General features: G+C 52.1%; 1 protein-coding gene and 1 long non-coding RNA gene across 13 annotated transcripts; one reads left to right on the top strand and one right to left on the bottom strand.

Annotated features, from left to right (window-relative positions):
* Positions 1–34,127: 34,127 nt before the first annotated feature.
* Positions 34,128–134,965, bottom strand: WNK2 (WNK lysine deficient protein kinase 2). Of its 10 annotated transcripts, none has more exons than XR_012001999.1 (30): positions 134,830–134,965; positions 133,748–134,430; positions 109,395–109,567; positions 108,990–109,210; positions 105,966–106,123; positions 103,564–103,652; positions 101,937–102,156; positions 98,365–98,647; positions 95,093–95,295; positions 93,849–93,980; positions 93,391–93,582; positions 91,648–92,202; positions 89,667–89,960; positions 89,162–89,211; positions 88,300–88,468; positions 88,099–88,215; positions 87,695–87,865; positions 87,449–87,494; positions 86,871–86,990; positions 63,757–64,490; positions 63,415–63,484; positions 61,675–61,736; positions 60,902–61,593; positions 58,476–58,687; positions 57,612–57,800; positions 56,316–56,991; positions 51,670–51,714; positions 50,152–50,411; positions 36,808–36,913; positions 34,128–34,327 (listed from the first exon to the last, which is right to left on the bottom strand). XR_012001999.1 is itself a non-coding variant. In XM_072760660.1 (30 exons), the coding sequence occupies exons 2-30, from the start codon at positions 134,426–134,428 to the stop codon at positions 34,302–34,304; spliced, it is 6,369 nt and encodes a 2,122-aa protein (XP_072616761.1). In that variant the 5' UTR covers positions 134,429–134,430; positions 134,830–134,961; the 3' UTR covers positions 34,128–34,301. The 10 variants fall into 10 exon arrangements, 9 of the variants coding, with proteins under 9 accessions (XP_072616761.1, XP_072616765.1, XP_072616781.1 ...); XM_072760660.1 differs by having other exon boundaries at positions 56,893–56,991; positions 134,830–134,961; XM_072760664.1 differs by lacking the exon at positions 56,316–56,991 and having other exon boundaries at positions 134,830–134,962.
* LOC140599295 (uncharacterized) lies at positions 121,032–125,410 on the top strand. Of its 3 annotated transcripts, XR_012002005.1 has the most exons (4): positions 121,241–121,765; positions 124,174–124,552; positions 124,893–125,003; positions 125,272–125,410. It is a non-coding gene; the product is annotated as an uncharacterized lncRNA (long non-coding RNA). The 3 variants fall into 3 exon arrangements; XR_012002006.1 differs by lacking the exon at positions 124,174–124,552 and having other exon boundaries at positions 121,502–121,765; XR_012002004.1 differs by lacking the exons at positions 124,893–125,003; positions 125,272–125,410 and having other exon boundaries at positions 121,032–121,765; positions 124,174–124,701.
* Positions 134,966–142,998: the final 8,033 nt, after the last annotated feature.

Here is a 142,998-nt window from a genome sequence, read left to right as displayed (position 1 = left end):
GGGAGACCACCATGTGGGTATCAGAGGAAAATGATTCAAGGCAGAGGGAAGACAAAATGCCAAATCTGGGCCAGGATCATCCTGGTACATTGGATGAGCAGCCAGGAGGCCTGTGAGGCTGGAGCAGAGTAAACAAAGCAAAAACCCAGATGCAGAGTTAGATCTGAGAGGTAACTAGGGGCAGATCCCATAGGACTCACCGGCAGTGGGGGCATGCAGCTTGAAGTCTGATGAGTAGAAAGTTATTACTGGAAGAAGAGCTGAGGTGAGACATGGATGCACTGGTTCTAGGGAGACAACTTGCTGCAGGGGCGAGTGCAGGAGGAGATTGGTTAGGAGCAGCCACAGTCATCCTGTGAAGAGGGAATGGCAGCTCTTGCCAGGCAGAATGGGGGAAGGCAAAAAATGGTCACTGGAGGACATATTCTGGATCTGGGGTGGAGGCTTTGCTGGTGGGGTAGGGATGGGGCACAGAGAGAGGGGAGAAGCCAGGAAAGACCACAGACCTGGGGTCTGAACACCTGTAAGGATGATGGTGTTATCATGGAAAGTGGGAGACGCAGGGACAGCAGGTTCAGTGGAAGTCTAGTCGGGTTGGGCACATTAGATGAGTGTGAGTCTGGACTGCATGGGAAGGTTTGGAATGGATAAATAGGCATAGAAGTCATGGCAGTTTGAGCTATCAAAGCCTTGAGACTGAATGAAGTCAGCAACAGGGTGAGATGTTGGGGAAGGAAAAGTGGTCCCACAACTAGATCCTGGGTCAAAGGTAATGCTGGGAGGTTGGGGAGAAAAACAGAAACCAGCAATAGAGACGAGGAAGGAAAAGGCAGTGAGGCCAGAAAACCACACACAACACCCAGAAACACAGAGAAAATCCAACTTGAATGTATTGAACTGGGGACTAAGTGATGGAAGCATTTCAAGAAGAAAAGGTCGGACTGTGTCAAAAGCAGCCAACAGAGTAGAGATTGAGGGATTTCTCTGGGTTGGTGATAATGCCCTAAAATTGGATTGTGATGACTGTTGCACAGCTCTGCACATTTACAAAAAAATCAATGAATTGGATGTTTAAATGGTGAATTTCGTGATGTGTAAATCATTTGGACATGTCAACGACTCAATAAAGCTGTTTCAAATAAAAGTAGCAAGCATACACCAACCCAGCCTTTCAGAGAAAGTGAAAATGCACGTTTCTATTAAAGGGCATGTGCATGCATATCCACATCATCATCCATAATACTCCACATTTGAACCAACTCAAACGTTCATCAACTATTATCTGATATATTCAAACACTTGAATTATTCAGACCTAAGCAGAGTGAACCGCTTTTCCACACAAAAACATAGGCAGAGTAAAAAAAAAAAAAATCATTTTGAGCAAAAGAGGCAGATATCACTGTGTTCATTGTGATTTATTCTATTTCTGCGCTGTTCAGGAACTGATGGATGATAATAGAAACCAAACCATGGCTGCGTGTATGGGGGGTATGCATCACAGGCTCGGGGGTGGGGTGGTATTTACTGTGTTAATAGACAGTATCCATATATAGATGAGCTGTTGGATACCATGGAGAGATGTTAAGTTCGAAAAAATTTGTCAAATTCAGGATTTTCACTGTATTTCAGTTTTATATTGACACCAAAACATAGACAAGGAGGTGACGAAGAACGGCCATCCCAGAGTAACGGGAGGGGCACATTTTATTTGTAGATCGCCACCCACCACCCACCAGGTGACTGACCTATGAGCGAGCCCGTTGCCGGCTGGGTTCCGGGCGGAATGTTGAGGGTTCCGTGGGCTGTGTGGTGGCAGTGGGCCCCACGGTGACCGGGCGGACCCTGTGTGGGGCAGTGCCATGGAGGGGCCGCCGTCCTCCGCGGAGCGTGGCGTGGGGCTGCTCCTCGGGCAGCTGGGCCAGGTGGCGGTGAAGCTGCTGCCCAGGGCCCTGTGTCGACGCTCCCCTTCCACAGCCTCCGGCGGGAGACTGAGGCGTGTCTGCCCATCGTCGGCGTCTTGACGGGTCTCTTCTTGACGCTCCGGCTCATCCAGGCCCTTAGAAGTCGGCTTTACAGAAGACATGAGAGGTGGCTCGCGGAAACTCTGGCTGAGCAGATGGAGGAGAAATGCCAACTCGTTGACAAGCTTTACGCGGCCAAGGAGTGTGCGCTGGTCAGGAAGTCTCTGGAGAACGCGAGGCGGGAGGAAGGGCCGGTGAAGGTTCCCGGCCCTGCAGCCACTCACAGCAAGGTGCGGCCCTACTCCACGGTAAAGGAGCTGACTCCTGTGGTTCAAGACCTGAACGAAGCGAGAGCCGGGCCCCCACGGCCAGATGGAGACAGCAAGGGTGCCAGAAGTGGTGAAGTCCCTGCAAGAGGTCACGGGAGCCACCACACCCCCCCGGGAGCTTCTCCTAACCTGCTTGGAGACCAAGAGCCGAGCCCCAGTGGTCCCTCCCCAGGAGTGGGCCTAGGCCTCAGAGTACCACTGAACCCCCTTCTCCAGGCCTGGGCCTGGACCTGGGCCTCAGAGCACCACTGAACCCCCCCTCTCCAGGCCTGGGCCTGGGCCTGGGCCTCAGAGCACCACTGAACCCCCCTCTCCAGGCCTGGGCCTGGGCCTCAGAGCACCACTGAACCCCCATCTCTGGGCCTGGGTCTGGGCCTCAGAGCACACCTGAACCCCCCTCTCCAGGCCTGGGCCTGAGCCTGGGCCTCAGAGCACCACTGAACCCCCCTCTCCAGGCCTGGGCCTGGGCCTCAGAGCACCGGTGAACCCCCCTCTCCAGGCCTGGGCCTGAGCCTGGGCCTCAGAGCACCACTGAAACCCCCTCTCCAGGCCTGGGCCTGGGCCTGGGCCTCAGAGCACCACTGAACCCCCCTCTCCAGGCCTGGGCCTGGGCCTCAGAGCACCGCAGAACCCCCCCTCTCCAGGCCTGGGCCTGGGCCTGGGCCTCAGAGCACCACTGAACCCCCCTCTCCAGGCCTGGGCCTGGGCCTCAGAGCACCACTGAACCCCCATCTCTGGGCCTGGGTCTGGGCCTCAGAGCACACCTGAACCCCCCTCTCCAGGCCTGGGCCTGAGCCTGGGCCTCAGAGCACCACTGAACCCCCCTCTCCAGGCCTGGGCCTGGGCCTCAGAGCACCGGTGAACCCCCCTCTCCAGGCCTGGGCCTGAGCCTGGGCCTCAGAGCACCACTGAAACCCCCTCTCCAGGCCTGGGCCTGGGCCTGGGCCTCAGAGCACCACTGAACCCCCCTCTCCAGGCCTGGGCCTGGGCCTCAGAGCACCGCAGAACCCCCCCTCTCCAGGCCTGGGCCTCAGAGCATAGCTGAACCCCCATCTCCAGGTGGGCCTGGGCCTGGGCCTCAGGGCACCACTGAACCCCCCTCTCTGGGCCTGGGCCTGTGCCTCAGAGCACCCCTGAACCCCCCTCTCCAGGTGGGCCTGAGCCTGGGCTTCAGAGCACCACTGAACCCCCCTCTCCAGGCCTGGGCCTGGGCCTGGGCCTCAGAGCACTGCTGAACCCCCTCTCCAGGCCTGGGCCTGGGCCTCAGAGCACAGCTGAACCCCCCTCTCCAGGCCTGGGCCTGAGCCTGGGCCTCAGAGCACCACTGAACCCCCCTCTCCAGGCCTGGGCCTGGGCCTCAGAACACCTCTGAACCCCCCTCTCCAAGCCTGGGCCTGGACCTGGGCCTCAGAGCACCGTAGAACCCTCCCTCTCCAGGCCTGGGCCTGGGCCTCAGAGCACAGCTGAACCCCTCTCTCCAGGCCTGGGCCTGGGCCTAGGCCTCAGAGCACCGCTGAACCTCCGTCTCCACGCCTGGGCCTGGGCCTCAGAGCACCGCTGAACTCCCCTCTCCAGGCCTGGGCCTGAGCCTCAGAGCACAGCTGAACCCCCCTCTCCAGGTGGGCCTGGGCCTGAGCCTCAGAGCACCACTGAACCCCCCTCTCCAGGCCTGGGCCTGGGCCTCAGAGCACCTCTGAACCCCCCTCTCCAAGCCTGGGCCTGGATCTGGGCCTCAGAGCACCGCAGAACCCCCGCTCTCCAGGCCTGGGCCTGGGCCTCAGAGCACAGCTGAACCCCCCTCTCCAGGCCTGGGCCTGGGCCTCAGAGCACCACTGAACCCCCCTCTCCAGGCGGGCCTCCCAGCTGCCAGGTGGCCCTGCCCACCCCCACCGGACCATCAGTGAAGCCATCAGGGAGGGGCTCCCTGCACTGGGGTTCCTCGAGCTTTACGTGCCGGGCTCAGCCATGAGCTCCTTCATGGACCACTTCTCCAGATCTAAGTAAAGAATTTTAGACTGCCAGGACACACCAAGAAATGTGGGACTTTCTTTCTATTCACAGAATGTTTGGATTCTCTCTCAGTAGCAGTGAAGGAAATATATTTACTTTTTAATTTCTTCCTGTAGTTTCAAGTCTTTATTTAAATTTCAGGTAGTTAATGGGCAGTACAATATTAGTTTCAGGTGTAGAATTTAGTGATTTATCACTTACATGCAACACCCAGTGTTCATCACAAGTGCGCTCCTGTTGAACCCATCCTACCGCCACCCCCACCTCCCTTCCAGCAACCCTGTATTTGTTCTTTACAGGTGAGTCTGTTTTATGGTTTGCCTCTCCACCCGCCCCAACTATGTTCATTTGTTTTGTTTCTTAAGTTCCACATATGAGTGAAATCATATGGTATTTGTCTTTCTCTGACTTATTTAACTTAGCATAATACCCTCTAGCTCCATCCATGTCATGACAAATAGTAAGATTTCATTCTTTTTTATGGCTGAGTAATACTCTGTTGTATATACACCACACCTTTTTTATCCATTTATCTCCTGATGGATATTTGAGCTCTTTCCATAATTTGGCTATTGTTGATAATGCTGCTATAAACACTGAGGTACATGCGTCCCTTGGAATCAGTATTTTTGTATACTTTGGATAAATACCCAGTAGTGTAATGCTAGGTCATAGGGTAGCTCTATCTTTAACTCCTTGAGGAATCTCCACACTGTTCTCCACAGTGGCTGCACCAGTTTGCATTCCCACCAACAGTGCAGGAGGGCTCCCCTTTCTCCTCATCCTCACCAACATCTGTTGTTTCTTGTATCATTAATTTTAGCCATCCTGACAGGTGTGAGGTGATATCTCACTGTGGTTTTGATTTGCATTTCCCTGATGATGGGTGATGTTGAGCATCTTTTCATGTGTCTGTTGGCCATCTGGATGTGTTCTTTGGAAAAATGTCTGTTCGTGTCTTCTGGCCATTTCTTAACTGGATTATTTGGTTTTGGGGTGTTGAGTTTTATGAGTTCTTTATAGACTTTGGATACTAACTCTTTATCAGATATGTCATTTACAAATATCTTCTCCCATTTACTAGGTTGTCTTTTAGTTTTGTTGATTGTTTCCTTGGCTGTGCAGGAGCTTTTAATCTTGATGAAGCCCCAGTAGTTCATTTTTGCTTTTGTTTCCTTTCCCTCAGGAGACATATCTAGTAAAAAGTTGCTACAGCTGATGTCAAAGAGGTTGCTGCCTTTGTTCTCCTCTAGAATTTTGATAGTTTTCTGTCTCACATTTATGTCTTTCATCCATTTTGAATTTATTTTTGTGCATGGTGTGAGAACATGGTCCAGTTTTTATTTTTTGCATGTTACTGTCCAGTTTTCCCAACCCCATTTGTTGAAGAGACTTTTTTTCCATCGGATATTCTTTCCTGCTTTGTTGAAGATTATTTGACCATAGAGTTGAGTGTCCATACCTGTGTTCTCTACTCTGTTCCATTGATCTATGTGTCTGTTTTTGTGCCAGTATCATACTGTCTTGGTCACTATCACTTTGTAATATAGCTCAAAGTCCAGAATTGTGATGCCCCCACCTTTGTTTTTCTTTTTCAAGATTGCTTTGGCTATTGGGGGTTTTGGTGATTCCATACAAATTTTAGGATTGTTTGTTCTAGTTCTGTGAAAAATGCTGTTGGTATTTTGATAGGGATTGCATTAAATGTGTAGATTGCTTTGTGTGATATAAACATTTAAACAATATTTGTTCTTGCAATTCATGACTATGGAATGTTTTTCCATTTCTTTGTGTCATCTTCAATTTCTTTCATTAGTGTTTTATAGTTTTTAGAGTACCTAGCTTCTACTTCTTTGGTTCAGTTTATTCCTAGGTAACCTTATGGTTTTTGGTGCCATTGTAAATGGGATCAATTCCTTGATTTCTCTTCCTGCTATTTCATTATTGGTGTATAGAAATGCAACAGCTTTCTATACTTTGATTTTGTATCCTGTGACTTTGTTGAATTCATATTCTATCAATTTTTGGTAGAGTCTTTTGGGTTTTCTATATAGAGTATCATGTCGTTTGCAAATAGAGAAATAATAACAATGGGGAGAGTGAACATCACTGTCTTGTTCCTGACTATAGAGGAAAAGCTCTCAGTTTTTCTTTATTGAGGATGATATTAGCTATGGGTTTTTTTAAATGTACGATCTTTGTATATTGAGGTATGTTCCCTCTAAATCTACTTTGTTGAGGGTTTTTATCAAGAATGGATGGTATACTTTGTCAAATGCTTTTATTGCATCTATTGAGAGGATCATATGGTTTTTATCCTTTCTTTTATTAATGTGGTGGATCACATTGATTGCTTTGCAAATATTGAATCACCCTGGTAACCCAGGAATAAATACCACTTGATCATGGTGAATGATTCTTTGAATGTACTGTTGGATTTGATTTGCTAATATTTTGTTGAGAATTTTGCATTTATGCTCATCGGCGATATTGGCTTGTAGTTCTCTTTTTTTAGTGGAGTCTTTGTCTGGTTTTCATTTGTTGTTGTTCTTCTAGCTCCATTGTAAGTTTTTTAGGTTGTGCATTTTAGATTTTTCTTGCTTCTTGAAATAGGCCTGTATTGCTATATACTTCACTCTTAGGACCACTTTGGCTGCATCCCAAGGTTTTGGACCATTGTGTTTTCATTTTCATTTGCTTCTATGTACTTTTTATTTATTCTTTAATTTCCTGGTTGACCCATCATTCTTTAGTAGGATGTTCTTTGACTTCCATGTATTTGTGGTCTTTGCAAATTTTTTCTGGTTGTTGACTTCAATTTTCATAGTATTCTGGTCAGAAAATATGATCTTTTTATATTTGTTGAGAGCTTATCTGTGACCTAGTGTGTGATCTGTTCTGGAGAATGTCCCACATGCATTTGAAAAGATTGTGTACTCTATTGCTTTAGGATGGAATGGTCTGAATATATCTGTTAAGTCCATCTTGTCCAGTTTGTCATTTGAAGCCATTGTTTCCTTGTTAATTTTCTGCTTAAATGATCTGTCCATTGATGTAACTGGGGTGTTAAAGTCCCCTACTATTATTGTAATTATTATCAATGATAATAATTATTATTATATATTTTTGGGTGCTCCCAAGTTAGGGGCATAATTATAATTTTTAGGTCTTTTTTTTTTAATTGTTAGATCTTCTTGATGGATGGACCCCTTAATTATGATTTAATGCCCTTCTTCATCTCTTGCTACAGACTTTGGTTTAAAATCTAGTTTACTTAATATAAAACTATGGCTACTCAGGCTTCCTTTTTACACCCATTAGCATGATATATATTTCTCCATCCCCTCAACTTTCAATCTGAAGGTGTCTTTAGGTCTAAAATGAATCTCTTGTAGGCAGCATATAGATGAGTATTATTTTTTTTTATCCATTTTGACACTCTATATCTTTTGTTTTTCTTTTTTTTAAAGATTTTATTTATTCATAAGAGACACAGAGAAAGAGAGGCAGAGACACAGGCAGAGAGAGAAGCAGGCTCCATGCAGGGAGCCCGACGTGAGACTTGATCCGGGGTCTCCAGGATCATGCCGTGGGCCGAAGATAGCGCTAAACCGCTAAGCCACCCAGGCTGTCCAACACTGTATCTTTTGATTGGAGCATTTAGTCCATTTATGTTCAGAATAAATAATTATTGATAGATATAAATTTAATGCCATTTTATTACTTACTTGTTGTTTCTAGGAATTTTCTGTTTCTTTTCAGTCTTTGTCATCTTTGGTCTTTCTTTCCTGCTCAAAGTCTCCTTTAACATTTCTTTCAGGGCTGCTTTAGAGGTCCCAAATGCCTTTAGTTTCATTTGTCTGGGAAACTCTTTATCTCTCTTCTTCTGAGTGAGAAGCTTGCTGGATAGAGTATTCTTGTCTATATATTTTTTTCCCATTCAGCACATTGAATATATCATGCCACTCCCTTCTTGCCAGCAACTCCCTTACCACAAAGCTAAAAGATCTGAAAACTAGTCAGGCTAAAATGAAAAATGCAGTAACTGGGATGCTTGGGTAGCTCAGTGGTTGGGCATCTGCCTTTGGCTCAGGGCGTGATCCCAGAGTCCTGGGATCGAGCCCCACACCAGGCTTCCTGTATGGAGCCTGCTTCTCCCTCTACCTATGTCTCTGCCTCTCTCTGTGTGTGTCTTTCATGAATAAATAAATAAATAAAATCTTAAAAAAAAAAGAAAAATGTAATAACTGAGATTTGAAACTGACCACAGTTGTAATGACCACAGAGATGGAAGAAGCAAAGGAACAAATAAGTGATATATAAGATAAAATCATGGAAAATAATGAAGCTGAAAAAAAGAGGGAAAGAAAAATATTGGGTCATGAATATAGACTTAGGGAACTCAGTGACTCCATAGAGCACCATAACATTGGTATCATAGGAGTTCAGAAAAAGAGAGGGAAAAGGGGGCAGAGATTTATTTGAGAAAAGTATAGCTGAAAACTTCCCTAATCTGAGGAAGGAAGGAAAATGATCCAAATCCACGAGGCACAGAGAACTCCCATCAAAATCAACAAAGTAAGCCAACACCAAGATATATCATAGTTAAATTTGCAAAATATAGAAAGAAAGAAATGTACTTTAGAGATGAACTGTTTACTCAAATTAAATCTTCATCCAACTACGTTTCTTAATGTTTTGCAACATTATTTATACATTAATCTTACATTTATATTTTATTCTCTCCCTAAATACTGTCTTTTAATTTAAAAATATATGCAGCTTTGCAATAAAGACTTTTACTAGTCAGCAGCAATATTCTTTTTATGGAATTATATCCCCAGTACTCACAAGTCATATGTAAAGGCAGCTGTTTTCATGTATTTTAAAATTTATTTATTTATTTATTTATTTATTTGAGAAAAACAGTAGGGGAGGACAGAGGGAGAGGGAGACAGAGAGGGAGAAAGAATCTGAAGCAGATTTGGCACTGAGCTCAATCCCATGACTGCAAAATCATGACCTGAACTGAAACCAAGAGTCAGACACCTAACCAACCAAGCCACCACCTAGGTGCCCCTAGTGTATGTTTTTAAAAGATAATAGATATCTTTTGGGATGTTGTTAAATGGTATGCTTACAAAATTTATATTATTATTATTTATATTGTTTAATATTAATATTTTATTTTATTTTATTTAATATTAATATTTTAATATAATAATGGCTAAATATTTTTAACAGACATTGATAAATATATAATGATTTTCTTACCCTACAAGAAGATTTCTGTGACTTCTCTGACTAAAAAGGAATTCCCTGGGACCATTTGGAGAAGCTCCACATCACTGCACCAGCTCACCCTCCTCAGTGGAAAGCTGAAAGACATTTCAGGGGTTTCAATCCCACATGATTGAGGTGGGGTCCCCACAATTAATAGTTCTCATCACAGATGGTGCCTCCTCCCCAGAGGATGAGCACAAACTAACGGTTATTATGGCAGAAGAGGAGCAATAAGAGATGCTTCATGACTGGAGGGCTGAGAGTCACAGGAGGCATGTGACAGAGGCAGCATTGTGACAAGCTGGATGACGTCTCCTCACAATTGGTATGAAGCCTCTGCTTACACCTGGAGAAAGAGCAGTGAAGGCAGAAAGAAAGTCCATAGCCTCGTGGAGCTGGCAGCTTCAGAGGAAATGCAGATGTTAAGGAGATTAAAGAGCAGAGATGGTGTGCTACCTGATAATGCAGGTTCTGGAGTAGAACCAAGGATGGAGGTGGGCCGGGAGACTGGGGGAACTCAGGGAGGGCCTCTCTGAGTGGCGGGTCACATAAGCAGCGAAGGCACCTCAGGAAGAGCTCTGTGGAATGAGGGAGACAACAGAAGGTAGCTGTGAAGTGGGCCTGGGGGTGGTGGGGGTACGAATCAGCTGGCGGCCAGATCTCGAGCGCAGAGGAGGAACCACAGCTGCAGCTGTAAGTGGGCAGGGTCCCTGGGGAGCGCCCTTGCTGAGTGAGAGAAGATGTCCACGGCTGAGCAGATTCTGGGGGCAACTCCAACAGGCCTGTTTGTGGTCCCTGTCAGGTGACTTTTGGACGGTTAGACATCCCTCCAAGTCCTCCTGCTTCTGAGACTCATTTCCAGGCCTAATATGCTATAAATCCACCATCGAATCCATCACCTCCTGCCGCTCAAGGCTGAAGTTCTTCATTCCAGATGAGCAACATTAATCCTCCAATCCTTCCTGAAAATTACACTGAAACTGGTTAACGGAGGCATGGAAAGAGATTCAAAACAAGATATATCATTTGTATCATCTCATTCAGTTCTCAATATGGCCATACAAGGTAGCATCTGCTATGATTCCCATTTGACAAATGTGGAAACTGAGATTCCATTAGGTCCCTCATTCCAGGTTCACCAGTCTCAAGCACAAGGGCCGATACTCATAGTGTTCTCCAGTGAAGACACTGCTGTGGGATCCAGTGACCAGGCAACAGAGGCATCCTTTCTCAGCTGTGTTGAAGGTACAGTTGACCATGAAATCGTTTGTGCTGGTGAGAGATGGGGTACCTGTAGATGGATTCTTGGTGGGACTGAGTTCATGGTGTTCTTGCCTAAGGAGTAGAAACTAACCTGGAATCCTTCCCTGTGGGTGCCAGGATTCCCCTTCCACATCTGTCACAGAATTATTAGGATATGAGTTTAATGGTCTTGTTGGCAGGGACACTGGGTGGCAGCACAACAAAGCCTCCAGCATACACGTATACATGTATAAGCACAAACACCCACACACATGCGCACATACACAGATGAACTTTTGCACGTACTTACACCTACATGTATGCTTACACACACATATGTGTAATGTAGAAATGTACATATGTGTATAGAATGACAGGTGATAGATAGATGATAGATGGAGCTTAATGGATGCAAATTCTTAAATCACACTGAGGACACCAATAGATGTATATCTGATGTTTTCCCATGAACACAAAGGCACACATCTTCAAACGAGAAATGTGGCTGTGTTTCTGCCTGTTGGATCATGGGACTTTTCCCACCTCATCGTTCACACAGACACCCAGAGGCATGGAGCCCAGGGACGAATCTGGGAACAATCGGTTTACATTTGTATAAAGAAAACCCAGTACCTTGTAAAGCTGGTTGTTCCGACACAAGGATAGGAGGAAGCAAGAGGATCTGAAATGGCAGAAAGGATGTGATTCATATAAACCCACTAAAATATAAACACAGTAGGATATTTTAAAAGACTGAAGACATGCTTTTAAGATTTAATATAGTTCTAAACAAGGAATGACATGGAATTCTGGCTGGAAAAAATACTTAGTATTACTGTTAAAATTCTTATTTCAATGTTTCTTGTTAAAATCATAGGCAAAATATTCACTGGTTAAAATTTTCAGGGTAAAACAATTTAAGGTTCCGCTTTCATTGGGTTGCTTGCAGTGGATAGTTATAAAATCTGGACAAATGACTAAAAAAATAAACACAACTCTGAAGGACCAGAGAGTGTCCAGTGCAGACGGGACGCCAGGGCTGTCCTCACCACCTTTTCCCCTCAAGCACTGGCCCGACATCATAGGGAGTATCAGAGCAGGAAGAGGCAGGTTCTTTGGGCTGAGGAAAAAATGGACTAAAACTTGGTTCAAGAAAACTACTCTGACTTTGGCTTCCCCTCAGATGTGGTAAAGACATGATGACAATTTAAAATTGATTCGGTGAGCACTATGTTTTAAAACTCCAAAGGAATGTATAAGCAATGAGGACAAGATCAGAGGATGAGAGAGAGATGCACAGAGAGAGATGGAGACACAGAGAGATGGAGATAGCGAGATGGACAGAGAGAGACAGAAATAGACACAGAGAGATGGAGACAGAGACAGAGACACAGAGAGAAACAGAGTTGGAGAGACAGAGAGATAGAAAGGGAGAAAGAGATGGAGAGACAAAAAGAGACAGAAATGGAGAGAGAGATGGAGAGACAGAGCCAGAGCCAGGGGGAAGCAAGCTAGAGACCCAGGCAGGAGTTGCAGCCAGCTGTCAGGATCCCCTCTTTCTCTGGGAAGTCAGACGTTTCCTTGTGGCCGCCAGCTGACTGTGCAGGATGGTATTTCTCTCTTGGCCTAGCCAAGCTTATTTTTAAATTAAGAATCATAGATACTTTATATAATTTAATATTTTTAGTTTCATTAAGACGAGCTTTGCGGCCTTACATGTAGTCTCTCCTGAGGAAGGCCCAGGTATCCTTGGGGAAAGCATGCATTCTGATACTTGGTGGCGTGCTCTGTGTCTGTTGGGTTAGTTGGTTTGTAGCACTGGTCAAGCTCTTCTTTCCCTCTGTCATCGGTGTGGTTGCTCTGGCCATTACTGGGGGTGCGGGACCGAGCTCTCTTACTATTATTGTAGAACTAGCCACTCCCCCTTCTATTCTCTCAATATTTGAAATTTAGGAATCCTGATGTTTGCTGAACATAGGTTTACAACTTTTAGATTTTCTTGGTGAATTGACCCTCTTATTGATAGTTTTCTTTGACTCTTGTAACAATTTTGGACTTAAAGTCTGTTTTGTCCAATGTTACTACAGGCACCAACACTCTTTGGTTGATTCCTCTGTGCCTGGAGTATCTTTATACATGCTGTCCACTTTCCATCTAGGTGTGCCCTTAGATCTGAAGTGAATCTCTTTTAGAGAAAAAAATATTTGGATCAGATATTTTTATCTATTCTTTTAATCTATGCCTTTACAAAAAAATATTTTATTTATTTATTTATTCATGAGAGACAGGCAGAGACACAGGCAGAGAGAGAAGCAGGCTCCCTCAGGGAGCCCGATGTGGGACTCAATCCCAGAACCCCGGGATCACGCCCTGAGCCAAAAGCAGACATCCAACCACTGAGCCACCCAGGTGTCCCTAATCTATGCCTTTTGATTAGGAGTTTAATTCATTTACATTTAAAGAAACTACTGATTTGCCATTTGTTTTCTGTGTGTCTTACAGCTTCTCTTTCTCCTCATTTCCTCCCATACTGCCTCCCTTTGGTTTAGTTGGTTTTTTCCTCTTGGCTATAAAAAAATATTTTTAAAAATTTCTATATAGTAACTGGAAATATTAGTTATTTATTAATATATTTTATTAGTTTCATTAATTATTTTTATAATTAATAAATAAAATTAAAATTAATATATTACACTAATATATATTAGTGTTATATTAGTTCCAGGTGTACAACATAGTGATCCAGCTATTCTATACATTATTCAGTGCTCGTCAAGGTAAGGGTCTTCTTAATCCCCATCACCTATTTCACCTGTCCCCCTGCCCACCTCCCCTCTGGGATTCACCAGTTTGTTCTTTTTTTTTTTTTTTTTTGAGTGATATCATATCTTTATTTTTTTTTTCTTTAATTTTTTTTGTTGGAGTTCAATTTGCCAACATGTAGCATAACACCCAGTGCTCATCCCACCAAGTGCCCCCCTCAGTGCCCATCATCCAGTCACCCCAACCCCCTGCCCACCTCCCCTTCCACTACCCCTTGTTCATTTCCCAGAGTTAGGTGTCTTTCATGTTTTGTCACCCTCACTGATATTTTCACTCATTTTCTCTCCTTTCCCTTTATTCCCTTTCACTAATTTTTATATTCCCCAAATGAATGAGACCATATAATGTTTGTTCTTTTCCGATTGACTTATTTCACTCAGCATAATACCCTCTAGTTCCATCCATGTCGAAGCAAATGGTGGGTATTTGTCGTTTCTAATGGCTGAGTAATATTCCATTGTATACATAGACCACATCTTCTTTATCCATTCATCTTTCGATGGACACCAAGGCTCCTTCCACAGTTTGGCTATTGTGGACATTGCTGCTATAAACATCGGGGTGCAGGTGTCCTGACGTTTCACTGCATCTGTATCTTTGGGGTAAATCCCCAGCAGTGCAATTGCTGGGTCGTAGGGCAGGTCTATTTTTAACTCTTTGAGGAACCTCCACACAGTTTTCCAGAGTGGCTGTCCCAGTTCACATTCCCACCAACAGTGCAAGAGGGTTCCCCTTTCTCCACATCCTCTCCAACATTTGTTGTTTCCTGTCTTGTTAATTTTCCCCATTCTCACTGGTGTGAGGTAGTATCTCATTGAGGTTTTGATTTATATTTCCCAGATGGCCATTGATGTGGAGCATTTTCTCATATATTTGTTGGCCAGTTTGTTCTTTATAGTTAAGAGTCTGTTTCTTGGTTTGTCTCTCTCCCTCTCTCCCTCTTTGCTCATTGGTTTTGTTTCTTCAATTTCACATATAAGTGAAATCATATGGTATCTGTCTTTCTCTGACTAATTTTGTTTAGCTTTATGCTCTCTAGAGCCACCCATGTTGCTGCAAATAGCAAGATTTCATTCTTTTGTATGACTAAGTAATATTCCATTGTATATATACCACATGTTCTATATCCATTTATCAATTGATAGATACCAGTTGCTTCCATATCTTGGCTATTGTAAATAGTGCTGCAATAAACAGAAGTGCATGTGTCTTTTCAAATTAGCGTTTTTGTTTTCTCTGGGTAAGTACTCAGTAGTAGAATTATTGGATCACATGGTATTTCTACTTTTAATTTTTTAAGGACCCTCCACACTGTTTTTCAGAGTGGCTGCACCAGTTTGCATTCCCACCAACAGTGCATGAGGGCTCTACTTTCTCTACATCCTCACCAACACTTGTTTATTGTATTGTTGATTTTCTTGTAGTGATGCATTTTAACTTTCTTCTCAACTCTCCTATGTCTATTCTATAGCTATTTTCTTTTTAATTTCCTTGAGGATTACATATAACATACTAAGTTCTAAAAATCCATTTTTAATTGACATCAACTTAACATTGCATACAAAAATTCTGCTTTACAGGCGCATCCTCTACCCACTTTGTTATTCATGTCAAAAATTACATGTTTACACATTGTATACACATTAATAAAGATTTATGATTTTTTAAATCTTTATTTAGTTGAGAGAGAGAGAGAGAGAGAGAGCATAAGCAAATAGGAGGGGTAGAGGGAAAGGGAGAGGTTTTCAAGCAGACTCCATGCTGAGCAGAGTCTGATACGGGGCTCAATCTCATGACTGTTAAAATCATGACCTGAGCTGAAATCAGGAGTTGGACACCCAACTGACTGAGCCACCCAAACATCCCTAGATTTATAATTTTTATAACTTTTAATCTACTAAGTCCTCTGGAAAATAAAAAGTGGAATTATAAACCAAAATAATAATAATAATACTCATTTTTATATTTGCCCATGTACTTTCCTTTACTGAAGGTATTTATATCTTCATACAATTTTGAGGTTATTTTTAGTGATCTTTCACTATCTGAAGGATTTCATTTAGTATTTCTTGTAGGAAGATCTAGTGGTAATGAGTTTCCACAGCTGTTGTTTATCTGGGATGCTTTAATTTTTCTCTAAATTTTGAAGTAAAGTTGTAGATATATAATTTTTAGTTGATGGTTTTTTTTTCATCACTTAAACTATATCATCTCACTGCATTCTAGCCTCCAGGAGTTCTCCTGAGAAATTGGCTGATAATCTTACTGTGGATTCCTTGTACTTAATGAGTCACTTTTTTTCTTGCTGATGTTAAATCAATAATATAATATTTGTGAAGCAGTTACCATAGTGTATGACACATAGAAAGGGTTAAGAAATGGTAGCTGTTTTATTAGCAAAATACTATATTTAATATAATAAAATAAGGTAATTTATGCCATCATGGAATAATATTGGACATCAGTTAAAATAATGAAGAAATATTACTAATGAAAATAAATTTCCATGATATATAGTTACTTTGTTCAAAAGGACTTTGAACAAGACAAACTATGACATTTTTTAAAGAACATAAACGTATGAAAAGGCCAGTACACATAAAATTGTTAACAGTGGTTTTCTTTGGGTTATGGAATTATGTATAAAATTTGTGTTTTCTTCTCTGATAGTTCTGTTTTCCATAATTTTAACAATAAGCATATATTAATTTTATAATGAAAAAGTATTTGTATTTACACTTCTTAATTTCGAGTTTTTTCCAGAATAATACATGAGTATGTTTAAAAATCAAACAGTACTGGGAAGCCTGAGTGGCTCAGCTGTCTAGCGCCGCCTTCAGCCCAGGGCCTGATCCTGGAGACCTGGGATCGAGTCCCACGTTGGGCTCCCTGCATGGAGCCTGCCTCTCCCTCTGCCTGTGTCTCTGCCTCTCTCTCTCTCTCTCTCTCTCTCTCTCTGTGTCTCTCATGAATAAACAAATAAAATCTTTTTAAAAAATCAAACAGTACTAAATAACTTTTAATAGAAAATAGTAATATGTCCCCAATCCCACCAAAAGTCTTCTCTAAAGAAGCAATTTTCAATACTTTCAGTTATTGCTCCTAATATTTACTTCTGTGTTTCTAAATAATATGCATAGTCCACTAGCTTGACTCATCCATTGCAGAAATTATGTACTGACTTTCTGTTGGGTATTTGAAAATAATTTCTCTTTCTCTAGCCACATCCCCCACCTCTCCTCTCCCCTTTTTTGCGATATGATTATACCATAATTATTGTTTTTAACAATAATCTCTGCTTACACTATTATGACTGTGTAAATACTGTTTATTATGTTAAAATTTAATCCTAGTCTAGTTAGCATACGGTGTTATGTTAGTTTCAGTGTACGATATAGTGATTCAACAATTCTATGTGTGACTCAGTGCGCATCATGACAACTGTACTCCTAATCTCCTTCACCTAAGTCTCCCATTCCTCCTGCCCACCTTCTCTGTGGTAACCACCAGTTTGTTCTCTATAGTTAAGGGTCTGTTTCTTGGTTGCCAAGAATTCTGTCTGGAGGACAGTTCTCCCCTTCCATGGGAGGAGTCAGAAGGAGTCAGTTTATATTTCTGTGACTTATTTTTTGAAGTGCATTCTTTCTTTAAAAAAAAAAAAGATTTTATTTATCCATTTGAGAGAGAGGAGCACGAGCAGAGGGAGGGCCAGAGGGAGAGGGAGAAGCAGACACCCAAAGAAATGTAGTACAGAAAAACACAAATGTGTTAATACGATTATTTGTGTCACAGAATTTTTTAAGTGTGGTAAAATATGCATAATATAAAACTTACCATTTTAATTGCTTAAGTGTACAGTTTAAATGGCATTAAGTACATTCACACTGTTTTTGCAAACATTACCACTGTCCAACTCCAGAACTTTCTCTTCACCCCAAACAGAATAACTCCCCATCCTTTCCTACCTTAAGTTCCTGGAATCTTTGCTCTAGGAACCTTCTGTCTCTAAGAACGAGGATGATGTCAGCTATGAGTTTTTCATATATGACTTTTAATGTGCTCAGGTACTTTCCCTCTATCCCTAGACACACACATCCCCCTCCTGCCTCCCCTCTTTTGTCAAAATTAATTGACCATATAATTGAGGGTTCATTCTGGGTTTTCTATTCTGTTTCATTGATCTGCATGTCTATCTAGTACCAGTAGATACTACAGCTGGATAATAGAACTTGACGTCTGGGATGATGATACCTCTAGCTTTCTTTTTCTATTTCAAGATTGCTTTGGCTATTCAGGGTCTTTTATGGTTCCATACAAATGTAAGGAATGTTATTCCTAGAATAACATGTGTTATTTGTTCTATTTCTGTGAAAAATGCTGGTGGTGTTTTGATAGGGATTGCATTAAATGTGTAGATTGTCTTAGGCAGTACTTTAACAATATTTGTTCTTCCAGTCCATGAGCATGGAATGTCATTCCATTTCTTGTGTCATCTTGAATTTTGTTCACCAGTGTTTTATAGTTTTCAGAGTACACATCTTTCACCACTTTGGTTAAGTTTTTTCCTAGGTGGGTTTCTTTGGGTGCAATTATAAATGGGAATGTTTTCTTAATTTCTCTCCAAATGCTTCATTATTAGTGCATGGAAATGCAACAGATTTCTGTACATTGATTTTATATCCTGTGATTTTATTGAATTCATTTATCAGTTCAAAATTTTTTGTGGAGTGTTTAGGGTTCTCTATATACAGTATCATGTCATCTGCAAATAGTGAAAGTTTTCCTTCTTTCTTGCCAGTTTGGATGCTTTGTATTTCTTTTTGTTGTTTGATTGCTATAGCTATTGACTTCTAGTACCATGTTGAACAAAATGGTGAGAGTAGACATCTTTGTCTCATTCTTAACTTCAATAGAAAAGCTCTCAGTTTTTCCTCATTGAGTGTGATGTTAGCTGTGGGTTTTTCATATATGGCCTTTATTAACCTCTAGATCTATTTTGCTGAGGGTTTTTATCACGAATGGATGTTGTACTTTGTCAAATGCTTTTTCTGCATCTATTGAAATGATCATACAGTTTTAGACTTTCTATTGTTTGATGTGATGTATCCCAGTCATTGATTTATAGGATACCAGGCACATACCTTAACCCCAAATCTCAACCCAAATGCACGCACACACACACCCACACACCCACACACACACTGCTTCTCTCACACTGTTTGCTTACCAGCATATTTTTGTGACATTGCTGTGGAGTTTCGGCCTCTCCACCCACATCATCCATTCTTCCTTTTTTTATTTTTTAAAAGATTTTTTTTTTAATTTTTTTTTTTTTTTTTTTTTTTATGATAGTCACAGAGAGAGAGAGAGAGAGGGGCAGAGACACAGGCAGAGGAGAAGGCAGGCTCCATGCACCGGGAGCCTGATGTGGGATTCGATCCGGGGTCTCCAGGATCGCGCCCTGGGCCAAAGGCCGGCGCCAAACCGCTGCACCACCCAGGGATCCCTATTTTTTAAAAGATTTTATTTATTTATTCATGGGACACACACACACACACACACACACACAGAGAAAGAGAGAGAGAGAGAGAGAGGCAGAGACACATGCAGAGGGAGAAGCAGGCTTCCTGCAAGGAGCCCAATGTGGGACACAATCCCGGATCCAGAATCATGCCCTCAGCCAAAGGCAGACACCCAATCGCTGAGCCACCCATGTGTCGTCCCTCGTCCATTCTTCCTTGTGTGCTTCTACATGATTAATTTGCTATAGCCCATAGCATCTCTACCATATTGTTTAAGTTCTCAGTCTGAGAATTCCAAAATCTTTGTCCTATACAAACCTGCTTCTGATGCTTGCTCTCTCTTCAAACTGTTCACCTTGCCTTTTAGTGTGCTTTTTCTTAGTATGTTGTAAGGCAGGTAGGGATTAGGGATCAGGAACTGAGGCAAATAGACTTTAAGGTGAAGTTTAAAAAATAAAATAAAAAAGGTGAGGTTTACATTTTCCTGGTGAGGAGTCACTGCCTTTACTACCTAACTTCCCTCAAGGATGTTCGCCCCACATGCAGCCAGAGCAGGAGAACCTCAGCAGGCCTTGCCCCCATGGGCGCTGGCAGCCTCTGCTACTGAGGCCTCCCTTAGTCCTCACCAGGGGTGAACCCTGCTGATGGGTCTGACATTTTCCACAGTGACCGGCAGGTCATCTTCGACAGGGAGTTGTATTTGCAAACCCACATTCTAGGGAGCACCTGGGGAAGTGTCTTGGTGGCTCTTCCTCCCAGGGGCCCTATTTTGAGTGCTCTCTCTGAGGCTGCAAATTGTACATGCTGTTTCCAGGAGACTCTGCAATAATGTGCATTCACAGTCCTCCTAAACACTCCACTGGAACCCACTGCTGCCATCAAAGTAAACTTTGTGACACAGATGAGCACCTGGGTGTGCAAAGTTAGTGGTAAACGCTAAGTGACACGGTCTAGGCCGGCCCTGTGCTGCTGTGGCCACATTCTAGTGACCATGGCATTTCCGCAGGTACCCCCTGGATGTGGCTTATGAGCGGCAGGGCTCACTCTCTGGGGCGTCGTGGCAGCATCCAGTGCGGTCTTTTCCCTGGAGTGGGGGAAAGCCTGCCCCCATTCCTGGTTCCTCATACCACAAAGGGAAGGAGCATGTTCTTGACCCCTGTCTCCCAAACATTGGGTCTCTGACCTCTGGACCCGTCCACTTAGGCTGACCCAGAGGGCATGGAGCAGGGCAGGACCTGACCTCTGACCTCTCCTTGACCCTGATGTACCACTCTGGAGAAGGGGACTGCAGAGTCCCCTAAGTCTCTCAGGTCCCCCATGGGAGAGACCGTGGATGAGGTCAGCAACCCCTCCCAGTGACATAAGCGACCAGGAGGGCCGCCCCATCCCCAACGCTGGGAGCCCGGTCTCTGGCGCCCCTCAGGGCCCTGACCAAAACCTCCTCGGTTCTGAGGAACCCCCCTCAGGGTTGTACTGCCTGACTGTCCAAATGCAACTGCTTTATCCTTGAAGGGGATCAGAGATGGGTGGAGGAAATGACAATATTCCAAATACCAAGTCAGCCCTGAAAAGAGAGAAGTGGAGATGAAACCAGTGGTCCATAATGAAGAGAGTCCGTTGTCTGAAAGACCAAGTTCAAAACACCTTGTACAAGAGAGGATTCCAGAAGTTCTGGAATGGCAGCTCCAACCTCTCCTCAGAGGAGGATCACTCTGAGGGGTTGGGAGGGCTGTGTATCCTGAGGGGAGGGAGGGGTGTGGGTGTGTCCTGAGGGGAGATAGTGCGGGGATGGGTGTGTCCTGAGGGGAGGAAGGGGGGTATGCTGGGGACTCCCCCATCCTCTGTCCCACTCAAACCAAAGGCCTGAGGGCTTGATGTCGGGAGCCTTTCTTAATTAGCCCACGCTCATCCTGGGATGGCCCAAGGACGTGCTGGGCTCAGTGCTCAGGTTGGGGACACTGTGCCCCTGAGGGACCAGGGGGAGCCTGGCCCCCTTTGTCATGAGCACGGCTGAAGTTCTGCTCAGCACTGGTGGTTTCACAGCTTATAAAAATCAAACGTAGAGGAAGTGGCGCGGAGCAGTGTCATTTGCTCCTGGAACCTGGGCTTGTGGGGAGCCCGACTCAGTTTCCCCTGCTGTAAAGCTAACAGGCAGGTGGTGGGTGCGGTCCCTGAGGCCCGAGGATCCGCCGACGCCCGGGTGCTTCCAGGGCCCGTCCCCCGTGCTGTGCTGGCCTCCCCCGAGGCTGGGAGGGGCGGTGGCAAGCCGGGGGGCGGGACTCCTCTCTGACTGAACGAGCAGAAGCCTGAGGACAACTCGGGTGCAGGCCCCTTCCTTCCCAGCTCAGCTTCAAAATGCTTTCAAAATACCCTCGGAAGTCATTTTCAGAGTTTGCCAAATACTTCTGGAGAGAAAAGCCCTCAGAACCGAGGAGGTTTTGGTCAGGGCCCTGAGGGGCGCCAGAGACCGGGCTCCCAGCGTTGGGGATGGGGCGGCCCTCCTGGTCGCTCGGTGGCGGGGGACCAGGGCTTGACCTGGTGGCACAATCAGGGAGTAGAGCCTCGGAATTCCCCATGTGGGGTGAGGGGTGTCTCTGTGCCAGGCAAGGGCACCCTCGAACGTCTCTCGTGGCAGCTCGGCGCGTCCAGGCCTGGCTGCCTTCTACCAAGAACCCGAGAGCCTAACAGGCCCAGGCCAGCCCCCCGACGGCCCCCCTGTGGCCCCTTGATGGCCCCCCGATAGCCCCCCTGCAGCCCACCTACGCCCCCCCCCCCACAGCTCACCTACAGCACCCCCTGCAGCCCACCCACCTGCCAGAAAAACTTGGTTTGTTTGGGGGAAATGTTGGAATGTCCGCAGAGGGGACAGTGCAGTGTGATGACGGGCCCACATTTTACCGCCTTCTGCGGGCAGACCTGCGTTCCCTCCAAACTCATACACTCACATGCCCACTCCCAGATTCCAGAATGTGACTTATTTGGGGCTGGGGCCTCCCCAAGGTGATTCAGGGTAACATGAGGTCATCCATGTGCCCCTAATCTAGTGTGACTGGAGTCCTTCCAAGCAGAGGAGGCAAGGGACTCAGACACAGAGGGATGACCAGGTGAGGACACAGGGACCTGATGGCCACCTGCACACCCAGGGGAGTGGCCTCAGGTGAAACCAGCCCGTTCACACCTGGATCTTAGGCTTCTAGACTCCAGAGCCATGAGAATACCCGGCCGTGTTTTCCTGCCGGGTGTTTGCAAAGCAAATCACACACTTGGTGGTGTTTTCCTGGCACATGGCATTTTTTGCAGGTTCCAGGATTGTGGGGGGCGGGCTGGTTGTGGCTTTGCCGGCCCCATCATCCATGACATGCATGTTAAAAGAACAAAGGTGGTTTTCACATCCAGGTACGTGGGTGACACGAGTGCTGTGAGCGGGCTCAGGGCTCAGTTGCAGAAGCACCCATCCAGCCCCCTGCAGGGCGGGATGGGGGGCCCACCAGGGGCCCCGTGTGTCGAGCTGCATGGCTCAGCCTCAGGGAGATGGACCCCATCGCAAGGCTCATGGGCTGATGCTTCCTGCTGCCGCAGAGCAGGGTCAGGTGTCAGGCCGTCTGCAGGTGGCAGTCCCAGGTCGCGGCTCCCGAACAGGGCACCGGCGGCCACAGCTGTAATCACGTCTGTGCCGACTTGTGCTCTCATTTCTGTCAGGCGAAGCCCAGGAGTGGACTCCCTCCTGCACGGCCACCCGCTGCCTGTGGGTCCCTCCTCCTCTCCCTCAGGGGGCTCCATGTTCTTCCTTTAAGCCATTGCATCTGTGTGCGGTGCTGGCTCCCCAGGGTTTAATCTGTATTTCCTTCATGAGGATTGATTGAGAAATGCTTCATGTGCTTGTTTGCTATTTGCATTTTGTCTTTGATGAAGTTTCAATGTGAATCCTTTGCTCATTAAAAAAAAATATTATTTATTCATGAGACAGAGAGAGAGAGGCAGAGACATAGGCAGAGGGAGAAGCAGGCTCCATACGGGGAGCCCGATGTGGGACTCGATCCCCGGACTCTGGGACCACACCCTAAGCCGAACGCTCAGGACTGACGCTCAGCCACTGAGCCACCCAGGCGTCCCAATCCTTTGCTCATTTAAAAATAATTGGTTTATGTTCTAATTGTTGCATTTTTACAATTCTTTGTGTCTGGATACAAGTTCTTTATTGGATGTCAGTGTGTGGCTTGTCTTTTATCACTGTCTTTGAAGAAAAGTGTTTAACTTTGGTGAATTCCAATTCATCAGTTTTTTTAAAAATGTGCAGGATTTAATACATCTTTGCCTGGCTCAAGTCATAAAGATTTTTTTCTCATTTCTTTTTTAAAAAGATTTTATTTATTTGATATACAGAGAGAGAGAGAGAGAGAGAGAACACACGAGCAGAGGCAGAGGGAAAAGCAGACTCCCTTCTGAGCAGGGAGTGGGATGGGGGACTCAATCCCAGGACCTGAGGATCATGACCTGAGCCAGAGGCAGACACTGCACTGACTGAGCCCCCCAGGCGTCCCTCTCATTTCTTTTAAAGTCTGACACTTTCAGGTTTTATATTTGTGATTGTGGTCCATTTTGACTTGATTTTTATATTTGGTCAAGTATGGATCAAAGTGTTATTTTTTTACACATGGATATCCAACCAATCCAGTGCCATTTATTGAAAAATTTATCTTTCCTTCACTGAATTGCCCTTGTGATTCATGTCATATATGTGTAGGTCTGTTTCTGAATCCCTTACTTTGCTCCGTTGATTTACTAACCTTTCTTGATCTCATTACTGTTGCAGCTTCACGATGCTTTAAAATCTGGTAGTTATTCCTCCAACTTTGCTCAACTTCAAGGTTGCTTTGGCTGATCTAGGTCTTTTGCTTTCCTATGTGCATTTTAGAACCAGCTTGCTAATGTCTATATAGAAGCCTGCTGGGAGTTTGGTTGGGATTACATGAATCTGTAGATCAATTTGGAAAGAATTAACATTTTAACAACACTGAGTCTTCCAACCATGAACTCAGCATGTCTCTCATTTGTAAGAGTTTTGTTTGTTTATTTCTCTCAAGTTAATGATAGGTATCTTTTGTTTGATTTATCCCTAAATATTTCATAGTTTTTGGTGTTATTATAACTGCTAATGTAATATTAATTTTTGAAAGTTGAACTATCCATGAATTACTGGGACCGAGGTGCCTGGGTGGCTCAGTGGTTGAGTGTCTATCTTTGGCTCAGGGCGTGACCCTGAGGTCCCGGGATCGAGCCCCACATTGAGCTCCCCACTGGGAGCCAGTTTCTCTCTCTGCCTGTGTCTCTGACTCTCTATGTGTCTCTCATGAATAAATAAATAAAATCTTTTTTAAAATTTACTGGAACAAATCCTACTTAGTCTTAAAGTATTATCCTTTTCATATAGTGCTGCATTCAGTTTGCTAATATTTTCTTTAGATTTTTTTTCTATCTTTGATCATGAAGGATATTGGCTCTAAGTTTTGTGCAATTTTAATATCTTTGTCATAGAATGAGAGCAGGAGAATTATTGGAAAGAATTTGTCTAGAATTTGGATTATTTTTCTCTGAAATATCTAGAGAAATTTCATCAGTGACACCATCTGTGCCTGGAGTTGTTGTTTACTGTTTTTTGTTTTATGGGAAGGTTTTTAACCACAACCACAGATAGAACCATCTATTTCATAGGGCTATTCATATAGGGCTATTCAGGTTATCTATTTCTTTTTAAGTAAGCTTTGGTGATATGTGTCTTTCAAGTAATTTGTCCATTTCATCTAAGTTGTCAAATTTATTGGCATAAAGATATATATAATAATCCTTTACAAGCTTTTAATATCTATAACTAGTCTTGACGGCACCTCCCATTTGTGATACTGGTAATGTGTCTTTTTTTTTCCTAATCTAGTAGTTTTTCAGTTTTAGAGTTTCTCACATACCAGGCTTTGGTTACATTGACAATCTTTATTGTTTTCCTGTTTTCTATTTTATTGATTTTTATTATTTTATGCTTACTTTGGATTTAATTTCTTCTTTTGCTAGTTACTGAAGGTAGAAGACGAGTTGCTTGATCTTCCTTTCTTTCCCAATACAGGTTTAGTGCTATCCATTTCCTCCTAAGTCCTGCATTAGCAGCATCTCACCAATTTTGGTATGTTGCGTTTTCATTTTCCTCAAGTAAAAATTTTTTTTCCTGACTCTACCTCTGATTCCTTCTTCAATCCATGGGTTATTTAAAAGTATGTAATCTCATTTCCAAATATATGGGTATTTTCAGAGATATGTTCTTGATTTCTAATTTAATTCAATTCTGGTCAGAGAACAGCATTTATATCACTTGAATACTTTAGAAATTATTGTTGGGATGCCTGGGTGGCTCAGTGGTTGAGTGTCTGCCTTTGGCTTGGGGTGTGATCCCAGAGTCCCAGGATCAAGTCCCGCATCAGGATCCCTGCATGGAGCCTGCTTCTCCCTCTGCCTGTGTCTCTGCCTCTCTCTCTCTCTGTGTCTCTCATGAATGAATGGATGAATGAATAAAAGAATTTATTGTCACTTATTTTTGTAGCATAGCATATGGCCTGTCATGATAACATGGATTGTATATACATTAAAAAAAAATGTGTGTTTTGCTGTGGGTGAAGTGTTTTAGAAATGTCAGGCCAAGCTGGATGAGAAGGGTGTTCATGTTTTCTGTGTTCTTACTGATTATTATGGTCACTCCATGGGAACAGGAGGCACATCCACCCAAAATTTGGTTCAGATGTTGAGGCTGATGATGTGTATGTGCATGTGCACACACACACACACACACACACACACACACACCACCCATTTGGAGAGAATGAAAGGTTTGTTACTCAAATAGTAAGGCTTTCAGGTCCAGAATGGATTGAGGGAGCATGAATGGGAAACTGGATTAGGACTTTTTTTTTTTAATTCTAGTATAGTTAACATACAGTGTTATTATTTTCAGGGGTGCAGTATAGTGATTCAACAATTCAATACATTATATGGGGCTCATAATGATAAGAATACTCTTTATTGCCCTTACCTATTTCACCCATCCCTCCACCCCACCTCCACTGTGGTTATCATCAGTTTCTTCTTCATAGTTAAGAGTCTGTTTTTTGGTTTGTCTCTTTTTTTCCCCTTTGTTTTTTTTTTTTTTAAATACCATTGAGTGAAATCATATTGTATCTGTCTTTCTCTGACTTATTTCACTTAGCATTATACCCTCTAGATCCATCCATGTTGTTGCAAAAGGCAAGATTTCACTCTTTTTTAGGCAAATATTCCATTGTATATATATGTAGACCACATCTTCATTATCCATTTATCTACTGATGGACACTTGGGCTGCTTCCATGATTTGTCTACTGTAAATGATGCTGCAGAAAACAGAGGTGGTTTAGCGCCTGCCTTTGGCCCAGGGCGTGATCCTGGAGCCCCGGGATCAAGTTCCACATCGGGCTCCTGGCATGGAGCCTGTTTCTCCCTCTGCCTGTGTCTCTGTCTCTGTCTCTCTTTCTCTCTCTCTCTCATGAATAAATAAATAAAATCTTTAAAAAAATAATTAGTGTTTTCATATTCTCTGGGTAAATACCCAGTAGTGGAATTACTGGATCATAAGGTAATTCTACTTGCAGTTTTTTGAGGAAGCTCCATCCTGTTTTCCAGAGTGGCTGCACCTGTTTGCATCCCCACCAACAGACAGTGCATGAGAGCTCTACTTTCTCCATATCCTCATCAACACTTGTTTCTTGTGTTTTTGATCTTAGCCATTCAGACAAGTGTGAGGTTGTATCTCATTGTGGTTTTGATTTGCATTTCCCTGATGATCAGTGATGTTGAGCATCTTTTCACATATCTGTTGGCCATCTAGATGTCTTCTTCGAAGAAATGTCTGCTCATACCTTCTGCTGATTTTTAATTGGGTTATTTACTTTTGGGTGTTGAGTTTTATAAGTTCTTTATATATTTTGGATACCCTTTATTGGATAAGTCACTTGCAGACATTTTCTCCCATTCTGAAGGTTGCCTTTTAGTTTTGTTGACTGTTTCCTTTACTGTCAGTAAACTTTCTATTTTGGTGTAGTCCCAATCATTTATTTTTGCTTTGGTTTCCCTACCTCAGGAGGCATATCTAGAAAAATGTTGCTATGGCCAATGTCAGAGACATTGCTACCTTTGTTCTCTTCTAGGATTTTTTATGGTTTCAGGTCTCACAGTTAGGCCTTTCATCCATGTTGAGTTACTTTTGTGCAAATTGTGAGAAAGTTGTCCAGTTTCATTCTTTTGCATGTAACTGTCCAACACCATTGCCTGTAGTCTTTACAACACCATTTGTTGAGAAGACTGTCTTTATCCAATTGCATATTCTTGCCTTCATTGTTGAAGATTAATTGATCATATAATTGTGGGTTTATTTCTGGGTTTCTCTTCTGTACCACTGATCAATGTATCCGTGTCTATGCCAGTACCATGCTGTTTTGATTACTATAGTTTTGTAGTACAACTTAAAGTTTGGAATTGTGATACTGCCAGTTTCATTCTTCTTTTTCAAGATTGCTTCAGCTATTTGGGATCTTCTGTGGTTCCATAATAATTTTAGGATTGTTTGTTCTAGTTCCATGAAAAATGCTGTTGGTGTTTTGATACGGATTGCATTAAATCTGTAGATTGCTTAGGGGTGGTATGGACATTTTAACAATATTTGTTCTTTCAATCCATGAGCATGGAACATCTTTCCATTTGTGTCACCTTCAGTTTCTTTTACCCTTGTTTCATAGTTCTCAGAGTACAGGTCTTTCACTTCCTAGGTTTAGTTTATTCCTAGGTGTTTCATTCTTTTTTGGTGCAATTGCAAATGGGGCTGTTTTCTTATTTTCTTATTATACTACTTCACTATTATTGTGTAGAAATGCAGCAGATTTCTGTAGATTGATTTTGTAGGCTGGGACTTGACTTCATTGGTTTATCAGCTCTAGTGGGCATGTGTGTGTAATCTTTAGGGTTTTCTGTATGTAGTTTCTTGTCATCATCTTCCTTACCAATTTAGATTCCATTATTTCTTTTTCTTCTCTACTTCCAGTACTATGTTGCATAAAAGTGGTGAGAGTGGGTCTCCTTGTCTTGTTCCTGATATTAGGGAAGAGCTCTCAGCTTTTCCCCATTAAATATGATGTTTGCTGTGGGTTGTTCATATGTGGCCTTTATGATCTCAAGGTATGTTAGCCCTAACCCCACTTTGTCAAGTCTTTTTCATGAATGGATGTTGGATTTTGTCAAATGGTTTTTCTCCATCTATTGAAATGATCATATGGTTTTTATGCATTCTCTTGTTGATGTGATGCATCGCGTTGATTGATTTCCATTTCCTGAACCACCCTTGCAACCCAGGAATAAATCCCACTTGATTGTGGTGAATAATTGTTTTTCTAATGTGTCCTTGGATTTGCTGTGCTAGTATTTGTTGAGGATCTTTGCACCTGTGTTATTAAGAGATATCGGCCTATAGTTCTCTAGCTTTGTGGTGTCATTATCTGGCTTTGGGATCAGGGTAATGCTGGCCTCATGGAGTGAATTTGGAAGTTTCCCTTCCTCTTCTATTTTTTGGAATAGTTTGAGAAGAATAGGGATTAACTCTTCTTTCAATGTTTGTAACACTCACCTGTGAAGCCACCTGGTCCTGGACTTTGGCTTGTTGGGAGTTTTTTGATTAGTGATGCACTTTCATTGTTGGTGATCAGTCTGTCCAAATTTTTTATTTCTTCCTGATTCAGTTTGGGGAGGTTGTTTATGTTTCTAGGAATGTATCCATTTCTTCTAGGTCATCCAGTGTGTTGGCATGTAATCTTTCATAGTACTCACTTACAATTCTTTGTGTTTCCCTGGTGTTTGTTGTTCCTCCTCTTTTAATTCTGGTTTTGAGTTTCTCTCTCTCTCTCCTCTCTCTCTGTCTGTCTCTCTGTCTCTCTCTCTCAGTTGGGCTAAAGGTTTATCAATTGGTTGATCTTTTCAAGGAACAAGTTCCTGGTTTTATTGATCAGTTCTGGTTTTTTTTTTTTTTTTTTTTTTTTTAGTTTTCATTTATATCTGCTCCCATCTTTATTATTTCCTTCCTTCTAGTGGTTTGGGTTTTGTTTGTTCCTCTTTTTCTAGCTCTTTTAGGTGTAAAGTTAGGTCATTTGAGGTTTTTCTTGCTTCTTGCAGGAGGCCTGTATTGCTCTCAACTTCCCTCTTAGAACACTTTTGCCGCATCCCAGTGATCTTGGATCCTTGTGTTTTTATTTTCATTTGTCTCCATGTACTTTTGGGTTTCCTCTTTGATATCTTGGTTGACCCGTTCATTGTTTAGTAGCATGTTATTTTGTCTCTACACCTTTGTGTTCTTTCCAGATTTTCTACTTCTGGTTGGTTCCTACTTTCACACCATTGTGGTTGGAAAGCTGCATGGAGTGACTGGAGTCTTTTTGAATTTGTTGAGATGTGTTGTGTGGCCTAATATGTGATCTCTTCTGGAGAATGCTCCGTGTGTCTTGAGAAGAATGTGTGTGCTGCTGTCTGGGGATGGAGTGTCCGAATCTGTCTGTCACATCCATCTGGTCCAGTGATTCCCTATGACTTACTGTTTCAATGATCTGTCCATTGAGGTCAGTGGGGTGTTACAGTCCAGCCAGACCAGATATGTGCTTCTAGCCCAGTGCTGGGGCCACAGCTGGACTGCTGTGTGTGGATCGTGTCCCCTGTCCCGGGGCAGGCGTCACTTTGTGGTTGGCCTGTCAGTGCTGCTTGCACACTGCTGGGCTGGTGGCGCTGCTTTAGAGGGGTTCTGCCGAGCATGTAGCGGGGGTGGCAGGTCCACAGAAGGGTGCAGGGAGAGTGTAAGAATTCCTTAAGTCAGCCCCTCTTATTTTCTAAGCCAGTGTCATGGCGGTTCATCTTCCTCATGCAGGTCACCCGTGCCTGAGGTGTCTGGTGTAGGATCTGGTTCCTTCCCCTCCTCCGGCATCCCTCCATCCTGTAGATAGTTCTGCAGGTCCATTTGGCTCCCAACATGTCTCTGCCCTCCCTACCCGCTTCACTGTGGCCTCTTCTCTGCATTTAGCTGTGGAGAGTCTATCCTGCTAGTCTTCGGGTCATTTTCTGGGTTATCTACACTCATGTGGATTAATCTAGGTGTATCCTGGGGTGAGGTGAACCCGGGATCCTCCTACTGTGCCATCTTCCTCAGAAGTCTGCCTTGGGATTTTGGTGGTGGTTAGAGGGGAGGGGAGGGATGAGGGCTTCCACCCCTGGTGTGAATTTCCCATGCTGCCAAGGGAGGGAGCACCTGAGCTTCTCATCTCGGTCCAGATGTGCCCGGAAGGGGAAGAGGGAGAGTGGGGCTTACAGGTTGTCAGCAGTCATACACCAAAATGAGGTCAGATTTTATTATGATGAATTTCTATCACTTGAGAGAGAGACATTGAAATGTCAGACTGTGATTGTGGATTTGTTATTTCTCCCTGTACTTGTATTTTCCTCATGTATTTGGAAACTGTTATCAAGAGCACAAACGCTTTGAATTGTGTTTTCTTGATGAGTTACCCCTTTTTATTATGAAATGATCATCTTTGCCCTCATAATAAGCTTGGCTCTGAAATTTGCATTGTTGGATATTAACAGTCGCTCCATTGATTGATGTTAGGATGGTAGGTCTTGGTCAATCCTTTCACCTTAATTATGTGCCTTTATAGTTAAATAAGTTTATTGTGTGCAACATGTAGTTGGTTTTTCATCCAATTTGATGATTTCCATTTATGAAAGTGATCAGACTGTTTACATAGCATAACAAAATGTCTATAGATATGGTTAGTGTTAGGCCTATCATCCGGCAATCTGATTTTTATTTATCTCACTTGTTCTTTGTTCCCCCTTCCTCTCTTCCATGGTTCCATGGAAGTTTAGTACGTTTGAGTTCTAAACCAGGAGCTTTGTGGCTCTCAGTGCTGCTGCACCGACTAGCCCTGCACAGCTGGCCTTGTGTTCACCACTGGCAGCTGGCCTCCAGTCCACGATGCTGATGCTTCAGGGTTGGGGAGCAATGCTCAGTGCCATCTCCCAGGAGCTCTTGTGGGGCCCAGTAAAGGGAGCAGTGGGTGATTCCTTTCAGTTTTCTGCCAGAAATAGATCTTGACCTCCACCCTTCGGCCAGTGTGTGTGTGTGTGTGTGTGTGTGTGTGTGTGCGCATGCACGTGTGCATACGTACTTGGTATTTATTTAGTTTAATTTTAAAATATGTGTGCACAAGTGGAGACAAATACAGTTTCCATTGTACAAATGGACTGTGTATCAAAACAATTCCATAAGCCATGCACTGGATACCGAATGTTTGTGTTTCCAACATGACATGTTGATGGCCTAACTCCCAGCTGGCTGCACTGGGGAGGGGGCCTTTACGGAAGTAATTAAGGTCCAATGCAGCCTTCTGGGTGTAGCCCTGATCTGACACAATGAATGCCCACGTCAGAAGGAGCGAGCAGTGCTCACACACTGTTTCCACACACACAGAGAAGCCACACAAGCTCAGAGTGAGAGGGCCTCCCGTGCACACCCGGAAAAGAGGCCTCCGGGGACAGCAGCTCGCTCGCACCTGATCTTAGCCCGCAGCCTCCAGCACTGGGGAGAGGCACGTTTGTTGTGTAAGCCACCCCATATGGTATTCTGGGATGGCAGCCTGAGACGCTGTTTCCCAAAGAAACATAATAAATCAAGGCTGGACTCCCAGGCTGGAGCACAGAATTATTTATGACCTAGACATGTAATGCTAGAATAGCATAGCCGAGCGTGCTCGGAACCCTGGGGGATGCTTTCTTTTGTTTTACTGGGTTTTCCCAGGTCATAGGGAACCAACCAGCCCCTTAATAAGATGTACATTTCAGAACTTAAGCTATTCAACCTGGAGCAGAGGCACAGAGCAGAGGCACATAGACCATGGCAGGCGCTGCAGGAGAGCAGGCTGGGGGTGCTCTCTAGGGTAGAATGAGAATGGGGAGCAGGGGGCAGCTCCACGGCTAGCCCTGAGAGAAGGACCTTGGTGAGCCTGGACAATAGTGCCATCCCTGTCCTGGGAGAGCCGGGCTGGGCCAGCCACCTTGTGAGGGCACCAGGGTGGGCAGGTGCAGACAGGAGTGGGGCAGGTGTGGGGCAGGTGTGGGAGGTGTGGTCCACTCTAAAAACCCTGTAAGTAGCAATGAACTGCCACAGCTCACCACTGCCTTCGCTGAAGACTGTTGTGGGACACGCTCGAGTTCTCCCCTGAGGCTTAAAGCCAAGTGTGACAAGACAGGCCCCCCGTGGGTTCTGGTGAGTTCCCACCGGCCTTGTGACAGAACTCAGTGGAGGAGAGAGGCTGAGGGCTGAGCGGAGTCCTGGAGCAGCAGGAGGCTGAGGGGCCCCCAGAGGGTGGGAAGCAGTGGGGGTCAGAGGCTAACCCTGGGGGTTTCAGAGACCTGCTGGGTGTGCGGGGCCTCCCCAGGGCGGCAGCTGGCCCATGGCCATCTCCATCCCTCACTCCACCTGTGCTGATCAACGTGGCAATCGAGTTGCTTCTAGAGAGCAGTCCCCCAGTGCGGGAGGGGGGCAGATACTGCTTCTTGGGGTCCCCAGAAAGGGTGTCCACTGGGGGTACTGGGTAAGCCCTCACCCATGCTGTGGTGTGAACAGGTGTTCCATCTCCAACCCATCACCTGCAGGAACCTGGGCACTGTGCACTTAGATTCTGAAGGGACCCGGGCCCCTGTCCTTGTGCACAAGCACAGACGGTCACGGCCCCCTGGGCCTCAGCCTTCTATCCCCGTCACATTTGCCATTGGCACCTACGCTATTACTCGCTTAAAAGGATGAAAAAGTGAACTGTGCATTCCCACTGCGGACAGAAAACAAGGAACTGCCACACACAGACGGGGACGAGAAGGACAAGAAAACACAGGATGCCGCCTGGGCCGTCCGCTCTGCCGCAGGGAGGGGGGAGGCCTAGGCCCGCGCCAGGGCAGGCGGAGCCCGATGTGAGCAGCAGCCTGCAGAACTGGTGAGAGCCGGGGGGGACAGTCCCCGGCCACATCCCCGAGCCACGCTTGCATGTCTCCGCAAAGCCTGTGCTGCTCTGCTCCCGTCAAACACTGACCAGGAGCAGAGTCTGAGGCTGGCACTTGCTCACTATGAACACAAGTCCCCTGTGACAACCGCAGGTCCTGTGTGGTGGCGGGGCCCCGTGTGCTGCTGCCCAAGGTTAGAGACAGCAAAGCTCCAGTTCCTTGTCCTGACCCCCAAGTGGGACCTCTGAGCTGACTCCAGGGTAGCCCCTGAGACCCCCACCACCAGCCACGTGGCCAATCTTCCTCTATCTGTCCTTGAGGCTGCTGGCATGGTTCCCACTTCCCAAGTGAGGCGCAGCCCTGCCTTGGCAAGCAGCCCACCCTGCACTGTAGCCAGAGGTTGTAGGCTGCTCTGGGGACCCCTTGCCCAGAGCGTGGGTGTCAAGCTGCCAGAGACTGAGTGGGGGAGTGGGGAGTCCCAGGCCAGCACGCTGGGTGGAGCCACGTGCTGGGCACTGTGAGCCACTCATCCCCATGAGTCCAGGGGATGGCCGCCAGCACAGATGGCCACTGTGACTCCGGAGCTGCCCTGGCATGATGGGGAAGGTGCCTGGAAACCATCCTCGGCCTTGGCCTTGTCTGGGCAAAGTGGGATCCGTCTGAGGATGCTGGGCTGACAGGTGCTCTGTAAAGCACCAGGTAAATGCTGAAGTTGACCAGCGGGCCAGGAACCCCTCAGCCCAAGGGCCCCTGGACCTGGTCCTGTTGCTGCTCTGGGACACTCTCTGGCCTCCCGTGTTCCCTGCTGTCTTGGGCCACCAGACAGGACAGAGCTGGAAAAACCAAAGTCCCTTTTCCCCCAAAATATTCTTTATTCTTGCATTACATTTGTGTTTCCAGTTGTGAATAAAAAATGCTTAGAAAGTGGTTACAAAACAGCGTGAACTGGACACGAGGCGTGGACTCGCCTTCTCCACGTGTGATGACACAGGGCCTGGCGTCGGGGTCGGGCGGGCCTGCGTGAGCTCAGTCGGGCTTCTCACTCTCAGAATCTAGAAAACAAAACCGCCACAGCTCATTACAGGCCCAGCTTGGCCACATGAGGCCCTGGAAGGCGGAACAGCATCATCAGAGGTCATCCTCCCTGAGAAGCCAGTGGCCCATGACCTCACACCGTGTGGGGCCAACCCCAGGCAGCCTTTGCCGCCGCCCAGGGCCACATGGGGCCGCCCAGCACCTGCTTGTGCTGCGTCCAGCTCCCCGGGTACAGGGAGAGAAGCTGCAGCCCTGAGGCACCCCGGGGCCAGTGCTCGGACAGGCAGATGGGGCCGCGGGGTCTGCAATGGTTCCGAGAGGGGCCCTCCCTCCTGCAGCTCTGCCACAAAGCCCGACAGCCTCTCAGTGGGCAGGGGCAAGAGGCACAGCAAACCCCAGCCTGAGCACCTGTGGAGCACGTGCAGGAGCCCAGACTAGGGAGCCGGACCCTTCAAGGGTGAGCTGGCTGCAGACAGGCCCAGTGCCATGGGGGTCCTCCCCACACACGCCCGTGCCCCAGCCGCCCCTGTGAGCCCAGTGCTGATCCAGGAGAAGGTACTAAGGTGCCCACCTCCCCCAGCTCTGGCCATGATGAGTGACCGCCAACCCGGCTTTCTCCAGTCAGCCCATGGGGACAGGGGTCGGGCACCGTTCAGGTGGCCGTGAGATTCACGCCCTCCACGAGGCAGAGCCCACCCCAAGAACTACATGCAGTTCAGGTCTAGAGAGGTCAGAAGCCGAGCAGATGGGCCTGGAGGCCAGCAGAGCTGGGTCCTCGGGTCCCGGGCCACATGCAGAAAGTGGGGATCCCTCCTAACACCCCGATGTTGCCCCGAGCCGGCTTGGCAGCTGGCATTCAGTACGCAGGCGTCCTGGGCAAGGCGTCCACTGTAGCGGTGGAGCCGTGTGTAGAGCTGCACCCGGGAGCCTGGCTGGCTTGCTGTACGAGGGCGGGGGGGTAAGGAAGAGAGGTGGCGCCACACTGTTTTCAAGCAGAAATGTTTATTTTTCTCCTTCATAGATACAATCTCTTGGGGGTTCCGTGCCACTGACCATTCATGTACAAGGCCAGGACCCCAGATCTCACCTCTGCTGCGGTGGGCAGCGGGGGGTGGGGGAGCAAGAGAAGGCAGCCTCCGCCACGTTCGGGAATCAGGTGCACGAAATTCTCCCCCAAGGGAGCGAGGGCACGTTACAGAGAACAGAAATCTCTGACTACAGCATCGTGCCCGGCTGAGACCACGCATCACCTCGAAAACTCAATTCTAACTGAATTGATGGAATAATACACTTAAGATCATTTAGCCAGTTCTGGTGAGGGCCCAAAGTGGAGCACAACTGTCCGGCTCGCAGCCAGGTGGCAGCCCTCAGACGGGGACTCGAGCTCCCAGGGCTGTGTGGCCCGGCTGGACGAGTCCCCTCATCCCCAGGGGCCCAATGCTGCCCCCCGGGCAGGGCGACCTGCATGCACACGGCCGAGTGAGACACAGGCCTCTGTGGGAGTGACAACAAAGGGGGGGCAACTGGAGGGAGGGTCAGCAGAGCCCAGGACCAAGGGAGCCATGCGGTCTCGGCGGGGTGGGAGGCCTGCCTGTGCCCACAGGCTTGGGGTCAACGTGGTGTGGGAGTTCATTGAACACTTTCCAGCAGCTCAGCACAGCCCAACACAGCTGCTCACGTTCCCTCCTGAGAGCCCTACGGCCGCCAGCGACACGCTGTCCTGGTCACCACGCAGCCCTGGGTGACTGGGGGGCAGGACCCAGAGCCCTGCGGCCAGGGAAGGGGGAGGTGTCCATCTGCTCTCAGTGGCCAGAGAAGCCCAGGGAGACCTCGTTTACAATGGAAACCTAAAGGTCAGGCTTTTGCCTTCGATTTATAAATGATTCGTATCTCTGTGACTTAAAATGGGTTGGGTATCACTGCACAAGCCAACTGTAAATATGATATACAACTTTTCCAACATGTGATTTTTTTTTTTTAGCATCTCCTTCCTTCAGGGAACAGAAGCTGGAATTCAAGGCACTGTACTTCCACAGGGTGAGCACAACATTCTAACCATCGATTCAAGCACAGGAGGTGGGTGCGGAGGCTGCCAGTGTGGACCACGGGGACCTGGAGTCAGCTGCAGTGCAGGACGCAGGCATGGCTGCCCGCGCACCGGCCCCCACGCCAGGCACCCCCGGGCAGGCGGGGCAGAACCCGGAGGCCAAGCCACAACCCTGTCACTATGGACTGTTTGGCTTGGCACTCCGGCCGCAAGTGCTAAGACAGAGCTACGTGATGTGCAGTCTAGGGCCAGGCACGCTGACCACCGGTGGCCGCAGGAACACGGGCAGAGCAGGCACACCCGCTGCCCCCGAGCCTAGGCCAGGGCTGAGGCTCTGGCCATCCACCCGGGCTGCCCAGGGCCCCCAGGACACCGGAGGAGGGAAGAGGATTCCGTACTGACCCAGGGGCTGTGTGCAGGGCGAGGCCGCGAGGCTGGGAAGGGCAGTACCTGGCATGGGCAGGACTGGGGTGGTTCCAGGAACGGCTGCGGTGCACAGAGGGCCGGGTGCTGGAGCCAGACACGGCATCCCCACTGCTGCTCGAGGGACATTCATCTACAAGACAAGAATAGGAAAGCACAGGTGGCTGCCCACGGTCGGCCCCAGGGCTCCACAGATGCTGTATCCTCAGCAGAGTCAGTCCCAGACTTGCCGCGGCTGATGCCAGAGTGACGGCTTGGCACCAAGAAGCAGCCAGCGCCCTCCCGGTCTCCCTGGAGCTGCAGCCTGGCTGTCCAGGGCCCACAGCAGACCCCGGGGGGCTGGACCCCCATGGGCGCAGTGAATAACCACACAAAGGGCCTGCTGTGGACCAGTCAGGGCCTGAATGGAAGGAGCAAGGCCCAGGAGCCCGTGGCAGGGCAGGCCCTCCACCTCCATACCTCAGAGGGAGAAGCACACAAGGTGGGGTGAGAGAGCAGAGACAGCTGGACAGACCAGCATGACAATGATACAGAGATGCAGGCCAGCAGCCTTCAACCCCCCAAGTGCAGGCAGATGTAGTGAAGCAGCCGCAAGAAGGGCGTAGCCAAGTAGGGTCGGCCCAGAAAGACAAGGCGGCTCTCCCTGTGGGTATCACGCCTCTTGCCCTAGGGACCCCGGGCAACCCTCTCCACAGAATCAGGGAGTGCAGCCAGAGGAGGCCTCCCCACTGGTTGGGCCTCAATGGAACCTGCAGCCAAATCTCCGCTGCCACGGAATGCCAAACGCCCTTCCCCATGGTCGCCCTGCTCCCTGGGCATCCGCCATGGGAGGTGCCAGCCCAGGCGGGAAAAGGAACAGACTGGAAAAGAAAGAGGAAAACCAGCTTCATATGCAGAGGACAAGATTGTGTTTGGAGAAAACCCTAGAGACAAGACTAACAGACTTCCAGAACCAGTGGCTGTAGCAGGATGGCAGGACACAGGTACAAGCCTGGCACTGCACCCTACAACTGGGAAGCCAAGGATACAGTTGTTTCCACATTCTGAAACTTCACTTACCTAGGGATACATTTAATAAAAGATGTGTAACACCTACAACACTTTGCTGAGAGAAAAAAAGACAATGAAACAGATGTCATGTTGACAGGAACACTTAGTTTTGCTAACGCATCAGATTTCACCCAGTTGACCAACGCAATATGATCCCAGGCAAAATCCCAGCAGGCTACTAAGTAGAAAGACATCGTTTCTAAAACGTACATGGAAATATTAAGGAACTATAAAAATCAAATTCTTTATTTTATAAAAAATTTATTTATTATTTGAGAGAGAGAGAGAAAGACCAAGAGCATGAGAACGGGGAGGGGCAGAGGCAGAGGGAGAAGCAGACTCCCTGCTGAGCAGGGAGCCAGATGTGGGACTCCATCCCGGAACCTGGGATCATGACCTGAGCTGAAGGCAGATGCTTCGCCGACTGAGCTCCCCAGGCACCTCGAAAAATCAAATTCTTGGAAGGTTGTACCCAACTTGGTACCAAACACACAGTAAAGCCGCAGGACTTAAGGGGATGTGGCACCGGCATGGGATGAGAGAATGGCTCAATGTAACAAAACAGTTCAGAAGTGAACTGACACCTATGTGACCACCTGACCAATATCTGTGTGACTCAGTGTGGAAAGAAAGGTGCTGTCACAACCAGATACACATATAGGGGAAGGAAAACTACCTGAGCCCTCCAGCAAACCGTACAGGTAATTTGATGTAGCTTGCAGGCCTCGATGAAGCAGCTAAAATAATGACGGTTCTAGAAAAAACACAGGAATCTAAGAGAATATCTAGATTTGAAAGAGGCGAAGATCCCTAATATAGGACAAAGAAATCAAATCATTCTGTTTTTTTTCCCACTTTTAAAATGGTGAATGTGAGGGGATCCCTGGGTGGCGCAGCGGTTTGGTGCCTGCCTTTGGCCCAGGGCGCGATCCTGAAGTCCGGGGATCGAATCCCACGTCAGGCTCCCAGTGCATGGAGCCTGCTTCTCCCTCTGCCTATGTCTCTGCCTCTCTCTCTCTCTCTTAAGAAAAAAAAAATAATAATAAAATAAAATAAAATAAATAAAATAAAATAAAATAAAATAAAATGGTGAATGTGAAATGGCAGAGATTTTAATGAAATGAAAGACAAGCCACTGACGGATAGAATGTATCCATAACATGTAAATATGGGAAAGGATCTATAATGGACTCCCACACATCGATAATCAAGAGATAATTCAACTTTTAAAAGGTTGAGATCCCCGATGAGACAGCACAGCCAACGGCTGAGCACACACAGCGCAAAAGCCACGGTCTGAAAAACCCCTGCGTTTACACTAAGACTGACTGCTAATCTCAGAGCAGGTGCTGCAGGGCCACGGAGGCTCGGAAACCTTCCCAAGAATGGATGAGCTTGTGGCTGCTATTCCCCCCTGGATACACAGACACCTCTGGGAACCAGGGCAATGGGGACACTCGCCCCGTTTGCTGCCGACAGCATGCCCCCGCCTGCCTCCTCTGCAGATGCCCACCTCCACCCCAGCTTCTGCACCAGCCCTGAGCACTTCTGACCCCCCGCTCCAGCTCACCTGCAAAATGTGCTACCCACACACACTCCGCCCCCAGTTCTCCTGCAGACCTGCGCCCCCCACCCCGTACATGCTTGGCGGAACCCCTCTAAAGCAGCGCCACCAGCCCAGCAGTGTGCAAGCAGCACTGACAGGCCAACCACAAAGTGACGCCTGCCCCGGGACAGGGGACACGATCCACACACAGCAGTCCAGCTGCGGCCCCAGCACTGGGCTAGAAGTGCACATCTGGTCTGGCTGGACTGTAACACCCCACTGACCTCGATGGACAGATCATCGAAACAGTAAGTCATAGGGAATCACTGGACCAGATGGATGTGACAGACAGATTCGGACACTCCATCCCCAGACAGCAGCACACACATTCTTCTCAAGACACACGGAGCATTCTCCAGAAGAGATCACATATTAGGCCACACAACACATCTCAACAAATTCAAAAAGACTCCAGTCACTCCATGCAGCTTTCCAACCACAATGGTGTGAAAGTAGGAACCAACCAGAAGTAGAAAATCTGGAAAGAACACAAAGGTGTAGAGACAAAATAACATGCTACTAAACAATGAACGGGTCAACCAAGATATCAAAGAGGAAACCCAAAAGTACATGGAGACAAATGAAAATAAAAACACAAGGATCCAAGATCACTGGGATGCGGCAAAAGTGTTCTAAGAGGGAAGTTGAGAGCAATACAGGCCTCCTGCAAGAAGCAAGAAAAACCTCAAATGACCTAACTTTACACCTAAAAGAGCTAGAAAAAGAGGAACAAACAAAACCCAAACCACTAGAAGGAAGGAAATAATAAAGATGGGAGCAGATATAAATGAAAACTAAAAAAAAAAAAAAAACAACAACAACAGAACTGATCAATAAAACCAGGAACTTGTTCCTTGAAAAGATCAACCAATTGATAAACCTTTAGCCCAACTGAGAGAGAGAGACAGAGAGACAGACAGAGAGAGAGGAGAGAGAGAGAGAAAAACTCAAAACCAGAATTAAAAGAGGAGGAACAACAAACACCAGGGAAACACAAAGAATTGTAAGTGAGTACTATGAAAGATTACATGCCAACACACTGGACGACCTAGAAGAAATGGATACATTCCTAGAAACATAAACAACCTCCCCAAACTGAATCAGGAAGAAATAAAAAATTTGGACAGACTGATCACCAACAATGAAAGTGCATCACTAATCAAAAAACTCCCAACAAGCCAAAGTCCAGGACCAGGTGGCTTCACAGGTGAGTGTTACAAACATTGAAAGAAGAGTTAATCCCTATTCTTCTCAAACTATTCCAAAAAATAGAAGAGGAAGGGAAACTTCCAAATTCACTCCATGAGGCCAGCATTACCCTGATCCCAAAGCCAGATAATGACACCACAAAGCTAGAGAACTATAGGCCGATATCTCTTAATAACACAGGTGCAAAGATCCTCAACAAATACTAGCACAGCAAATCCAAGGACACATTAGAAAAACAATTATTCACCACAATCAAGTGGGATTTATTCCTGGGTTGCAAGGGTGGTTCAGGAAATGGAAATCAATCAACGCGATGCATCACATCAACAAGAGAATGCATAAAAACCATATGATCATTTCAATAGATGGAGAAAAACCATTTGACAAAATCCAACATCCATTCATGAAAAAAACTTGACAAAGTGGGGTTAGGGCTAACATACCTTGAGATCATAAAGGCCACATATGAACAACCCACAGCAAACATCATATTTAGTGGGGAAAAGCTGAGAGCTCTTCCCTAATATCAGGAACAAGACAAGGAGACCCACTCTCACCACTTTTATGCAACATAGTACTGGAAGTCCTAACCATAGCAGTTAGATAAGAAAAAAAAAATAAAAGAAAAGAAATATTTGAAGTACAGAAAGCATATGTGGATGGGGTATAGAAAACAAATATAAAATTTTCAACTAAAAGATTACAATAACTGGGGGCACCAGGGTGGCTCAAGCAGCCAACTTGATTTCAGCTCAGGTCGTAATCTCAGGGTTGTGAGATGGAGCCTGGTGTCAGGCTCCAAGCTCAGCAGGGAGTCTGCTTGAGATTCTCTTTCTCCTCCTCTCTCTGCCCCTCCCCCATCTCCCTCTCTCTTTCCCAAATAAATAAATCTTAAAAAGCACAGGAACTGGAGTTTAAAACTCAATTGACAGGGTTAATAGCAGTACAGACACAGAGAATAATTTAGTGAACTAAACAATCTGAAGAAAATATCCAGAATAAGGTATCAAAAGAGAAAAAATGAGAAAACATTTAAGAGAGCAAGGATAGAGTAAAAGATCTTATATATGGACTACAGTCTCAGGAGGAAAATAGGGGGAGGAGAGGAGGTCAGCAGTATGGCACGAGGTAATGGCAGAAAAACATACAAATTTGATCAAAAAATGAAACCACAGAGTTAAGGAGCCCTATGAAGTCTAAGTGGAATAAAAATGTATATTCTTAGGCATCTCATAATAAATCTTCCAAAAACGAAACTATTAGAAGCCAGAAGAAAAAGAATTATCTTTCAAAGGAACAACATGCTGGCAGTTCACTTACAAGAAGGGAAGCCAAATAACAGAATGAAAATGCCACAGTGCTTAAAGAAAATTGTCACTAACCTAGAATTCTATACCCATTAAAAATATCCTTCAAGAGTGACAATAAAATAAAGATACTTTTATGGGGCACCTGTGTGGATCAGCTGGTTGAGCATCTGACTCTTGGTTTCTGCTTGGGTCGTGATCTCAGGGCCATGGGATCGAACCCCATGTAAGGCTCCTTGCTCAGTGGGGCGTCTGTTGGGGATTCTCTATCCCTCTGCCCCTTCCCTCCTCATGTATGTGTTTGCTCGCTCTCTCAAATAAATCAATAAATAATTCTTCCTTTTTTGAAAACACATTTTTAGACAAAAACTGAGACATAAGTCACTGGTACACATACATTAAAGGAAATTCTGGAGGAAAATGCTCTTAGAGGGAAGATTAGAAGAAGAAATGAAAAAGCACAATTAATAAATATGCAGATATCGGTGAATATTGATTGATGAAAAAGACATTGTGAGACTGAAACTCAACCTGGAATCGAAAAAAATAAATGTTAGGAAGGGAGTAAAACTGATGAAAGTGTTTTATGGTCTTTGCATTGTCTAGGAAATGGGTAAAAGAAAATTAGACTGTGATAATTTAAGGATGTATGCTATTGTATTTGGAATAATCATTTAAATGAACATTAAAAGAAAGTAAAATTTTCAGGCTAATAGTGGGAGGAAAAAAAGAATAAGAAAATATATCTAACAAATCTGAAAGAACACAGGAGAGAAAAAGGAACACAGAACAAATAGGACAAACAGAAAATATATACTAAGATAATGGATTTAAGCTAAAATATACAGTTGGCTCTGAGCAACATGGGTTTGAACTGTACAGGTCTACTTGTAGGTAGATTTTTTTATAGTGCATTATTGTAAAGGTATTTTCTCTTACTTTTTTCTTAATAATGTTTTTTCTCTAGCTTAATTTACTGTAAGAGTACAGTATATAACACAACATAAAATATTTCTTAAAAATATTTCTTAATAAACTGTTCATGTTATTGGTAAGGCTATCAGCAGCTAAATTTTGGGGGAGTCAAGTTATATGTGGATTTTTTAAAGATTATTTATTTACTTATTCATGAAAGACACACAGAGAGAGGCAGAGACACAGGCAGAGGGAGAAGCAGGCTCCTTGTGGGGAGCCTGATAAGAGATTCGATCCCTGGACCTGGAATCATGTCCTGAGCCAAAGGCAGATGCTCAACCAGTGAGCCACCCAGACATCCCATGTACTTTTGGTTCTAATTCGTTTTTCCCTATATAATTTAAAGGGTAAATGCATCATACAATAATAATAATTATGTTCATGGGCACAGAGCATATAAAAATTCAGTCAGTGAGGGGAAAATTACAAAGGGGAGGGAGAGATGGAGATGTACAGGAGCAAAGTGTTTATATACTATTGAAACAAAGCTGGTATTCAAACTAGGTCATTATAAGTTTAAGATGTTAACTGTAATCCCCAAGGGAATCAATTAGAAAAAAACTAAAATATATAACAAAGTAAAGAAGGGAATACAAATTACAGAATACAAAATAACAACTAAAATTTTAAAAGGCAATAACTAGAGGAATTGAGAAATAAAAACCTATAAGACAGAAAACAAATAATTAAAAGTCATAATTCCTTTTACCTTATTATTTTAAATGCAAATGTATTAAACTTTCCAATTAATAAGCAGAGATTAACAGAATGGGTAAACAGGCATGGTCAATCTATATGCTGCTCCCAGAGACTCACTTTATTTTTATTATTTTTGCAATTTTTCTTTCCTATTTTTTTTAAAGAGAGAGAAGCATGAGCAGAGAGGAGGAGAGAGAGAGAGGAAGAAACAGACTCTCCACTGAGCAGGGAGCCTGACGTGGGCTCGATCCCAGGACCCCGGGATCATGACCTGAGCCAAAGGCAGACACTTCACTGACTGAGCCACCCAGGCACCCACCCCAGAGACACACTTTAGATGCAAAAACACAAAGAAGTTGCAAGTAAAAAGATGGAAAAAGAGAGCTGAAGTGGCTCTTTTATTACCAGACAATACTGATTTTAAGTCAAAAAGATTATGAGGCAAAGAACAACACCATATATTGATACAAGGTTTGATCCACTGAGGTACAACAATTAGATATGCACTTAAAAACAAAGCCCCAAATTATATGATGTAAACATTGAACTGAAAGGAGAAACAGACAGTTCTAAAATAACCATTATAAACTTTAATTTTAATAAAGGTTAGAACAATGAGGCTGATCAATAAGGAGAGGACCTGAAAAGCAACATATACCAATCAGCCCAAATAAAACTCTACCCAACAAGAGCAGGATGCACTTTTTAAAAAAAAATATTGTACTTATTTGTTCATGTGACACACAGAAAGAGAGAGGCAGAGACCTAGGCAGAGGCAGAGGCAGAGGGAGAAGCAAGCAGGCTCCATGCAGGGAGCCTGATGTAAGATTCGATCTTGGTACTCCAGGATCATGCCCTGAGCTGAAGGCAGACGCGCTTAACCGCTGAGCGACCCAGGCGTCTCAGGATACACTTTCTTTTCAAGTGCATATGGAACCTCTCCAGAATAGGCCATATATTAGGCCACAAAACAAGTCCTAATAAATAAAACAAATATAAACATAATACGAACCTGAACATTTTAAAATTCTACAAAGTCTCTTTTCTAACACAATGAATGAAATTAGAAGTCAATAACAACAAAAATACTAGAGGGGTACCTGGGTGGGTCAGTGGTTGAGTGTCTGCTTCTCCCTCTGCCTGTGTCTCTGCCTCCCTCTCTGTGTCTCTCATGAATAAAGAAAATCTTTTAAAAAAATACTAGAAAACTGGCATATATGCAGAAACTAAGCACATACTCAAACAATCCAAGGGGTCAAAGAAATAATCACAAGACAAATTAGAAAATAACTTCTGAGACAAATGGGAAGGAAACACAAAACATAAATGTTTACGAAATAAAGCAAAAGAAGTTCTCAGAAGGAAATTTATAGCTGTAAATGCCTACAAGATCTTAAATCAATAACCTAACTGTACACCATAATAAAGATAAATAAAGTAAGAATAGGAAGTCATAAAGAAAAAAATAAAGGAAAATTAAAAATGAAACCAAAAGTCGATTCTTTGAAAAAAATCAGCAAATTGGCAAAGCTTTAGCTACCAAACTGGAGAATTTACATGAAATAGAAAAATCCCTAGAAACAGGAAAACTACCAAGGCTGACTCAAGAGGAAATAGAGAATCAGAATAGACCTATAACAAGTAGTGAGATTGAATCAGTAATCAAAAACCTCTGAACAAAGAGAAGCCAGACTTTTAAAGAAGAATTAACACCAATCTTTCTCAAACCCTGCCAGGAGTTGAAGACAGGAATAATTCCTAGCTCATTCTTTGTGGCCAGCATTAACCTGCTACCAAGGCCAGACAAATACATCACAAGGAAATTACAGACTGATACCCCAATGAATATTTATGCAAAAATCCTCAATAAAACATTAGCAAACTGAATTCGTAAGAGTATGTACACCATAACCAGGTGGGATTTATCCCAGGAATTAATGCAAGGGTGGTTTAACATGAAAATCAATCAACATAATACACCATTAACAAGATAAAGGATAAAGAAACCTACAATCATCTCATTTAATGCAGAAAAAAGTATTTAACAAAATCCAACTCTCTTTCATAACAAAAGCACTCAACAAACTACAAACGGAATTCCCTCAATATTATAAAGACCATATGTGAAAACCCACAGCTAACATTATATACTCAACAGTGAAAGTCTGAAAGCTTTTCCTCCAAGGTCAGGAACAAGAAAAGCATACCTGTTGCTGCCACTTCTGTTCAATATAATATTAGAAGTTCTAGCCAGAGAAATGAGGCAATGGAAAAAAGGTATCCATATTGGAAAGGAAGGAGTAAAATGGTTCCTGGTCAGAGACAACAAAATCTTACATGTAGATGACCCTAAAGAAAACACACACAACTCATCCATGAATTCAGCGAGTTGCAGGATACAAAATCAGCTACATTTCCATACCCTAACAATGAACAATCTGAAAGGAAATTAGAGCAGTTATATTTACAATAGCAGAAAAATCATAAAATATTTAGGAATAACTTCAAGGAATTGAATGACTTACACACTGAAAGCCACACACCACCACCAAAGGAAATGAAAGAAGACATAAATAAATGGATCAACACCCCATGCTCATGAACTGAAAGACTTACATTGTAACTGTCAAAACTTCCCAAAGTGATCTACAGATTCATTGCAATCACTCTTAAATTCCCAATGGCATTTTTTTCAAGAAGTAGAAAAACCCATCCTAAAATTAATATGGATTCTCAAGGGACCCCCCCCCAATAACCAAAACAATCTTGAAAAATTAAAACAAAGTTGGAGGACTCATACTTCCTGATTTCAAAACTTACTACAAAGATATGAAAATCAAAATGATGTGATACTGGAAAAAGGACAAACATATATACCAAGAAACAGAACAGAGAACCAACCAAAGGTTGCAATAGACCTTTGCAAATATGGTCAATTCATAGTCACCAAGAGCACCAAGTCCATTCCATGGGGAAAGGGGAGTCTTTTCAACAAATGGTGCTGGGAAAATTTGTTATCCACATGTAAAAGCATGAAACTATACCCTTACTTCACACCATATACAGAAATTAAACTGGATAAAAGGCCTAAACATAAAAGCTAAAATTATTAAATCTTAGAAAGAAACAGGGAGAAAGTTTCACAACACTGGAGTTGGCAATAATTTCTTGGCTATGACATCAAAGACACTGTCCACAAAAGTAAAAGTAGATAAATTGGTCTTCACGAAAATTAAAAAACTTTTGTGCATGAAAAGACATTGTCCAGGGGCACCTGGGTGGCTCAGTCAGTTTAGCATCTGCCTTCCCCTTAGGTCATGATCCTGGGATCCTGAGATCAAGCCCCACGTCAGGTGCCCTGATCAGTGAGATTCTGCTTTTCCCTCTCCCTCTGGCCCTCCTCTCCACTCCTGTTTCTCTCTCTCAAATAAATAAATAAGTCTAAAAAAAAAATACACAGTAAGAAAGCAATCCACAGAACGGGAAGAAATATTTGCAGATTACGTATCTGATAAGAGATTAAAATCCAGAAAATACAGAGAACTCTTAAAACTCAGTAACAAAAACAAATAACCGACAGGCAAAGGACCTGAACTACTATTTTCCTATTGGTCTACAAATGGCCAATAGGCACATGAAAAGAGGCTCAACATCCCTGATCATCTTGGAAATAGTAAAGCCACAGTGAGATACCACAGTGGTATCAGGATGGCTACTATTAAAAAAAAAAATCAGAAAATAAAACATGTTGGCGAGGATGAGGAGACACGAGCCCTCGCCCACTGCTGCCCGGAATGCAAACTGCTGCCGCTGCTGTGCAAAACAGTTTGCGGTTCCTCAAAAAGTTAAAAATGGAATTACTACAAGATGCAGTGATTCCATTTCTGGGTATTCCTTCAAAAGAAATGAAATTCAGCAGGGACTCAATGTGGTACCTGCACACCTATTGATGGCAGCACTGCTCACAACAGCTAATGGGGAGAAGCAACCCAAGTATGAATCAGGAGATAAAAGGATGAAATGTGATGTGTACCTACACTGGGGTATTATTCAGCCTTAGAAAGGAAGGACATTCAGACACATGGTATAACATGGATGAACCTCGAGGACATAATGAGTGACACAAGCCAGTCACAAAGCGGATGAATACTGTAGGATCCCACTTACATAGGAACCAACAGCAGTCAGATCCACATGGAGAATTGTGGTTTCCAGGGGCTGCAGAAGGGGTGCAGGCATGGGCCCCTTTACTTCCTTTCCAATGAGGACAGAGTCTCTGTTTTGCAAGATGAAAAAATTCTGGAGATGCATGGTGATGGTTGAACAATTATGAATGCTTAGTGTACCTAAAGCTAGCACTTGAAAATGGTTAAGATGGCAGATTTGATGTCATGCATTTCACAATAAAAAAAAAAATTGGGGAAAAAAATGAAGTGACTTTAAAAAAAATTTTTTTTTAAGATTTTATTTATTTATTCATGAGAGACAGAGAGAGAGAGAGGCGGGGGGAGGCAGAGACACAGGCAGAGGGAGAAGCAGGCTCCATGCAGGGAGCCTGACATGGGACTCGATCCTGGGACTCCAGGATCACACCCTGCGATGCAGGCGGCGCTAAACCGCTGAGCCACCCAGGGATCCCCCGACTTTAAAAAATTTTAATTGAAGCATGGTTGACATAAAATACTAAATTAGTTTAAGGTGTGCGACACAGTGATTCAAGATAAACGTACATCACGAAATGCTGACCCTGATAAACGACTCACGACACTACTGACTGTACCCCCTATGTACTTCTCAGCCCCCAAAGGAGTAATGCCCTGAGGCCACACAGCTACACCTTGGCAGCATTATGCTGAATGAAACACGCCAGCCAGGAAATGGCCACCACTACCCGATCCCACTTACGTGAGGGACCTGGAGATTTGACAACACTCCACAGAAAGGAGAAAAAATGGTAATGGGGCCTGGATCAGCAGAGGGGGGGCGGGGGGGACTAGGGAGTATTTCTCAGTGAGAACTTTCGACCTGGGATGAAGAAGGTTGTAGAAACAGATGGTGTGATGGCAGCAAAGCCTCGTGAATGAGCAGAATACTAAGGAATTACACACTTAAAAATGATTGAAATGGTGAATATTACGTTATACAGATTTACCACAGCAAAAAAATATTTTAAAAAAACCTTCGTAAGACTCACTGCCATTCAAACAAGGGGATAGGGAGCTGGCGGTCAGGATATGTGCAGACGGTGACCCCGTGGGGTCAGGTGGCTGCTGTTTCTAACACTGGGGGGTTTGAGGCCTTAGGGCTGCAGCTCTGGGAGGGACACTCTTCACTCGTCGCGTGGAGGGGACAGCGAGGCCTGGGTGCCGCCAGTGTGGCAGGTGCATGTGTAGCATTGTGGCGGCAGCAGCCAGCAGGGCAGATCAACGACTGGGCCGAAAAGCCAGTCCCAGCACATGTCAAAGAACTGAAAACACCCAGAGTTCGTCCTCTCACAAACTCAGGCCAAAAAGCAGTCCCAAAAAGATTCTGAGGGAACACAGGCCTATCTCGCTTCAAACTGCAGTGGAAATGACAAACCATTTTGAACTGAAGCTCAAAGGAAATGCTACATGTCAAACCCTCCAGGATGCAGATGGAAACCAGGACGAGGGTTTTGTAGAGGTTGAACGCCTGTCATATAAAACCGGAAAGGCGCTAAATCGATGACCAGCACACATCAAGGAACTTTCTAGAACAACTGCAACAAAAAGCAGCCCAGACACAGAAGGAGAGCACAGAAGGAGAAACTAACGACGCATAACAAGGGTCGTCTGAGCCACCACAAGTTCTCCGAGTTCTCCCAGGCGGGCCGCAGGGCACTGCACTGGACGGGGAGGGGGCCACGCACACATCACCCATGTCAGGCCCAAAACACCTGACAAGCTGCCAAGATAGGATGTAATCAGCAGCTTTTGTCAGCTAATCTGAAAACTTGGATAAATTTAGGTATCTACCAACATGTTAAAAAAGCAGAGCTTAACAGAAAAAATAGAAAATCCAAATGGCACAAAAAGTATAAACGAGGAAACTGGATCCGTGACAAAAACCTTACCCTCCAGGGGGTGGAGGGATGTGTGAAAAACACAGCAAAATGTCAGCCACCACGGGCAGGCAGGGCACACAAAATTTCACTGCGCAATTTCCAACGCTTCGGTATATTTGAAATTTTTCGAAATGAAAGGTCACAGGGGACCCTTCCCACACTCAAAAAAAAAAAAAAAAAAAAAAACCCACCCAGAACAACAACTCCCAGGCCAGTTAGGCTTAGCCGTGACGCCTGCTCAACGTTTCAGGAAGAAGTAACATGGCCTGCACAGGCTCCTCCACGCGGAGCAGGGCACCTCCGCCAGAGGGGCTGCCAGGCGGGCACAGCCCCGTCCCCATCCCCGGGACGCATCCCATGGCTGCTGCCCCCCCCAGGCCACGACCCCCCGTGCCCGCTCCCGCCCAGCCCTCCGCCCACACCCACTGCGCCCCACTTACAGCCCGCGCCTCCCCGGGGGCCGGGGGCCAGCCCGCCGTGGCCTCCATGCCGTGCAGCCTCTGGGTTTGCTTCAGCTGGTTGAGCGACGGCTTCAGCTGGGCGGCCCCCGTCGTCTTGCTCGTCCACTCGTCCACCAGCTTGTGCAGGTCATCCGTGAAGGTGCCCCTCTTGTTGTTGCTGTTGTTGGCCTGTGCCTGGACGTGCAGGGCGGGCTGGGCGCCTGGCTCGGGGCCCGGGACCAGGCTGCTGGTGGAGGACCCTGGGGAAGCACACACAGGCCACGTCGGGGACGCTGCGTTTGCCGGCCAGCCGCGCTCACTCTCAGTGTCTTGCTCAGGCCAGGCAACGCCTTGCTTCAGGAGATGGTCTGTGCTCGGGGGCCCATGCACCAGCGCCAGGCGCTCTGGAACGCTCCCCAGGCCACGAGGGGCAGGCTGTGCCGCGCAGCCGTCACCCGTGCTCGGCATCCACTGTGTGCCCACGCGGCCGAGGGCCCCAGACTCCCACACGGGAGGGAGCTCAGAAAATGCGGGCAGAGAGTCCCAAGGCCTCTGCGCTCCGGAGTGGAACGTGAAGCTCTGGGGAACAGGACGCTGCTGTCCACCCAGCGTAGGGCAACCGTGGGACAGGCCAAAGGGCTCTGTGGTTTGGAATTGAGGACACACCGCCTCTCCTCAGCAGAGCGGGTAGGGAGGTGCTGGTGGGGGTACAAGCACCCAAAGCCTTCCACTGTAGGCCCCAGGCCGGGAGCCATCTGCGGGGTGAGGCCTCCACTGGCAGAACAGGGAGGCCACAGGGAGGTCCGGGGCCATGGGTCAGGGGAGCTGGCCAGAGAAGGCACGCTTGCCTACTTCACTGGAAGACTATGTTTCAATGTCCAACAGGGGACTTTTGTGTCCTCATCCCCAACATCCAATTTCTGGTTTGGCAATTTAGAATAAGCCAATTTGAAAATTCTCTGTATTAAAATGGCATAACGACCATCTCTTCAAACAAGCCGTTGCAAAATGTAGTGTGCGATGGCTAGCGATGGAAAAGCATGGACACAAACAGTTCAACATTAGTGATGGAACATCACACACACGGAGCTACTTCTACTGGAATGTTTCAGCCAGAAAAAAAAAAAAAGGACAGGGGAAAAAAAAAAAAGGTGGGAGGTGAGGGCGGTGGGTGGCCCGGGTGGACAGATACCCATTTCTTCCCGGCATCTCTCCTCGGGGGCACTCATCTTTAGCACTTCAAGGACATACTCATTCCTACGGTTTTGGAAAAGGAGCCAATTAACGATGGGTCACATGTACACGTTCCAGGGAAGGGGGGCGTCAGCATGTCCACCGGCCAGGACTCAGGGACTCTAGGAGCCACGGAGACGCTAGGTGCAGCCGTGGGGGCCCTGGAGGGTGGGCGCAGGGCAGACACAGCCCCCACCCCGCGGCCACAGAGACCCTGACGCGCACTAGCCACATGAAAGCCCATGCGATGGAGAGCGGACAAAGGGTAAAAAACCCGATAATTACGACTGCTGTGCTCTTTGCCTAGACAGAGACGCTTCAGGGCAGACCCTGCAAGGGAAGAAGAAACGACACAAGACCACAGTGTTAGGCAGGACAGCACACACGGGGGACGAGCCACCACACTCTAAGCACAAGTCATCAGTGTGCAAGGAGGAGCAAAGGCCAGCGGTTCGGAGAGGGGACCAGCCACCTGGGCTACCCGGGCGGCCCCAAGTCAGTGTGCGGGTTCACGTGAGCTGCGCCGAGGGGCGGAGGTGCAGGGCCGGGCCCCAAGCTTCAGGTGGAAGTGAGTGTGTCTCTAAAAGCGTATTCAAAAAAAAAAAAAAAGAAAGAAAAAGAAAAGAAAGAAGAAAAAAGGAAAAAAACAAAAAGAAAAAAGCAGCAGACCACTCGGTTTTCAAACAAGAGGCTTCAGGAGCCCCAGGGACTGAGGCAGAAAACCCCATAGAAGTCCACCAGGAGAGCTCTGAGAGCTGCAGGTTCCGCCCAGCCGCACCCCCCCACCCCCACCCCGTCCCTGGGGGTGTGTTTTCCAAGTGCAAAAAGATACATTGTTTTGCAGGTTTGAGGCCAATAGGTGCCCATGGAGGGGAAAGCATGAGGGGTCCTATCTAGGAAGGAGGGGTGGGGCTGGCCCCAGGGTCCTGAACTGCTGCTGCCTCATCTGGTGCCCTGCGTCCATATGGACAGGCTGGAGGGCAGACGAGCTGGCCCTCTGGGGAGCAGGGTGGGTAGAGGGGGATGGGCAAGGATGAATCGGGCGTCCCCAAGGTCACTCAGCAAGGCTGCGCTGTCCAAAAAGGTCTGTGCTCCCTCCCTGGCCCCGTGCCCAGAGGGTGCCCCACACCCACACCCAGGAAGGCAGCCTGCCACCCCATATTTGGGGAGAGAGCACAAAGGTCGGCAGGCCCAGGCTCCAAGTGAGCTGCTGCTATGTTAGCTCAGAGGCTGATGTGGGAAAAGGGGGCAATGCTCTGCAGGGGTCTCTAACGTGCAAATAAAAACGAGAGCGCCAAGCAGGAGTGGTCCAGGCCAGCTGTTCCCCAGGGGAGCTGCGACAGCTTTTGCTGGTCCATTTCCTGACTTGGAATCCTACTGGGAGCACCGGGCCCTCTGGAGGCTCCACAGCATGGGGGAATGGGGTTCTGGCTCTGAGTGTGCGGGCGCAGCCTTCCCCATCCAGATCCTGGGGCTCTACCATCCTCTGGGTCTCAGCAGCCCCATACAGATGGTCCAAGGATGAGGGACCAACCGGCTAGTCAGATCCCCACAGCCCCACAGCCCCACAGCAGTGGGACCTTCCAAGGCTGATTCCCGCCATCTCCTTGACAATTAACGCTCAGCCAAGGAGCTGCCTGCTGGGAGCCCAGGCCTGTGCTCAGGGCCCCAGACTCGCAGGGGACACAGGGCCGGGTCCTTCGGCCACCAGCTGCCACACTCAGAGCTTCAGAGCCACACCAGCCCACAGAGGCCTCCACGCCATCCTGGGGCACGGCCCACAGTGAGCAGAATAGACACTCCCTGTCCTTGGTGAACCTTCAATCAGAAACTGACTGGATTGGCCTCTCCATGCCACGGTCATGCTATGCGGTACAGCGCAGGGCTGCAATGTCTGGGGAGGAGACTGCACTCAAGCCACCACCCTGCCCCCCCCCCCACCAGGGGCCCTGACCTCCGCCTCAGTGTCTGTGCCCTGCCCTAGACACCCAGCTCCACTCACACCCCCTGCCAGCCGGCCTCGGTGCTACCCTGCCCATGGCCACGCATGGGACCTAAAGGAAACCATAGGAAGTCCATGTGGGGCAGGAGGTCTCCCGTACAGACTGCCATCCTTAGCCAGGGCCTGGGGAAGAGCCGGCTGGAGGCCCCAGGAGTACCTGGGGAGCTTTGATCTGAGCAGGGGTGGCAGTGGAGAGCCACGCAGCTAGCTGTTGGGAAAGTGTTCTCCCGGCCTGTGAAAGGGCGAGGCTGACAGGCAGCGCCCAGGCCCGCGGTGGTGAGGCTGGCAGAGGCTGCCGCTGGTGTGGATGGCCTGCCCAGCCAGGCACCCCCGCCATCCAGACCCTGGCCTGGCTGCCAGGAGAATGCCTCAGGTAAAGCCCAGGTTCTTTGCTGTGGGCGGGGTACACAGTGGCCGGGCCCAGGGCTGCTCCACAGCCTCCAAACACTGACGAGGCTCACGGGGAGCTCCCTGCCCCGGGACAAGAGGCACATCTCCAAGCCTCGGCCTCACCCTGGACCGCAGCATTGGCCACCTAGTTCCAGGCCTGGAGACAGATAAGCTTCCAGTACTAGACGCCACTCGGGGCTTCTCTGCAACAAGCCATCAAGTCTTCACACGGCTGAGCAACCTGAAGCATGAAATGGGATCGTCCCTGCCCCACCCTGCAGGGACAGTCCCAAGGATGTCCAGCTTGGGCAGGCCTTCATGGGAGTGGACGCCCGAAGCCCCTCTCCACCCCCACTGCCACAGGTCCCTGCAGGGAGGGTGCAGGACAGCACAGGGGCAGGGCTGGGCCTGGGCCATGCAGAGTGGGAGCCTCCTGGGGAGTCCCAGGGACAGACCTGCTACAGCATGGATGGGCAGCGGATGGGCCCATGAGAGGAACAGAGTGGGCCCGATGCTCTGCGTGCAGACGCCCTGAGGTGCTGGCTCCTGCGCCAATTGGGTGAGCTGCAGCCAGAGGCAGGCAGGCCCGGCAGGTCTGGCAGCAGCTCCCACACAGATGCCTCTCAACCTGCCTGTACCCCCGAACCCTGAACCATAGTCCCTGAGTCCCCCAGGCCCCCATCGGCCACAGGGAAGGGTCTGTGCTTTGTGGGGTCCAGTCCCTCCCTTGCAACAGCAGGCCTGTCCGGGTGCCCACCCCAACAGGGCACCCATGCCTTGCCCTCTACATACTTCCTCCACGGCCTGGGGTCCCCTCCAGATCATCTGGGCCCCTCCCCAGCTTGTCTCTGACCTGGTCTGCGTGCTCTCACCATCTCTGAGCACCAAAGAACTGGGGACTGTTTTCTCTACTTTGTAACTTAACCCAGGACTGTTTTTCCAGAGTCTTGTCACCTGTTCTGCCAACAGAAAACTTCTGGGCTTCGTGTCTAGCTGCACCCACAGCCCGTAGCTGCGCCCTACCCTCTCGGCTGGCCTAGATCCCAGGGACCTGGGCCCCAGGCATACACCCTTGGGGTCTTCCTGCAGCCCTGCCCTGAATGCTCTTCTCTCAGCCCTTGGGGTGGTGCCCAGGCTTTACCAGGCACCCACACAGTGTCCTCAGGCCTCCAAGCACCCCAGTCACCAGGGAGCCAGTTGGTGCTGGTCCCCGAAGAGCCTGGCAGTCTGGGCAGACACCGGGGCACATGGCGCGTCTTTGCACACCCATAGGCCACGCGTCTGCAGGTGAGCCAGGGCCACCATTGTCCCACATGCTCCTGACCAGCAAACCCAGAGCATGCAGGTGCCATGCCGTGGCCAAGACCAGCAAGGGCCCAGCCGAGTCCTGCCTGAAAAGGGCCACATCAAAACAATGACATCACTGAGCCCATAGCCCCAGCGAAGACCAGGCCGGCTGGGCTGCACATACCACCACCTATAACCAGCCCCACCGGCCCAGGCATCCCGTCTACCACCAAGCCCTGCCCTACACATTCTTCTCAGCCACAGACGGAAGTAAAACCTAAATCATACATCCCTGCTGTGCCTCCATTTTCTAAAATCTTAGAATAATCACAGTAAAACAAACGAAAACCTAAAGCAAGAATGCAGAACCACGTGGATACAAATGTGGATGGGGACGACCTCACAGGGGCACAAGGTGCCTGACCGCTCGCACCTGTTTACCCCCCACACCTGCTCTGCCAACCCTGCTTCCCGTGCCTGACCCAACGCCGCAGCCACCTGTCTGATCGCAAGATGCCTGGAGACCCAGAGGCCCTCTCCCCGGGCCCCAGGGGACAGCCATACACACCCGGGCAGAAGGGGATCCACAGTGAGCGGGGAGCAGGATGCACTCAGTCCCCACCCCCACCCTCCTCAACTCACAACTAAGAGGCTTAGCTGGGCCATGGGCTAGGAGACCCCGGAGGGTCCCTGGGAATCCCTGCAGCTGTGTCTGTGACCTGTACTGCCTGGGGGAGGGTGACACAGCCCCCTGATGGGGATGGATGACCACTGTGGATGTGGCCTCAGGTCCTGACAAATACAATGTATCTTTATTGTACCAGCAAAAAGCCACGTGCCCCAAACCAGCATTTCGAACCCAATTGATAGCTTAATTTTTGGTTTAAAAATCAAAAACCTGAAAGCCCCCTTCCCCCCCAGCTTTGGATTCATTTTCCAATTGTTCTGAGGGATAAAATAACGTGGTAAGTAAGGCCCTGAGCCATGCACCCTTTCTGGACATGAGTCCCGGGTGCCAGCTGGGAGGGCATTCCAGGAACCCGAGGGCCAGTGGGGCAAGGCTGGAGGAGGGGAGTGACTGTCTTGATGTCTGAGGTCTGGGAGGGCAGGGGGTACACAGGGTACTGGGCTCCAGCCAGAGAGCGGCAGGGGCCAGAGGGAGAGCCAGCGCGGGGGCTGGGACTTGCTGGGGCACCGAGAGGTTCCCCAGGTGACCGGAGCGGGGGCGGGAGGGCTGTCCTAGCTGCAGCACCTTCTCTCAGCCTTTCCACATGCAGGGAGCGGGCATGGGGTCACGCTGCGGAGTGCTGCGGCCCTTGTACAGAAGTCACGCCCTCCAGGGACCTTCTAGAACTGTCTCAGCTCGCTACATGCATGTCTTCAGAATCCAGACACGTGTGAGACACACCATGCGTCTAAAGAAGGCCGGGGCTGGCTTTTTGTTGTCGCTGGAGCTGGGGACAGCGGACGTGTATATGCGCCACGATTGCAACACAAATCAAACTACGTCCAACGTAAAAAATACGAAATCAAACAAACGGGTGAGGAGGAGAAAAACGCAGAGCGCTGTGGGGGCTTGGGGCGGGGTGCCTGAGGCTGGGGGCGGGCGCGCCCCTGCACATGCTTGCGGGGCCGGGCGTGAGCCGCGGGCATGCGCGGGCGCGATCCGGGGCTCTGCGCGGGGCAGGGACGGGTGGCTGCGGTGGGAGGGGAGCGTCCTACAGAACGTATGGAAGGTGATGAAGACTGGCGGGGGGGGGGGGCAGGGGGGGCGGGCGGGGAGAAACCAAGGGCCAGGAGGTGGTAAAATACAAAGAACAAATACAGACAGATGGACACAGACACGGGTCCAGTGAGGAATCGAGCGCGAGGTTTGCTACTAGACTTATAGGTCAGTCTCTCAGACGTTGGGTGGTAAACCGTCCAGCCTGCAAATGAATATAGAGGGAAGAGAACAGAGAGACAGGCATCAAGTACAGTCTCTGGGATCCCTGCTACACACCACCAGCCACGGGAGCCTCGTCTCTTAGCGGCCACGGCTCCACCTAGCCCAGCCCGGAGGCCCGCAGCCACCGACTGCCTGATGGAAAGCAGGCCTCGCGGCGGCCCGAGCAGCAACCTGGGCGGGCGTGCGGGGCAGGTGGCGGCGGGGTCGCCACGGCGTCTCTGGACAGAGATGCTGGGGAGAGCACCCCCCGCGCGGCTGCCGCACCCACGGCACAGGTGACGACACTTCCTTGTCCAGGCAAACCCGCTCGGGCGCTGCGCCCTCATCCCCCCCTGGCCGTCCCTCCTGACAAAGGCCCCGGGGCGGCGGGGGTGGGCGGAGGGCCAGCGCCCAGGGACTGACGCCTCGTCTGACCAGAGCACGCCTCCCTCTGGGCCTCACACCGCCAGACTCGGTGCCGGGTGGGCCGCCCACTGTCCTCACTCCAGGGCTACAGCTACTGGTTTCTCCTCAAGACGCCTGTGTGCCGCCGGCGCCCCTCTTACACCTCGGGGCCCTGCGCACCTAGCACATGCTCAGAGAGGGCAAGCTGGCAATCACCTGGGCCGTGCGCTCCGCCTCCGTCAGTGGCTAAGCCGGAGCAGATGTCTGCAGACAGGGAGGCCCGCACGGAGCAAGGCTGCTGAGTCTGAACTGCCTTCCCACTCGGGTCTGAAGCTGCTGCGGGCCCTGCCCCGGCGTGGGCAGGGTCCTTAGCAGGAGGGGCTCTGCTGCAGTCTGACAAGTGACCTGGGGGAGGGGGAGAAGGGGCGACAGGCACAGTGAGGCGCTGCAGGTCAGACCAGCCAGCGCGGAGTGCCTCCTACCTCCCTGTTCATTGCTGGGTGACCTTGGGGAGGCACTGGAGTCCCTGCAGCCAACACGCAGGGGTCAGGAAGGTGAGGGACAATGACCTTGGTCTCTGCCCGTCGCCAATGCTGCGGCAGGCCTACCGTGTGCCAACACAGCGCGAGGACCATGGCACACATGGGAGGGCACACCTGGGCTCAGAGGCCTGCACACCTGCTCACTTTAACTGGGTTCCAGTTAGCATTAGGAACCATCCTGGCATTCATGTCATCTGTGTCACCTGCAGTTCCCGGACACACACTGCGCTCATAGCTGGCTTCCTGGTGGGCACACCGGGGGGTTCCAGCCCCAGAAGGCACCCCCTATCCCGCTCCCTGAAAGGGAGAAGTGGATTCCCACTTTCTACGGGTGACAGGAAGCAGCCCCAGACCCAGGCAGCACCCCGGAGGGTGGCAAACTGGAGAGAGAGACCCTGGCCCCTCATACCTGCAAAGGCGGGTCTACTCCAGCGAAAGGAGACCCAAAAAGAGGTCTTTGGGGTGTGGGCAACTGCCTCCCGCCTGCCGGCCCAGCCCCCTACAGCCCCAGCCCCACCGCAGCCACGAGGACACAGACCTGTGCTGGAAGCCACAACCTTGAGCTGCTGCACCAGCGGGTTGAGCAGCTTGCCAGCCTTCAGCTTGCTCTTGCTCTTCCTCCTGCGGCCAGCGGGAGGGGCCGTGTGGAACAGGCCTAGGTTGGGGGGCAGCGGCTTGCCCAGGCGGCGGTACAGGGCCTCGATCTCTTGCTTCTGCTGGCTCTGCAGCTCTGAGATCTCCTTCAGGTGCCTGCAAGAGGGGAGGGGGGCAGGTGGGCATCATGGTTGTTGCAACACCGGCTGTTAGGGGAGTCCCCAGGGGTGGCAGGGCAGAGGACATGCGGGAGAGCTAGAGGGGCCCATTGGGGGTCTCCTGCGTGTACACGCCCAACACAGAAGGGCCTGAGGAAGAGCCCCAGGAGATTCGAGTTTTTGGGTGGCCTATCTCACAAAGCTGTGGCTTTCAGTGGCCAGGAAGCAGGGGACAGATAAGTTTGCATACCTAGGCTCCCAACACATACCCTACACATAAATCCAAGTGAACAGAAAAACAATCAGTGCTCAGAACAGAGCGGCTGCCTCAGCCCTTCCAGGAACACATGTCACTTCCTCTGAGCCAGGGAACGAGAGGTGGGACATTGCAGGTTAGGGTCTCCTCAGCCAGGGACCTGGGCTTCCCGGAGCTACCGCCAGGGGGGCTCCCAGCATAGGCAACGGCACCCCCTGGATGCACGGGTGTGAAGCGGCCATGAAGACCCAGCTGCAATTACTGACTGAGGGTGATGGAAGTTTCTAGAACAAAGTAGAGAAGGCTCCCTAGGGGATCTGCTGAGCCAGTTCCCTGCCATTGTGCTCGCCTGCCTGCTCACCCGCCAGAACTCTGGGGGCCTGATGCCAGCCCCTCAGCTGTGTCTGCTGGGCCTGGGTGCTTGGCTGCCCTGGGTGCCCCAGCTACCCCGGCCAGGGCGCTCAGCCCCTCAGCCACACCCCAGCCCATCTCGTCAATGCATGGCTGGGAAGCAGCTGCTTCTCTGGGCTGGACTACAGGAAGCAAATTCTGATTTTTACCTTTTATCTTCAATGCCTGCCAGACTTTAGGAAAATGATTCTATACAGCAAACTACCTGTTGTGTCAGATTAGCTTCTGACAAGGTGATATTTAGGTGAAATTGCTGAGGGGGAGAGAGATGCCACCATCAGGAGCACCTGCCTCAGAAGGACCATGAGGGGACTGCCATTCCGAGGTCTCAAAGCCCAGGGCTCCTGGGTCTCTAAGAACCACAAGTGCCCCGCCCCGGGGTACCCATGGGGTCTGAGGAAACTACCTTCTAGCAGGTGCCATCAGCTTCCCTCAACTTAGTTACAGAATCTCCCTGCCCCTCCATGGTCCCTCCTTCCCACCAGGATCCACAGCCCCCCCCCCCCCAGCCCAGGCAAGAGCCTGGACTTAGGGACGCCTGGGTGGCTCAGTGCTTGAGCATCTGCCTTTTTGGTTCAGGGCATGATCCTAGGGTCCTGGGATCGGGTCCCACATCCGGCTCCCTGTGAGGAGCCTGCTTCTCCCTCTACCTATGTCTCTGACTTTCTGTGTCTCTCATGAACAAATAAATAAATAAAATCTTAAAAAAAAAAAGAGTCTGGACTTCCTCCCCCTCAGACTCCCCAAACCCTTCCTAGGTGGCACCTCTGGACTTACCCCCCCCCACCTCCAGCCCCACCCCCTCAGAGCTCTCCTGGTAGCTTCCTCTAGACCTCTGCTCCCCCACCCCGCTCCCCTCCCGGCGGGTTCCCAGGGTGACCCCCCCCAGAGTGAGAGTGTACAGACCAAACCCCCTGCTCCTCCACAAGGACATCCATCCCAAGACCAAGCGCCTCCCTGAGTGTCTCCAAGTTCAGTGCCCAGGGCACCAGGAAGAGGGACTACAAGTGCCTGGCAAATGCCTTAGGGTGGGTCCTGGGACCCTGTCTGGGACAGGTCCCAGGGAGGGTGGGGCGGGGGCCGAGCAGGTGGGAGGAGGGCAGGGCAGGACTGGGTAGGGGAAGGTGGGGCAGGGGAGGGTGGGTGGATAAGGGAGGTGGAGATGGGCTGGAGCAGGTGGGAGGAGGATGGGGCATGACGGGTAGGTAGGGGAGGGTGGGGCCGGGGAGGGCTGGGGTGGGGTAGGACTGGGTAGAGTAGGGCTGGAGTGGGGTGGGGCTGGGCATGGGGTGGGGGGCGGGGCCGGGCAGGCAGGTGGGAGGAAGTTGACTTCTGCCCCTCCCCACTGTGCACACCCCCATGCACAAGGCCAGATGCTGGAAGTCTGCATGGCGTAGTGTCCCCGCACAGCGGACAGGTCACACTTGCTGGGGGAGAACGCAGGCCCACGAGGGCCAGGTGGGGACCAGGGAGCAGACCCACCCCCAGCACAGGACCCGGCTGCGGACATCTCCCTGAGCCCCATGGACCCTTCTCAGGACCTACTTCTCCCGGAGACTCTGCAGCTCCTTCCTGATGTCCGCATCCTCGATCTCCGAGTCATTGTCACTGCTGATGTAGGATGACTGGGAATGGAAGGAGGTCACGCTGATGGTGGGCACCTTCACGGCTGTCCTGCTGGGTGTGTCAGGACCCGGGGAGCCGGCCCGCGAGGGCCTGTGCAGGAAGGCGGTGGCCCTCTTCACCAAGTCGCTGGCCACGCCACCACCACTGACAGGCAGGGAGGCATGCTTCTGTGCAGGGGGCCGCCTGCGTGGACACTCGTCCCCAGAGTCGCTGGACACCGGCTCGCCCACGCCCACCTCGATGGACGAGGCTGTCTGCGCCCGCCGGACTGCCAGCTTCACGTCGGGGCTGTGGGGGGCCTCCTCCAGATACACATCGGGCGGTGCTGAGTAACGCAGGCTGTGGGGGGAGCCCAGGGTCCACTCGTCCTGCGTGCTGACCACCGAGAACCGGCCCACGGTTTTGGCTGGCGAGCTGCCCTCCTGCTGTCCTGGGTGCTTCTGGGGGGACTCTGGGGCCAGAGAGCCCCGTGTCTGGGGGTGGCTGGCCTGGCCATCCTTGGTCCCTGTCCCCAGGCAGCTCTGCAGAGGCTTGGCTGAGGCTTCCCCAGGGGCCCCCCCACTGCGGTCTGCAGGCTCTGGATATGCAGGCAAGGCAGAAGCAGCAGCATCCTTGAGATGAAAAGGGAAGGTTAGCGCACCAGCAGAGAGGAAACCCTGCCACCTGCTGGGTGCCCGGAGAGCCCTCTTTACCTGGGGGGCACCTGGCGCTGCGGGCAAGCCAGACACCATCACTTGGCTCAAAGATGACTCTGCTGTAGGAACATCAAAATCATTACTCAGGCTGGTGTGCAGGATGATGGCAGAGCAGGTGCCTCAGGCAGAATCAGATCAGTGGGAGGGCAGGCTGACCCCTCAGGGAGGGGACCCCGCTGGATGTGTGCTCAGCAACTAGGAAAGCTAAGGGTCAGGAGACACCAAATGACGGGGAGGGGAGGACGGGTAGGCCTACCCCCACTCAGGTCCCCAGGGGCACCTGCTCCAGAACCTCAGGACAGCCATGCCCTCCACACACCTGATGGCCATCACCTGTCCCACCTGTCACTGCTAACATCTGACAGTGTCCATCTGTGTCACCTGTCATCTCCACACCTGAGGGCCTCCCTGACATCTCTGAAGATAAAGGGTCTCGTGAGTCCTGCATCCACAGAGCCAGTTCCTAACCCTGATGCTCCTGTCTGGGAAGGACCTGCCATTTAGGGCTGTCTCCATCCCCCCATCTACAGAGTGTGGATGCAGCCTGGCATTCCTGATCCCCTTCCCAGGACTGCTGAGTGACAGGGCAGCAGGAGCCATGGGCAGACAGGGACTGTGGGTCAGCCCACGGTCAGGATGACATACTTGTAGCGGGGGTGACAGCTGCCGGCAAGGTTTGGGGAGACCCAGACCCAAATGCCACACACCCCTAACCCACAGGCAATGCCTGATGGCCCTCCTCACATCCCTGCAGTGGGGACCACCCAACCTGTCTTTGCACAGCTCCGGAGGGGGGGGGGGGTTTACTGTCGATCATGCTCCCTCTCTTTCTGGACAGCTCTGACCTCCAGAAACGTTCACCTTTTCCAAACCACAGTGTGTCTCCTTAGAACTGCCCCCCAAGGCTGGCACTCTGGGAGGAGTGGATGTGGGGGCGGCTACAGCACTGGAGGTCTCTGTTGTGGACATCTTCTCAAGCACAGCGGTCAGGGGATGGAGCGTCCCTTCCCCAGAACATTCCTACTTCACCCTGACCCTTGCTTTCCTGGGTGCACACCATGTGCTGCAGCTTCTGACCCCAGTGCTGGCTGTCCCCAGCCCTCTATGGTGTGACACCGAGAACACAGCATCCAGGGGTCCAACCAAAACCCAGCAGACTAGTCCCCTCCCTCTGCAGATGGGGACCCCACTGACACACACCCAGGGTCCTCGTGCAAGGCCAGTTGATCTGTATCTTGCTAATCTCCCAAGGAATGCCAGGCCAAGAAGAAACCCCAGACCCTACAAGGTCAGACTGACACCCCTGGGCTGAGACAGAGGTGTTCAGGTAATGAATGAGCCCATAGAGACGCACAACGCCCGGGACCCTTGGAGGATTGGGGAATGTGATGGCCACAGCCCTGCAATCTTCTGAAGAAACGTGGGGCTGGGGACCGCTGCCAGAGCGCTCAGAGTGTACCCGGCAGTGGGACAGTCCCTGATCGCACCCTGACACCAGCCATTCAGGGTTTCACCCATTTCCATGGAGGACTTTCCCACCTCAGGGCCTGAGTACGTAATGGTCTGGGGGAACACGGTGGGTTTTCACTAACACATCGTGAGGGCTCCTGCTAGGTCTGAGTCCCACCCAAGGTGCTCTGGGGATGCAGGATGGAGAGGCAAAATGGTCTGGGGCAAGGAAGGCTGGTGGCACCCCACGAGCACTGGGGATCTGATGGGGGGTTTGGGGCTCATTACCTGTCATTGGCAAGGACCCGGCCTGCTCCAGTGCGGCCCCTGGCCCCGGGGTTGTTTCTGACTTTCCCAGCTGGAGGAAGACATGGAAATGGCCATGAGCCTTGCCACTGACCCCTGTGGCTAAGCAGCGAGTCTCCTGTATAGAGGCTGGGCTCCCCCCTAGGCCGCCCTGGCACAGCCGGTCCAGGCCGGGTCCCAACCCCACACACACATGTCCCAATTCCCCAAGTGTGGCACATTTGCAACACACACAAGGGTGGCCTCTGAAACTAGACTGCTGGGGCCGAGAGGGGCAGCTCTGTGTGCCTGGGATGCCTGCCTCCCCGGGGGGCCAGGACTCACCACGGACTGGGGCTCCAGGGTCAAGTCTCTATCTCCCACCTCCACAGGGGTCCCGGCCGAGGCTGAGGAGGTGGACACATGTTCCTGGTAGAGCAGAGTTCGCAGCTTCTCATCCAGGCTCTTGATGGTACTATCCACGAAGCCCACCCTGGGCGGTGGCCCCTCTCCATCAGACTCCAAGGCTGAGGGCGGCTGGGGGGCCACAGTGGGCCCCAGTGGGGGGCTGGGGAGCTGGGGGGTGGCCAAGCTCATGGCCCCCACTGCAGAGGGGAGTGGGGGTTGGGGCTGGCCCAGGGCAGGCTGAGGGGTCCCACTGGGGGTGCCCTGGGCAGTGGCCTCCCTGGCTGAGGCGGGCTCTCCCAAACCCGTGGGGTAACGGGGGGCCTCCAGAGGTGGGACACAAGGCCCTCCGCCTGCACCCAGAGGCTGCATGGCCAGCGGGATGTCTTGAGTCTCTGCCAGCAGCTGGGGGGTGTCACGCTCGCTGGCCATCCCCTGAGAGGTCCCTGGGGCCCCTGCCAGCACAGCAGTCCCCATGGCTGGGTCTGGCTTGGGGCTGGCAGCTGGTGCAGCCGGGTCCTGGGGCAGAGCAGTCACAGGAGGGGAAGATGGCATCAAAGGGGCTGATGTGCCACCAGGGGTGTCCCTGGGGCCTGCTTGGCTCAGAGTTTGCAAACTGGCTGGGAAGCTGGATTTTTCCTTTAAGGGCAGCTGATCTTTACAGGGTGCTGTGTCTGGAAGAAACAGGAGAAACCAGCCTGTACCCGCCTCCTACAGTCCTACGTACCTGGTGCTTCTCTGGCCAGGAGGCCTCCTATGACCTGAGGCCCTGCACAGGTCTTCTTGTCCTTGTGTTCAGTGCACCGACTTCACGCACAGGTGGCCTGGGGCACCTCCCGCAGTCCCGCAGCCCCCCACCCCGGCTGTGCCCCCTGGGTGGCACAAGCACACCCATCCCCTTCCCTGAGGTTCTCCTGTAGCACTAGGACATCAGGCACAGCCCGCGCCTCCGGTCACAGCCGCTGGGGGCGCATCCCAGACACGGCAAGGTGTGCAGGTAGGGAGCCCCCCACACCCCTGTCCTGCCCTGAGTGAGCAGAAACTTCCCACCACCTGGCTTGATAGGGTTAGAAGCAGGTAACACCAGCGTCCTGCTAGGGGCTGGGAGGGGGTCCTGGGGAGGCACCGGGAGCTAGTGATGGAACAGCGCCTGAGCCTGGGAGCCTCAGAGGATGCAGGATGGCCTGTGTCCACAACTGATGTGTCCTTTGGAGCCTACTTTATGTAAAACTGCATAAAACAAAAATGAGAAGCTTACAAAGGAGCCAGTGGGGAGCAAGAGCACCAGGATTCCCCACCCCCAGGTGGAGGCTGCCCCGGTTGTCACTACAGCACCGCCCCCTAAACACGTGCTGTCATGCCACAGGACATTTGGCCTAATTCTGACACCATATGAGCGACCTCACGTTGGTTCTTCTCTGTGGGGTTTCTCTCTCACCACTGGATCTGGGACATGCATCCACACCTACCAGGGCCCTTGCCTATTTTTCTGCTGAGGTTTTCTGATGGACAGTTCTTTATGTGCATGGGATGAGTACATTTTGCTGCCTACCTGTATTCTAGATATCTTCTCTCACGTGGCATGTTGCCCATTTGCTCCATTAGTGGTCTTTCAGGGAACAATACTTCCTAATTGAACGTACTCAAATTTAACTCTTAGCCAGTCTTTCCTTTAGCACTTTTTGTGAAGATGTTCTCCAACGTCTTGTGATTGAGATTCACAATCCAGTTGTAAGGAGTTTAATAGCATGAGGTTAGAAGCCAGGATTACTCTCCCAGGGTGCATAGCACAAGTGTATTTCCGGGCTGTTACATGTCTCTGGTTTTATGTCAATACCACACTGTTTTGATTACTGTAGCTCTCTGTAATTTAGTTCAAAATCAGGACATGAGATGCCTCCAGTTTTGTTCATTTTTAAGATTGCTTTGGCTACTTAGGGCCTTTTGTTACTCCATATAAATTTCAGGATTGTTTATTCTATTTCTGTGAAAATGCCATTCGTATTGGTATTGCACTGAATTTGTAGATGGCTTTGGGTAGTACAGATATTTAACAATATTAAGTATTCCAATCCAAGAACATGGGATGCCTTTCCATTTATTTCAGCCTTTTTCATCATTTTCAGGTCTTTCACCTCCCTGGTGAAATTCATTCCTAAGTATGCCATTCTTTTTGATGTTATTGTGAATGGAATTGCTTTCTTATATAATTTTTTCAGATAGTTTGCTATTAGTGTATAGAAGTGCAACTGATTTTTACATGTTGATTTTGTATCCTCCCACTTCACTGAATTCATTTATTCCAACAGGTTTTGATGGAGTCTTTAAGGATTTTAGATGTAAGATTGTCATCTACAGAGGCAATTTTGCTTCCTCCTTTCTGATTTAGAAGTCATTTATTACTTTTTCTTGTCTAATTATCCTGGTTAGAACTTCCAGGATAATGTTGAACAGAAGTGGTGAGTGGGCATCCTTGCGTTGTTCCTAATCCAAAAGGAAAGCCTTTGGCTCCTCACCACTGAATATGATGTTAGCTGTCGCTTTGTCATATAAGACCTTTATTATATAGAAATACATTCTTCTAATATTGTATTTATAGAAAGCTTTACCATGAAAGGATGTTGAATTTTGTCAAATGCCTTTTATCTGCATCCGAGATAATCATATGATTTTATCCTTCATTCTGTTGATGTGGTGTATCATTTATTGATTTGCCCATATATTGAACCATTCCTGCATCTCAGGAGTAAGTCCCACATGATTGTGGTTATGATTCGTTTAATGTGCTGTTGAATTCAATTTGCCAGTATTTGGCTGAATTTTTTTTGCATCTATAATATTCATCAAGGATACTGGCCTAAAATTTTCTTTTCTTGTAGTGTTCTCTGGCTTTGGTATCAGGGTAATGCTGGCTTGATAAAATGAGTTTGGAAGTGTTCCTTCTTCAATATTTTTGGGAGAGTTTGAAAAGGATTAGTGTTAATTCTTTAAATGTTTGGCAGAATTGGTCAGATGGGTGTCTGACTCTTGATTTCAGCTCAGGTTGTGATCTCAGGGATGTGGAATTGAGCCGCATGTCAGGCTCTGTGCTCAGTGCAGATTCTGCTGCTTCAGATTCTCTTTCTTGCTTCCCCCCTCCCCTCAACTTGCACTCCCTCTTCACTTGAAATAAATAAAATCTTAAAAAATAAATAAATGTTTTGTGAAATTCACCAGTGGTCTGGACTTTTCTTTGTTGGGAGAGTTTTGATTATTGATTTAATCTCCTCACAGTTATAGATCCATTTAGATTTTCTATTTTTCATGATTTTAATCTTCGTAGGTTGTGTGAGTCTAGAAATTTATTTTTTTCTAGATTATCCAATATGTTGACATATAACTGTTCATGGTAGTTTCTCTTGATTCTTTGTATTACTATGGAATTAGTTGTGACGTCTCCTCTTTTGGTTCTGATTTTGACTTTTTTTTCTTAGTTTAGCTAAACGTGTGTCAGTTTTTACCTTTTCAAAAAAGCTTGTTCTTCATTTATATTTTGTATTGTTTTTCTGGCCCATTTATTTCTGCATTTATCTTTGTTGTTTTTTTCCTTCTGCAAACTTTGGGGCTTACTTTGTTTTCCTTTTTCTAGTTCTTGGAGGTGTGAAGTGGGGTTGTTTCTCGTCTCTTAATGTAGACTTTTATAACTACAAACTTTTCTCTTAAAACTGCTTTTGCCACATCTCAAAACTCTTGGTATTTACATTTGTCTCAAGGTACTTTATTATTTCTATTTTGATTTTTTCTTTGACCCACTGGTTAAATTTGTTAAGACTGGTTTCATGATCTAACAAAATGATCTATCCTGGAGAACTTTCCATGTACTTTGAGAAGAATGTGTATTCTGCTATTGTTTGAGGGGGAAGGAGGTATTCTGTACGTTCCTGTTAAGTCCATTTGTTCTAATTTGTTCTAAATTTGTGTCATTCCAGTCAGTATTTCCTTATTGACTTTCTATCTGATCTTTCCGTTGTTGGAAGTGAGGTGTTTAAGTCTACACTATGTCTTTTGATTGGATAACTTAATAACTTACGTATAAAGTAATTATTGATAAGTAAGGACTCACATTGGGAATCCCTGGGTGGTTCAGTGGTTGAGCGCCTGCCTTCAGCCCAGGCCATGATCCTGGAGTCCCGGGATCGAGTCCCACGTCAGGCTCCCTGCATGGAGCCTGCTTCTCCCTCTGCCTGTGTCTCTGCCTCTCTCTCTGTGTGTCTCTCATGAATAAAAAAATCTTTAAAAAAAAAAAAAAAAGAATTACTTTAAGGACTCACTATTGCCATCTTATTGTTATCTGGCTGTGTTATAGTTCTTTTATGACTTTCTTCCTCTCTTGCTATCTTCCTTTGTGATTTGATGATTTCTTGTAGTGGCATGCTTTGTTTCCCTTCTTTTATTTTATTAGAGCTATCTGTGATACCTATGAACCTTACATTAAAAATGTAGTTATTTCTTAAGCTGATAACTTCAATTATATATTGAAACTCTACACTTATACTCCCCCACACACATTTTGTTTTGATAACACAATGTATATCTTTTTAATATTTTACATCTACTAAAAATTATAACTTAGTTATTTTTAATACTTTTGTCTTTTAACATCTATACTAGATTTAAGTGAATCACACACACAACCATCATATTCTGAATGACTGTACTTTCCTCAGTGAGTTTTATATTTTCATATTACTAATTAGTATCCTTTCACTTCAGCTTAAAGAACTCTCTTTAGCATTTCTTTAAGATATAGTGGTGCTGAACTCCCTCAGCTTTTATCTGAGAAAGTTTCTTTCTCCTTCATTTCTGAATGAGTTTTGCCAGTATTCTTAGTTGTCAGTTTTTTACTTTCAGCACTTCAAATATATCATTCCATTCTCTCCTGACCTGCAAGGTTTCTGCTGAGAAATCTGCTGCAAGTTTGTACATAGTCACTTGTTTGAAATGAAGTGGGGGTTTTCTCTATGCCTTCTTGCTTTCAAAATTATCTGTCTTGAGTTTTGATAGTTTAATGTGTCTTAATGAAGTTTTCTTTGGGTTGAATCTGTTTGGGGTCCTGTGAGATTCATGTGCTAGATGTACATAGTTCTTCCTAGATTTGGGAATTTTTAAAATAAGCTTTCTGCCCTTTCTTTCTTTCCTCTTCTGGGACTCCCACAATGCAAATATTCATTGCTTGATGGTGCTCCATAAATCACATAGGCTTTCTTCATATTTTTTTCATTCTTTTTTCTCTTCTGATAATGTAATCTCAAATGACCTGTCTTAATGTTCACAAATTCTTTCTTCTGCTTGATCAAGTCTGTTCTTCATGCTGACTACTGCATTTTTAAAATTTTTCCTTCATTGTTTTCTTCAGCTTCAATATTTGTTTGGGTCTTTTCAAGATTTCTGTTTCTTTATTGAATTTCTCATTTTCCTCACATACTTTTCCCTTGATTCTGCTGAGTTGTCTACATATATTCTGTGTTAAAAATAAAACTGTGACTTATTTTACCAGCAGAAATGGGTTAATTTGGGAATAAGACAGAACTGCAGTCTGGCACAAGCAAGCTATGGCAAAACCATAGGCAAGTCAGGAGAACAAAGGAGATGAGGCTCTTTCAGAGAGGAAAGGGGGTGCAGGGAGGGGCTGTTGTAAACTAAAGGTCCCCTGGAGTGAACTGGGTCCTGGAACCCAGGAGTGGCTTCTCTTTGACTGGGCTGTGGCTGCCTCTCATTGGCTGGGCTGTTGCTGGGAAGGAAGAAAGCTTCCTCTCTCCTGCTGGGGTAGTAAGGTAGCATCCACCTGTGCGGTCCTCTCTTCCAGGTGGGTCTGCAATTGGAAACCAGTCCTTGGTATGAGAGCTCCCCTGGCAACCTCTGAGCTCCATTTTATTTTGTTTCCTCGTAGCTCACCAAACTTCCTTAAAACAGCAAATATGAATCCTTTGACAATTCATACATCTTCAATCCTTTGGGGTCAGTTACAGGAAAAGTATTGTGTTCCTTGGGAGCCTGGCAGCATCATTTCAGTGCTTTTTATAGCCTTGTGTTGCTAATTTTGCATTTGATAAAGCAGCCGTCTCTTGCAGCCTTTACAGATGGGCTTTGGTAGGGAAAGACCACCTGTGAGTGGGTGCAGGCCACCAGCTATGTGGTTCCAGCTGCAGGACAGGCCCAGTAGTGCGATCTCTGTGCAGATCTATGAGCCAAGGTGAGTATCAGCACAGATGGCAGGGACCTTCACCTGCAGGTGCTGTAGAAGCTGTTGGGATCTTCAGTGATCAAGGCTGCTGGGTATCTCCTGATCTTCTCTCATGGGAATGTCATAGCTAAGGTTATCCCTCCTGGCACTGGGTCCAGCTGTGGCAGGACCTCATAGTAGTGGCAGCACTGGTGTCTGATGTGCAAGTGCCTATGGCACAGATAGTGAGCAGGGGTCTAGAGTGCAGGCACTCATAGGGGGATGATAGCTCCAGGTTCTGGGGCAAAGCCTAGCCCATGATGATGATGGCTCCAGGGCCTCAGGTGTGGAGTTGCCATTGAGGTGAGGTCTGGAGCTTGGGTGCACCTTGAGTAGCCAGGGGCCTGGTGTCTGCACAGGGCTGGGGAGGCAGCAGGCAGTCCTGATCCAAGAGCAGCACAAGGGCAGATCCTTCTGGAAAGAGGGTGCAGCAGCATCTCTTTCCTTAGGGGGTCTAGGGCAGCAATGGCTATTGGTTATGCCCACAGCAAACATGTCTTTTGTGAAACAGGCCACTGGGGTCTGCCAACAAGCATGTGGGTCCTCTGCTGTGAAAGCTGTGGGGAACCCAGGCTGCCGCAGGGGCTGCAGAGGTCCTCTGAGGCCCTCCCGAGAGCATGCCATAGGGACCATGGTGGCACCTGCCATGGGACTGTTAGTGCCCCCACCTTCTTTGATCCTAGCTATATCCTGATGCCACATGTAAGCCTGTTTCCAAGAAAGGGACCCTTTCTCACGTAGCATTTGGCTCTGCTATGTTGCCACAGGTTCTTAACTGGACATTTGAGCCTCCCGAGGCTGTTTCCATTAATGAACAGATGTCTACGTTGTTTCTATGGGAGCATGAAGCCTGGTGCCTCCTGCGGACATCACTCCTCCCAGTTACCCTTGGAGGCACTGTTTCTCTCTCCTTGGTATTAATCTGAGCAGAGTTCTCTACTCCTCACGTAAATTCCATCTTTCCCTTCCCTTTTTCTCAACGACTATCATCTCTTTTCCAACATCTGTCTGAGTCCAATTGTTTCATTCTAATGAACATTTGTTGGCTGTGACAATGCAGCACCCACCGCCTCCCTCATGTAGTGGAGAACAGCTGTCCCTACTCTCAACTCCAGGGAAATGCATGTAACTGTGTGTGCATCCAGCAGCCTGTCCACATGATTGCTTTAGAGACAGGTTTGGTGCCTAGTTCTGCAGAGTGGAGTCAGGCCCAGAACTTCAGAATCCCCCTGAAGAGAAATAATTCTCTTTTCTGCCTGTATGTGACCCTAGAAGACAACATGCTGAGACCTTCCAGCAATCTCACCACCACAAAGGTCAAGTGTGAGCAGGTCTTTAATTACTGATGAGGGGTGCTTCAGTTGTTTAAGTGTGTGCCTTCAGCTCAGGTCATGATCCCAGGGTCCTGGGATTGAGCCCCACCTTGAGCTCCCTGCTCAGTGGGGAGTCTGCTTCTCCCTCTACCTGACATTCTCCCTGCTTGTGCTCTGTATCAAATAAATAAAATCTTCAAAAAAAATAATTACTGATCTAATTTTTTTATATTTATAGCATTTTTCAGATTTCCTGTACCTTCTTATGTAAGTTTTGTAAGTCATATTTCTCCAGGACATCATCCACGTTTTCAATCTTGTTGGCATGCAGTTACATAATCTACTCTACTCTTCTTCTCAGTGTTGATGAGACTGCAGCACTGTCTTTCTCATTCCTGACACTGATCGCACCTTATCTTTTCTATAGTCAGTCTTGTCAAGGGCACATCAATTTTATTAGACATTTCAAAGAGCCAATTTCAAGCTTTGTAGACACTCCTTTGTATGTTTGTTTTATATTTTATTAAATTGTGCTATTCTCTGTTGTATTTCCTTTTTATTTGGGGTTTTCTTTTTGTACTGGATACTGTTGATTTTCAGCCTTTCTCCTTCCTTATACATTTCTGCAAAATTATAGCTTTAGCTGCATGGCCAAGTTTTGATATGTAATATGTTCACTTGCATGGTTTTCATGTCCTTACCATTCGAAGTATTTTCTTAATTTCCATTATAATTTCTTCATTGCTTCATGGGATATTTATAAGTACATTTCTTTTTTAGGAATAAGCACATTTCTTAACTGAAAAACATTAAGAGACTTTTTAGGAATCTCTTGTATTTGAATTTCAGCTTACATCCAAATGTAGTTGGAGAACATGTGTTGAATGATTTTGATCCTTTGGAATTTATTGAGATTTGCATTGTTTCCTGCATATGGCTAATTTTAAAATACTCTATGTGGACTTAAACACAATTTTGTATTCTTCAGCCAGTGGGTGTTCTACATATACACCACTGTTGCTAATTCTATTGTTAAAATCCATTATGTCCTTATTGATGTTTGTCTTCCTGTTCTAAAGGCTAGAACTTGAATAACGATTATAGATCTATTTCTTCACTTCTGTTAGTTTTTGCTTTATATATGTCGAAGCTATGTTATTAAAGACACAAAAATATAGAATTATTCTGTCTTCCTGGAGAGCTGAACTTTCCACCATTACATCTTTGACTTAAAGCCTATTTTGTCTGATACAAAAAGATCAACAGTAGCTTTCTTCAGTATTTGCAATGCTGTGTTCTTCCCATTTATTTACATTTAACATTTTGTATTCCAAGGTCTTAAGTTGTTATTGGTTTGTTCTCTTTTTGGCAACCTTTGATATTTAGTTCATATATATTTAATTATTGATCTATTTGGGTAAAAACTACATCTTACTAATGATTATCTATGTGTCATGCATGTCCAATGTTACTTTTCTCTCCTTCTTTGTCTTTTGTTTTTTAACAATTCTTCCCCACTACACCCCACCACGAGTGTGTAAGTGATTTATTTTATAATTCCCACAGAAGCATTCTAGAGACAACAGTATACATTCCTGATTTTAGCTCTTCCCACGCAATGCACGAACCCAGGAGCCCTCTGAGTACAATTCTCTCCTCCTAATAAATATGCCTGTATTTTCACATATTTTAACACAACAAATATATTTCAACTCTCAGAAGACACTATGTTTTTATAGTTAGCATTCGCTTAGATTTGTCCGTATATCTATAATGCCATTACTTTTATTCCCTCCTGCATCTCTGACATTCCATTAGGATCATTGTTCTTTTCCTTAAAAACATCCCCTACAGTATTTCTTCAGGTGAGATGTGAAGGGAGGGAACTCCTTCAGTCTCTACTTTGTCTTCATTTAGTAGGATCCTGCCACCAGGTAAGGGTCAAAGCTGGCACTTATTTATCACTTGAGGGTAGTGTTATTTCTTGGTCTCCTGGCAATCGCTGTATCTACCAAGACATGGGCCATCCAAATCACTGTTGCCCTTTAGAGGCACCTGCTTTCTCTTCAAGCATCCTTTCAATTCTTCTGTTTGCCTCTGGTTTTCACTACTTTCACTACAATATACACAAGTATAGTTGTTTCTTTTTGGAGGACTTCTTGAATTTGTGGTTAATGCCTTGCAGTTCTCCACATTATCTCCTCAACCTTGATTCTGTCCCATTCTCTTCCTTTCTGGGGCACCAATTATATCATGTGTTTGACTATCTCACTGTAATCCCTATATCTTGAATCTCTTTTACTTTAAATACTTTTTGAGTTACCTTTTACTTTGCTAACTCTCCAGTGGTGTACAAACTATCCAGTGAGTCTTAGTTTAACTACTGTATCTTCCAGCTCTACAATTCTGGTTCAGTCAGGATTTCCTGTGTTTTTGTTTTTGGAAATATAAGCAAATTCATGACCACAGTAAACACTGTTCACAACTGTTTGTTCATGAACCTTGTAACCTATCCCTCTATCCCTTTCTTGCCACACCCTCCTTCCCGGACAAGTACTGATCTGCTTTCTGTCCCTATATTCTCCATTTTCTAGTCTTTTACATGTGACTGTACAACATGCAGTTTTGTCTGGCTCCTTTAACATAATTATTTTGAAAATTATTCATGTGGTAGTAAATAGTTCATTCTTTTTTTTTTAATTGCAGAATAGCATTATGCTGTATGGATAAAACACAATATGTTTACCTGTACTTGCTGATGGATACCTGGGATGGATCGAGGTCTGGGCTATTATAAATCAAGCTGTTATAAACACCTGTGAAAGTTCCCTTATGGACATCTTCTTTCATTTCTGTTGGATAAATACCTAGGAATGGAATGGCTAGATCATCAATGAAACCATTCAGGATTTAGGCCTGGAGGATACTTTTTGGGGAGACTTTTCACTATAAATTCAATCTTTTTAATCGGTATGGGAGCATTCAAGTTAACTATTCCATCTTGGATGAGTTTTAGCAGGTTGTAGTTTTTGTGGGATTAGTCCCTTTCATCTAAGTTGTTATATTCACGTGTGTGTGTGTGTGTGTGTGTGTGTGTGTGTTTTAAAGATTTTATCTATTCATGAGGAACAGAGAGAGAGAGGCAGGCTCCATGCAGGGAGTCCAATGTGGGAATCGATCCCAGGACTCCAGGAGCATGCCCTGAGCCAAAGGCAGGCGCCAAACTGCTGAGCCACTCAGGAATCCACACAGGTGTAGGTTTTTTCATAGTATTCCATGATTATTTAATTCTTTTATGCAGAATCTGTAGTGATATCTCTTCCTTTATTCTTGATATTGGGGTTTATCAATATCAGAGCTTATCAGAGATTTATCATAGGGATTCTTTTCAAAGAACTAGTTTTTAATCAGTTTTGTCTGTTTTTGTTTCAAATTTCATTGATAGCTGTCTGCTCTTTATTCCCTTCATTCTGCTTGCTTTGGATTTATATTTTCTGAGTTTTTAAAAAATTCTTAAGATGGATGCTTGGGTTATTGAATTGAAACTTCATTTTTAATCTACACACGTAGTGCTATCAATTTTCCTCTACTGCATTGGCTGCATTCCTCAAGTTTTAATATGTTACATTTTCATTCTTGTTCATTTCAAAATGGTTCTAATTTTCCTTGAGACTTCTTTTTTTGACTTACAGATTGACTTATCTATTACTGAGAGAGTTGAGGTCTCCAGGTATAATTGTGTATTTGTCTATGTCTCCTTTCAAAAGAAAGGAGCTATGTTGTTGGAAGTTCCGTTGTTAAAGCTCTGTTGTTAGGTACATTCATATTTAAAAGCGTTATGTCATCTTGATGAATTGACTCTTTTATAATTATGGAATCTCTATTATCAGAGATTTCCTTATACTGTACTTGACATTCTTATGACTTATTTTTTTAAGATTTTATTTATTTATTCATAGACACACAGAGAGAGAGAGAGAGAGGGAGAGAGGCAGAGACACAGGCAGAGGGAGAAGCAGGCTCCGTGCAAGGAGCCTGACGTGGGACTCGATCCAGGTCTCCAGGATCACGCCCTGGGCTGAAGGCGGCGCTAAACTGCTGAGCCACCCAGGTTGCCCTTTAGGACTTATTTATTTAAAATGGGAAGTCTGGGGGCACCTGGGTGGCTCAGTCAGTTGAGTGTCTGCCTCCAGCTCAAGTCATGATCTCTGGGTCCTGCGATCAAGCTCCACATCAGGCTCCCTCTGCTCCTCCCTACTTATGTGCTTTCTCAAGCCCTATCTCAAATAAATACATAAAATCAAATAAATAAATAATAAAGTGGGGAAAAATATGGAATTTGTCTCTGATTTATTTCACTTAGTACAGTATCCTCTAGGTCTATCTATGCTGTTGCAAATCACAAGCGTTCATCCCTTTTTTATGGCTGAGTAATATTCCTGTGTATTTCACATCTTTATTATTCATCTACTGATGGGCACTTAGGTTGCTTCCGTATCTTGGCTATTGTGAATAATACTGCAATGACCACAAGAGTGCATATAGCTCTTCAAACTGCTGTTTTCATTTTTCTTTGAATACCCAGAAATTGAATTGCCGGGTTATATGGTAGTTCTAAGTTTTTTAGGAACCTCCATACTGTTTTCTGTAGTGGCTGCAACAATTATTATCAACAGTGAACAAAGGCTCCCTTTTCTTCACATCCTCATCAATTCTTGTTCTTTCTTTTTTTTATTTTAGCCATTCTGTGAGGTGAGGTATCTCCTTGTGGTTTTCACTTGCATTCTCTGATGATCAGTGATGCTGACCATCTTTTTGTGTGTCTCTTGGCCATCTGAATGTCTTCAAAGAAATGTCTGTTCGAGTCCTCTGCCCATTTAATCAAGCTGCGTTTTTTATATTAACTTGTGTAAGTTCTTTATATATTTTAGATATTAACCCTTATCAGATACATGGTTTACAAATATCTTCTCCCAAAATGTCTATTTCATTTTCTTGATTGTTTCCTTTACTGCGTGCAAAAACTCTTTAGTTTGATGTAATTCAATTTGTTTATTTTAGTTTTTATTGCCCTTGCCTAAGGAAAGTGGTCCAAAAAATACTGTTATGACCAATGTGAAACAGCTTATGGTCTGTTTTCTTCTAGGAATTTTATGATTCCAAGTGTTTAATCCATTTTGAATATATTTTTATATATGGTATAAGATAATGGTCCAGTTTAATTCTTTTGCGTGGAGCTATCCAATTTTACCAACACTATTTACTGAATAACTGTCTTTTCCCCACTGTATATTCTTGGGGAGTATTGTGTACAGTATTGTATACAAAAATATACAATTCTTGTATAGAATTGAGCACATAAGCATGGGCTTGTTCCTGGGCTCTCTATTCTATTCTATTGATCTATGTGTCTGTTTTCATGCCAGTACGATTCTTTTTTTTTTTTTTAAACTATAGTTTTGTAATGTAGTTTGAAATCAGGAAGCATGATACCTCCACCTTTGTTCTTCCTTCTCTGGGGTCTTTGGCTTATTTGGGGCCTTTTTGTGGTTCCACAGAAATTTTAGCAATATTTGTTCCAGTTCTGTGAAAAATGCTATTGGTATTTCTATGAGGATTGCATTAAATCTGTAGATTGCTTTAGGTAGTTTGGACATTATAACAAAATTAATTCTTCCAATCCATGAACAGGTATAACTTTCTATTTATTTGTACTGTTAATTTCTTTCTTCAGCATCATAGTTTTCAGTGCATAGGTCCTTCTCTTTCTTGGTTAAATTTATTCCCAGGTCCTTCATTCTTCTTGATGCAATTGTAAATAGAATTATCGCAATTTCTGATAATTCATGGTTAATGTATAGAAATACAACTGAGTTATATACGTTAATTCTGTATCCTGCAACTTTACTGAATTCATTTACAGACATATTTTGGAGATACTCTGGGTTCAGTTTCAGACTACTGCAAAGTGAATTTTGCAAGAAAGCAAGTCAAATGAATTTTTAAAATTTCCTAATGCATATAAAAGTTACATTTACACTATAATCTGTTAAGTGTAATATAACAATATGTCTTTTTAAAAAGCAATGTATATACCTTAACTTAAAAATACTTTAATTTTGGATGTGTGGGTGGTTCAGTTGGTTAAGTGTCTTGACTCTTGATTTCGGCTCAGATCATGAGTTCCAGGTCGCGAGATCAAGCCCAGAGTTGGGCTTCACACAGGGTGTGAAGCCTGCTTAAGATTCTTTCCCTCTCCCTTACCCCACCCCCACTTGCTTGCTATGTCTCTCTCTCTCTCTCTAATAAAAATACTTTATTCTAAAAAATGCTAACCATGATCTGAGCTTTCAGTGAGTCAAAAGCATTCTCTAGTCTTGCTTTGATGTTAGTGGCTACTGCCCAGGGTGATAGTGCTGAAAATTGGGGTGGCTGTGGCATTTCCTTAAAATAAGATGACAATGAAGTTTGCCACATTGACTCTTCCTTTTAGGAACAATTTCTCTGTAGCATGCAGTGCTGTTTGATACCACTGAACTTCTTTCAAAATTGGACTCAATCATCTCAAATGCTGCCACTACTTTATCAACTAAGTTTATATAATATTCTAAATCCTTTGGTGTCATTCTAACAATCTTCACAGCATTTTTACCAGGAGTAGATTCCACCTCAAGAAACCAATTTCTTTTCTTTGCTCATCCATAAAAGGCAACTCTTCATTCATTCAAGTTTTATCATTAAAATGAAGCAATTCAAGTACAATAAACAAGTCTGAAATATTGCAAGAATTACCAAAATGTGACACAGAGACACAAACTGAGCAAATACTGTTGGAAAAATAGTGGCAACAGACTTCCTTAACACAGGACTGCCACAATTCTTCAATCTGCAGAAAAATACAGTATCTGTGAAGTGCAATAAAGCACACAATAAATTGAGGTATGCTTGTATTAGTCATAATAGTTTTCTATATACAGCATCATATCATCTGCATATAGTGATAATTATACTTCTTCCTTTCTAATTTGGGTGCCCCTTATTTTTTTTTCTTGCCTAATTGCTGTGACTATAACTTCCAACACCTTGTTAATAAAAGTGATGGAAGTGGACTGTCTTGTTCTTGATCTTAGACAAATGCTTTCATGTTTTCACTATTGAGTGGGTTTGACATATATGGCCTTTAATCTGCTGAGATACATTTCTTCTATACCCATTTTGTTTAAAGTGCTTATCATAAACGTATAATGAATTTTGTCAAATGCTTTTTCTGCATCTATTGAGATGATCACATGATTGATTATCCTTTCTTTTGTTAATGTAGCACAGGTGTAGAACCATCCTCACATACCTGGAACAGATCTCACTTGATTATAGTGAATGGTTCTTTTAATGTATTGTTGAATTCAGTTTACTAATATTTTGTTAAGACTTATTGCATCTACTGCATCAAGGATACCAACTTGTAATTTTTTTTGTAGTGTCCTTGTCTGGTTTAGTGTCAGGGTAAGGCTGGCCTCACAGAGTTTGGATGCATTCATTCCTCTTCAACTTTCTGGAATAGTTTGAGAAGGATAGGTAGTAACTTTTCTTTAAATGTTTTGTAGAATCCAAGAGGGGAAGATGGCAGTGGGGTACAAGGACCCGAGGCTCATTTAAACACACAAATATAACTAGTTAGGAAATCATCCTAAGTACCCCAGAAATCTATCTGAAGACTGGCAGAACAAATTCCACAACTAAATGTAAAGAAGAAGCCACATGAAGAAAGTAGGAAGTGTAGATAAGGGACTTGGGAGAGAAACAGACAGTGGCTGCAGTTATAGGGAGGGAGCCACAGTCACAGATGGGTGAGAGACAAACTAGCACAGAGCGGAGCACATGAGAAAAACGAATCCCATAGTAATTGGCTTGGAAAGTGAAAGGGGCTAAATTTCATGAGTTCTTGCAACCAACAGGGCTTAAAGCCCATTGTTTTAAAGGTCAGTGGTCTTGGCTAGGATAGAGCCCAGCTCTTCGAGAGAAGGCAGGCAAACAACCTGCACACATACAATGTGGAAACAGGGATCTAAACAGTTCCCAGGCACACCGTGGGGAGGTTGTGTGCTCACCTCAGAGCCTATCCCACAGACAGACTACTCTAGGAACAGAGGAACTCTCCAGCACCATTTCTCTCCCCTGCTCCTCAGCAAAACACAGGGCCACCTGTGGGAACCAGAGCAGCTTGACACTCACCACCTAACTTGCTTATACCAAGCCTTACTCCCGACCATTCTCCAGAAAAGATGCACTTCCCAGTTACACTTGTCTCAGTCCCAGCACAGTGGGCACCCTCCCCTAGAAGACTCGCCTAAAACCCTACCCACCACGTCTCCCAACTTGGGAGTTTGCAGTGGCTCTGTTCTGGCAACATTGGTGGCAAGTCTCATTCAACAAGCAGATCAGAGCACATCAGTCCAAAACCTTTGGAATGTAGCAAAAGTGGTTCTAAGAGGGAAGAATGTGCTACATACTTCCAAGACAGGCCTCCCTCAAGAAGCAGGAAACATCTCAAATAAACAACCTAACCTTACACCTAAAGGAGCTAGAAAACGAACAACAAAGCCAAAAGCCAGCAGAAAAAGGGAGATAATAAAGATTAGAGCAGAAATATATGATATAGAAACTAAAAAACAAAACAATAGAACAGATCAATGAAACAATACCTATTCATGATAAAAACCTTCAATGAAGTAGGTTTGTAGGGAACATGCCTCAACATAATAAAGGCCATATATGAAAAATCTACAGCTGAGACGCCTGAGTTGGTTAAGCATCCAACTTCTGGTTTTGGCTCAGGTCATGATCTAAGGATCTTGAGATCAAGCCCCACAGACTCCATACTCAGCAAGGAATCTACTAGAGATTCTCTTCCTCTCTCCTTGACCCTCCCCCCTCTTTTGCTCTAAAATAAATAAATAAATCTTTAAAAAAATGAAAAACCTGCAGCTAACATCACCCTCAATAGGGAAAAACTGAAAGCCTTTCCCCTAAGGTCGGCAGTAAGACAAGGATGTCTACTCTCATGACTTCTATTCATCACAGCATTGGAAGGCCTAGCCACTGCAGTCAGACAACAACAAGAAATAAAAGGCATCCAAGTCAGCAAGGAAGAAGTCAAATTTTCAACCTGAAAGACTCCACCAAAAAATTGCTAGAACTGATACATGCATTCAGTAAAGTGACAGGATACAAAATCAACGTACAGAAATCTGTTGTATTTCTATACCACAATAATGAAGCAGCAGAAAGAGAAATTATGGAGTCGATCCCTTTTATAATTGCACCATTAATAGTACCTACGGATAAACCTAACCAAGGAGGGGAAAGACTTACACTCTGAAAACTATGAAACACTGATGAAGGCAACTGAAGACAACACAAAGAAATGGAAACACATTCCATGGTCATGAATTGGTAGAAAAATTTTGTTAGTATGTCTATATAACCCAAAGCAATCTACATACTTAATGCAATCCCTATCAAAATACCAACAGCATTTTTCACAGAACCAGAATGAACAATCCTAAAATCTGTATGGAACCACAGAAGACCCTGAATAACCAAGGCAATCTTGAAAAAGAAAAGCAAAGCTGGAGGCCTCACAATTCCAGACTTCAAGTTGTAATACTAACCTGTAATAATCAAAACAGTAGGTTGCTGGCATAAAAACAGACACATAGATCAAAAGAACGGAACAGAAAACCCAGAAATAAACCCACAATTACACAGTTAATCTTTGACAAAACAGGAAAGAATATCCAATGGGGGAAAAAAATCTAACAAACTGTGTTGGGAAAACTGGACAGCTACATGAAAAGAAGTTAACTGGATCACTTTCTCACACCATGCAGAAAAATAAATTTAAAATGGATTAAAGACCTAAATGTGAGATCTGAAACCATTAAAATCCCAGAAGGGAGCACAGACAGTAATGTCTCTGGCATCTCCTGAAGCAACATTTTTCTAGATATGGCCCCTGCAGCAAAGGAAACAGAAGCAAAAATGAACTATTGGGACTTCATCAAAATAAAAAGCCCCTGCACAGCAAAGGAAAAAGTCAACAAAACTAAAAGGAAACCTACAAATTGGCAGAAGATATTTGCAAATGACACATCTGATAAAGGGCTAGTATCCAAAATCTACAAAGAACTCATAAAACTCAACACCCCAAAACCAAATAATCCAGTGAAGAAATGGGCAGAAGACGTGAATAGACATTTCTCCAAAGAAGACATACAGGTGGTCAACAGATACATGAAAAAATGCTCAACATCACTGATCACCAGGGAAATGCAAAACAAAACTACAATGACATATCACACCCGTCAGAATGGCTAAAATTAACAGAAAAAAAAAAAAAGTATTGGCGAGGATGTGGAGAATGGGGAATGCCCTTACACTGTGGGTGGGAATGCAAACGGATGCAGCCACTGTAGAGAGCAGTGTGGAGGTCCTTCAAAGAGTTAAGAATAGGGCTACCCTGTGACCCAGCAATTGCACTATTGGGTATTTACCCCAAAGAATATAAAAATACTAATTCAAAGGGATACATGCACCCCTGTGTTTATGGCAGCAGTGGTACAAAAGCCAAATTATGGAAGCAGTCCAAGTGTCCCTCAGCTGATGAAGGGACAAAGAAACATACACACACACACACACGTATATGCACAATGGACTATTAACCACTAAAAAAGGAAGAAGAAAGAAGAAGAAAGAAGAAAGAAGGAGAAGAAGAAGAAGAAGAAGAAGAAGAAGAAGAAGAAGACGACGACGACGACCTTGCCATTCACCATAACACGGGTGGAGCTAGAGAATATAACAAGATACTGTATGATCCCACTCCTATGTGGAATTTGGGAAACAAAACAAACGAGCAAAGGGAAAAAGAGAGAGAAGGACGGCAAACCAAGAAACAGACTCTAACCTACAGAGAACACATTGCTGGTACCAGAGAGGAGGTGGGTGGAGTCAGTGATGGGGATTAAGGGGTGTACTTGTGATGAGCACCAGGTGATCAAAATAAAATTCTTAAAAATAAAAATAAAAATATTGAGTATCACTCAAAAAAGTTATTTTAATTCCAATCTTGTTGACATACACTGTTACATTAGATTCAGGTGTACTTTTCCTGGTTTCTTCAGGTGGAGGTATAAATAACTGATTTGAAAACTTTGTTGTTTTATAATATAAGTATTTCTCCCTATAAATTGCTCTCTACACAAAACTTCAGCTGTGGACATTTGGTTATATTTTGTTTTTATTTTCTTAATAAGAAAAACAAATTTCCCTTGTGAGAAAAATAGACAAAATAAAATAAATATTTGGTAGAATTCACCAGAAGCCTTCCGGTCCTGGACTTTTGTTTTGGGGCAGACTGTTTGTTTAAGATTTTATTTATTTACTCATGAAACACACAGAGAGACAGGCAGAGACATAGGCAGAGGGAGAAGCAGGCTCCCTGTGGGGAGCCTGAAGCAGGACTCAATCCTGGGACCCCGGGATCACAAGCTGAACTGAAGGGAGATGCTCAACCGCTGAGCCACCCAGGTACCCCTGGTCAGACTTTTTAAATTACAGATTCAATGTCATTACTTGTAATGGTCTATTCAGATTTTCTTTTTCTTTGCAATTCAGTCTTGGGGTATTATGTGTTTCTAGGAACTTACCCATTTTTTGTAATGTTTTTGTTCCTGGTAATTATTCCTGGTAATTTTCTTTGCTCTAAAGTCTATTTTGTATGATATTAAAGGGACTCCAGTGATCTTTTGGCTGGTGTTTGCATGGGATATCTTCACAATGCTTTTTCTTTAAACTTACCTATATCATTATATTTGAAGTTTCTTATAGATGGTAATTAGGTTGGATTTTCTTTTCATCCACTCTTACAATGTCTATCTTTTAAATGATGTGCTACAACCATTTACATTTAATTCAATTACTGTTATGTTCAGATGTAAGTCTAGGAATTTGTTCCCTGTTTCTCTCTTTTAAAAATTGTTTCTTCTTTCTTTCGTTTTTTTTTAAGTTATTTTTTTCTATTATATCTTCTGTCTGAGGATCTTTACCAATTCCTTTAGAGCTGGTAACTGGTGACAAATGCTGTTGTCATTACCTGAAAAAATTTTTTTCAGTTTCATTTCCAAGGAATATTTCTTCTGAAAACAGGTTCCTGGGTTGACAGGTTTTTTCCTGACACTTCAGAAATGCTGTGCCAATTCCATCCCAGACTCCATGGTTTCTGGTGACAAATCCACAGTCATTTAACCACCGCTCCCCTCCAGGCCCTCCATCATTTCCCTCTGGCGGCTTTCACAATTTTTGTCTTTCTTTCTCAGCAGTGTGTGATGTGTCCAGATAACAGATTTCTTTGGGCTCATTCTTTTTGGGATTCATTCAGCTTCTTCAATCTGTAAGTTTGTCTTTCACCAAACTTGGGAAGTCTTCCACCTTATTTCCTCAATTATTTTTTCAGCACTGCACACTTTCTCTTCTGCTTCTGGGACTGATGCCACAAATGTTAGCCCTCTGTTGCCATTCCACAGTCCATGAAGCTCTGTTCATTTTTCTCTAAGTTCTGATTAGTTCCAGGCATTTATTTTTCACTTTTCAGGTTTCCATGTGTCTCCTCTTCTGTATGTATGTTTTTTTTAAGATTTTGTTTGTTTATTTATTTGAGAGAGAATGAGAGAAAGATCCCAAGTAGGGGGGAGGGACGGGGAGAAGCAGGCTCCCCACTGAGCATGGAGCCCAAGGTGGGACTTGATCCCAGGACCCTGGGATCATGACCTGAGCTAAAGGCAGACACTTCACTGATGGAGCCCCCCCAGGTGCCCCACATGTCTCCTCTTTGTATCCCATTTCTTCACGAATACTTTCCACTTTAACATTTGTTTCAAGAACATTTGTGACTGCTTGTTGAAGCATGTTTATAATAGTTTCCTTGACGTCTTTGTGAGACCATCCGAACATCTATTTCATCTCATCATTGTCAAGGTTGGCTGTCTTTTTCTAATGCAAATTAGCATTTTTGTGGTTTTTCATTTGGTGAATATTTGGATTGCACTGGTTGAGTTGGATTGGACTGGGCTTTTAATGAGACCCTAAGTCTGTTTAAACCCTATGGTGAAATGCAAGCAATCGACCTGCTTGGGTTCACACTGTGAGTTACAACCCACCTTCTGTGACCTGAGGCTATAATGTCCAGTGAGTTCTCAGAGTCTCTGCAGCTCTAACCTGACCTGAAACAGGCATGTACTACTCAGGGGCCAATCTATCCATCACTCAGTTCTGTTTATTATATGCTACTAAGAATCAGATCCATACACGCACAGGTGGGGGTGAGCCTGGGAGTTCATCAATGACACTATGTTGTTGCTTCCCCAAGCTCCTCCTTTCGCGTGATCTCCGTGATCCCCTCCCAACTCCCTGGAGAGAGACCTTCCCCTCCTCCCACAACTATAAGGAACAGAGCCAAGTGGCAGAAGAAAAAGTGAGAAAAGGCAGTGGGTGTTGGTTCTGCACCGGCTGAGCCCAGGCTCTACCCAGCAGGGGGAAGGGCTGTCCCCTATCACCAAGCTGGCTCCTCTCCCGGCTGCTACCCCTCAGGATGGTAGGTGGGCTGGGGCATGCAGAGGGGGGTAGAGAGTGGCGAGGGACTCACAACATGCTCTGAGCTTTAGGCGCTCCCTCCTCAGTGGGCATCTGCTAGACCTCCCCTGTCTGAGTCCAGCATTCACTCCTAGGCTTCATGCTGCCCTGACCTCAGACCAGAAGGCATCAGAGGGAAACACTAAGCTCACCACCAGCCCAGGAATCCCTGGAATTCTGGCACACTTCCCTCTTCTCCTGTTGCTACTCACTTCTCACATCTCCAAAAGCTGCGCCCTGCCCTGGCCCCGGCACACTGTGGGTTTCGTGAGTGAAGCACCAGCATGGCATGCATACACCCTCTCACCCAGAACCAGGACTCTCTGCCCAGTTATTTTTTACTCTGAGTCAAATACCGTGTTCATAAAGCCATGCAATGGCAAGCTTCAGAATGGTGCTGGCTTCCTGCAGAAAGGACTGAGTGCCCGCTCTGAGATCACCTTAACGTGGGCACTGTGCTGAGGTGGCTCCTCTCTCTGCCTGGCTTGTCGCTTCACAGCATGATTCAGCCCCTTTCCTGTAGCCTGCCGAGCGTGGAAGCTTCTATGCCCAGCCTCTCAATCACCCTGCAGAGATGGGCATGGCCTCCCGGGGAGCAGAGCCAGCCCGGGGGCCCCTGCATCCTGGTCTCCACCCTGCCCTGTACCTTGGCCTGATCTGCACAGTCTCTAGAGGCCCAAATACCTTCCAGCCGACGATCTTTATAATGCATCCAACTTCTCTGGTTGTTCTCTGTGAATGGTTCATCCCAATGAACAGATCTGCCATCCCTGGGGGTAGCCACTTTTTTTTTTTTAATAAAGAAATTGGCTCCAAAGGTTTCCTGAGCTCAGGGCACGGATGAGGGAACCAGGGCTTAACTTCAGCCTGTCCTATGAATCACTGCACCACACTGAAATTCAGCTTTATTTCTATGAGGGCTCTTCTCCCCCCCACAGGTCAGTAGATGTGTATGCATTAAAATCAAGAAGTAGTAGGTGAGCATATTCTTATTTTAAAGCTGAGCCACTGCAGACAATGCTGCTGCTCCCCTGATCCTTCACAAGGCATGGGCCAGACCCTTTATCTCAGGTTACCAGGTCTGTTTATGGCTCCTCGGGGATTTCATTATCAGGCTGACCTTTTCCCTATGGGAACAAACCTCCAAAAGTATGATGGACGTCGTTGGGAACACACAGTACGAAATGAAAGATGATTTACAACTATTCTTCATGCATGTGCCATTCGTTAAGTTAGGTCAAGTTACATAATTGGCAACTTCTTCCTGTTTTCCTGCCAGCTTATGAGGAATTAAACCTAAAATCTGTTCAAATGACTATTTTCAACCTCCCAAGGGACCAAAAAATCAGGATTTAACGACAGCCCCAAGGGCAAGCTTGCTGACACAGGTCCAGACGGGGGGCAATTCACTATCAGGCAGATTTCCTGGAGGATGATTTAAAATGAGAGAGTCTGAGCCCTGGAAGGGTCTTACCCACCCCACCCCCAGGACAAGAGAAGCAAGAAGGAGCACTCCTTGAGGGTGGGTTACATAGAGGGGGGTGAGAAGTGGGGTACACTGGGTACAGAGGGTGAGGCCAGAGCCCTCAGTCTGCACCTAAGCAGCCCAAGGGTGTCACCTGTGTCGTGCACCATGAAGGTAAGGATGGGCTCAAGCCTGAGAGCCTCCCTGGCTGGGCTCACCAGGTGGAGTGTGGTTGCCAGGCTGCTTGGGGCCTCGGGGTGACAAGAGCTGACTGAGTCAGCACACCACACTACAGGGACAAGGGCTGGGAACTCACAGTGGCTCCTACCTTGGCTGGCTTCTGGCTGCACAGAGCTCGGAGGAAGTGGGGGCGAGGACTCAGGAGCCTCCACTGCGGGGTGCTCGGCCACCGGACAGATGATGAACCACCTCTTGCCTGTGTGCAGGACTACGGAGCAGGACACAGAGGGTGGGAGGGACCCCGTAAACTTCTCCCAAGGCCAGTGGGACCCCTCCCCAACTGCACCGCACCTGTCATCAGGGCACTGGGAGCTCACCCCATGGGGGCCATGTGCAGGCAGTCTTGGGCTCGCATGACACCCACAACATGGGCTCAGTTCCCAGGGCACCTGCAGTGCCTTGATGAAGGGGGAACACCAGCTGGGCTACAGGTGGCAGTGGCAAGACCACATGGCACTCAGTCCCCACCAGCACCAGACCCGGTCCCTCAGGTCAGCCTACCCACTCCCAGGGAGATGCTCAGCACACACCACAGCACTAGCCCTCTGATGGCCTAACCTGGATGACATGCTCAGGGGGGTCTTAATAAACACCCGCTAAAAGGGAGAAGGAGTGAGGTGGAAGTGCCTCTTCCGGAGGGCAGATGGGCCCAGAAGGCAGACGTACCGTTCTGCTGATACACAGGGGCATTGGCCTGGGACTGGCGGCTCTCCTGGCAGAGGTAGAGGGTCAGGAATCAGCAGACCACATGACACAAGAGTTTGCTTCAGAGGCAGCATAGCCTCAAGACACCCCAGGGGGCCTCTCCTGCTAAGCTGAAGGCGCCCCCCAACCCTGCCCCTCACCCTGCACTTGGGGGCCGCAGGTGGCCACATGCCCCGGCCCTCCCAGGACCCCACCCCCAGTACGCACCTCCCCAGCACCCAGGGTGCAGGTGCTGAGGTATGGTGGGCTGGTCCCAGGGTCAGAGCCGCGGTCAATGTCCGTGTCCTCGCTGAGCATGTCCTCTGCCTTGTCCATGACGTCTTTCATCTGTTCAATGAACGTCTCCCGCTCAGCCTGCAGGATGAAATCGTGCTCCACCTGCAATGGCACAGACAGCCCTGCTGGGGGCACACCACGGGCCATTGGCCTTCCCTGATGTCTCTCCTTCGCTCTACTTGGCACTTGGCTCATGGAAGACCCAGCTGGGGCAGGGGGCGGCTGACAGAGGCCACCCTCTAGGTGATGGGCACCACCCACAGCAGGTGGCCACTGTGGGGCCCACGGAGCCAAGGAGACAGCCCTGCCCACCCCAGGAAGACACCAGGCCTCACCATGTAGGTGGCGATCTCGTCGGGCGCGTCCCCATCCAGGTCGAACTTGAACGTGACCATCTTGTGGTTGTGCGTCTCCAGCTGGCACTCCACCATCTTGTCACCTGTGTTGCACACCTACAGGCACCCGGGTGGTGAGGCCACCGTGGGCCGCAGTCGGGAAGCCCTGCACCCTTGGGCCCACCCTGCCTGGCCACTCACATTCAGGATGGTGAGCCGCGGGCGGCTGGCTCTCTCCTGGCGAGAGCGGGCACGTGTGGACCGGCGGTGATGTTTCCGGGCGGCCTTGCCTTCCAGCCTCCCCCCGCCAAACGTTCCCTCGCAGCTGTCACTCATCTCTCTTCCAGAGGGGACATCAGAACCTCCGTAGCTGTGTGAAAACCCAGGATGTGACAGCAGCCTGCTCACCAGCCACACATGGAAACGGCCAGAAAATGTGGCAGGTGTGAAGCTGGCCCGGACCCCACCTTCAGGGCCCCCAGCCCCTCCTCCTGCTGTCCCACCCGGCTAGGGTGGTATTGGGGTTGTGGAGAATGCATTGGCCATATGACCCAGGACCTCTGTCCTCTCTGACACTTGACCTGTGACTCAGGCTGTACTGGTTCACAGAAAACAACAGGATAAAGAAAATCCTCCCCTATGCCTCAGTTTCCCTGTCTGTGTAACAGCAACAGGAATGTGACAACCACCTGGGAGGACCGCAGGGTCTGAGGGGTTTGCACAGCACTAAGTCTGGTGCTGGTGCACCAGGACACACGGCCACTCCCTGTGTCCAGTTCCTAGGCAATGGAACACGTTCTGTGGCCGGGAGCATGGGGCTGGGGGGCGAGCCACTGCCTCTCCCTTCTAGAACATCCTGGGCACCACAGGCACCAGGATGCAGGACACACACAGAGCATGTGACAACCAGGCCAACGAGTATGGACAGAGGCCCAGACAACCCAGACGGCTCCACCATGTCCAGCTGGGAACAGGTGACATCGCAAGAAACCCTGACTCTCAAGGGAGATCCGTGTGAGGCCGTGGCTGCCCCCTCCACCCCACGGGCCAACTGGGCCCTTACCTCTCGCAGCTCTGCGGGGGCCCAAGCTGCTTGTCCTGGGAGGCCTGCTCCTGAAACAAAACCACGGATGGGAGGACGGGTCACACCGGGCCCCCCATGGCGCACCTGCTCCTGGCCGGCCCCTCCCATCTCCCCACCCAGGGAGCTGACCACGAGAGGTAGCAGGTGTAAGGGTTTTCTCCTGTGCGGTTGCTAAAAGCCAGGCCTCCCCTTGGCCAACACGCTGACCCACTCTGATCTTCCCAGTAGAGGAGCAGCAGGACTGCCCCCATCCTCAAGGCAAGGCCCCGCAATTCCACAGGTCACCACCACGCTTTCTGGCAGAAGTGTTCAAGGAAAGTGCAGTGTACAGGGACAGCGGAGTAGGGTTAGGGTTAGAACAGCTGCCACAGGGCACACTTTCCTTAGCTGAGACCTAATACCACCATGCAGGGAGCCACTGGGATGCTGGGGTGGGGGTCAGGGCGAGGCACCAGGGCCAAGCCCCAAAGGCAGGAACACACACCTCTGGGGCCGACTCCACTGTTAGCTGCACGGCCGGGCAGGAGCTGGTGATCCCAGGTCCGGTGGGCGGTGGCACATGGGCAGCAGGTGGCAGGAGTGCGGCGGTCTGGACGGGCAAGCTCTGAGAAGCTGTGGCCACTGCAGGGGCCAGGGAGCTGGGGAGCTGAGGCATCTCGGGGACCACAGGTGGCAACACTTCCGGCAGAGGTGGGGAGAGGATGGCAGCGGGTGCGGGCACAGTGGGGACCTGGGCATTGACATCCACAGCGTATGGAGGTGGGTGGCCAAGCAGGATCTGGGGGCACAGGAGGCAGGGATGCAGGTTGGAGGCCCAGCCATGCCTCTGCCACAGGGTCCTGGAGCGAGGCAGGTGCTTCCCCATGCAGGTGGGCGAGCACCCAGGGTGGGGGTAATGGCTGTCCTTGCTGGTCCAGCACAGCCTCAGCACGTTAGCACACAGATTTAGCAGAAACCACTAAGAACGGGGACTCTCAGGTCCCTGTGTGCAGAATCAAACCTCAATCCACACCTCACTTATGATCCCTCAGTTGAATCCATCTGAAGCTCTAAGGATGGCACATACTTAGCACTGAACATGGCTCCCCGGGGCAGCCCCATGCGCTAGCACCTCACCCACACGGTCAGCCACACGCAAGAGGAACCAGGGACGCTGGCCTTCGGTGGGCAGCTCTGGAGGTGGACTGGACTCCTCATGGCCTCCTCTTTAAAAGCTCCTGCTGGGAGCCTCCATCCCGCCAACCTCAGGGACGCGGTCAGGGACGGGAAGGCCCGCCACTGGCCCCACGAGTGTAGGACAGATCAGCTACGTGGTGCATGCGGTCAGATATGAAAGCCGCCGCCGGGCGGGCACTGTTCCTGCTGGAAGGACCCCAGCTTTGTTTTCAGGGGAGTTTGCTCTCAGCATTGGGAAGCCCTTGAGGCGGCCAGCCCAGCCCGTCAACAGGCTGTAGAGAGTGGGGAGCCTGCCGCTAGGCCAGGCCGACAACCTCTGTGCACACAGCACCTTCTTCAGCCACCGGCTGAGCAAGCAACCAATGCAGACCCCAGGCCTCCGCGTGGCCTTGGCTTTCCTGAAACAGCCCTGACCCATGAATAGGCGTCACCCCAGGTCACGGACCAGCAGGCATTGGCTCAGTAGGGCTCCAGACTGCGGCACCACCGCAAACCTGATGGTAAAACAGCCCATCTTGCCATCGAACAAAACTACCCTCCTCCTCCAAGAACAGATCCTTTCTGGAATCAGATGTTGAAAGTCCGTGTGCTCTGGGGACGTGGACCAGACAGGAGCAGGCACAGGATGACCTCTAGGGCCTCCACACACTCTGGGGTGGGTGTCCACCATGAAGACGAAGGGGCTTTGGACCCTACCACACAGGAGAGCTTAGAAGGCAAAGAGCTCACTACAAGTACACAGTGCTGAGGCTTAGAGCCAAACGGGGGCTCCAGGGGAGAGGCCCCTGGGAAACAGGCTACAAAAGGGGGCTCCTAGGGGAGAGGCCCCCACTCTGGCTCCCCTCCTCACATGAGGCTGGCCAACAGCCCTGGAGCTGCAAAACACAGGTGGGAGTTCACATGTGGGGCCTCGGGCATGTATCCCTGCATCCCTCCCTGTCAGTGTGGCATGCTGCCTGAGGTCCCCACCTGACCCTGGATACTCTCCTTGGCTGTTGGGGGAGTGGTGAGCCCCTCCCTTAGGAGGCCCCCCCCACCCATGCTAGAGCTGACACCACCACACCACAGCTGCCAGCCCCACCCAGGGAAGGAGGGCAGGTACCATGAGGCTCCGCCCGCAGGCACCCTGCACACAGAAGCCAGGGCCAAGAAACAGAACCGCCTGCTCGCCCCTCCCTCATCTGCCCCCAGAACCTCATTCCCAAGTTAGATACTAGAGATGTCCCCCCAACTCCCCTCACCCCACCGCCCTCCACCTGGAGGGTGCACCCCAGGGGCAGGCAGATTACCTGGCTTCCCGCCCCTGCCGGAGCAGCCTGCTCAGGAAGGCGCGCAACGCTTGGCTGGTGGGGCTGCTGCAGCGTGGAAGGCGCCGGCTGTGGAGGGGCCGCCCGCACGCTCTGCGCTACGTGGAGGGGAGATGGCGGGACGTCACTAGGCACCATCTGCGGGAAGGCTGCCGGGTACACGGGCTGGGCCGGGAGCTGGGCCACGGCGGCCGGGTGAAGGGACAGGGCGGCCATACCCTGTGGGGCCACGGCCAGGAGAGGGATGGCAGTGGCGGTGGCAGCCACGTTTGGCACAATGGTCCGGCATGGCACTGCCAGCGGTGCCCCAGGGGGGTGGGGCAGCTTGACTGCCTGCAGAGGCAATGCTGGGGACGTGGGCAGGGGGGCAGTGGCGGCGCTGAGTGGAAGGCTTGGCAAGATGACGGCGGGAGAGAAATACTGAGAGGGGGCGGGCACGGTGGGCCCCCCAGCGGCCGGCAGGTCAGGGAGAGCCGCAGGGAGGCTGTCGAGGGAGGCCAGGGGTGCGATGGGGGGCCCCACAGGGAGCGGAGGCACCTGAAAGACATGGGAGCACCTCGGAGTCACCAGGGCTGCAGGGCCCGGCCGCCCGCACCACAGGGCAGCTGCCTCGGGAAGAAACCCAACCACAGACCCAATGTAAACAGGCCCAGGGGGACCCCCTTTGGTGCCATGGGAAGCCCATGCCATGCCCCCGCCCGGTCCCTGTGGGTAGCTGCAAGAACAGTGGGCAGCTCTGGTCCGTGCTCAGAGCAGTGACCGCCAGCTTTGCGGCTTCCACACATTTTCATTCAGAGAATCAGGATGGTCAGAGCTGCCAAACTGACCCTGAAGATCTGAAAGCACTTTGCCTGATTCCCCACCTCTGTGATCCAAATTCCATGGCGGGCCGTCTCAGGGATGTGCGTCTCCCAGTGCCCACATGCTGAGGCAGCGCCCCTGTGCTGTGGGGCCTGGGAAGCAGGCCTCTCCCTGCAGCAGAGCTCTGGAACCTTCTACGTCTGGTCACCCTTGCCAGAGACACCCAGTATCTAACTTCTTGGAGAGAGCACTTCCATCATTTCAGATCCTGCAGTGATTCTCCTAAACCTTCCCTGTGGCCAGTGCTCGAGCAGCATCATGTAATACACGCCTTAGCATGATTATAAAGCAGCTGGAGTAGGCACACCAACCTCCGTGTGCTGGAATGCCTCTACCTCCGGACAGCGAACAGCCATTTAACTCAACACCAAAAACAACCACAACGTGGCTGAGGACGAGGATGGTGACAAGAAATATGCGTCCACACCGTATCCACAAACTGCAGGGACACTCACATCTTCATCATGAGGCAGCGCTTCCCGGCCGAGTCCCACCAACACAATGTGATGGACCCATGGGGAATAAGCCGTCGATGGCATTAGCCTGGGTGACAGCACCTGGGCACCACGTGCCATCCAATGTCACTGATCACGGAGGCCCTGGGCTCCCCAGGAGCATGGTGGGCACAGCACAGACAGCAGCCATAGCTTTGGGCTCCTCCCTGGCTCCACTGGCCCTGACCCTGGACCAAACCTGTCCCTAACCTGGACACCCTCGGGAAAGATGCCAAAGGCAGGTGGGCATGGCCACCTACCCCCAGGTAGCGTTCTTGTCCCCACAACCCATGAGCCCTTATAGCCCAGAGGAGACAGAGTGACCGCCAGAGTGGGGGCGGAGGCAAGGGGTTGGTGGGGGGGGGCTTACCTGAGCAGGCACTTGAGGCAGCGGCTGCAGAGGTGCAGGCGGCATCTGGAGGGGCTTCAGCTGAGCGGGAGCCACCACCTGGGACGTTGGAGCTAGGTAGGGAGGCAGGTGGGGGGGCACCGGCTGGAGAGCGCCGACTGGCGGTGGGGCCAGGACAGGGGGCAGGGGTGCTGGCTGGGCCAGCGGAGGCGGCTGGGGAGAGAGGGGGCTCTTAGACCAGCGTCCTGCTGAGACACCCCCGCCCCCGCCGGGTCAGGGAAAACTAACTCACACACACAAACACCCAAGGTGGACCCAACATGCAGATCTGTGCATGCAAGGGCCCTCTACGTGCTATGGATCTGTGAACCCCACTCCCACCTGCACCCCAGGCCCTGGGCCAGCAGACCTTGCCACCACCAGGCCGGACACGAGGAAGAGCACCCATGAGGCAGCAGGCAGGGGCAGCCCGTACTCACCTGGTGGCCAGGGGGCACAGGCTGGCCTGGGCCGGTCGGCACGGGGGCAAAACTTATGGCCGGCTCCGGGAAATGCTGCTGCGGGAGCGGAGGGTGGGTGGGGGCCGGGACAGGGGCCACAGACAGGCCCGGCTGCAGGGAGCACCAAGGGCCACACTCACTAGTTGCCCCAGGTGCCCCTCCCGGCCTGTACACCATGGCTACAGGGGCCCAACCCTCACTCCCTAGGCCTGTCACCCCTCCAGGGACTCCTTCCTAGGCACAGAGCTTGGCAGAAATGAGAAGTGGGGGCCCCTAAGCTGAGGATGGCCACTACTCCAAGCAAGGAATGTTCTGGAACTTCAGCTCCATGGAATATTATGCAATCGGGAGAAAAAAAAAAAAACATCCTAAGGGGCTTTGCAGCACCAGGGACAGACACTCAGAATGCGGTGCTTGCTTCCCATCTATAGGACCGGGTAAGACCCGTGTATGGAGACATGTCACAAACAGAGCCGCCACCTCCAGTGGCATGGCCAGCAGGACAATGGGTGGCAGACAGGCGTCCTCACTGCCAAAGGCAGCACACACATGACGCAGGAGGGAGCCTGAGGACTGAATGCTGGATGTTTGGTACTAACAAAGACAGCCAATAATATGGCCACTTTTAGGGGTAATAACGTTGGGTTCTGTTTTCAAGAATCCTGACCTGGGGCAGCCCTGGTGACTCAGCGGTTTAGCACCGCTTCAGCCCAGGGCCTGATCCTGGAGACCCAGGATCGAGTCCCACGTCAGGCTCCCTTCATGGAGCCTGCTTCTCCCTCTGCCTGTGTCTCTCTGCCTCTCTCTCCCTCATGAATAAATAAAATCTTAAAAAAAAAAAAAATCCTGACCCTGTAGATACAGACTCTATAGACAAAACAGCTTTCTGAGGTTTCCCGGGAAAGACTGGGAGGGAGCAGGTCTGAACCAGGGAGGGCCTCAGGCCGGGGGCCCAGCCGTCCACGCCAACTGGGAAGGCCCTCCGGTATCCTGGGGCTGGGAATGAGCAAAGCTGCCACCACTTGGTTCAGGTGAGTACACTGTATGCTCCCCGTTCATCTGAAGCTACGGAGCCAAAGGGGCCGCACCCCAGGACCAACTGGGGTCAGCTGCTCAGGGACCTGAGGCCTCAATGTGGCTGGTGCTCGACTTCCCACTGGCCCCGGGGACATGGCGGGGCCCCAGGGACGGGGTCTGGGGCACGAGGGGGCGGGCTGACTCACCGTGGCTGGCTGCTGGTAGGTCCCCAACGGGGGCAGGCTGTAGGGCAGGACGGGGCCATCGCCCACACTCACAGGTGTGCTGCACACACACTGGCCCGGGGCTGGTGCCGCGTCTGCCAAGGAGCCCAGTACCACACTGTGCTGGCTGCTCTGCGAGTCTGAGTACACGGTGGAGCCCTGTCCGCTGTCGAGGGTGCTGTCCGCTGGGGAGGACCAGAGCAGGCTCAGGGGGGACACCCTACGTGTCCCCCCCCCACACCCCATGCAACTCTCCGGGAAGGCACATGGGCTTCTGTGAACCCCAACGCAGTGAGGGTCCCCAGCCACCTGAGTAGTAACTGCATGTGCAGACCACAGGCCCCAGGACGGTGAGGGGGATGGGGCTGGAAAGCACCCAGAGATGCCTTGGCACCCCCCCGAACACTGCCTAACATCTGGGCATTCCCCCATGGGCGCCACAGAGCCCAGCGGCCCCCCCCCACCTCTCTACCCCACCCAACCTCCCCCGCAGCTGGAGCATCACCCTGTGGCACTTCCAGGGTGCTGGCACCATCCTGCTGCCTTGATGTCCAGATACTGCTCCAGGGCTGATCCAGGCACACCCTCCAACCCGGAGGGCATGAGAATGCCACGTGCCCAGAGCCAACCCAACGGCCGCCCTGCCTGTCATGGGGCAGCTGGCGGTGGATTCCACACAGAGACAGAGGGAGACACAGAGACGCCCAGAGACAGAGACACAGAGAGACACGCAGAGACATGCAGAGACAGAGACACAGAGAGACACAGAGAAACAGAGACACAGACACGCAGAGACAGAGAGACATGCCAAAACAGAAATAGAGACATGCAGAGAGATACAAAGACAGACACACAGAGACACAAAAAGACAGAGACACAAAAAGAGAGACCTGCAGAGACAGACATACACAGAGACCCAGAGACATCCAGAGACACACACACAGAGTGTATGTGAGAAAAAGAGAAATGTGTACAAACGTGGCAAATTTAACATAAACTGACTCCAACGATAAAAGCAACATTTAAAAATTTTAAAAGGAATGTGTTTGCTTCTATAATTAAATATTAATTTAAAAATCATCCTTAGGGGGATGCCCAGTGGCTCAGTGGTTTAGTGTCTACCTTCAGTTCAGGCATGACCCCGGGGTCCTGGGATCAAGTCCTACAATGGGCTTCCTGTAGGGAGCCTGCTTCTCCCTCTGCCTGTGTCTCTGCCTCTGTGTCTCTCACGAATAAATAAGTGAAGTATTTTTTTAAAAAATCATCCTTAGGGTCACCAGGGTAGCACAGTCACTTGAGCATCCAGCCCTGGGTTTTGGCTCAGGTCAGATTTTAGGGTCGTGGGGTGAAGTCCCCTGTCCTGCTCATGCTCAGCATGGAGTCTGCTTGGGATCCCCTCTGCCTCCCTCTGCCCCATCCCCTCCAACATGCTAAGAATAAATAAGTAAAACTGAAAATTAAAAAACCATCTTTAAAGCCCTTGACAAAGTGCTCCACTGGGTCACTGCTGGACCCAACCCTCTGGCTGAGCTCGATCCAGGCTGAGGCAGGAGCTCACAACCAGGGCTGGGAGAATCCTACCCAGGATGTTTGCTGTCCCTTCTGACCCTGCAAGTGTGTCTGCCCACCCATCACTCATCCTGTCACTTAAGCTTGGTCCCAAGTTCCAGGGACAGTAGTGAGGCTAGAGTCCTGGCATGCCACCGTCCTGATGCAGTTTTCAGGCCGTCCATGCACACTGGCCAGCGGGACAGCCGAGGGGGTGAGGACACGCGGGGGGGGTGAGGGCAAGCATGCGGGGGGTGATGGTGTGCGGGGAGGGGATGAGGGTGCGTGGGGAGGGAGGTGAGGGCGCACATGGAGGGGTGAGAGCACGTATGTGGGGGTGAGGATGTGCATGTGGGGGCTGAAGGCGCGCAGGGAAGGGGTGAGGACACACAGGGGGTCAGGACCGTGTGTGAGGGAGTGGCGGGTTGTGGGACAGAGACACAGAGGGAAGTGTGCACGTGCACTAGGTGCACATGTGTGGGCTGTGTACACATATGCATACGCGTGTCTGTGAATGATCACAAGTGCACATTATCTCTAAAGTTACCACCGAGAGGCAGCTAAGAGCCCCCAGGAGGAACTCTCACTGGCTCTGCCGTGCACCCTCTCCCACTGTCTGAATCTCACATCACAGGTAAAACCCCCCTTGACAAGGTGGCTGCTGCACAAAGCTCACAGAGCTGCTGAGGTGGCAGGAAGAGGACGTCCGGAGAAAATGCCCCCCAACACTGAACCCAGATCTCTGTGTGCAGTGACCCCTGACTCCTGCCAGTGTGCTCTGGGTCAAGGTGGTCTCTCCATTCCTGCCTGGAAACTGTTCCCCATGGTCAGGTGTTTAAAGCGTGAAGTGGTGCAGCATGAGAAAAGCTTTTTCCTACAGAATTTACGCTCATTAATTAATATTTTGGTTTATCAAAAAAATGGAGAGATGATGTAGTGGTTTTACTCTTCAAGGCAAACCTGAGCCGGTCGGAAGGAAGCCAACAACAAACTGCCTCCAAGTGACAGCCAGCCACCGGTTTGAATTTAAACAGCCTAGTTTGAAGAACATTAGCTATAATTTTAATGATAAATGAAGTATGTGCCTATTACATAAATTGAACAGGCTATTTTGGTCTTTCCACACGAACAACCTGAAAAAGCAGCCTGGGCAGGCTCAGCTCTACTTGGCACATACTCGCAAAATGGACAGGAAACACCACGTCCTGATCCTCAGCCCACAGCTGCATTTTTAGATCACTGAGGGCACAGGCAGGACACTGCTCTGCCCAGATTCTCTCTTCCAGGATCCTGAGATTTAGAGGGATTCCAGCAACCCATGGGTGACATTCGGGGAAGTGAAGTGTGGTAAAGGTTTCAGAGGTTGGGTAATACCAGGGAGAGGATCGGGGGGACAGATACTCCTGGGGGCAAAGGTCCCGACTGAGAGCACCAAACCGCAGCCACCCGCAGCCCCAGGGCAGTGGTGTCTCAGCCCGGTCGTCCCACCAGGTGGAGGCCAGGACATCCTCGGCTCCATCCCACTGGCTTGGGGCACGGGAGGTCCTGGATCTGTCTGCCTGTCTGTCCTCACCTGTCCTGAGAAACTGAGCTTCACTGAGCCAGAGTCACCCCAATTCCCACCCCAGGAAGAAGGCTCGCCCACACCTGCAGTCCACACCTGCCACATGCACAGGGTGTGAGGGGACAGGGAGGGTGGCACTCACAGGCCAGGGAGGTGGCGCTGGCCGGCAGTGCACTGGGGAGGAGGTGCTGGTCCACCTCAGGCTCCTCGGGCTCCGGCGGCCCGGCCTGCGTGTGGTAGGTCACCTGGACCTGCAGGGGTGCAGGTGGACCCCTGGCCTTGTCAGGGCTGCCTGGGTCCCGCTGCTCCGTTGGCTGTAGGGCCGGCCAGATCCTCTCCCGTCGCCACTGGATCAATGCTACACGGTCACGGATGGACTTGGCCACAATCTTCACGTCGCTCTCGTGAAAGAATCCCGATTCAATCTGCAAAGGGAGGCGCTGTGTCACTACGGGGTCACTGCTGACGGCACTGCCACCTCCCTCCCATGAGGTCTCTGCAGAAGTCCCTCCCCAGGCCCCCACCTGGTCTCCCACTGGGATATGCCCTCCTGCCAACTGTAAATTCCCTGACCCGCATGGCGCCGTGCCCAGGACAGTAAGGATGCAGCAGGTGGCTGTACCCACGGTGAGGGGGTGCAGGGGAGAGACCCTCAGCTGCCCTCATGCCAGGTGCACCCTGGGCATTCACTGAGAAGGCACGGAGGGAAGGGGGCACCATGTAACCTGAGACCAAGAGGGTTGGCACCCATGCCCAGAAAATTCTGGACCCAGGACAGCACTGGAGAGCATGTGAACAGAAGCCCAGGCTCTCCCAGAGAACATGAACGACAAACCACGGCACGGCAGTGGCCAGTGTCCACAGTCACTGTGACAGCCTCATGGGGAAAGGCAAAAAACACAAACCTTTTGGCGCTTGTCAGAAACCGTGTGAGCTCACGGCTTTTGACACACAATAGACACAAGTGCACACAGATGCAGACGTGTGCATGTGGCACGGCACATGTGTGATTGTACAGAACACTGGGCAGGCCCAGCATGGCACCCTGGCCAGCGTAAGTGTATGGGCCCCCCAGGTAACACGGTGTCAGGAGAAGAACAAGGGACCTCGACACCTCACTGTGCCTGAAGCCAGGACAGGCTGAGAGAACAAGGGCACGTGCAGGAGGGCACAGGAGCCAGGGCCACGGGGCAAACACAGACATCCGGGCATTGAACTACACGGTGTCACCATGATGATCCAAGCAGCGTGCACGCTGCTGGTGTGAGGTCACAGGATGCCTTGTGTGTGCAGCCTCTGTCCCTCCCTACACACCACACCACCACCCCCCGCCCGGGATCCCTGGCTCACAGGAAGCTGCTATGAGTGGCCCCTGAGGAACAACCCACCGGCTGGAAACCGAGTCTCCTGCCAGCAGCCAGGTGAGAAGCAGGGACACCAAACGACCCTCAGCCCCGGGCAGGCCCGGCTAACACCCAGCCACGCTGCAGGGACAACCCAGAATGAGCAGGGCCCACGAGGCCACCCGCAGGCTCCTGACCACAAGGATGGTGTGCAACCATGAGTGCTGAGTCTGGGCAATGCATCATGTGGCCACAGACGACTCACCAACAAAACCGTGAGTCCACAGACATCCAAATAAACGGAAAGTTTGGTGAAAATGGGTATTTACATGGTTTCAAGACACAACTTTGTGTCCTTAATCGTCACTATACGCGGAGATGGCTGGCAGACACCCCTCGACCACACAATCACAGGGCATGTCCTCGGGGGGCGGCTGTGGTGAGGACTCAGCCCCTGCCAAGTGCTCTCGTGGACACGCTCACACGTGGTAGGATGGCGAGGCAGACGCCGCCCTGAGGAGCTGCTGTTGTGCAGGCATCGCCTCCTGCCAAGGACCACAGGCAGCGAGGTGGCCGAGGAGGAAAGCTGCTCTGTTGCCAAAGATGTAGGCACATGCAGGGAGGTGTGGCATGGCCTGGATGTCATCTCTAAGGGTGACATCTAAGGATTCTTTGTCACAAATCTGCAACTTTTCTGTGAGTTCATGATGGGTGAGGTCAAAATCCCATTTCAGAAAACCACCCCACTGGGCAGATGAGCCGCATTGAAATCCCACAGATGTCCCAGTGTGCGGCCTCCCGGGCAGTGTGAGTGGCCAGGATGCGGGCGGGGGGCCACGCCCAAGGTCAGTGCTGTCCGTCTGCCGCCACGACCAGAGGAAGGAAGACTCCCCACAGACATGCCCGCCCGCTGCTTCTATTTTCTGCCCATGGCCCAGATTTCCTCCGTCTCCATCCTTGCCATCACCCCATTGGTGATCCTCTCCTAGGTGTTTCTTCTATTTTTTCCCAGAGAGGGGAACCCATTCTCTGCCGCACTGACACGGCAGCTACGGCCAAGGCAGGAGGGCTGGCACAGACATGTGGACCCTGGGAAGGGTTGCCAGTCTCCAGGGTCCTCACAAGGGGTTGCCTCTAGGTCAAAGCCAGCCCAGGCCACCACAGCAGCTGCCCTGCTCTCAGCCCCCCACGCCCTTCATCTGGCCCCTGCGTCCCGGGAGCCACCTGCTGGGAGGTGGTTTTAGGTGATGACACTGGGGCTGGGATCGCGCTGGTGCCACCCCGACTTTGCAAGAAGCAGGTGTGACCAGTGAAAGCTGTCGCCCAGGGCGGGGCGGCCGAAGGCACTGAGCCCTAAAACGCTGCAGCCGGTGGGCTCCTCGGATCAGCGCTCCACCCAGACATGACCCAGGAGAGGCTTGGGTTCTGCTACAGAAGCCCCGAGAGTGGGAGGGTCCCGTCCCGAGGTAGGACCTGGCGTCTGCCATGCCTGGGCAGTGAGGGACAGGGAAGCTACGATCCGCCCACAGGGAAGGCTCAGCCAGCAGGGACCCGACAGGAGCGCTGTCCCATCTCTGGGCCCGGGGATGTGACCGGCAACTGGGAAGGTGGGGTGGTCCTGGCCAGGGCTCCAGCCACAATGGATGCCACAGCACTTGTGCAGGAGCCCAAAGGGGCACAGGCCACTGTCCAAGGCCAGCAGGGGCCCAACCATGCAGCCCCACTCAGTCAGCACTGCCCTGACGCAGCCCCACATCAAGATCCCAGGACCCTCACCTGCCGAGGTCCCAGGTGCCCTCTGCCCTCCACACCGAGCCCAGCCCACCACCCGCACCTTCCGTGGTACAGCTGGCCCATTTCCTCATCTAAGCAGGGGCTCGAGGACGGCGTGGACTCCGTCCAGCCTCTGGGGCCAGGTGCCTGGCTGTAAGGAACCAGGTTTCCAAAACGAGCTACAGTCGGTAAGAGGAGGCAGCCTCTCCGGCAGGGAGCGTGCCAATTTTTACTTGTGCTCACTTTTCTACCGCAAAAATCAGCACCTTGCTGACATCCAGCTCTCTCCCTCCACCCCTGCTCCTGGACACGGTGCCTCAGCAGCCAAGTGAGAGGTCAGAGCAAAGGCTCAGTCACCCACATCCTGGGTCCCCCACGGCCGCTCCATGGGAGCCCTCACCACAGTGCCAGCGTCCGTGCAGCGGGGCCACCTGCACTGTCCTTCCCAGGCCCATGTGACCCCCGAGTGGCATCCGCCCACTCACCGTGGGGCCGCACCCTGTTCAGTCCTCCCTGGAATCTGGTGACCACACCTCCGCAGGCACACCCCCACACCCACCGTCCCCACCACCCCATCCATGAGCGAGTGCCCCGTTACCATCTCCTGCGCCACACCGTCAGGCGTCTCCTTCTCCAGGTCAAAGGTGAACTCGATGGCCCCATTATCCTTGGGCTTCCCCTTCAGCTTCTTGGGGTCCTCTACCCAGAGCCGCAGGGCAATGGTAGATTTCCTGCCGTGGTCCTCCTCTGCCAGCTCCACCCTCACGCCTGTGTCCTCCGCAAAGAAGGCGTGGCTGAGCAGGTCCTTGATCTCGTATCTGAGGAGGGCCAGCCGACAGGGGGTGGGGGAGTGAGGGCATGCTCGCTGGCAGGGCCCCAGACACGGTGCCTGGCTCCTTCTAGGAAGTTCCCCAACTATACCCTGCAGGCAGCTCTGTCCTCAAGGACAGCAGTTTGCTCCCCGGGGTGCAGGCCTGCAGAGGCACCACCGAGCTCCCAGGGCCGCAGGGGAGGCGGTACCCTCCTCCCACTGCTCAGCACCAGGCCGTGGGGGTCCTGGCTCCCAGACACAGGGAACTCTCGTGCCTTCCAGGGGTTTCCAGGGGCTCCTCGGGCTGGGGCATGGCAGGGGGGCACAGCTGCTGGGTGTTGTCATGGAAACCATTCCCCAGCCCCAGACAAGCCCTTGGTTCCCGATCCAGCCGGCCATCCATCGTGGTCCTGGACTCCTCCTAAAGTCCCATCTGTCAGCCCTGCCCTAACTACGGGTGGCGTCTATAGCCCAGGACCACGGAGCACACAGGAAAGGGGGGCCCTGAGCCCTGGGGAGAGCAGAGGTCACAGCCCCTGCCAGTCCTGCGGGGTCTGTGCAGAGGATTCTCTAGCTCCACATGGCTTTCTGTACTTCTCTGAGGGGAAATACAGCTCAGGGTTTCTTAGTTACTTTCTCTAAAAGAATAAAACATGATAACCTGCAGGGGGCAGGAGAGTGCCAAAGGATGAGAACAGGGCGCCTGCGTGAGATGATAGTGGCCCCATGGAGGCTGAGGACAGGGACAGAGTGGCCATATGCTGGGTTCTCAGGGTGGGGAGGGCACAGGGAGGTGGGGAGAAGAGAGGGGCGGGGGGGGGGGGGGGGGAGGGAGGAGGAGGAGAGAGGGAGGGGGAGGGGCTGGCAGGGGAGGAGGAAGGCAGGAGGAGGGAGGGAGTGGGGAGGAGGGGGGAAGGCCAGAGGGAGGGAGGGGGAGGAGGAAAAAGGGAGGGGGGAAGAAGGAAGGGAGAGAAGGAAGGGAGGGGAGAGGAGGAAGGGAGGGGGAGGGGAGAAGGGGGAGGAGGAAGAGAGGTGAGAGGAGAAACGGAGAGGGAGGAAGGAGAAGGGGGAAGGAGGGGAGAGGAATGGAGGAGAGGGGAGGGCAGCGTTCTGGAGGGCCAGCTGAGGAGGCTGGGTGGCTGGGGCAGCCCCAGGGTCTAACCTGAGGTGGGCTCTGGTGTAGGGATCCACAGCCTGGAGGTGACAGGGGCAGGCTAAGGGCTTAGGGGTGCCCCTGCTCCAGGCCGGGTAGGTGAGAAGCAGCCAGCAGAGCGGGGAGGCCCCAAGGTGGCCCCCAAGCAGGGGCGTAGACTCCAAGCAGTAGAGGCGAGATCTGGCCTGAAGCAGCAGCCTGTCTCCAGCATGTGTGGGCCGTGGTGGGGATGTCACCCAGGCCCAGCACCCCACGACTCACCTTTCCTCCTTGTTCTTGCAGATGCACTCCCCAATAATCTCCTTGATCTCAGGATCATGCACCTTCTCAAAACTAGCAGGCTTGATACCCTGTAAGACCAGACAAGCAGTGTCCCATCAGGGCCTTGTTTCCTGCCCAGCGGGCACTAACCCGACAGGGGGAAGGCAGGAGAGGCACGAGCTGGCTGGGGACCCAGGTCCTCCGGAATCCCCAGGAGGGGCTGTTGGGAGCAGTGGGGCCTGGGGAAGAGCCCGGCCTGGCCCTCAGTGGACAATAGCACTTGCACACAGTGCAGCCGCGACAGGCAGGACAGCGGCCTTGCTGACCATGCCCTCCCTCGAGGGTGCCCAGGGCATGGTGTGGTCACTGCGCTGGCCCTGCTGTGGCCACGGGCAGGGCTGACTTCCAAGGCCTGGTGGCTGCAGGTCCAAGCCACGGAGTTCTGCAGCCGGGCGGCCTTCAGAAGCACCCACACTGACCACAGACACAGCAGGTGCCTGTGGGATGGCACAGCTCAGCCGGCGACGGCCATGGTGTGGGGGAGCAGGAGCTGGTGCAGCCCGGCAGGCAAAGGGGCCTGCGGGAGGACCTGGGACTGAGCTGCATGGCACAGGGCTGCAGGCAGGGACCACTGATTTTTAACCATTTTAAACTCACTGAGGGCCTGACCCATCAGGTCTTCCAATAAGACTCTGATGTAAAGCATAGGACATGTATGCTCCCCCACAGGGTGAGAGGTCAGGAGCGGCCTCCAGCCCAGGGGCAGCCACAGGAGTGCAGGACCTCCAGTGGCTCCTGCTACCCAGGTGGGGCCCGTTGCACCCTTGGCCCCCTGGCCCCTGGCTCATAACCGATGGGGGTTGTGTTACGCGGCAGAGTCTGCAGCAATAGACAGGGACGCTGGGCTCCAGGCACAGCCAAGGGGTTCCCCTTGGAGATGCAAAGCCCTGGCCTTTCCTGAAGCCACCAGGAAAGGAGGTTGAAGGGGCCTGGGTCCCTGCGGGAGGCAGGTGGTGTGGCCAACTACCACCACAATTACTGTGCCCACTCGCACCTCTGAGGGCCTGGGGCCCCCCAAGCAGGTGAGGAACAGGTGCTGTTTCCAAGGGGCTACTGTCCCCAGGCTCAGAGGCAAGGAGCCGGGCAGCTGGCAGCAGAGACACAGAATCCCTGAGGGCCCTGGAGTCAGGGGCGGCAGCTGGACCAGTGGACCCACAGGGCATGACCACAAACCACGCCAAGGATCAGGGAACACGCCTCCCCCTCTGCGTTCCTCAGGGAGCAGGACCCAAGCTGACCTGGGCCCACTCAGGAGCCCTGGCCTGAGCTCCGTTTCCCGGGGCTGACAGGGGAGCCATGGCGGCTGAGGAGCACCCCAGGGGAACCCATCCTGTCTCCCCAGCCCAGCAGACGGACCACAGCCCCGTGCATGCCCGCATGCAGAGCAGGGTTGGTGGGCTGCTCCCCTGCACCCCTCCAAGGCCCAGGAAGGAGGCCCAAACCTCCTCGGTGACCCCTCCCCATGGAGGACCACTGCCCACAGCTGTCAAGCCCGTCCTGTCCAGCCAGCATCACGGCGGGGCCCGCACACCTACCTATGCATCTTTGACAAGGGCCACCAGCCAAAGCCCTGTCCCCCCACCTCCCACCCTGAGCAGCACGGGAGGCCTTCAAACAAGCAACTAAGATTGGAAGAGAGAAACGAGGGCAGTCCTGGTGGCGCAGCGGTTTGGCGCTGCCTGCAGCCTGGGGTATGACCCTGGAGACCTGGGATCGAGTCCCGCGTCAGGCTCCCTGCATGGAGCCTGCTTCTCCCTCTGTGTCTCTGCCTCTCTCTCTCTCTCTCTCTCTCTGTCTATGAATAAATAAATAAAATCTTTAAAAAAAAAAAAAAAAAAGGAAGAGAGAAACGAGCTACACCTGCGGGGAATGCAGGGGGAGGGCGGGGCAAGGGCAGGTGCCCCAGGGCACCAAGGACCATGCTCCTCCTCGTACATCTGCAAAAGTGAGGGGGCACCAGGCAGGGGCAAGGCAGCCTGGACTCAGGGACCATGGGGCCTGGTGCCCAGAAAAGTCAGCCTCACCAGGTAGAACAGCCACAGAGGGAGGACGGAGAGATGTGTTTGCAGAGCCGAAGCCACCCGATTACCGGCTGGCCTGGGGACACACCAGGACACAGGAAACCAGTGGCCCAGGGTGGCCAGAGAAGGGGCTCTGCGGGCAGGCAGCGGGGGCGCCTCCCAGAGAAACCCCAAAGGTCTGCGAGGCCCCCTGCACCCACACCACCGCTGCAGCCACGGCACTGAGTTAGGCAGCCTCAGTTTCCCCTGTGACGGCATCCTTCCCCTGCTCCCACAAAGTGTTTCACAAAGAGCGGCCCTTTGAGTGGCCGGGGGACTCACACAGGTGACCTTCCGGTAGATCTGGGCGGCGTTCTGGCACTCTGAGTAGGGGTACTCCGAGGTGGCCATCTCCAGCATGCACATTCCGAAGGCATAGACGTCCACGGACTCATCGTAATGCTCCTCGTACATCTCGGGTGCCATGAATTCAGGTGTACCTGTGCCCGGGAGCAGCAGATGCAGGGTCAGTGGTCAGGGCCAGGGTCAGGGTCAGAGCTAAGGTCAAGGTCAGGGCCAGGGTCAGCATCGAGCTAGGGTCAGGGTCAGGGTAAGGGTCAGGGTTAGGGTCAGAGTCAGGGCTAGGGTAGGGTCAGGGCTAGAGTCAGGGTCAGTCCTGGAACCTGAGGTTCACACAAGAGTGCTCTGCACCCTGGGGGTCCTACACACATACCCAGACCCTCCTGATCCTGGGTCGGATCCACTCACATCATTAGGAGCCCCCACAGCTTGGAGCCCGGTACGCCCCAAGGCATCTGTGCGCCCCACACCGGGGTGTCAACCACAGAGCAGCACACGTCTCCTGGCCTCGGGCTGGACAACCACTACAGACAAAAAACCATGGTCCCCACAGAGCTACCAAATTGCAAAATCCTAGGAGGGCCCCAGATGTCCCCAGAGGCACACGAGGGCGCACGTTGGGCAGCAGGGACAAGGTGCCCGCTTAGTGCTCAGGTGCCCAAACACGGGCTGTTTCAAAACATTGCTTACTCTGCATTTTTCAACAGATTGAGTAAAACCAAGCGTTCGGTTGTTAGTGCACAATGACCTCGTCTCCACACAGCGGCAAGCACAGACCCAGGATGATGGGGAGGCGGGGCAGGGGATTCCCGCTGATTCTTCCTTTAGTTTCTCTGGTCTTGGCTTTTTTTTTTTTTTTAATTTTCTGTAACAAACTTCTGCTTTAAAACTCACAAAACCCTCTTATTAAAATAGGTCCAGCCGAACGCAAAGCAAAGGGAGATGTCGGGAACGTCAATCTCAGCAACACTGTCACGTCTCCACCTTCTGGGCTTCCTCCACCTCAAAGCCTTCAAATCTTCCTATTTCTTCAACAAGCAGGTGCAGAATAGCAGAGACTCCATGTGAAGGAGCACATGATGTGATGTACTGCGCTGCCTGTGGCTCTCAGGGACACGGATGGTTACATGAGAGTCCAACTTTCTCTCCTTTACCCATAATTTCCACTTAAACCGTATCATATGTTTAACAAAACAAGTTAACACTTTGGATGAGAAATGGCAAAAACAGGAATCTGTCTCTGGGTTTATGGATCTGTATGAAGAATTCTAGGGGATTCCAAATTGGAAATGACGGAAAGAAGGGAGACAGAGAACAGGAGTCCGAGTGTCTCTGTCTTTTTGAGGTTCTGAACCACAGGGCCTGGCCAACGTAAGTGCAGCAAGAGCACAGTGATGCCATCGGATGAGGGCAGCTCTTGGGGACAAACTCCCCAAGGGGCACGTAACCCCTGGCCGTGTGTGCACACGGCATCAAGGGGCTGTGGCCACAGTGCTTGTGATGAGGTCATCGCCTGGGTGCTGGGGACCTTCTCACCCAATCCACCCACGGGCCCTTCCTGTCAGCCAACACAGAGCCCCTGGGCCTGGGGCCACAGGGCCCCCAAGAGCAAGGGGAGAGAGGTCCTTGGACACCTCCACCCAATGTGCAAAGTGGGCCGCATCTAAAGTACAAACCAAAATGCAGGCACAAACCCCTACAGCTGCACCCAACAGGGCGTCCAGAGCATCAACTCTCCCTGCAGGATGCAGCACAGGGCTGGGAGCCTGACTCACAGGCATGGGGACCCCTCCCCACACACACCTGACCAAGGGACCCTCTTGGTGCTGGCCCTTTGCTGAGGAAGGGGCCTTGCTGCCCAGTGCCCAGTGCCTGGGGAGACGTGCAAATCACCCCCTGTTCTCTGTGAGTTTGGAGCTTCTGTGGCCTCAGCAGACGAAAGCTGAGGTGATCAGGGACCCCACAAAGCTGCACACCCTGTACTGAGCTTGGGGCAGACGCACCTGCTGGAGACACCAGCCTTCACATCCCCCCATCAGGCCATCCAGCCTGCACCCAGTACACTGACATCCCACCAGCCATGGGAACCCCAGGGGGCTTGGCCAAGCACCCCACACCCAAGGCCGGACCTACAAAACCTGCTCAGAAACCCAGCGGCTCAGAGGCATGCTTCCACCAGCCAGGCCCCATCCACTTCACAGACCAAGGACCAGACCTGCAAGGCACCCCTGGCAGCCACCCTGCCCCAGATGTCATGTTCCAAACCCACTAACCCTGCCCGAGACATTTCCAGATTCCCAGCGGTTTCATCTGCCACAAATAGGCCAAGTTCTGTCCCCAAATGTGCTCATCAGAACCACGAGCGTGCAGAACCCTGAGATCAGCCTCCTGTCCTGCTTTGTCCCCACACATGGCTTCAACTGGCAAGAGGGCCCCCTCCTGGCCCCTGACCCCAAGTTGCTAAACAGGACTTCTGCAGCCACACCCAGGGCGGCCCAGCCCTGCAGCACTACCCAGATGTCTCAAACCCTGTCTGCATGCTGCCCTTCCAAGCACTCTCTCCACAAAGCCCCGGAGAGGCCCCAGCCCAATGCCTGCTGCCACCAGGACTCCAGTGCAGCCTATCCCTGCAGGGAAGCTGCGGATGGGGCCTCACCCCGAAACGCTATGGGGGACACCTCTCAGAGCAGAACCAAACACTCGGAAAGAAGAGGCAGGCACACCAGCAGCCACAGCAAATCCCCTTGGTCCCATGCCCCATGGGCTCCTCGGGGCCCAGATCCCCAGGGACTCCCGTCTGTGGGCCTCAGGCCCTAGGGCACCGACCTTCCTGCCTGTGCCAGCCTTACTGGCCACAGAGCCTGAGTCCCACTGCCATTGGGGCTTCCTTCCTGCTGAGTGTCCACTGCCCTCAGGGCACCCACCAGCCTCAGCACCAGACCCACAGCCAGGGACCCCCCAGCAGGCCATCAGGGATGCAGCTGGGGCCCCGGGGCAAGGGCTTACCGATCACACTCTTGGCAAAGGATGCTCTTTTGAGGGTGGCCAGGCCCAGGTCGCCAATCTTCACAGAGCCAGTGGGCCCCGTGATGAAGATGTTGTCACACTTGAGGTCCCGGTGGATGATGGGGGGCGTCCTGGTGTGCAGGAACAGCAACCCCTTCAGAATCTGCCGGCACCAGCTGCGCAGCACCTTGGGCTTCATCACCTTGAACCGCTTCAGGTACCTGCGGGCGGGGCGCGGCTCACCAGCGGCTCCTGCAAGGAGGGCGCTTCCAAGACCGGAGGACGTGCATGTGCCACCCAGACCCCAGGTGGGGCCGCTCCTGCGAGAGGCCCTGGTGGACGGAGGCCCCGCGCCCTGGACCCGGCCCACCCCAGGGTCCGGCCAGCCGGCAGGGGCACGCTCACGTCTTCAGTGTCCCTGACGTCATCAGCTCGGTCACCAGCACGATGCACCTCTTGCCCCTGGCGCTGGACTCCCAGAAGTCATAGAAGCGCACGATGTTGGGGTGCTGCAGGCCCTTCAGCATCTCTGCCTCCTCCTTGAACCGCTGCCTCTCCAGCTTGGTGAGTTTCCGGTCCTGGAGAAACACACAGGCTGAGGCCTTCCCAGAGCCAGGGGCCCAAGCGGGGACTGCCTGCCTTCCTCATGGCTCCTGGTATGCAGGGCACAGCAGAGGGAGGGGCCTGGCGTCTGGGGTTGTAAAGGGTCTGCCCCGGCCCCTATGCTGGGTCCTCCCACACTCACGACCTCCAAGTCAGCAGCCCCGTGGCCCCGGATGAGCCCCTGCACCTGGACAAACCAAAACGGTCTCTGGGAGCCTGAGACTCCTGGAGAACCCACACTGCCACACTCGCACATTCTCCCCTAAAACACCTGCAAGGCCTCCTGTCCTCAACACCCGCATTCTGGGTGCTGTCGCAAGAGACACATCGGTTCCCTTCCAACGTACATGTACACGCAACTTCGAGGACACACGACCAGAGCAGACGAGACCCAGGAACGAGGGTCCCAGCCAGGCCAGCGGTGCCGGGGGCACAGCACACAGGCCTCTAGGGTCTGAGCTGACCAGACATTATGGCTACCTAGGACCCACCAACACCATTGTCCCTGCTGGGAGTCCCCTTGGGGCGGTGCCCACCCAAAGCTATAGCCACGCCCTGCAAGGGAGGCACCAACACCCTTCACCACACGGACCCCTCCAGCACCCATCCTGCGCCCTGCCCTGGGGCCACAGCCACAGCCCACAAAGGTGGGCTCACCCCATGGAGTGCTCAGAGCCAACCACAGGGCTCCACTGTTGCCAGCCACACCCCAGGAACCGGCCATCTGCAGGCCCCAGCTCACACACCTGCACCCTCCAGCCCTGCCCCCACAGACCCTCCCTGGCCTCACGACCCCCAGCAGAGCAAAGAAACACCTGGAGAACCATCCCGCAGCTGACCCCAGAGAAAAATAATTCGGGGACAGATGCACTTCAAAAAATCTAGTTTATGTGCTCAGTGGAATGCAGGAGGCTGACACACATACGTAAAAGCAAGATTCTCATTAAAAAGGAACAGTCAAGAGGCACCAGGGTGGCTCCGCTAGTGGAGGTCCAACTCTGGGGGGGTTCAGGTCATGATCTCAGGGCCATGGAATGGAGCCCTGAGGGGCATCTGCTGCAGGGTCTCCCTGCCCCTCCCTACTCATACTCTATGTAAGTAAATAGATAGATAAACATTTTTTTTTAAAGTAGCAATCAAGAAAGTGCCCTGGCAAACGAAGCCTCCAGTTTGTTTTTTTAAAGATTTTATTTATTATTCATGAGAGACAGAGAGGCAGAAACACAGGTAGAGGGAGAAGCAGGCTCCCTGCGGGGAGCCCGATGTGGGACTCGATCCCAGGGCCTGGGGATCACACCCCGAGCCAAAGGCAGACACTCAAGCACTGAACCACCAGGTGTCCCACGAAGGCTCCAGTTTGGAAATAAGATGAAACATCAGGTACAAATACACTAACATTTAATCCCGGCAATGACATGGAAACACACTTCACTCAGCACACGTGATGATTTACTTAAGAAAAATCAAGCCACAGACCGGAGAAATGGTTCCCAATGACACCTCTGACATGGGACTCCACCCAAACACACAGGACCCCTGCAATTCCACAACCAAACAGGGTGTCAGCAGATAAGATACAGAAATGGCCAACAAGCCACCCCGAGTGTCCAAGAAGACGTCCCTTCCAGCCCTGAGATGACACCTGATGCCCACCAGCAGGCCCAACTAAGGGGACAGCAGAACCGCAGGGGGCGCCAGGAGCAGCTGAGGCCTATGGACACATCAGGGGTACAAGGAGGGTTCACACCTGCCCAGGGCCCAGCCACTGCCCTCCAGGGACCCTCCAAGGACCCACCAGGGACCCTCCAGGGACCCTCCAAGGACCCACCAGGGACCCACCCAAGGATCGACCACAGACCCGCCAGGGATCCACCAGGGACCCACCCAGGGATCTACCCAGAGACCCGCTTGGGACCCACCAGGAACCCTCAGGGACCCACCCAGGGACCTGCCCAGGGCGGCACACGGGTTCAGAGTAGCTCCACACAGAACAGCACCAAAGTCCAGAAAAATCAGAGCACCTGAGGCCAAGGATGTTCACTTCTGGGGTGGGGACTGGGGGGCAGAGGGGACGGATGGGGGGTGCAGGACCTGGAGGCAGGGGGGCAGGGGGAACAGTCTGCGTCCTCACAAAGGATGCGGGTCACACGTGTGTGTATCTCATCCACTTGGACACGTAATATCTGCATCTCATTACATAGCTCGGGTTTTCAAAGGTCAAAAATTAAAGTGAAAACATCCAATAACCAAATCAGAGGAGCAGAAGTGGCAGCCGAAAGCCTGAGGTCTCAGAGGGGAGATGGCCGCCTGGTGAAGGTGTGTGCGGTGCCCAGGCCAGACCTGCCCCTGAAATACAGGCTCCCCAGCACAGAGGGGGGGATTGCAGGCCTGGAGCCCAGCCACATGGACAGCAAACCACAAGGCCAACGGCTCATTCTCTCCCACGTGACAACCACAGCTTCCTTCTGGGCGCCCTGTCAGGCAGTCACTGCAAGAGGGTACCCACAAACCCAGCTCCTGCAGGGGGGGGGTCGTGGCCTGGAGGGCGGGTGACAGAGGCAGGCCGTGCCTCATGGGGGGCACGGGCGCTCCCCAGGTGCCCCCCACCCGCCCTGCTTGCGAGGCCCTTCCAACCACCAAAGACCAACCACCCTCTGGTCCCTGATGCTGAGGAACCCCCACATCCTTTATGTGCCATCGTTCGACAGAAGTAAGAGACTTCACTGGACTTTCAAAGAAAAAGTTTGTGTCATAAACAGTAGAACCAACATGGACAGCCCCCTGCTGATGCCAAAGGGGAGAAATCAAAGGCCCTGCGGGAGCATCTAGATCTGGGCCTGGAGGAAGAAAGTGCAGGGAGCAGGTCTCATTTATATTCTCAGCCACCTGGCTATTTTTAACTGTATGACACACCACTTGATCATTTGAAAGGTCAGCTGGCGTGTCCTCAGAGTGCTGCCCAGTGCCCCTCATGGAGCTGCCCAGTCCCGGCCATGGCACGCGGCCAGCTGCTCAGTCACCCCACAGAGGGAGACCCACTGTGTGTGGGCTGAGGTCCTAATGGAGGTGCTAGGGGCCTCAAGGTCATGAACCAGGCCAGAGGGATGCCCCAAGCCAGGTGGTTCCTGCACAGCAGATAAGATACAGAAATGGCCAACAAGCCACCCCGAGTGTCCAAGATTCAGCACACATGATGATTTACTTAAGAAAAATCAGGTGGTTTTCTGCACAGGGTGGGGTCCGGGGGGTCAGCTCTCCCCACCAGACACAGAGGAGCAGTCACTCAGCAGCTTCCCCCCAGCAGGTCCCCAGAGATAGTGGGGGCCAATCAGATAAGGGACAGAAACATCCTGGGAAATGTCCCTCACCCCTCTAGCAAAGGGCCAGGTGAGGCATGGACAGCCTCCCGGGACAGGTGGTCTGAGGTCAGGGGACAGCCATGGGTACCCCCCTACCTCTCCCATACCCACAGAGAGTCAGCAGCCCTAGGGGCCTGGGAAGCCGTCTCCTCAGCCAAGCAGAGCTGCCCCGCGACCCCAAGCCCAGGCAGGAAAAGGCAGGATTCACACCCAGGGCCAGCAGGAAGGTGCCAACATCTGCAGAGTCCCAGGGGGACGAGCTGGCTCACACCCCGTCCTGCCATTTGGTTGTAAATGAGAAAAATGCACGCCTCAAGGACCTCTGCTGAGAACCATCCCAGTCGGGGAATCAGCCCAGGGCGGGGGCTCCAGGGACAGCGGACCCAGGAAGGGGTCTCTGTGGTCCCCAGACCAGGGAGAGGGCCCAGCCAGCCCAGGCCTGGAGGACATGCCTAAGGCGGGAGGTGGGCCAGGGCCTGGGGCGTCCCTGAGGTGGTGACCGCACTGGAGAGCACAGGCATCCACCTCCCTCAGGCACCAGTCACAGGGCTCTGGGCCCGCAGACACCAGATCACACATGCCCAGAAACAGGGTGAGGGCACAGGTGGGCAGAGGTAAAGCCCTGAGACCTGATGGGAAGGGTAGCACAGCTGTGACAGCACTGTGGCCGCTGGGCCCCCAGGACCACAGGCGTCCTGGGTCACGAGCAGCCACAGGACCCCCACCGCCCTCGTCACAGGGCAGACGGGCCCTGGCAGGAAACCAGCAGGAGACAAGGAGGACGAGGGGGAGTCCAGGCCTGCTCAGGGCCCCCGGCCACATGCACCAGTATCCACAGGGCACGTCCAGGGCAGGAATGCATGGGGCAAGCCTGAGCCGCCTGGGGGCTCAAGCCAGGCTGTCTACCCAGCAAACCTCTCCCAGGCCCTCAGGCCTATCTGGACCTCAGATAGTCCCGGGCACCCAGACGGATGTGGTCAAGATGGGCCTCCTCTGCTCTCAGGCCTAAGTGTGCCCCCCTGACCAGCCTATGGCAGTCAGCCCCCACAGTCCAGCTGGCCCTTTCATGGCTGGCCACAGGGTCCCGGCTCCAAGTGGAGGCCTCGCTGGCCCGTCTCCTGCTGGGGTCCACTCTTTCCTGGAGGCAGGTGGACAGGGGATCAGGCAGTGGGACAACAGAAACCATGAGCGGGGTCAGAACCTCGAGTTGTTCTCGGGGGAACATCTGCCCGAACTCTAGGCCCCTGGGCCATAGATGTGGGCCACCACAGTGTGACATGTGCAGAGGGGCCTATGGGCACGGGAGCCAGCGAGAGAAACTCACCAGCCCTCCCTCCCTCCTGGGCTCCCGCCCAATTGGCAGTGTCTGCCCTGAGGCCCCACATCCTCTAGGAGGAGCCAGCCCCACCCCAGGCCACCCCTGCAGGGATGCCTCAGGCAGATGTGGACACACCTCGGTCACAATCAACTGAGATGAACACCTGCACCAAGGATGGGCCTGCAGGGATGAGGGTGAGGACACTGAGGACTGCCCCACCTCATGGCCAGCTGCTGCCAGGTCACCCTTGTGAGGCGGGGCCAGCCAGGAGTCACCTCCCTTTTGCCTTGTGGCTGTGCCCCCCTCGCACAGGGTACAAACACTGGGGCACACCAGGAAGCAGTTAAGGTGTGAGGTCCTCGTGACAATGTACTGAATGCCTTGGAGTCTCCTCAGAAAGCAGAACCCCTCTCCCCTGCCCGCCTCCAACCCACGGAACCCCCAGAACCGCAGTTCTGGCTACTAAGGCGTGGAGGAGGGGATCCTGACACCTCCCAGTGCCACCCCCCTAAAAGAAGTGGCCAGGACCTCACTCCCCTCCTTTCTAGAGGCCCTGTCCAACCTGGGTGATCCTGCCAACAGGTCTAAGATGGCCCCAGAGGCCAGACTGCAGGGATTTCTGCCACCAATGGGCTCAAGCCAGGGGAGACATGCTCCCAGGCCTGAGTATCTACAGTGTCCCTTGGGACCAGTGCTGCACCAGGGGGTGGGAAGGGGGACGGGGGTGACCCCCAGAGCCAGCACTGTACTGGGGGGACGGGGGAAGGGGGTGACCCCCAGGGCCAGCGCTGCACCAGGGGACACTCTGCCAGACAGACCCAGTACATGTGACAGAATGTACATGAGGCCCCAGGGCTCACGTCTGCCCCAAGGCTGTGAATTGACTCCGCAGTTCCTCCCAAGGGGGCAGCGAGAGCCTTAGGGCCACTGAACAGACAAGATGGTAGGGGGTCAGCAGCGCACGCGCGCACACACACGCACACACACACGCACGTGCACGCACGCAGACACACACACACACACCTGAAATGAGCCAAGCTCTGGGCGTGACTCCAGGAGACACAGGAGCCCCCACCTTCTGCCCCAGACAACAGCCCCAGGCCACACGTGGCTGTGAGTGCCTGACATCGGCTCTTCACAACACAGAGGTCGTCCACGTGTAAGACAGTACACCAGCTTTCTGAGACACGGTAACTCCCTTTTAATTGTTTAAACCTCATTAATAGCTCACGCTTCACAAATTAAAAAAATACCCTGGATGTACTGAACCACAGAAAAATATTAAGATGAACTCCACCTGTTCTTTTCATAGTTTCAACGTGGCTGTTAAACCACGTACTCCCCACGTAGCTCACACTGCACTGCTCCTGCACAGCCCGGCCTCAGAGCGTCAGCAGCAGGCGGACACCAGGCACTGGGCCACTGAGCAGAGCGTTGGCGTCTGAGGGTGAACACGCAAGCTTTCTGTCTACTTTCTCCAGGAGGCCTCCACACTGGGAGAATGAACAGAACGGAGCAGAGAGGCCTTGCAAAGGCTGGGCTCGAGTCCAGACAGGATGAACACGGCCCGCCCTCATCACAGCATCTGCTAAGAGCACAAGTCCATCTTCTCTAGAGGAAACCAAGATCCCCCACCATTTCAAAGATCTCCATGAGCTTCAAATACGGTGATCAAAAATGGCCAGACCGACCAGGCCTTGCCGAGGCCAAATGACAGAACAGCAAGAGGGGAAAAAGGCAAACAATAGCAACAAACCCCCCCAAGGATCCGAATATTGTATCAGACAGACAGCAACAGTCCTGTGATTGCTGTAGTCAAGAACATAGGTAACTGAGAGAGAGAGAGAGAGAGAGAAGGGGGAGAGAAAGAGGAGAGAGATGGGGGGACACAGAGACAGTGGGGGAGAGAGAGAGAGAAACCAAGAAACAGACTCTTAGCTACAGAGAACATACTGATGGTTAGGAGAGGGGAAATGCGTGGGGCTGGGGGAGACAGGTGACAGGAGGAAGGAATGCCTGAAACTAATATTACACTGAATGTGAACTGGAATTAAGATAAAATTTAAAAACATAGAAAACTATTCAAAAAATTTGAAACATAAAAAATTCTTAAAAATGTCTTTTTCTTATGCAAGAAGTCAAATAGATAACCGAGATTCACCAAAATCTGTGTGCTAAGAACCAAATGGAAACTGGAACTAAGAAAGGAAACAGGGAACTTGAGACGGGGGCTCAGCAGCAAGTAAGACACGGCTGGAGACGGGACCGGCAAAGTGGAAGGCAAGCCCACAGGAAACAGGCAGACTGGGACATAGATGCACAAACGCTGGAAACACGAGGAAGAGGAAACGCAGCTCATAGGACACGGTGAGAAGGTCCAACCTGTGCATAAATGGGATTCTGGAAGAACAAGGCATAAAGATGGGAATAAGGCAACATGCATAAAATAGTAACAGTCCAAAGTTTTCCAAAACTGAAGCAAGACACTCAGACATAGATTCAAGAGGCGCTTGTATCAACCACGAGCAGTTGAAGCACAGGAAACAAACCACACTGGGTACATTATGGCACGGAGTCCTCCACACTCCACAGGGCCTGCCCACCCCAGACTCCTAGTCAGAGCCCCACAGCCCCACGACCACCCTCCCCGCACTGCCCCTCCTGCCAGGGCACAGAGCACTGAGGGAAGGGCCAGCCTCACGTATCAGTGTCCTTGAGCATGTCCTCTGTCCATCTGGACACAGGCTGGCTCCTCCCTCCCGTGTGTGGGCATCAGGACTCCCCGGGACGGGGCCAGGGCCAGGACTCAGGCCAGTGTGACCTGTACAAATGGATTGTCAGCTTTCTTGCTGAGGCTGTGCCACGTGCTCGGCCCCCAGGTCTGGGGTAGCACTCATCACAGGGAGTCTGCCCGCCAGATGTGCCGGGCGTCCCCGATCCAGAAGGAGCCTGGGGGAGGTGTCCCACATGGGGCAGCGGGCACTGGGAGCCCCAGGGCGCACCCACAGCCACCTGACCAAGGCAGCGCCACACAGGGCCACACAGCCTGACATGGCTTCGCCCCCAGCAGGCCTCTGTCCCAGCTGGTCCCCCCCAGCATGCCCCAGTCCCTACAGACCCCCGCCCTCCAAGTGGGCCATGCGGGCGCACAGGTGCCCAGGCAGGGCGCATGCAGGGCAAGCGGGTGGTGACAGCACAGGCGCTCTTCCCGCACGGAAACCTGTTTCCTCCACAGCCTTCAGGAGGACGCAAAGACCGCGTTACACAGACGACACGTGCCAGAAGGCAGGCTGTGCCCCCGCAGGGAAGCCGTCCAAGCCTCGTGGCCTGGGTGCCCGCCGAGCCTCCACCGCACAGCTATTTATAGCAGAGCCTGCCCACGGCGGCCATGGAGGGACAGGGAGAGCAGGGGCAGGCCGAGGGGCTGACCAAACGGTGAAGGAGAAGGGCTGCGTTCAGGAGGCAGGCATGGGGGCACCACTTCCTCTCCGCCCAGTCCTCTGCAGTTGGCTCAACTTCACCCACTATGAGCAGAGCGGCCCTCAGCCTGCCCCTGTCCCCTCCCCAGGGTGGGGACCACTATGCCCCCTCCCCTGTCTGTTCCCTAAACAGCTTCCAGGAGCAGAAGTCCTCATTCTGTAAAACCCACAGACCTGAATGCCTCCCCTTGTTGCTCCGGCTTGGGGGTGCGGGGGGGTGCTGTAGGTGCAGACGTGGCAGAAGACAGCCTCGTGGGGGGCCCCTGCCCCCCAAGCCTGTACTTGGGAGCTCACGCGAGATGGAGACTTTGGGAAGATTAACGAATGAGACACAACCAGTAACACTGAGAGAGGAGGCTGGACGGCAGTTCTCTTTCTGGCCTGTTTGGGATTTCCACGATGACAAGGCAGAAATCGCTCTACTGGGCCTCAGCCCCTGATCTAGATGCCCCAGGCCTGACCCCGCAGGGGCAGCCTGGCCCGGCCCCACAGGCCCCTGGCAAGCTGCAGATGAGGAGAGGGAGGGTCAGGGAGTGGCTCCAGGGACCCCAAGGCACTGCACACCCAGCCACCCCACCACGTGTGCCCCAGGGAAGCCCGGGAGAGGGCATCTCCAGCGTCTGAGGGGCCGGGGCCGCACACCCCACTAGGCTTGCTCCTCAGGCACTCCCCTCCCTGAGGACAGCAGGTGCATCGCAGGCCATCTCCAGCAGTCCTCACAGGCACACAGGTGCACCTGCCCCTCCCAGGGCACGCGCACCCAAGCAAGGATCCCTGGAAATCCACAGCCCAGCCACAACGCCCACACGTGTGAGGGTCATACCCGAGAGTCTCCTCGGTGCCCCCCCTGGAGATGCCTCAGCAGCAGGTGCCAAATACTGAAGCCACCTGTGCTCATGGCCACCAGGACCAGGAGAGTGAGGGGCGCCCTGACCCCCGAGCCCAACATGACACCATCCATGCGGGCCCTGTAGGGGCAGGAAGATGTCCTGGAAGGGGATACCCAAGACCACCCTAAACTCTGCTCTTATGGCCACCGGCTTGGCATGAGGCTGAGGGGCTTCTGAGTGGCCTCTACCACAACCACCCCATCCCCCCATCACCCAGAGTCACTGCCCTGAGCCCCAAACAGCCCGTGGACCCCCTACAGGCGGCTCTCAGGAGCCAGCATCTTCCACCCTGTCTACAGGGAAGAGCCAGCATCTACACAACCACACGAAGCCCTCAGACCTCCCTGAACGCTGCCCCAGCTCTCTCTGTGCGGCGCTCACTCAAAGAGTAAAAGTCAACACCAAAGATAAAATAAAATCTCTCCGCAGTGCCAAAAATACCTCCCCTCGGGATGAGGGAGCAGGCGCCAGCTTCCACAGCAGTAACTGTTGCTATGGATACAGGGCTCCAGCAGGCAGGGGGGTGGGAACAGAGATGAGGGAGGGAGGGGGCAGGGATGGGGCAGGGATGGCAGGGGATGAGGAGGGTTCAGGGAGGGGATGGGGCAGGGATGGGGAGGAGGCAGAGATGGGGGGGCAGGGATGGGGGACGGATGGAGGGGGATAGAGCTGGAGGAGGGACAGGGAGGGATGAGGGAGGGGCAGAACTGGGGGAGGGGACAGGGATGGAGGAGGGATGGGGAGGGGGATAAAGATGAGGACAGGGATGGAGGCAGACATGGGGGAGAGGCAGAGGCAGGGGAGGGGGACAGAGACGGATGAGGGCAGAGCCAGGGGAGGGGAGGGTAGTCCGTGCTGTAGAGGCCATACCAGCCAAGCGTCCCCCTGCACACCCAGCCCTGGAAAGCTGGGCTGTGAGCCAGACCTGGGGGGTGCGGGGGACTGAAGGGCAGCGTGTGCACCAGAAAGCAGGGCATAAAGTGGACCTCCTAGGGAGGGGGGGCCCCAGATGGCCCTGACTCCTAGCCTGGCACTGACCCCCTGACCTGGACTGTGCCCCTGCAGGGGAGCAGCACCACCAGTGGAGCCCTGAGGAAACCCCATTCCCAGACTCCCTGCCTAGGGACCCCGGGCCCTGGGGCCCCACCTGGCACATGAGGTCTACTTTCCCTGTGGCCCCAGGACGTGTGTGGCTCTGCGATGGGCCTGTGCACCAGCCCCTCTAAGTGCCAGGCCCAGGGGCAGGAGCCTGAGCTCCCCAGGACCCCCAGAGCCCCTCCAGGAGTCCCCGGGCCATGGGCTGGCCCTGCCCCACTGCCTGAGGTTCTGCCCCATGGCGCTGGCCCTGTCCCCAGGAGGGGTGAGCAGGACGCTGCCCGCAGGGATGGGTTCCCAGGGAGGGGCTCCACCGACCCACTACCTTCACTGCTCCTGGCTCCTCACCTCTAGCTCTTGGCCCTTGTCCTTGAAGAGGACTTCCATACCATTCCCCAGTGTCCCCGCACACCCACTGACCAGGCCAGGCAGTCAGGGCGCCTGGGCTGCTCCTGAGCAGTACCCAATCACCCCCTGACATGAAGCCCCGCGGGCCCCAGCACCGCTCGTAAGGAGCCCTGCCCATGGCCCTCTGTGGTCCTCCGGGTGGCCCCTCAGGCCCTGGGCTGCACTCCGTCCACAAGGAGGCAGGATGACTTCCTGTTGCCGCCCAGCAAATGCCGTGCTGCGGCCCACACCGCAAACCCTCTCTCTTTGAGCTCTAGGAGCCAGAGGCAGGAAGGAGGCCTCCAGGCCAAGTCAACGAGGTTTACACAGGGCCACCCCCCCCGGGGGGGCTCCTCAGAGATTCTCTCCCCTGTCCACATTCTAGAGGCCACCACGTCCTTCTGTGGTTAGCACCCAAGGGATGACACCGGGTACCCCCAGCAGGGCTCTTCACGCAAGTACACCTGCAGAGTCCCTCCCGTAAGGGGGCAAAACTACAGGCTGGGGCATGCAGCCCCCACCCAGCCTCCCACATACCCTTGGGCCTGGAAAGGGCAGCTGCTCCTGCAGACTCCCCACCAGCCATCCCCGGGCCACGCCTGCCTGCCAGGGCAGTGAGGGTGTCTCCAGCACCACGGCCTCCATAAGTAGAGGCCAGCCTCCCTGGGGTACAGCCAGGGCTCAACCAGAGAAGGTGAGCAAGTCTGCACAGGGCTTCGGTGCACTGGCAGGAAACTGCCACCCTGCTTATTACAACCACTAATAATTATACCCTCGTGACTCAATCTCCACCAGCTACCCCTATCCTGGCCTCGCCCATAGTATTCTCCTTCCCCAGAGAGAACGCAGCAGAACCCTTTGCCAGAGGTCATCAGCAGTGAGGCTGCCCGGGATGCCCCAGGTACTGCCCCGCCCAAGGGCAGGGCTGTGACTCTGCCGCCAGGACCCAAGCACCTGCTCCCGGTTGGTCGGCAGGGCTGCTGCAAAGGGCTCGGCCTTCCCATGGAAGCACTCCGGGGCAGGCAGGCCTGTCCCCAGGCGTGCCAGCCCAAGACAGCACGTGTGCATGCCCAGCCAGCCAGCAGAGAAGACGGGATCAGGAGCTGCTGCTGCCACACGCAGACCACAGGGGCAAGCGTGTGACACGTCTGCAGCACCAACAGGGCCCTACAGTGCCGGCTGAGCGCGCACCCCTCTGCTGGGCCATGGGGTGTCCCCGCCAAGCCCTCATCCCCTGGCTTCTCTGAACCTCTCCCCAGAGCCTGTGACCAAGAATGGGTCCCTCTTCTCACGTCTGAAGGGCAAGACCCCACAGTGACCTCTGGCCAGGCGGGCAGCCTCCGGAGAGGCCCAGCCGGTTCCAGGTGGAGAGCTAGCAAGGCCGCACTCTCCCCCTCACCAGGCCACAGGGGCCTGCTCAGCCCAGAAGCACAAAGGGCCTGCCTCAAAGCGCGAATCCGTGAGCCATCCAGGAAGCAGCCCGCGGGGCCGGAACGTTCCAGGATCACCATCTCATCCCTCGGAACAGAGCAGCCCTTTGTTTGCTATCTCGGCCATCATCAAATATTTACAGGGGCTCAAGGCCTATTCCAGGCAGGCCGCTGGGAGCCAACTGCCGCACTTCCCTGGACACGCGGAGGCGCAGGTGAGCCGGTGGGGCGAGGCGGGGCCTCCTGCAGCTGGACGCAGCGTGCCCTCTGGGGGGCCACAGCCCAGGGCTGGCCAGGTGGGGCAGCTGGGGGAAGTGGAGGGCAGTGGTGTGAGCACATCCACCCAGCTGGCGAGAAGGTGCCCCGCGGCTGCACCCACGCCCTGACACCCTGTGGGTGGGGCAGGCAGTCGGCTGACACCCAGAGGCCAGGAACCCAATCCACAGCCAGGGCCGGGGATGCCCTGTCCCACCCCTTGCAGCCTCCCTGGGGTCTCCGCCACACCCTCGCCGCACCCTCCCAACTCCACGCACTTGGGGAAGCACTCCTGAGATCAGACAAACCATCACCCTGAGAGACAATTGCCCTCCTGTTTCCCTCCCCTCCTGCCCTGGCCACCATGGGCACCCACACAGTCTGGCCCCCATGCCTGGGCCCCGAGCCCCCACCCAGAACCCTCAAAAGTCCAGCTCAGGGGGTGCTGAGAAGAAAAACAGCCGGGCCTCGGTCCGGGAGCCAGCCGGCTCCACCTGGGCCCCTCCGCACAGAGACCTCGGCATCACTGCCCACCCAGGAGCGGGGCCCATTGCCTGCGGAGGATGGGGGTGTCCTCCTCCAAGGGCCCCTCCACCCCAGGCTGCTGAGAAGCGGTAACCCCATGGACCCCGTGCAGAGTGACGACAGAGTTCTCCCTGAACCCAAGCTTACGGTCCCTCTGCCCCCAGGAGACGGCCCTCCTACTGCTGTGTGACAGCCATCCAGGCAGGTGCCAGTGGCCCTGTGCTGGCCACCCAGCCAGGAATTCCCCAGCGCACAGACACAACCTGGTGGCTTCCTTCTGGGGCCCCAACAACAGCCGCACTGAGGACACAGGACGACCCCCCCCACCACCACCGTGCACCTGGTCCCTCCTGGAGCCAGCACCTGCTGTGGGCAGGGCTGGGGTGGGAGTGGGGGGTGTGAGCCCACCCCCACAAAGGCCCCGAGGACTGGGGAGGCAGGCGGGCCGCGGGCTGTGGGCTGTGAGTCACTGTCACACATGTGAGCTCCGACACCACAATCATGACTTTGCAAAAATACCAAAGCACAGAAAACAGCGGAAAGAAGGGCAGGGGCCCAGGTGAGGGCTGCCGCATCAGGGAAGAGGTTTGGGGCAGTGTCAGCGTCCCTCCCATCAGCACCTTCCCAGAAGGGTACCTAGGGAACCCCACCCTGCAGCGCCCCCACGTCTTCAAAACCCCCCTGCCCCCACCCAGGGGCCCAATGCCAGCCCTGGAGGAGAGGAGTGAAAAGAGCCAGCAGGGGCTCCGGGCATGGACGATTCAGCCCAAATGGAGGACTGGGGGGTGGTCCCCTGGGGCTCCCTGACCCCGAAGGCAGGAAGCCTGCAGCCCGAGCCCCAGAGCCCCCGTGCCCGCAGCCCAGCGTCCTGCCTCGGGTCCTGCTCCACTGCTGACCCCCTGAGAGGGATCAGCATGATCCTTCCCAAGGTCTGGATGCTTCTAGCCACAGTGTCCCCAGACCCCAAGGCCCCAGGTCAGAGATAGTGGGGCAGCAGAGCAGCCCCTCCCTCACAGAGTCCCTTCCTAGTCACCTGATCTGGACCTGCCTTGGCCAGAGACCTGCACCCACGCCCCCAGGGGCACCTTGCGAGGACAGAGTCTCTGTGGGACATGCCAGTGGACAAAGACTCAGTGACAGGACACAGCAGAGGGATTGTTCTAGACAAAAACCGACATGACGACCAGACACAGCTCACAACTGGGGCCTGGATCCTGGACCCAAACCCGATTAGCTCCACTGGGAGGCACAGCCTGTGGCAGAGCGTGGCCACCAAGTCAGACATGAGCAAGACACACAGGTGCTTTCACGGGCACGCAAGGGGGCAAGTGCGCGAAGCCACAGGGACCAGGCACATGGCAGGACACAGACCCTGGCCATCCAACTTCCCTACGTTTTTCTAAATAAAATGTGGGGAAATGGGGACAGCGTCGCTGGTGCGGGAGGAAGCCTGACGAGGGGGAAGGTGCCCGGGGTGGGGGAGGAGACATGAGGTATCCAGACAGACCTGGGCGGGCACCCTTGCACAGCCTGACCCCCTCCCGCCAACAAAAGCCCCCGCCCTCCACCCAAGGCTGAGACCCCTCTCCTGTAAAAGCAAGAAACCCAAAATTTCTCATGGTGGTTCTGCAGACCCAACTAGTGCGCAAGTGGTCTGGGAGCCTGAGAAGGGCCTCCCCACCCCTTGGGGCTGCAGCCAGCTGATGGCCGTGCCTAGACCTCCCCATGGACAAGGCCCCAGGCCAGGGCAGGACGTGGGGCCCCAAGCCAAGCCTCGCTACGCGCCCCTCCACCCCACTGGCTCCTCTGCCCCAGGGCTCATACTGCGGCATCTTTATTTCAGGGATCACTGTGGGGAGGCCTCCCTCCTGAACATGTTGGGAGACTCACCGCCTCAGGGAGGCGGGCGTGAGAGGGACCACCTGTCCGGGCCCTCCCGGCACCAACACCCCTGGATAGACCTGCAGGGAGCCCCTAACCCAGAGCTGCCGCCTTGTGCCCAGAAAGACTCAGTCCAGCACCAGCTTCTCCCCACACAGCCAGCCCAGCGGAGAACTTTCTAGAACAGCACACAGCGACAAACCCTGAACCACAGCCTCCACGTAAAAACCAACGGCATGAGAAGACCCTTTAGACACAGAAAGATTTTAATACCTGTCACAGCCCCTGGGGCACCTGGATGGCACAGTCGGATGAGCACCCGACTCCTGATTTCAGCTCAGGTGGTGATCTCAGGGTCCTGGGATCCAGCCCCGCGTGGCCCCCTGCGCAGGGCAGAGTCCACTGAGGTTTCCCTCTCTCCCTCAGCCCCTCCCACCACATGCAAACATGCCCTCTTTCTAAAACTAAAATAAATCCTAAAAAACTGAATGAATGAATTAATGAATGAATGTATGGGTGGGTGAATCAATCCCGGGACGCCCTGTGATAGCGGCCACAGGTGGAGAACACCCACAGTGTAGGGACAAGAACCCGAAGGTCAGGCCACATCAGAACATAAAGGGGACTGGAATCAGGCATTATCTAGGCGGCTGTGACGGTGGCTTTTCTGACTGTTTGCAGAGGTACTAGGTCCCTGCAAGGATTTAGCAGGAAAGACAGAATTCGCCCCCCAGAGCCTCCCTTTGTCAACATGCACATCAAGGACGTTGACAGCTGCCCGCTGGCCTACAGGTGAGCTCCTACAGGTGAGCTCCTCACCGAGGCATCTCCCTCCATAGCGGGTTGTGGTTCTGCCTCGCCTCACGGGTGGCTTCACTACCTGGAAACGCCCTGAGCTCCCCTGCCCCCCGTCACCCGGTCCCCACCTCGGCCCATGGCAATCCTGACCTGTTCACAGCTGTATAGCTGAGCCTTTTCCAGAACTCATGTCATTGGAACCTTCTCCACCCACGTTCTTCATAATAACGCCCAGTTAGGGCTCATCTCTATCTTCCCACAGCTGGCAGCGCATTTCCTTCGCTGCCAAGTCACCCTCCCTGGGCTCATGGACCCCGGCCGATGTGTCCAGCACCCACGGAAGGACGTTCCCGATGCTTCTGAGTGTTGGCAATTACAAATAAAGCTGGGTAAACACCAGAGTGTGGGATTTTGTGTGCAGTTAAGTTTTTTAGCTGGTTGAAGTCAACACCTAGGGTTTGCCTGCTGATCAAATGGCAAGAGCGTGTTTAGCTTCTTTGGTTGTGGGTTGTTTTTTTTTTTTTAATGATTTTATTTAGTTGGGAGAGCGAGAGAGAGAGTGGGGTTGGGGCAGAGGGAGAAGCAGACCCTCTCCCCCAGAAAGGAGCCTGATATGGGGCTCCATCCCAGGACCCTGGGGTCACAACCTGAGCCGAAGCCAGAGGCTTCACCGACGGAGCCCCCCAGGCACCCCTGGCACATTTTGTCTTGTGAGAAGCTGCCGAGCCATCTTCAGGAGCGAGGGTGGCGACCTGTGTCCCCTGTAGCCTGCCAGGGTGCACCAGGTGCTACTGGTGTCCTGGACATCCGCTGGGCCAGCAGGCAAGCGATGGGATCCTGTTTTAATCTGCATTTCCCTGCTGACACATGATGTGGAGCATCTTTTCACGTGTTTGTTTGGTGTCTGCTTGTCTCCTCCGGTGAGGTGTCTGTTGAATAAGGTCTTTGGCCCGTTTTTTAATCAGGTTGTTTGTTCTCTAACTGCTGAGTTTTAGGAATTCCTTTATGTTATGCGACAGCAAAAGTTTGTGTTTTGTTTTCCCATAGATTGTGCCCTTGGTTTGTACCTAAAATGTCACTGCCAAGAGCATCACCCTGATACCAAAACCAAACAAAGACCGCACAAAAAAAGAGAACTACAGGCCAACATCCCTGATAAACACAGATGCATAAATCCTCAACAAAACAGTAGCAAATTGAATGCAACACTACATTAAAAAATCATTCACCACAATCAAGCGGGATTTATTCCTGGGCTGCAGGGGTTCAACATGCACAAATCAATCTGCATGATAGATCCCATCAACAAGAACAATGTGATCGTTTCAATAGATGCAGAAAACACATTTGAGAAAGTACATCCATTCTGGAAAAAAGCTCTCAACAGTTATACATACGTGTAGGTATACACGTATATATGAAAAACCCAAGCTAACATACTCAATGGGTAAAAACTGAGCACTCTTCCCTGAAAGTCACAAACATGACAGGGATGCCCACTCTCACTGCTGTTGATCATCACAGCACTGAAGTCCTAGCCTCAGCAATCAGACAAGAAGAAATAAAAGGCATCCATATTGGTAAGGAAGAAGCAAAAATTTCACTATTTGTAGATGACATGATACTCTATAGAGAATCGCTAAAGACTCCACCAAAAAATAACTAGAACTGATCAATGAAACCAGTAAAGTCCCAAGATACAAAATCAATGTACAGAAACCTGTTGCGTTTCTATACAGGAATAACAAAATAGTGGAAAGACAAATTAAAAAAATAATGCCATTTACAATTGCCATGAAAACAATAAAATACCAAGGAAAAAAACCAATGAAGGAAGGCAAAAACCTATACTCTGAAAACTATAAAGCACTGATGGAGGAAATCGAAGAGGATACAAGGAAATGGAAAAACATTCCATGTTCATGGATGATGAGAACCAATATTGTTAAAATGTCTACACCACCCAAAGCAATCTGGAATAAACAATCCTAAAATTGGTATGGAACCACCAAAGACCCCCAATAGCCAAAGCAACCTCGAAAAAGCAAAGCAAAGCTGAGGGCATCACAGTTCCTGACTCCTAGTTATATTACAGAGCTGTGGTGATCAAGACAGTATGGTATTGACCCAAAAACAGACACACAGATCAGTAGGACAGAATAAAGAACCCAGAAATGAACACACAATTATAGTCAATTAATTTTAAACAAAACAAGAAAAGACATCCAATGTTTCAAAACAAAAGTCTCTTCCATAAACAGTGCTGGGCAAACTGGACAACTGTACGCAGAAGAATGAAACTAGAGCACTTTCTCACACTATGCACAAAAATAACATCAAAATAGACGAAAGACCTAAATTTGAGACAGGAAACCATCAAAATCCTAGAGGAGAACACAACCAGGAACCTCTGTAACCTTGGCCACAGCAACTTCTTACTAGATACATTGCCAGAGACAAGAGAAACAAAAGCAAAAATGAACTATTGGGACTTCATCAAGATAAAGAGCTTCTGCACAGTAAAGGGAACAGTCAACAAAACTAAAAGACAACCTACAGAATGCGAGAAGATATTTGCACATGACACATCAGACAACAGGGCTAGTATCCAAGATCCATAAAGAACTTATCAAGCTCCGCACCCAAGAAACAAACAATCCAATCATGAAATGGGCAGGAGACATGAACAAATGTTTCTCCAAAGAAGACCTCCACATGGCCAACAACCACATGAGAAAATGTTCTGCATCACTCGGCATCAGGGAAATACAAACCAAAACCACAAGAAGATCCTGCCTCACACCAGTGAGAATGGCGAAAATTACCACGAAACAAATGTTGGAGAGGATGTGGAAAAAGGAGAACCTTCTTACACTGCTGGTGGGAATGCAAACCAGTGCAGCCACTCTGGAAAACTGTGTGGAGGTTCCTCAAGGAGTTAAAAATAGAGCTACCCTGTGACCCAGAAATTGCACTACTGGGTATGTACCCCAAAGATACAGATGCAGTAAAATGCCGGACACCTGCCCCACAGTGTACATAGCAGTAATGTCTACAATAGCCAAACTGTAGAAGGGCCTCGATGTCCTTTGACAGATGAAAGGATAAAGAAGATGTGGTATATATATACAACAGAATATTACTCAGCCATCAAAAGGATTAATACCTAACATTTACATTGACGTGGATGGAACTGGAGGTATTATGCTGAGTGAAGTCAGTCAGAGAAAGACAAATATCATATGATCTCACTTATATGTGGAATTTAAAAAACAAAACAGAGAGAGAAACCAAGAAACAGACTCTTAGCTACAGAGAACACACTGCTGGTACCAGAGGGGAGGCGGGGGGGGATGGGGAGACAGGTGACAGGAGGAAGGAGTGAGAAGAGTAAGGTCTGCATGTGGGTTCACTTCTTTGCGCGTGGACGTCCAGTTGTTCCAACACCCTGTGTTGAAGAGACGGCCTCCACTCCACCGATTTCCCTTTGCTCCTTTGTCGCAGGGCGGTTAACCCCATCACGTGGGTCTGTCCTGTCTCGTTGAACCAGTTGTCTGCTCTTTCGCCCATTCCACACTGTCTTCATCTTCTTTCTTTTATCCTTTTCCAAAAAACTTAACGTGTATTTAAAGAAAGCTGACACCAATGAGAGGCAATGATCGAGCAGTCCGGAAAATCTTAGAATTCAGCCCTCCGGGGTACAGAACCAGGTCTGAAAACTATTTGAAGTGAGAAAACCTGCAGCCAACTGTCAGCTTCTCCTCCTGAACCATCCCCACCTGGGGCCTCTCCACCCCCAACATGGACCCTAATCTGCGTGTGGCCACAGGCAGATCCTCGGCAGCTCCTCAGAAACTCCAGCTACCGGGGTCACACCCTTCCTTACCCAGTAGGGAGCACAGGCCCCAGCCCGCCTGCACCTGGGGGGCCTACCCCACGGGGACCAACTATGTCTGCAGGCAGGCCTCCGTGCTCTTCCAGGGTCAGCCAGCTCTCACTCCAGTCTCTGCTTTCACAATCATGTGCAGGGTGTTCTTCACCCTGCTCAGGGCTCGATGCCAGACATTTCCCGACAGTCCCGACCACCCCAGGACAGTCAGCCTGCACTCTTCTCACATCACAAGCAGGTAAACCAAGGCTCACAACAGGTGCTTTCCCCAGGCCTCCCCATGGGGACACTGTGGGCCTGGGATGCCCAGCCCACCTGCCAGGCTCCTACATGCTCCCCAGCACCTTAGGCCAGTTGCCACCCCACTCGGCTACATGTGGGGCAAAGGAGACCCAGGCACACAGCCCGAAACTCCGCTGACTGGGTCAAGTTCTATTCCCTCAAAGAGGTTGACCTGAAGCTCCATGTTGTCACCTTGGACATCATCCAGCCTCAGCCTACAGCTGGGCTCGAGCTACAGGCCCCCAGTGAGGCCTACAGCCACGCACAGGGCCAGCCTGCCAGCCCCGGGTCACAGGATGGCCTCCCCCGACACGTGTCCGTCCCGCCTCCCACAAGCTTCTAGAAAACACCCCTCCTCCGTAAGGGCCTTGCTCTCCCAACGTGGGGTGGTCTGTCCCGCTCCCCCAGGCTGGAACCAGGGCATGCGCTCAACAAATGCCAGCTGGGCCAATGAGCCACAGCCGCCTGTGCCGCTGACAGGGGACCTGGCATCTGGAACCTCCTGGGACAGCTCCCCACCACCTGTGTTCCGGCTAACAGCCCACCTGCAAAGCCTGTGCACCTGCCTAAGCCACGACCCAGAAATGACACTGGCAGGTGGGGAGTGAGGATGCCCACTAGCCCCCCACACTGAGTCTGGGGCCCATGTGACTTGGCCATCATCAGGCCCGAATCTGGCTCAGCCCACCTCCGAAGATGCCCTGAAAGGCACCTGCTGAGCCGCGGAAACATGCCACAAGCATCCAGGGCGCCCACAACAGTGACCACAGCTTGGGGTGCTCATCTATCACTGCTGACCACGCTGCCCCCCAACATGGCACCCCAGAGCTGCAAAGGCAGGGGGGACAGAGAGCCCGTCAACAGAGGTCTCCCAGCAACCAAACCAGAACCAGAATCACAAAGGGCCCAGCATGGGAAACGGGGAACGTGGCTCAAGGCAACAAGCTCTATGCTGGCCTGCTGACTTCAAACCCCAGTTGTCGACAGAACTGCACAATCACAGCATGTGCAAATAAAGACACGCAAGATGCCCAGCAGCCAGCGTCCACCTGGGCCCCAAGGGCCACACATCATGCGCCAGCAAGCACAGCGGCCTCCTCATGTAGCCCCCGCTCACAGGTCTGACCACGCATGGCCACTGTGAGAGCACACAAGGCCACCGAGGGGGCCTCTCAACCCGGGTATGAAGCCACCCAGCACAGCAGGTGTCCCTGGTCTGCGGAAGACACAGGTGGGGCACACGCGGCCATGGAGCGTCTGCTGGGCTGGACTGGAGGGAGGCTGACCCACGATGCTCTGAGGGCAGGAAGGGGACGGGCACACCCAGCACACCCACACACCCACACGCAATGAGCCTCCCCAGGTGCAGGCAGGTGAGCGGCACATAGACATCTGGTATGGCAGGCACGTTGGGGACACACAAGGGGGATGCCAGAGGTCCCCTGTCAGCAGGCCCTGTGGTCTCCAGGCCTGGCCTGCCCCTCGGAAGCCCAATCACCCCTGGGCAAGGCAGAGCAGAGGACGACATCACGACAGCACCCACGAGGTCTAGGAACCCGTGCCTGGCTGCTGTGCTCAGCCCCCCACAGCTTATCTGTAGATTCACCCTGCCCTACGAGGGCCCCACAGGTACTCCCAGCAGAGGGTCCAGGATCAATACCCCCATGAGGCAGCACAACCCCCACATGGCGCGCAGGCCCCAACTCCAGCACAGGAAGCACGGTCCCAGGAGGGACCCCCCACCACCCCGGAGCAGTGCTCAGCCCTGCAAAAGCAGCTCCCAAAGCCTCCTGAAGACGGACCACAGCTTCCCCGAAGGCAGGGCCACAGACAGGGGATACTGAAAACCAGGCTCTCTCCAAGATCCTGAAGAAGACACAAGTGACAAACAACCCTGGGGAGGCCAGTAGCCCACCTGACACAGCTTCCAGGTGCCAGCCGCACCTTGGCTGGCCGCGCTTTCTGCCCTCAGGGACCCCCACTGGCTCAGAGGTGGCAGCAGGTTCCCTCAGCCACCGGGACGGTGTCGGTGCTCCAGATCTGCCCCTACACAGGGACTGGGTCTACACAGGCCCAGAGCTAGCCAGGGACAGCACTGGGGACATGGGACATGTGCAGGGGCAGCCCCTTGGGGTGTGTGCATGTACTTCTGCTACTGCTCTCATAACATGTCTGGTACCAGATTAAAAGTTCATTCAAAAGAATAAAGGCAGGGAGGTAATACTTTAAAATGGCTTCCCTCCAACAGCCAACGTGAGCTCGGGCTGTCCTGAGGACTGAGGAGGGACCATGCCTGGTCGCAGAGCCCTTCCCACACTGATTCACAGAGGTCGTCCTCGGAGCCAACCTCCCCCCTGCCCAGGTGTGGACACTGCCTTTCCCGCTCTGGCAAGGCGCTGTCCTCTGTTCTGGCGGAGGCCATCAGGTGCACCTGCCCCCCCAGCGTCCTAAGGGCAGGAGAAGGAAACACTCTGGAGAGTCAGTTTTGGGGCATTCCAAAGCTGCCAGCCAAGGTGTCTCCAGGGGGCCGAGGAAGGGGAGGCTACGGAGCTCCCCATGCTAAAGACACAGCTCCTGGTCACCCATCCTCCACCGGGACACTGACCACAGCAATCCTGGGGGCTGGGAGCTGATGAGCACCTCCACTCAGGGCACTAGGAAACCCCTCCCCGGGCACAAACCCAACGTGCCACCTGCTGCCCTGCCTGGCCGCGTGGTGGTCCCAGAGCCCTCCTCGCACCGTCACCTCCTCCACAGAGGATGGCCTGCCAGGCTAGAAGCTTCCTCTCTTGCCTGTGTCCTCGAGGGTGACCTTGGGGGGTCCCCAACAAGACGCGTGGTATATAACAGCCTCCTGGTTGGCAAGGAGGCCACTGGACACCCCCGGGCTCTTGGCTGCTGCCCCTCTGCTCCAGACCCCATCTTCCATAGGGCCCCCCAGGACCGGCCCAGCAGAGGCAGCTGACCCCCAGATGCTGCCCAAGGAACCGGAGGAAACACTAGCTGCCCCGTCGTCGAGGGAATTACAAGGACGGCGTCCCGCACCTCCTGTTCAGGACACTCGGGAAGCCCTCTCCGGCCTTCCCACCACCACCCAGAGTCCAGGCATAAAAGACCCCTGGACAGCAGCCAGGCTCCAGGCCTGTGTTCTGCTCAGGGAGCCGGAGGCAGAGCCGAGCCGCCTGCCTTGCCTTACAGGGAACGGAAACGAAGAACCCTTCCAAGGGTCATGTGCGCCTGCAATGCCTCATCACGGCTGAGGCCTACCTCAGAGCCCGCCTGCTGCCGCCCCCAGTCCTGCCCACCACCCTGCACTGGCCTTCCTTCCAAGGCAAAGCACCAGTGGGGGCCCGTGGCGCCAGGCAGGGTCACCTGGTGGGAGGAAGGGGGTGGGGAGAGAAGGCACAGGGCCCGCTCGGAAACCTGGGGTCCCCGGCTCCTCTGCGGTCCTCCCTTTCTCCTGCGGCAGCGAAACCCTGCTGCTCAGGGAGGGAGCAGGCTCAAGCCATGCCATCATCCTTGGCACACCAGGGCCCCAAGACCACAAACCACCAAAGCCACCTCTCAGCCACAAGGAAGCAGGACTCGGTCCCTCCTGGCAGGCTCCACTGGATGCCACCAGCCCTGCCGACAAAACTCCACATTCCTACTGCAAAGCCAAGGGACTGCAGGAAAGGGTGGCCTCCACAGTTCTTTGTCTCTGGAGAGGGGCCAAGGACAGGCTGACACCCACCAAGTGAATGGGACTCACACACACACAGGCCATGCTGCAGGGGCCCAAAGGACAGACCAACCGAACCCAGTTTCTGAGCCAAAGAGGCAGGCAGCCTGCAGTGTGGCGAGCTGCCCTGCATCAGGCCTGGAAGGCTCCGCTAACTTCACAGGGTGCCGGGTAGGCTTACACCAGGGCCCCAGCTCTCCTTGCTCAGGAGAGCCCCACGCCTGGCAGCTGACCCCCTCACCCCCCCAGTGAGGGAGTGAGGGAGGGCCTGTAAACACGGCTCTGCAGGGCACTGTCCTGGCTTCCAAGGCTGGCCCAGGCAGCTCAGGTTACCGTTTATATAATCTTCCGGGGCTAGGGCTGACACAGCCAACGTGAGGGCAAGGTTATGAAAAATCCATGTCCAGAGCCTTTGCATCAAAAAGAAAAAAATAAAAAAAAAAGCGGGGGGGAGCCCCAACCCTCCCTGCATTTTGTACACTTGGCCTTACGACCTCTGACACGTCCATTTCTCGGGCCCCTGGGCTCTGGGAGCGCGGGGAGGCCGCGGAGGCACTTCCAGGCCCTGGGCAACCCCAACCTCGCACAGACCCGGGTCGGCGCAGCCCCGCCACCGTCCCCGCGGGGGCACCTCCGCCTCGCCGGGCTCCAGAAGGCGCTGGCTTCCCGCAGCCGCGCTCTGCTGCGCACAGACACCTGGCGGCAGACCACCCGGCCGAGCCGAGCCGAGCCGAGCCCAGCCCAGCCCAGCCCAGCCCGCGCCCCACCGTCACCCACGCCCTCCAAGCGCCCACCGGCCGGCGCGCACGCTCCCCGGGCCACCGCACAGGCCGCCCGCACCCTCACCTGCAGCTCGCACCAGGCCACCTCCACCCAGGTCTCCGTGTCCAGCCCCTTGTAGACCGTCTTGAACGAGCCGCGGCCCAGTTCGATGTCGAACTTGAGGAAGCGGCCGTCCAGGGAGGTGGCCACGGCCTTGAGGTCATCCTCGTCATCCTCGTCCTCCTCCGGCTCTTCCCGGCGTGCGCGCCCCGGCTCGGGCCTCGCCTCGGGCGCCGCCGCGTCCTCCCGCGCCGCGGCCGCCGCCGCCGCCGCCGCCGCCGCCGCCGCCTCCTGCTGCTCCCGGGGGTCGCGGGGGGGCGAGGGCGCGGGGTCCGGGCGGAGCAGCTCCTGCGCGCCCGCGGGCTCGGGGCCGGGGTCGGCTGGGGCGCCGGGGGGCGCGGCGGCCGCGGGGGCTGCAGGCGCGGCGGGGCGGCCGCGGGCGCGCTCGGCGATGAGGCGGCGGGTCTTGCAGAGCAGGAGCACCCGGCGCTGCAGCGGCTGCGGGGGCTGCGCGCTCGGCGCCTCGGCCGCCTCCAGGCCCGGCGGCTCCTCCTGGTCCGACTCCACCACACTGCGCCGCAGGAAGCGCTGGGGCCCGGGCCGCGCCGCCCGCGCCCGCGGCACCGCCGCCGACTCCGCCATGCCCGCGGGCCCCGCGCCGCGCCCGGCCTCGGTCAGCAAGCGGGGGCCGCCCTCGCCGTCCATCTCTGCGGGCAAGGACACCGGCCGCGTGAGCGCCCGCCCGCCCGCCGCACCTGCCCGGCCGCGGAGGGGACGGCGCCGCCGCGCCCGCCCGCGCCCCCCGCCCCGGGGAGGGGTCCGCACCGCGCGCCGCCGGCCGGGCTGCGGGGGCCGGGGCGCCCGCCGGGGCCTCCCCGGGGCGGGCTGCGGCGGAGGCCGGGGGAGAGGCACGCGCGCCCCGCCGAGCCGCGGAGGGGGCTTCCGGGCCGTCCCTGGGGTCCCCGCGCGGAGAGAGCGAGGCACCGGCCAGGCGGCGGCTCCACCACAAAGGACGCGGCCCGGGGCGCAGGAGGGGCGCGGGGAGGGGGCTGCGGCGGCGGCGCGGCGCGCACACAAAGGCGGCGGGCGGGGGGCTCCGCACTCACAGGGCGAGCGGGCGCCGTCCATGCCCGGCGGCCGGGGCGGGCGGGGCGGGCGGGGCGAGCGGGGCCGCGCCGGGGCCGGGGCCGGGGCCGGGGCCGGGGCCGGGGCGGGGGCCGAGTCGCTGTCGGGGCCGGGGTCCTCGCTCCGGGCCGGGTCTCCGCGCTGCTCCTCGTCCGGCCCGCTGCGGGGCCGCACTCCCGCGTGCTGCTCCGGCTCCGCGCTGCTGCGCTCGGGCACCGGCTCCGACCCGGCGCGGGGAGGGCGGGGCCTCGGCTGCCCGCCCCCGGCCGGCGCGGGGAGGGCGGGGCCTGGCACGCCCACCTGGCCGTGGGCGCGCGCGGCCACCTGCGGGCGGGCAGGCGGCCCTGGTCCCCGCCGTCCCCGCCCTCCCGCGGCCGCGCGGCTCCGGGCCGGGCTCTGGAACGCCCGACGGGCTGCTGGCGGCGGAGGGTCCCGCCTGTCCACCCACGTCCTCGCCTGGCCCGGCCGGCGCGCCAGACCTCGCAGCCCTGCGCCAGGGCGGAATGGGCGGGCTGCAAGGCAAAGGCCCGGCCGGTGGTCCCCCCACAATCCCCAGCGGCAGGGCCGCTCAGACGCCAGCCCCGGGGCTGAGCCTGGGAGGGGTGGAGTGTCCTTCCCCCTGCATCTCAACAGGATCCATGGGGACTGACCACCAGGAGGCGGGTGCTGTGGTCATCATGCCCACTCTGCGGCTGAGCAAACGGAGGCCCGAAGTCCCAGAGCTTCTAGGACAGAGGCTGCACTGGGATGCTAGTGCATAGGGGCCTGTGAGGCTTCCGGGAGCCCCTGCACCCACAGCGCTCTGCGTCCCCCACCCTGGACAAATGCCACCTCCCACTGGGAGCCTTTCCTGATCTCTCCCTCCCTCTTTCTCCTCTGGTCTCCCAGACAGAACCCTCTCTCAGGCATCTTGAACCTTATTTCCGGGAGGTGGCCTATGGCAAAGACCTCTGTGCTCATTTCGGAGCCCTATGCCCTGGGAGGCCCTGAGCTCCTCTGTCCAGGGGAGCTGTGTGGTGGTGCCCAGCTTGGCGCTGCCCCTGCTCTGGCATGCCACCAGACCTAGGGCTGCCCGTGGGCTCCAAGGCCCTGGCACAAAGTACCCCAGGGGACCTCAGACCATCACAGTTACGAGGGGTGTGCCCAGCTGCTGTCACCCAGAGCAGCTGACTTCCCAACTGCTGGAGCCAGTCACGACTGATGCACCAGGGCCGACAGCCCTTCCCAGCTCCACTCACTGACACCCTGTGGCGCTGCGAGCACTTGCACCATGGACGTGGGCAGATGCTGCAGACGGAGCTTCTCCCCTCAGAGTGTGGTTCCACGGTGCAATGGTGCTGAGCTGGGCAACTGGCACGTGCTCTCCAGTTGTCAGATCTACCTCTTGTCCAGCCCAGAGCCCGGAGGAAGAAGGGACAACCTCCAACACCAGCCCTGCTGGCCTGAGACCCCACAAGGCAGGGATCTGAGTGGGATTTCCCAGGCCCCGGGGATGGGGGCAGGGGCTGCTGAGACTCTTTCTGTCCAGAGCCTAGACACCGCTAACCTGCCATTTGCAGGACCATAGCTGAGTCCTCCTGTAGCAAGCCTCAGTTTCCCCTGCAGAAGCAGCCTGGCCACTGGCCATCCTGTTTGTCCACCTTGAAGACTGCCAGTTCCTCCAAGACTCTGTCAGTCTGGGAGTCATCCCCAGCCAGGCCTGTCCAAGGGAGACTGAGGAGAGGTGGAGCTAAGTGCATTGTGGACGGACCTGAGGCAGCCTGGCCTCCTCCCTGCTTTCTGGGCCACCCTGGCCACAAGCGAGCACCGTGCCCGTCCGGTGACAAAGGACATGGATGGACACTCACAGCATTGCCTTCAGGCTATGCCCACCCCCAGCTGGCAGATGTGCATAGCATAGCAGCCATACCCCCACATCACAGAGGCAGCTTAGGCCACGGGGAATGGGGAGAACCTGTCCCTGACTGAGTGCTACACACTCTGAGCCCTCCGGGGTGGTTTCAGGCAGCCATGCTTACGTGCCTCCAGTGACAGGGAGTTCATTCCCTCTGCTGACCGATGTCCATTGGAGTCCAGGGCTAAACAGCCAGTAGACAGGTCACAGTCCTCTTTCTTAAGGACCCTCGGGCTGGGCTCAGCAGCAGGTCCCTGGATCCAGCCTGAGGGATCCTTGGGCAGACCTTAGGACCAGGGCTCTGCCAGGACCGTGTCCTTAGATCTCGTGACAGCTCTGAGCCTCCATCCCCTGGCTCCAATGGGGTAACAAGCACTGCCCGTCTGCTCTGATGCTTATCCCAAGGCTCCCACGGGGCCAGGCTGTAGAGGAACACATGCAAGCTGCCTTGACTGGAGCCACTACCCGGAGCTGCTACAGCTGTCAGGCCAAGGGCCACAATGAGTCCCTCATCACAGATGAGTAAGTTGAGGCCCAATACAGAGACTTTTTGGCTTAAGTAGTTTGCTCAAGGCCACAGAGCTGGAGCCATGCCCCTCCCCTCCGCAGCAGATGAGGGGGCTCCCTGGGACTCCAGGGCAGGCAGTCCTGGTGCCCGGGCCTGGTCTGCCAGGGAGCTGGCCAGGGCACACACCTGCCCCATGCAGGCTCATGTCCAGGCCAGGACCCCAGCAGGAGCCATGGCTGTATCATCACACTGCTCTTCTGGAGATGGCCAGAGTGGTCCAGCAGGAGGACTTCTGCTAGGGAGAGCAGGGTCAGCCTTGCCCCCAGGAAGCCCCGTCACCAGGTACCTGGGGGTGGGTCTGCCTCTGAGGAGACCTCTGGGACTGTAGCTGGGCTTGTGGTCACATACGGTGAGGCCAGGCCACCTTCCAGGGCCCCCCAATAGGCCATAGGCCACAGCACAGGGAGGTGGCCCCTCCCCACCAGGGGCTCCCTCAGACACCACAGATTCACTCAATAGGTATGTGGGGCCGGCCCCAGCTGCAGGTGAGACCTCGGGGCCCAAGTGGGTCCTCTGGAGCTCAGGTCCTGGGGGGAACGGGAGTTCCCTTATGGACAGTAGACCCGGATGAAGTGAGAGCACTTTGTGCATTCCAGAGAGCAGTGCACAAAGGTGTCCACTGAGGGATCGCATACCAGAGGCATTAGGAATGGCGTCAATGCCCAGTAGTTGCAAATGAGCAGGTAAATGATATTTCACAGGATCCAATAGGACAAATCTACTTAAATACTCTTCCTAGAATGTATGACCCAGGAAGTGATTAGAGGTCGTACCCCGTGACACAGCAGGAAAAGCCCCGGAGGGACAGGGAAAGCATGCCTGGACGGGAGCAGAGGGCACTTCTGCCTCTGTGCGTCTTCCTGCACATGGTGGGTGGAGAGGTGGCTCCGCCATAGTCTGGTGGCAACAGTGGGAAAGCTGCTCAGGCGGACCCATGCGCAGAGTAGGCTCCACGGACAGCAAGGTTGGAGGCGCTTCCTTCAGATCCTGGTATCGCCTGCTGGCCTTGACCTTCAGCCCATCCTCAGCTGCTTTCTCAGAGTGGCAGCTGCTGTGTCAGTCCTCATGCTGAAGGATGGGGATGGAGTGGCTCTCCTGGACTCCGTGTCCTTCCCTGGAACCTGCCGTGGATAGAGGAAGAGCCTGGTTCCATGTGCTCAGGACCACAGAGCCGAGGAGCAGGCATGTGCAGGGAGCAGAGAGGAGGCGAGTGGGCATCCAGGCAGTCCCGTGTCTTGGCACTCGCCCAACAGGCTGGGTGGGGGTCTTCAGGCCCGTCTGTGCCTCGTCGTGGTCCTGCCAACGGGGACCATAGGGCTCGCAGGGGTCTCTTCTGCCCAGAGTTGCCACTCAGCACCCAGTGGGCCCCATGCAGCCCTGTGGAAGCTCCAGGGGGACCCACCACTCTCTGCACTACACACTTCCTCCACCCGCTGTGGGGCTCGGGCAGACCTCCATGGGGTTTCCAGCTACTCAGAGCTCCCCATGGCACCTGCCTCTGCGTGGGCCTGGCCATTCAGACTGAGGAGCCGCCCGGTGACCCGAGGCGGCATTAAACCTCTGCCAGGCCCGGCACACACCCAACATGGCCACATCATGGGAGGCACACTCGTTGAGGGAGGCAGAGACAGGAGGAGGAAGATGGACAGGTGGTCTCCTCTGAAGGTCTTGGATGCTCGGCCAATACCCATTATTCACAGCACTGGTGTTATATGAAGTCACTGCCAACGCCACGTCGGAGACCATCGAGCCACAGCACTTGGGGAGAATGCATCTGGTGCCCAAGGGATGCTTGTCCCCTACCTGCATCCTTTTACACTCAGGGATGCTACACGGCTCGTCAGCATGATGCCAGGGCCATTTTAATCAGCAAAATCACCAACAAAAGGCATAAAAAGACAAAAGCCAAAACAAACCTTAACACCAAAGAGATTGAGAGCAGGACAGCAGCTTGCAACATGAGAGCTGGACCAGGAGACAGGGCATCGGCTGTCACACGTGGTGGGGACACGCCTCAGCAGCGTGTGGTTTTCATGGCTCTGAGCGTGGCCACAGGTGACTCAGAAGGTGAGGCAACTGCTGATTATGGCTCAGAAACAAACTTTCACAAGTAGGTAAATTCACAAACATGGACTCCATCCACGAGTGCTGAGCCTGGGCTGCATCTAGAGCAAACGGGTGAATATAGTCCCATAAGCCTCTGCCTGGTAGACCAACAGCCAGTAGGAAGACAGACAAGAGAGGTAAGGAGAGAATCAACAGCCTCAGAAAACCTGGGGAAAGTGCCACTTTGCTCACAATAAAAAGGTCACCGATTACAGCTGTAAACAGACCATCCTGATGCCACGTTCCCACAGACAGGCTGCGCTGAGAGCCTGAGGGCGACTGCGGCCCTGGGGACACCGGCTGCCCTGTGGGCTGCAGACACACGCGCACCTGTCCTTGGATGCAAGGACCTCGTCCTGGGGTGTGGCCTGGATTGTGCACCTGAGCATCTGCACATCAAGCTCAAGGACCAAGAATTCACCATCAACGGCTTTTCTGCATCTGCCTGGGTGCAGCAGGGCCTGCCGTGAGTCCACTGTGTCCACGTATCATCTCCTCCAATGTGTGAGGAGCCAGGCCTGTGGCTCTGGCCTCTGACATGTCCAGAATCAGGAGAGCTGTCCCCCGTGGGGCCCCCACAGCATGGGTGCAGGTGCTGGGGAGCTTTCTCTGCCAGTTCCTGCTGAGGCCCAGGTCAGGGCATGCCCCGTCCCCCTCACCCGCAGGGCCCCAGGCAAAGTGCAGCCTGGCAGGTAGGAGGCTTGTTCTAACTGCCGGCTGCCCATCCCCCCAGCCCAGCATGCTGGGCACCACTGCAGGTGCAGGGCGCAGGGGCAGCATCTCATTCCCTGCGAGGTTTTATATGAGCTGCAGGTGCAAGAACACCATCACCAATTAATAAACCACAGCGGTGACCCTCTGATGAGCAAGATTTCATGATCTTGGAGATGGAATTGCCGTTTGGCAAAATAACTGTGCACTGATGACCGGAGGACTTCACTGCCGTAGAGAGACCTGAGGTGTGGCTGGCATCCCTCGGGACTGCCAGCTCACGGGGGTCGGCCAGGCCAGGACCTGCTCCAGAGCTCCCGGGGTGAGGACATGGGGTGGTGCATGCTGCACGGGGCTCCAGTCTGTGTCTGGGGAGAGGTGGCCTTGGGCCTGAGACTGTGGGGTGTAGGCCAATGTGGACGCCAGCCAGGGCACAGCAGGCCTTGTGACTGAGGCCTGGGGAGGGGTGCCCGGTGAGCAGACCACAGAGGTTGGTGAAGAGAGGCTGCTTGCCCGCCCAGAGGGAGCTTTCCAGGAACACTCATCAGACGTGCATGTGGGCCTCCCAGCACAGGCGCAGTGGGGCTGGGGAGCTGGGCTGTAGAACAAAGGCAAACTGAAATTCAAAATATTCAGGAATGACAACAAGACAGGCGTTTCCTCGAGGAAACGAGTTCACAGCAGATGTGGAGGGTAAGGGTATTGTTAACACGGGAAGAGCTGCGGGGGGCGTCCGACTAGGTTTCGGCTCCTGGTCGTGATGTTGGGCTCTCGGGATTGTGGGATCAAGCCCCACATGCGGCTCTGTGCTCAGCACAGAGTCAGGTTGAGATTCATTCCCTCTCTCTCCTCCTTCTGCATCCTCACCCCTTCCTCTCTCTAAAATAAATAAAAATATATTTTTTAAAGATTTATTTATTTATTCATGAGTGACACACAGAGAGGCAGGGACATAGGCAGAGGGAGAAGCAGGCTCCCTGCAGGGAGCCCGACCTGGGACTCAATCCCAGGACCTGGGGTTACGCCCTGAGCCCAAGGCAGATGCTCAACCCCTGAGCCACCCAGGCACCCCTAAATAAAAACCTTTTAAAACACATACAAAGAGCTCGCGGGAGTCAGTATGAGTCCGAAAGACCAAATTCCCCAGAGTCAGGAGAGCCGAGGAAGGAGCTCAGACAGTCAAGGTCACAGTGGTCTTGGGATGGGAGGGGCCCAAGTGTCCTCCAGGAGGTTGGCCACCTCGCCTGGGTAACAAAGCCCCCGCGCTGGCAGCAGGATGGCCATTCCCCCCCCAGTCCGCAGGACCAGCTTTCAGGAGAACAATTTGGCAAAATCTCACCAACTTCTCCTCTTGGAACTTCCCTGAGGGAGGCACACGCAGGCCCACGATTGTTCAACCCTGAGTTCCTGGAACTGCCAACAGACAGAAGGCCCCACGTCTAAGGCCTGGGGACCCCACGTCCCCCTAAACCATGGGATCCGAGCCCCGCATCCCAGCCCCACAAGCCTGGGGCAGCTCAAGGAAGGCTCCTGAGGGCTGAAGGCAGGATCCCTGTGAAACCTGGTGCAGGAAACATGCCCAATGTCAGAATGTTCTCATTGGCATGAAATCCCCCTCCCTTTCCTCCGTGTCTCTCCAACAGTGGCCTAGCTGGCCCGTGCGTGTGCGTGTGCCCGAGTGGCCACCCCTCATTGGCTGCGGGGTCACACTCTGCACTATGGTCGCAGTAGATCCTGTCCGGCCCCTGGGAGAGGTCGTGCCCATTTGCACTCCCACCAGAGGGGCCACCTCGCCCACGGAGCATGTTAATTGGCTTCTGCGTGAGGAGGAAAGCAGGGCTGTAATTTCCGCATCTCCTGCTGCGTGAGCACAGCTTCTGCCCCACGGCCCAGGCTGCTCCCCATTCCCAACATCTCTTCCCTGCTAACTGCCTGCCTGGGGTGGGGGGGGGGGCTGTGCTGCCCTGTCCCCCCTCCTAAGCCCTGGCCCCCACCCCCTCAGAGGCCATGGAGGCTGCCTAGGCCAGGTGTATGAGTCACCCTCGCTCCCCGGGTCCCACCATGCAGGGCCTTCGCCCTGAGATGGATGCCAGGGTGGCGGCCCCTGGGCCACCCCAGTCTTCGCCATCGGCGGCCACCACCCCTCAGCTCGCCCCTCCGGCCCCACCATGCCCAGGTCACCGCAAGGATGAGGGGGGACATTTGCAGGGCTCAAAGGCACGGCCAGGCTGCATCATAAGAGGATCAGTCTCTGGGGCTCCAGGTGCTAAGACTGCGCCCCCCCCCCCCCCCGCCTCCCACAGATGGTGCTGGGGCCTGTTCCCCCCAACCTGGCTCTGCTGTCCACTGGTGCCATGGCTGGGGCGCAGCTGATGGACTGACCGCTCTGTCCACACCCAGCTCCTGCTGGTCAGGCTCCTGTCTGCTGGCATCGTCGGACAGGGCATCTACAGGGGACCCGAGCAACTGCCCCAACCCCTCCCAGCCCTCACGCCTGCCTGAAGCCCTTGCCAGGGACTGCCAGGGGAGGCCAGGGTCCCCCGTGCCACTGGGACCCGAGGCTGTGAGCCCAGGTGTTCTGGGGGCGGTGCCTGGGCCCAGGACAGAGCTCAGGGTGCATGAGATCTGCCCTCAGAATGACTGGCAACAGGACCATCATCCCCCTGCCAGGGTTGGTGGCCCGCAGAAGGCACCTGCAGGGACACCCATCCCCCCTCCCTCCCCACAGCCCTGACCTGTCTTCACCGTGAGACCACATGTGCCTGACTTCGTTCATGGCAGGAGAGAGCTGGCCACCACCCAGCAGGTGTCCACCCCCCCCAACTCCCGCCTGTTTCTGTCCACAGGGCCACGGGAGGCCTGGCGCTGCAT

This window comes from Vulpes vulpes, chromosome 1 (assembly GCF_048418805.1).
Source record: "Vulpes vulpes isolate BD-2025 chromosome 1, VulVul3, whole genome shotgun sequence".
Classification (NCBI taxonomy): domain Eukaryota; kingdom Metazoa; phylum Chordata; class Mammalia; order Carnivora; family Canidae; genus Vulpes; species Vulpes vulpes.
Note: the sequence above shows the minus strand (reverse complement) of the source record. Positions and strands in the feature narration are given on the sequence as shown.

Coding starts and splice junctions, on each gene's coding strand:
- WNK2 (XM_072760644.1), bottom strand. CDS start 134,428: ATGGACGGCGAGGGCGGCCCCCGCTTGCTGACCGAGGCCGGGCGCGGC. Junction 87,866..88,098: donor ACGAGATCGCCACCTACATG/GTGAGGCCTGGT, acceptor GTGCCATTGCAG/GTGGAGCACGATTTCATCCT. Junction 50,412..51,669: donor AGGCAAAGAGCACAGCAGTC/GTAATTATCGGG, acceptor GTGCTTCCCCAG/GGTCCTCCACCAGCAGCCTG.